Source organism: Lutzomyia longipalpis, chromosome 4, assembly GCF_024334085.1.
Source record: "Lutzomyia longipalpis isolate SR_M1_2022 chromosome 4, ASM2433408v1".
NCBI lineage: Eukaryota > Metazoa > Arthropoda > Insecta > Diptera > Psychodidae > Lutzomyia > Lutzomyia longipalpis.
The window spans coordinates 1,113,723-1,257,901 of record NC_074710.1 but is presented as its reverse complement, the minus strand read 5'-3'; the positions used below and the strand labels follow the sequence as shown (position 1 = coordinate 1,257,901).

Below are 144,179 nucleotides of genomic sequence, written 5' to 3'. Positions count from 1 at the left end.
TGCAGCGTATGATATTATTGTATGCGATATCAGCATCTTCTATGTTGGCCTACAACTCTTTGGCGCCATAAATATCAATGAAAAAATCATTAAGTATTGGAATGAAGACATTAAGGGAAGATCTTCGCTCATCGAGATTATTGCGAAGAGACATTGTGACATAATTACCAACATCGACCATTTCCAAGATGTCCTACTCTGGGTTTCCTTTACGCATTTTGCTACATCTACATTTTTGTTACTTTTTCTTTTCACCTTAATCCGTACCAAAGCTGCTGTGGAAATGGCCGTCGTTGTCCTTCTTTTCATCATGGCTGAGCTTTTTTTGCTTTGCTTATTTGGAGAAATTATTCAAGTGAAAATGGAGCAATTGGCAGAGACCTTCTACTTGACCAATTGGTACGATTTGAGCCTCAAGGATAAGAAAACTTTCTTGATTATCCTTGGAATGATGCAGAGAACGTACCCATTGAAAGCCGCAAGGCTGTATAATATTAATTTCAATTCATTTATTCAGGTAATTTTGAGAGATTTTTTTTACTCAAGTCTTATTTCAAAATTGTTCAAAATGGTTTCAAGGTTTTTAAATTCATCCTCTTTAATTGAAAGCTTAAAAAAAGCTTTGGGGTTAGAGAAAAAAAAGGAAAACAAATCGACGTGCCCGGATATTATGAACTATATTCCTATCTTTTAACACAGGAGATTGGTTCATATTCTTCGGGAGCGTCGAAATGTTCTTAAGAAAATTTTGTGACTTTTGTTGTAAATTTAATTTCAGATTGTAAAAATGGCAATTTCCTACTGCGCTATTCTTCTGACCTTCAGCGTATAGAACTTTTTAAATATTAAAGAGCTTCTGTGGGAAATAAGACACCTGTCAATAGTTGAGCTGTATACCTGGAAGCTGGTATGTTAATGATTGAAGTTTTACTAAAATGAAAAAAATAAAAATAAATAAATTATTTGAGGAAAATTGTAACTTTGTTAAATTTTAATTTCAAAAGTCTTAAGAAATATCCAAATTAAGAAAAAAAGAAAAATATAAAACGCAGCCAAGGCTGAAACATTGATCTAGCTATGTTCTGCACACATTGTATCGATTACAAATATTTTGTAAATAAATTATGTGCAAAATGTACAATAAATGTATTACAAAAATTTTCCCATGTGAATTTCCATTTACATTAGTAATGTTTTTATTGACATTTTTATTGGTCTTATAGCCATACTTTGCCTATCGGTGTATTAATTCTCTTTGTATTGACAATAACAACATTGTTGAATTTATTGGGGTTGAATTATTGGTTTTTCACGTACTTCAATTCAGTTGATCATCAAACTTTGACCAAAGTGTTTGTTTCTCCTCAATTTAAAGACGTGCTCGTAGTCCTATTAAAAATGTCGGGAAATTTGGAAATTTTTAATGAAATCAAATCTAAAGTTCAATTTGGGTTTTCATTGCTGCGACTTCGTATCACAGAAGGTCCACTATTGGATCGAATAAAAATTATTACAGTATATGTCCTTTCGAAAGTGATTTGCTTGTTGATTTATTTCCACCTTTCTGAAACTTTCAATGGAAATATTACGAATAACACATTGATGGCATTACTAATCTTATCCGGAAATATGCAAGTTATTCTGAAGAAATACTCTGGGCTGGCTGTTGATGGAAAAGCTTTGGAGCAACTGCAGCAGTGGATTCATTCATTGTACGAAGAAGTGCTGAATGATTTGGAAGTTCAACGCATCATCACGACCAATCTACGGAGGATAACTGATTTTTGGAAGTTGGCCATTAAGTGAATTCTCCTCAATAAGAACACACATAGAAGATGTGATTTAATATTACTTATCTTTCAGATTTGCATATTTTGCTACTTTTATGGCGGGCACAGTGTTTTCTTTGTCAGCAATGTTTAAAGGCGAAGAAGGAATTGTTTTTCGTTATCCCTTCTTTCCAATTAACATGCCCTTTTCACTGCATTTAAGACATCTTCTGCAAATGATAATTATTTACTCACCATCATACGATCTAATTGTCTGCGATGTCAGTATCTTCTATGTTGGCGTACAATTCTTCGGCGCCATAAATATAAATGACGAAATTATCAAGTATTGGAATGAAGACATTAGGGGGAGGTCTTCACTCATCAAGATAATAGCAAAGAGACATTGTGACATCATCACTAACATTGACCATTTCCAGGATGTCCTTCTCTGGATTTCCTTTACCAACTTTGTTACCTCAACATTTATTCTTCTCTTTCTCTTTACTTTAATCCGTATTAGAGTTGCTGTGGAAATGGCCATCTTTATCCTTTTCTTTTTATCATGGCTGAGCTTTTTTTGCTCTGCTTCTTTGGGGAGATTATTCTTGCCAAAATGGAGCAATTAGCAGAGACCTTCTACTTGACCAATTGGTACGATTTGAATCTTGAAGACAAAAAAACTTTCATGATTATCCTTGGAATGATGCAGAGATCGTACCCATTGAAAGCCGCCAGGCTGTATGACATCAATTTCAACTCATTCATTCAGGTAGTTTTATTTTGTCAATCAATAAGATTTTTGTTTTTTGAACACATTCTAATTAACTCTTTCTATTGGATTTTAGATTGTTAAAATGGCTCTCTCCTACTGCGCCATTCTTCTGACCTTTAGTGCTTAGAGGAAAACTTGAGGATTTTAGTAGAAAGTGAGATACTTGCTTTTAATGTTAACGATTGAATTGAATTTTCTGGACATTGACACAGTCATTTTGATAACAAGAGGCACGAAGTTCTTATAAAAAAAATAAAGAAAATCCTTTTTTTGGTAATATTATCACTAAAAAAAATTAATAAATTCGCGTCAAGGTGAAAATCATTTCCGTTTCATTACATTTTGTCAAAGGGGAGTAATTTGTGTCAGGTGTAAAATTTCTGGCATTTTTAATTTTTTTTCTCACATTTTATTGATTGCAAAGTGTTTTAATAAATCATATGCAAAATGTACGTAGAACATTAAATAAACATACATTCACTCTACTTTTTACAAGCCTTTTGAAAATTACCTATTCTTGACGAAATCAGTATTACATCAGAAAAATTCTATTCTGCAAAATTTTAATTGCAAGAGAGGAGAGAAATCCAGCCTTAGTTTGGCCATAAGAACATTTTGTTGGCATTTCTCGTAGAAATATTCACCAAAAAGGAATTATTCATTAATTGCAGGAAACTTTGAAATCAACGTAGTTTTTATTTAAAAAAAAATTATATTACATAGTTTAAAATTAATTTGAAAAGTAGGAAGTATTGAGAAAAAAATCATAACTAATCTCATGACTGTATTCGATTGTTTCTCATCGTATTGACCACCTTTGACCACGCTTATGGGGAAAAAGAAAGAGAGAGAGAGAAAAAGGAAGTGGCTGTGAGTGTTAAAAGTGCCAATAGTTGAAATTGTCTGTGCACATTGAGGCACTTAATTAGCCAGGTGGTGCGAAGTGTGTTGCAGCACATTTGCATCAGGATGAAAAAAAAGGTTAATATGCAATAACAACATATAGAGAGTATATGTTCTTGCATATACATAATGTGATACCTATTGATGAACTGGGATGGATTGCAGCAGCTTTGTATATTTGCATTAGCGCTGCTCCCAACAACCTCCCCGCGATGCAGTTTCCCCCGCACCCGTCCTCGTGCATCGTGTGGTCAATCCATTTGTACCATCCAACATATAGTGGGTACATTCATTGAGGAGGGCAAACAAATGTGTATTAAAAAGCGTGTGCGCATCTAACAGCAGCCGCTTTGATATTGTAACCCGACCATATTAGAGAAGCTGGGTCGTGCGGGATGCGGAGTCTTTTAGAATATAAGATTTTTGTGTGTGACTGTCGCTTCAGATATTAATGGAATGGTAAACACTGGGGCATCTCTTCTTTCACCTCTCACACGCGGGCACTAATGAACACACCGATCGCGGAGTATATTTGCCTTGATTATTGCGTGTGTTAATTCATAAATGAAATAGTTTTACCTCAAAGTGTGCGCGCTCGCCACTTTCTGGAGCGCAAACAGAAGCTATCCATGCGCGAGATCTCATAAAAGAAGTACATATACCCCATGTGAACCTTAAAGTTTTTTTTCTTCACCACGAGCCATAGCCATGAGTAATGTCCAGGAAATGTACACAAAAGCCCACTGGCGACAATGCGACCACATCCCATTGATGCTATAGAGAATAGCTTTATTTAGCCATTCTTTACATAATTTTATTAAAATAGTTCAATGGGAAATTAAACTATGAGAAATTCTTTTGGTTTTCCATGGAGAAAAACGGAAAATTTTTTCAAACAAACTTAATAGGAGACTAAGGCATAAAAAAGTCAATTTTCATAAATTTTTGTCTACAGGATTCCCCAAAGGCAAGAAATTTTCCTCTATTAGGTCATTCTTTTAGGATATTTCTTGGCCTATTTGTCTCAAAGAATATTCCTCTCTCTCCGGGAAATATGAATTTTATTCTTGTAAATTCTCCAAATTTTCTAGCAAGAATGATTCTACAGATTTTTGCCTCTAAATCACACCGGAAGTGAATTTTATATAGAAGTGTCGGTTGAAGGCTACGTGAAGATCGTTGACTTAAATGATGAATCCTTGTGAATCACATAATTGCGTTGATCTCTTTCTCCCAGCTTGGTGCTTCATATATTGTATAGAGAGAGAGGTGATCACTCTGGAGATGCCTTTACGATTATTGCACTTTTATTGTTAGCCGAGGGAAAAGAACATGGGTCAAATTGATCATTTGGGTAATTGAAGCATTCACAGAGCGCGATTGATTCCCACGAACGATCATCGACCTGATTTTATGGGTGCCACATAATATTTCAGTAGCTGGAATAATTAAGACGACGATGGGGATTTTTTTTCTTCTCTCTTCTGGGGATCTATCAGCTCCTTGTGAGCTTAGGAGATGAAGCGATGTGTGTGAATTGCGTGAGATCAAACGTACGTACCGATAGTGGAGAAAAGAGAGAAGAATGTGAAGAGATCTTGGGCAGGTGCGAAAGTGCCGAGAGGTAGGCAAAATTTCCTTCCCGCCGGCGCACCTGTAATCGTGATTGCGCGAAGATCATCTCCTCAAGGGTATCACTGTGCCATGATCCACATCAATGGGACAGTTTGTTCTTGCTCTCTGTCGCGATCGCACCTCAATTGCTAAATGTGGCGATCACTAATTAAATGAAAAACGATCGTGTGCGTCCATTAGAATTATGTACACTACACACACCCAAGATTGGACGCAGAGGAGCGACGCTTTACTATAGAACTCTGCGCCATTGTATCACGTAGTATCGACGGTGTGTGTGTGTCTCTATTTATGGGGGAGGAGACCTCAAAAGTGTATTTGAACCGCCAAGATGAAAATGGCTTCAAAATTTCCAACAGAGATTTTCAATTAAAATTCATCCACGTGACAATGTGCGGCCAAAGAATGCCACACGATTTCATTTCAAACAACGCGATGCCCGCGCGCAGCTTTAATTTATGATAATAACCTTTTTGAGAGATGAAAACCATGCAAAAATAAACACACACGACACCTCATTAGATGATCCTCTTCCACATACCTTGATATCATCCACTCGTGATGATTGTAAAACTTCAATCTTTTTTTTTTCTCGTCATATTCTCTCCTCCAACATCAACCTTATTTTATGGGAAAAGGTAATTCGAGAAGTTGGGTGGAAGAAGTGCCTCGAAAAGGCGGTTGGTTGTATATATATCTACAATTTTATTGCATAAAATAATATTATAGATAATATCGCTAGGTTGATTTTCAAATCTACACAAACCTCGCAATGATCTTCATTGATTTGCGCTTTCAAAGACTTCTTTTACGACCTTCTCGAAAATGCCAAATAACACTGGAGGCGAATTCATTAATTTTACTATTTAATTGTTTCTTCAATTGTAAGATCATCTCATGGCGTCTCTCGCGAGAATTATTGACTCGTTCTTTGGCATTCGGATGATCACTTTTTTTTCTCTTCATCTTCTACTTTTTCATCGTCTTTTCCAAGAAACTCACTTTTCGGGTTTCTGTGCTCTCGATTGTGCACAATTTTATTTACAAGATTGTAAATTAAGCATGGTAAATTAGCAAGAGAATACCCAAATGGCTCCGTAAATGACCATAAATAATCGTAAAAATTGATAGAAAGACCTTCGGATTTTCAGCCAGAAGCCGCAAAGATTATCTTCGTGGCCGAATTAACCCTTTCACGTTTTTTGGGTCATACGCCCTGAACCAAACGTGAAACATTTAATTTTTCCAATTTTTTATGAATTGAATTGTTTTTCCAAATCACAAATGCATCAAACTCACGTAAAATAGGCCAAAGAAGACGTTCTGATTGTGAAAAGTCCTCTGAAGGCATCTAAGACAATAAATATCATGATAAAAAGAGCTCATGTTTTAATGCTTTTTGTATCACCTAAAATATCTCTCAGAGGGATTTAAAAAAAAAAATATTTTAAAAATTAGAAAATAGAAAAATTAGTTAATGTTCCATTGATCAAGGAAAAGCTCAATAACTTATTTTTTTCAGTGAAAGAACAATATGATCTGAGAAAGAACTCAAAAGCAAAAAATTAACTGCTATATATCTTGATGAAAAATATGATTTTTTTGCCCCAATCCACCATAATATTTTGATTTTAAATAATTGCCTCCCTTTGCATTATTTAAAGCACAAATCAATGCGGAAAATTGGCCTTTGAAGGTCTCCACAAGGTGCGATCTGTTGTCGTATATTTTGCTCTATTGCCGAGATAATGGCACGTTGAGGACAAAAGCGGTACGTCTTCCTCGTTTCAAGTCACATCCCAAAGAAGGTCTTTGCGGCATCTTTGATATAATTAAATACAACTTGGTCCACTTTGATAGTTTACGCACCGAAGGACTGCCAATTGGCTAAGTCATCGCGTACCCACAAACAGGTGCATTGTTTGCAGAAAATTGTGCAAATGGTGCACCCATTGGAGAATTAATTTTATTAACCCAGACACGATGAAAAATATCTCGGACAGCCCTTGGAGATTTGTTGACAACCATCACACAACACAATGTGCTCCTGGCGAGGAATTTCTCGATGGATACGTGTTAATTTATGCTAATTACGCCAAAGATAGCTTCCAGTGACACGCGATTCACGGCTGATGAGCTACTTCACGTGCACACACGCCACACTTGGTACATGATGCCGGTGGTGGCTGAGATGTTGGTGCTTTACATACAATGTAATCCGTATGGGACGTCCCACGCACTCGGTGGTCATCTCAATTCATAAATCACACATCACAAGGAATGGCGGCGCGGAGACTTCTACGGGGACCCCAAGAGGTGAGTCCACCGATGTTCCATCAATAATCTCTCTATGAGGGAAAATTAAGACATTCCACGTAGTCTCCGTGCGGATGCTCGCGAGGTGGAATGAATCTCATTCTACAATTTCCATGCCATCATCAAATTGATGAATTTCCTTCTTGGAGTGGTAGTCAAATAGTCAAACCCACCTCTGTTTCTCGATACCATTATTTATCGCTTCTCATCTCATGTCGATAGGCCATTGAGATGGTAAAAAGAAGCTCAAGGAAGGAAATTTTCAGGTTGTAGTGTACGAGTATAAGAAAATCGCGAAAAGTTCAAAAAATTGTAAAATTTAACCCTTTGAGGACTATTAAAAAAAATTTCTTTCTCGTGATAAACATATTTTATTGTCAAAAATTTCTTTAAAAGAAATTCTTTTTCTTTGTAGGATGTAAAGAAATCCAGAAGAGGGGTAAAAGCTCATGATTAAGGGCGATACTTTCAGCATGTTTTTTGAAGCTTTTCCAAGAAACTCAAGTTCTTCAAAAATTCCCTTATAAGCAGAGCTCTTTACTGTTAATTTAAAATGTAGGTACACCAAATCAACTAATGCATACCCCTTGTGTTTTAAGATGTGAAAAGCATTTTGGAGAAGTTTCCAATGCTTTATTGGGTCCAAAGTCAATTTTAATTCCTCCCGAGATAAAACTTCTCCCTGAATATATATTTTTATCACTTCCCGCCACTTCTCGCCCATGGGTTTATATATATATACTTACTATGTAGGTATGTAGATATGTGCGAGAGACGCATCTTTTGATGGCCATCGCAACACATAATTAGGAGATGTTAATTGAATAAAAATCACATAAATTGATTAGGAATGGAATGGAAAGAGCCCCAAAAAGGATGAGAATTAATTCATGGAACGAAGGAAATTGTGTCAAAAACCGCCGGAATCCATATAAGACGCGATGTTTTCCCCCCAAAATCATCAATAGAATGGAACATAAAAATTTTGTCATAATGATCGAACCAGTTTTCGTTTGTAGGTGTCTTCGGGAATCCACAAAGATTTCTTTCAATGTGCTGTTTTGCTCTTCTTTTGCCCACAGGAAGATTATTTTTTCTTTAATTCAGAGAACAAGATGCGTGGACTCACAATGTGAATGTTTTTGTGCAAAAATCGCTTCATGTCTGGAGGAATAAATTGTGGCAATGTGCGCCTTAATACCACGATTTATGCGACAGTACCATTCACGAAAAAATCGCCAAAAATTTTATTAAACGCAATTTTAGCAGAAAAAAATACCTCAGAGGGAATTTTTTTGCGCATTCCAACTTGAGGTATTTAATTTCTCTCCATATTTTTGCCCTGCAAAGTTTTATTTATTTTATCAAGTGATATTTTTAATCTTTCTTGAGATTATTTTTAAAAATTTATTAAATGAAATGTTAGTTGAAAAGTTCAAGGAGATTAATAATTTTGGTGAATAAATAAATTTTAATTCATTAAAAAATTATTTTGAAAATTTCTAAACTTTAATTTTTAATTTTTATGTTCTTAATCATCCAAATGAATGAAATTCTATATATTCCTATCTAATATTAATTTTAAAACTTAAACAATTTGATCTAGGAATTTTTCAGAATAATGAAAATGAATTTTCATAGGAAAAAATCTAATTTTTCGATATAATCAAATAATCGAAAATAAACATGATGTTATGGTTTCGATTTTTGAGCATATTTTAGTGGATTTTACGTATTTTTCCAGCTGAAAATTCAAAATGAAACAAAGAGATGGATCAATGTGAATTTTTTTTTAAATATCTTTTTTTCACATTTTTTTGCCTCTTTTATGCACAGCAATTTCAAGAGCTCAAAACTCCTTTTCTCTTTCCAATATACCCCTGCGCAACATTGCCTGGGCAAAGCAAAGCCATTAAGGATGGTGTATTAGGTGGAAAGAGCAAAGGGGGTTTGATTGACAAAAAGTGGCAATTTATGTACGTGTAAAATAAGTAATTAATACAGGAATCCATTGCAATTAGCCAACTAATGGCTGATTCTTTCATGGGTATAAGGCCACTAAAGAGGATTTCTGCAGTGGCATAAATCATAATCTCCTCGCTCTCTTTTGGTGAATCCCACCACCACATTTTGCCCGTAGAAATGGTACTTGGTTGTGATGCTGCAATAATTTTTGTGCGGCTGCGTTGCGAGGAAAAACTCAGGTTTGTAGTGATAAAAGAATATATGCGCTTATGGAATTTTTATGACCCAGCCCAGGCTCTCCTCGCGATGGCTATGCGGCTAATGCTGCGTGTGTGTGAGATCCAGATTTCTATGCTGTGTGGCATGCCATCACATTCACCCATCGACACAAATGGACATTTTAAGATGAGAATGAGAAGAGAAATTAACTTGGGCTATGTGAATTAAAAACTCCATCACAGTTCGACCATTTGGATTCCAACATTGCAATTTTGCACCAGCAAAAGTCAATGCGGTATGTGTACACCTTTCGTCTCTATGAGCTTGATGCGCGCGCGGCAGAGAAGTTATCTGGTGGAGTGTTGAGAAAAAAAATGGAAGGGGCTTGTGCATTAAATTATGAGTAGCTCGCACGACGGTGAAGAATGATCCAATTATGTTCTTGCACTCTGAGCAATTCCATCGGGTGAGTGAGGAAATTAAATAATTAACACATTGGCGACATTCGCACGAGTGATCGCTCTGAATGCTAAAATCTCTTTGATTTTTCTGTGACATTTTCCTGAATTTCTTATCTGTTGTCTTACAGAAGGAACCTCCCTCCATCGTCTCATCTGATGGCACATTTTCTCCGGAGAATTTTTCGTGCTTTATAATAAGAAAGCAGGATCGCCTCCTGATTACTTATTTATTCACTCAAGGAATATTCTTTTAAACATTTTTTTTTTTTAAGATCAAATTCAAAGTTTCTTTTCTCTCGTTGATCACGATAATGCAATCACTTTTCTTGCTCTTCCATAGGTAAGTAATTAAAACATTTCGGTCGTTCGTCACACGTCATTTACATTTTATTCTCCTCTGGATGCTTTTTTTTCTTTTTTTTTTCCTCTTCAGTGTACGTAAAAGGAAATCACCATTGAAAGCCGAGAGAGGCGACAAATTAATTGCTTTCACCCAAGTTAATGAAGAAAAATCAAACAGATGAGATTAATTAAAAATCCACGCAGGTGTTGAGTTGTGTGCTTTATGAGGTTGTCGCGGGGATTAAGTCAGGTGAACACTATGGCACATGTAGTTTATGCAATATCTCACTTCATTTCTAACAGCACAAAATTAACTTTGAGAATTCATCAGAAAATTGAAATAATTTCAATTTGATTTCCCGTAAAAAAGAAGAAAAAATTCCACAAATTCCCATTTCAAATGTTTTTTTCTTTCTTTTTTTCTAATTAACATGAATTCTTTGGCAGTTTGTCCAAGAGTTTGTCCATCGTCATTGACTTATCAGTAGCATGGTGCCGAAGAGTTGCCATTAAATTTGAATTGGAATTCAATCGATCCAGATCCAGAAAGTGTGGCCATATGATAAAATTGAGAGTTTTTTTTTGGGTGAATGACGTGTAAGATTGAGAATTTCTTCCCATATGGCGGGCTTCTGAAGAGATTCCTCAGCGGCATACGCATTTACATAATCCCATTTTATCGGTGTGGATTTCACAATTTGCTGCCACATGAAAATCCCTGTTAAAATCTCTTTTGGGAACCTCTGTTTGCTTCAAAATTAACTCCATTTCCACGGAGGTGTGTCGTGTGATAAGTAGCCAAAGACTCAGATTATCTCAGAAGATGATCGTGACTAAATCAGAGCCCTGATTTTTTTTCTTAGTCTCTTTGCTATTCTCTGATAATTTATTCATCTTCCATTTTTTTCATTTCTGCAAGCTCCTGGAGCTTTACTGATGTCTCCGTCAGAACATTGAGAATCCACCCGCAATGGATGAACAATGAACTTACAAGAATGATGGGAAGTGGAATAAAGGTGCGATTATGTGAATTTAAGATCTATATAGTACACAATGTGGGAATGTGGTTACAATGTAAGATACCCCCAGAGAAAATGAAGTTGCTAGGTAAGGTGTAATGTGCATTTAACCCCATATAATTGCTTCTATTGGTGCGATAAATTAATAAAATTAAGTATTTATAAAACATCTAAGATTATTAAATACCTGAAACTCATGTTATAAAACAAGGTTCTGGAAAATGAAAAAAAAATTAATCTTATTTTCAAAGCAAAAATATTCTAAAAATATTCTTTTTTTAAATTTTGATTGAGTATTTCATAACAACATTAATAAGAGAACTAATAAAAAACATCATAATGATTTAAAAGGTTTAATGGCATGTGTTTATGCTGCCTAAAGCTAACCACAAAAGATTTTTTTTGGAAAAAATTGTAAATTCTTTAATCTATATAATAAAGAAAGGATTTCGTTCCTGTACAGCTATGCATTTCTACACCGTTTGTCCGATCGTGATGAAATTTGGTACAGAGACTACTGATACCAGGCGGTTTTTACCAACGGCATTCATTTTCCCCCCAGAGCCCCCCTTCACATAGCCCTCATATAAAATTCATGCTTTTTTGACTACTTTTTGAATTCGGCGCCATAAATGTTGTGCGAAATTCACTTTTTCTCTTTGAAATATCTGTTGGAGGTTTTTGCGTGGCCCATCTATCTTCTATATAATAAAGAAAGGATTTCGTTCCTGTACAGCTATGCATTTCTACACCGTTTGTCCGATCGTGATGAAATTTGGTACAGAGACTACTGATACCAGGCGGTTTTTACCAACGGCATTCATTTTCCCCCCAGAGCCCCCCTTCACATAGCCCTCATATAAAATTCATGCTTTTTTGACTACTTTTTGAATTCGGCGCCATAAATGTTGTGCGAAATTCACTTTTTCTCTTTGAAATATCTGTTGGAGGTTTTTGCGTGGCCCATCTATCTTCTATATAATAAAGAAAGGATTTCGTTCCTGTACAGCTATGCATTTCTACACCGTTTGTCCGATCGTGATGAAATTTGGTACAGAGACTACTGATACCAGGCGGTTTTTACCAACGGCATTCATTTTCCCCCCAGAGCCCCCCTTCACATAGCCCTCATATAAAATTCATGCTTTTTTGACTACTTTTTGAATTCGGCGCCATAAATGTTGTGCGAAATTCACTTTTTCTCTTTGAAATATCTGTTGGAGGTTTTTGCGTGGCCCATCTATATAATAAAGAAAGGATTTCGTTCCTGTACAGCTATGCATTTCTACACCGTTTGTCCGATCGTGATGAAATTTGGTACAGAGACTACTGATACCAGGCGGTTTTTACCAACGAGTAAATATTTCATTAAATCTATTTCAATTCGTCACAAATTTCTTCTCTTCTAAAAATTTGCGCGAAGCGCAACAAATCCCCGCGAAGCGGGGCGAGGTAAATTGGAGCGAAGCGACAATTTACCTCGTAATAAAAAAAGAGAAGCTTTTCTTTCAAATTTAAAAAGAAAAACGTTTTTTCTATAAATAGATTTCTTTATTTAGCAACGTTCAATCAATCAATGAGTGTTTAAATTATTAAATTTTCAACTGAATCCCTCTACCCTTCCATTTGCCATGCAACAATAAAACTACAATGAAATAGTACTTAAAGAAATTATTATTATTAGAATGATTGCAATAAACATTTTCAAATAATTTAATAATAAAAAGCTACATACCTGTGAAACTTCTTGAATTGAGTATGGGAACTATGGGGCTAATCCGTGTGGTACACAGCTTTTCTGGAGGTGTCGTGACGGTGAAGAAGCGGTGAAATAGCCATAAAATTAGGATTGAAATTACTCTCTTGTGGAGTGAGTATAAGTTTTATGAAGTGGAATAATTTAGTCGATATATTGAATGAAAATGCAAAATAAAAAGGGACACGAATCTACCGATGGAATCTCAGCCGCATGAGAGTCTCTTTATGGGGCCATTTTTTTCTCCTCTCTCTCTCACCAACTCATTCCTCAAAGAAGCTCCTCTGCGAGTCCCGTAGCAGTACCCAAGAATGCTCAATAAATATTACTTGTGCGACATATCTATGCAGGAAGCGGATCTCTATTTGTGATCGCAGTGCATTGAGTCCAAAATGACATATCCATGGCTCTTGGGGAGCTTTGCGCATTATGTACAGAAAAGCAAATGAAAATTTTAAACCGCGACGACTATATGCAAAATAATCCACCAAGACTTTTAGCTATGATTTTCCACATATATATAGATATTCCCTAAGCTATTTCTCTCGGTGCATCAAATAGATGCCTTTTTGTTGCGAAAAATTCCCCATTCGAGCATCTTCACAATTTTTCCGGCGAGCTCTCTCTGCACTGAGATCGTATAAGAGCAACTCCAAATGATCACACAGATGAGAATATTCTATACTGCAGCACACCGAGGGGAATTCACCTGGGAAATTTTTAATGTAAGATTCAGTTCAAAATAAATAGTTCAATATTCGATTGAATTTTAACTTTAAAATAGCCAATAAAACTAAATAAAATGTATGCAAAATCAATGAGAATTAACTGGGGCAATTCACTCTAAAAGAACGTTATTCATTTTGGAGTTTCTTTGATATTATTTATGCGTTTTTATCCGAAATAATACTCGGTTATTAATTTTTTAGCGATGTTTAACAAATAAATTATTATAGACTGCAAATATGTCAGATTAGAATTTTCTTCCACAGAACAATTATTTTTAGAAATTTTTAAATCTTTTGGAACGATTTTCATGATTTTAAGGAATTCATTAATTCAGATCGCGTAATATCTTCAAGATAATTCAAAGAGAAAATTTTCTATTTTTCATCTAATTGTTTGGAAAATTTAGAAAATATATTTTTTCAAAGAAAATAGGAAATAAAAGACATCCAAATTAAGCTCTTCTTCAATTTCCTTCTTTTAAAAATAAAAGAATAATTGCCATAAAAGTCAGCCAGATACCAACCCCTTTGTATAAGCTACAAAGTGTCTATATAGGTAGAACATATAGGGAAGAAGATGAAAAGGAGGAAGAATGCACCTCGTATTGAACCTGACTCCATGAGCATGTGGGTACCGTATTGCATATTTAGAATTTTAAGCACCACATCAGTATTAAGCAAATAAAATCAACTTTATTGTGTTGCCATGCGATCGTGAGAAATATGAACTTGGTCACTCTCTTTTACCTTCCGCAATATGCGATCACACCCCGAAATTTAGGTCATCGCGATCGTGTCACGATTGCATATTTTTTTTACCTAATAGTTGAGATTTTCTATTTTTCCTTTTGTTTTTTGAGGAGTTTGGGAAAATTCCTTCATAAAATGGAAGAGGGAAAAATGTGTAGGATGGTGATGATCACAGAAGATCGCGCGCGATCAGCGGCAGATTGTCAGTTGCAATTGTCGTACGACGAAATATGCATTTGCAATGATATTTTGACTTTGACGAATGCCCAGTGAGTGAAGATTGAGCCACAAGACGGGTGCCTTTGAAGGAAGAAAGCCATACATATTGTGGCGATCGCGAGGATCATTGCAAAAAGAAGTCTTTCTCATGAAGTGATGTGACTTACGATTGAAGAAAAATCTTCAGAGGGTGCCCATTATTTTTTCTTCTTCAAAATTTTCTTTTTAAAAGCTACTTTTTAAGAGATCTTTGCTGATCTTTCTCGTGTTTTCTGTGATCTTTGATCTTTTCTATGAATTTTCTTTTTAATTTTTTGAGAGATTGGTGAAACATCTTATTGAGAAGATTTTTTTTAATTTATTAAATTATTAAACAAGCACCCTGTGGAGAAATCAATTCCACCCAATTTGATTGATCGTTCAATGTAGGTGGAATGCGTAAACAATGAGGTTGATCGTGGCGTTTGAGGAATTGTCCCATGCGAAATTCCATCTCTTCTTCCCAATGGTATGGGAGCATTGCGCATCAAAAACTCCAATCGTGCTGAATAGTTTTCCAATAAAACTGACCTGCAGCAATGTTGAATCGGTGTGTTTGTAATTTCCATCTCTCATAGCGATCAACTTATCGTATTCCGATCATCAATCAGGGCCCATGCGAGTGACTCATTGTCAAATAGCAAATAAAACATTCACCATGTGAGGATTCTTGTGCAAATTCCAACCGCATTGGCGAACTGCGACTTTTCTTGCAACTCTGCAATCGTGAGCGCGGACAAATGGTGGCTATGGGAAGGAGAAAAGGAGATCAATTGAGTGACATCTGAAACGATGGTGAAAAGTGTCAAGATCGATTTGCATACATCCATCGTCCGGGGCTGGTGGATAATGTATATTTTGAACTTGCCAACAATTGCTGATCACGAGGATTGATTCTGACCAATCTCTTTTACCCAGTGGAACTTCCACTATATGCAAATCACTGCCATTTTCCATCACACCGTCAATTTATGGAAATGCCATGCTTGAAAATCCACACCAACTCAATTTTTTTCTCATGTCTTTCACATCCAGCAACGCGTCCCGATCTTTTTTGGTATTACACTGTGATGAAATGAAGGGATGAACATTTAGCCATGTTGTGATCTGAGAGGAGCAATATTTGGTTGTTTTAGCCTTTCTGTAGCATGTTGAAAAATCTATTAATGAAAATTCCTTTGAATTCCATTGCAAGCAATAAGCACAAAAACTGACAGAATTCAAAATGATTGAGCCAAAAAATTTTCAATTAAATTGATCAATGATTGATCAATAAGTTTGAATTCAATTGAACAAGTTTATCGATTGATCAATTATTGACCAAAGATTCATTAATAATTGATCCTCTATGCGAACCTATGTATATTGACTCAATATTGACACTATCAATACTCTCAATATCTAGGCAATTTTAGCTCAATCAATAATTGATCATAAATTGATCAACTATGAGACTTTTGTTCTTTTTTTTTGCAAACATTAAACAGAAAATCCACGTGCAGTTCTAATTTCTTGTGATTGCTTACTTATTGAGCAAAAATTGTCTATCAATGTTATTGATCAACTATTGATCAAATATTGACAATCAATCAAATTTTATACCATTTAAGCAATAGTTGTCTATTAATCTGATCGATCAATATTTGATCAACTATGTGAATACACATTGACTCAATATTGAGCTCAATCATTGATCAATTGTTGGCTAAATCTGATCACTGGATTGGGATAGATGTGTATCATTATTTTAAATACTTATTAATGACAGACAAGCTAAGGTTTGTTTACCCTCCCACCCGTTACCACCCCTACCTTAAAAAAAAGAATAAAAAATTAAAATAATTTTCAAATCAACTTTCCTCTGAGTGCACAGAAGCACTTGAGAAGTGTGATCTGTGGCAGAGATGATCGTAAATAGAGTAGGTACCTCTGTGCTGGTTTCCTTGGGAGCTTCCGTGTGTCTCATCCTCTTTCACACGTGCATGGATAAAAAGAAGTTCTATACGGTTTCATGGTTTTCATTTGCATACACCAATCCCTCACTATTGGCACTCCACATCGATGCAATTCAACATGTGAAACTTTTTGCACAAAGATGTTGCAAATGGTAAAGACTACTTCTTTTGCACCCAGAATATCCCATATTGAGAGTGCTAAAATGTGGTAGAATCTCGCCACATAGTTGGAGTTTCGCATTATTCCCATGGGTGCAATATTGTATATAACCTTTTTCACCCCCCACGGGGCAAGGTGAGCCATGGGATGTATGTGTGCATTAAATGCATCCAAAGTGGTAATAATTTGCAATGAAATTATGCAATTAGTGCATGGATACGCGGGGAGATGTTGCCAGGGCGCGTACGCGGGACCCGGGAAAGGAGGGCGGTTGGATGGGTATTGTAAGGCATTATACAACCATTTACGTCGATGGCAATAAAATCGATTTATAGTTTTGCCATTTAGAGCACTTCTCCGTGGGGCTCAAAAGCGCGTAGGTCTTTCTTTAACATTACAAATGCCCACCGCACAGCATAACAAGGCGAGGACTCACATGGGAGTCCATTAAATTGATGATGGTGTACTTTTGCCACTGTATTTCACAGTTTCATTTCAAATGCACACCATTTGCCGCGCTTTTTATTCACACCACCATACGAAAAATGTGATCAAAATGATCTTTTACAGACAAACCACCATGTCTTGGCGAGAATAATCTCACGCGGGTAGGTCTGTTAGGTTTATGTTTAAGTTCATTCTCAAGTTTTATTTGAGGAATTTATTCTTATATGGCGCAAATTCCGATAGATTGGCAGGATAAATCCGAAATGATTGAAGATGGGAATTAAATAAAAGGGGTAGGTATACACGATTATTTTCCTTGATGAGTTTCCTGGATTAATGGACATTGTAAGGATACAGGTAATTGTAATTTTCTTTTCTTTTCCCTGACGAAAAATCTAAAACTAATAAATGATTTTTTTCTTTTCCTATTTTCCCGAATTTTTTCTCAATTTTCCTGACAATTTGAGGTAAATTTTTCTATATTGAGATAGATTCTGATAAAAATCTTTTCTTTTCTTACAATTCTTCAGTTAGAAGATTTTGCGTACGTATTCTGAGAAAAATCTGATACAATTTCAATATTTTATTTCTTACTTTAATATGTTTTTAAACGAAAATTTCTTTTCCGGAGCTTTCTAAAGATCTTTCTCACTATTTCTTTGACTAACAATTTCTTTGGTTTTTTTCTTTTATTGACCGATAGAACGATTTAAAAATATCAATTGTCAAAATCTTACAAGAAATTTTAAGTTGTTAGAAAAGAAAAGATTTTTATAAGAATCGACCTCATTCTTTTCAATCATAAAAAAATTTTTAATCTTAGACTATCGCAACTCAATTGCATAAAACACATCAACTACACCACTCTATGTGCATTAGGGCGTGATTGAGATTTCTCTGCATGGCTCAACTCTGAATGATCAATCTCTTGAGATGTTTTCCTTGTCTTACCATGAGTGAGATAAAATTGCCAAGAATTGAGAGAGAGAGCCCATTAAAATTTATTACTTAATTTCCCCATCAATAAAACACAAGTAGATCAATTTAGTATCAAATTAATTAGTGCCACGCACGATTTATTGGAAATTTTATCATTTTAAATTGTAAATGATCCAAAAAAAAAGACGAAGAAAAAACAAAGATCTGCGGTCCAATAAAATCATATAAATTCCTCAAAGTCCAATATTGTGGTGAATCTCAATTAACTTCCCAAAGCCAGATGATCCTGCTGGTAAAATATCTGTTAATATGTCTGAAGCGCGAGTTTTTTTTCTGCCCGTTTTGCCCATAGAGAGAAAATTGGAAGAAAATTCAATAATCAAAATTGATTTAACGGATCTTACGATATCAATTCTCACACTTTTGGGCCCCACTAGTTGGTGGATTTCTTGCGCGCTCACCATGGCTGTCGTGGGGTATGATCACGATTTAGATCAGGGTCATATTGAAGCACTTTGCAGCAGATGAGAATCATCCTCTCCACTACATAGTTCTATGCGGCGAAAAATATGCCCAACAGCACCGATACCGAAATATGCAAAATTACATTGGGAGTTCTCTTTGCAATTTGGCGAGGTCTATTTTTCCACAGCAATTGCGCGCATTTTTCGTGCACGCCGGACACTTTTCCCGTGCACCATTACGTTGGCAAAAGTGCCGGGAAATTGTGCTAAAGTGGGCAAAATTACCCAGACAATTTGGGATATATCACGCGCACTGAGACGATGGAATTCTCTCAGAGCGAATGTAGATCAGTGATCTTTCACATTTTGCCCAAGAAAAAGAAAAGTTTACAGTGAACCTCCTCTTGTGGTGTTTGCATAGTCGTGCTGCAATTTTGATTCATACGTAAACACATTTTGTACTTCCTCGCACGAGCAGCCTACACCCTTTTTTGGGCATTTCTCTGGCAGCAACTGGTGCCAAGACTCTACGTCCTTACACTCAGGAAAAAATTCTTAAATTCCAACATAAAGTTCAGCATTACTTACAAAAAAAACACTCATGACACTCACAAAGTTTAAGCCCGATTGAACAGCCTTTATTTTCTAGATGGCACAGCTTTAGTACTAGTCTTTCAGAAAAAGAATGAGAGCTAAAAAAAAATTCTAAGCAATATATTTTGCTGCTCTTCCTCTCAATCTATGTGGGGGAAATAAAATTGATGATGATCATTTTCCGCGTGAAATTTCTATGCTACCGTTCCACGAATGATAATTTTTGTTTTTTTTCTTTCGGAATCTCCCAAAAATGGTCATCTCGTATTACCAAATAAAACAAAAAAAACCAATTCCACGGCGAAGATGAATTTTAATTAACTCACGAGATTCACCTGAAAGATTGCAGAGCAGAAGGAGCAGAGAAAAAAAAATAATTCAGGGCGAGAAATTTATCATAACTTTTTTTTTTCTTTATGACTTTTTGATTTCCCCCCCAATTAGGATTGGGGGGGTTTGCATGGTTTGCAAATTAATAATCTCCACGGTGAAAGTCATTCAACTCCCAACGCTGGAGAAGATCAAGAGGAGATGCTTCTTTTTTTTGTAGTTGGGATGCGGAGGAATTTAACGATGGACATTGCGAGATTATTTCGTGGGTAAATATTAATTTTCACTCTTGAGATAATTTTCATATTAATGCACGGACACGGAATGGTTGGCGCGGTAAGAAGAACTGTCGCGATATCGTGAGAATTGCCAAGGATTTTTATTGTTGCACTCTTGCAGTATATACTTGCAATTTGTTGCAATTCGCGAATCTCTCTTCCGCAATATTTTTTCTTCTTGGCTGCGGCAACCCATCTGCGCAATTTGACAAGCAATTAGCAATTTTTGGCGGTGCGAGAGCGTCCAAAATACAAGCGATACCCCATTCACGATTGGACAATTAAAGTCTTCATTAATTTTTATGACTCTGCCAGGTTGTGAAAAATTAATTCAATTTATTTGGTATTTATGAAACAATAATGAAGTGATTCGGCATGCCGCCTCTCTTGTACACCCGAGCAAACCAATACGTCCATGGCGTCGTTCTTTTTCGGTCATCATTGATACAAATAAAATGATTGGGGTAAAGAAAAACAGCGGATGGGATATTTTATTGTACGAGAGCTTCAGCGACAAACCCAACATTTTATACGTCCCATATACTGATTGCTATCACCTTTATTTATTTGATTAGGGGGCCACTTCGCGCGGGATTGCACGGAGAAATGAGCTCACAAATCGGGCCAACTTTGGTGATTCATAGGTGCCCCATATAGCCTATATATAGTCAATGGTGGTCCCCACAACGGTCCTCTTCTCAATTTATTTTTTTTAAGAATTTTATCTAATAAATTTACCTACCTAATTGAGAGCCAAAAGCGCGATGACCGTGCGTGGTGCGAACGCTATATTCCCCCTTTGCGATCAATTAATTAATATTGATGATATCGTGCTATTTGATCTCACAAAATATATTTATTTTTCAATATACGAACACACCGATCGAAAATGGTGAGATTGGAAATTTTAAGTATGCGAGATATTTTATTTTGATGCCAGAAGCAGAGAAAACCATCTCATTTCCATCACCAATACTTTTTGCCACGCTCTCAATTACACTTTGATGAATTTTTCTTGAAAGAGAGCTGTAAGCCAATGCGGCGGATTGATCCTTTTTTTAATTATTTTTTTTTAAGTATGACAAAAATAATTATAAATTAAATAAGATAAGACAAGGGCGCCACTTGTGTGCTTGGAATGAAACTAGAGGATTTTTCTTAGAAAACCTTTCCTATTCTTTTCCTGGGCATGAATTTTCTAAGAGTGACAAAATTCCCGTGACAAACTCCTGAAGGCTTAAGCGCTTTAAAAGAAACGTAAAAATCGGGAAAACCTTACGCGAGTTTATCACGGATGCATTATTTTTCTTAGAGGATTAAGCTCACGTGAAGTTTTCCTCGCTTTTTCCATGCGAAAAGCCTTCGGGAGTTTATCACGAAAGTTTTTCACTCTTAGAGAATACAGCCCCTGGAATTCTTGAGAATTGATTTTTTGGTATTCTTTGATGAATATTTTGAAGATTTTTTATATAAAAAAAATCGTAGATAGATCTTAAAACCTCCAGACTGATCATCAAGGGGTTAATCTGTAAGGAAATTTCCTTTTTTTTTTTCAAATATGAATATTTCATTTAAGAGACTTTTATTTGGCCTCTTTGGCTCCCACTTCTTGGAGATCATTTTCATGATGAGACACTCAGAATGGAATTCAGAGTTGCACAAAAATTCCTAATCAACGTCTTCTGTGGTATTTCTCACGTGTCTGGCAATTGGACTCTCGAGGTACCTTCTTCTTCTTTTTTTGGCTGAATTTGAAATAAAACCCGAAAATGCAATTCTTCGATCAATCCTTTAAAGCTGAATCCTCTGTGTTCGGCGGTACGTGATGTGGCTCAGCGATGAAGTGTCCGCGGACATCCCGTTAAATAGTGTGCCATCGAAATGCCAAAGATGGGCTGGTCAATCTAGATCGGGGCACATTTATGGGCACACTGCGTGAGATAAAATGCAAAGCCCATCGAGTGCACAGTGTGTGGGTCATTGGGCTCAAACAAAACTCGCGCAGACATTTGCTCAATCCTAGAGTTTTGACGATTGAAATTCTTTTTTGTTTGTGCTAATTAAATTCATATAATCATTTCAATGAATTCTGCCCTCAAAGAGCATCGCATCAGCAGCGGAGAAATTGCCGAGTTGAATAATTCAAGAGGACAAACACACACTCACACAGAGATTTGTGTAAAAATGTTGAATTTCATGGCACAAATTGGAGCTTTAAAATTAATTTTTAATACCCCAAGCTCATGTTTGTTATACCACAAAAAGATCAATCTTGCTGCACGAGAAAATCCAACAAATACGAGGGGATGCTGCGTGGATCACCACAAGTCAGAAAAACAGGAGAAAATTAATTATAAATTCCCCCAAAAGATTTGCAGAACTAATTCATGATTAATTTAAAAAAAAAAAATAACGACAAGAGAGCTCTGAATTTTAAGACGCGACTGCACGCTACAAATATCGCCATGGACCATTAATGATTCCATTTGCCACCGACCACGATCCACAACGGCTGGAATCCAGAGTGTCACTCCTGACATTGATGTATCGTCCCATGGGCGCGCCATGAATTTCTGCATTGTCCAGATAATTGAGTTTTTGGGTGCATCCAATTTTTGCACAAATCAAATTCATCAATCATCCACCGTCCAGACTTGCTCAGGCATTGCCCGTCAATTCTCCGCGATGGTCATTAAATTTGAATAAACAGGTGATGCATGTTCTTTAAGCACGATGGGAAATAAAAAATATAAAGATCATTTTTCCCAGAAAACAACACCTTCCGCCCCTTCCGCAGCAAGTTTCGTTACATTTTTCGGGTAATTTTTCACAAATGGCAGAAGAAGGTTGATAATTAATTGTTTGAAATCAACCTTATGTTGATTTAATTTAATTCAGAGCGAAAAAGGAATGAAATTTGTTTATGTAAAGTATTTAATTCTTTTAATGGATACCTAGTTTTCACATTTGATACGACAAGTACCACCAGGCGCCTCCATCGTAAAGTATAGGAATTTTTAAAGAAATTTTAAATGAAAATGGAGGCGCCAAGTATTACCAGGCGTCTCCATCGTAATTTTCCAGCATTTTTAATGAGTTTGAAATGAAACAGAAGGCATCAAGAATTACCAGGCGCCTCCATCACAATTTTTACAAATTTCAGATCAACACCCGAAACAAAAAATAAATTGAATATTTAAATAATTAATAATAAATTAATAAAATATTTAAGTAATGAGAGTTTTAAATGAAAGTGTAGATGCCAAGTACCACCAGGCGCCTCCATCGTTATTTTTCATCATTTTTTAAAAAAATTTTAAATGAAATTTAAGACTCCATGCAGTACCAGACGTCTCCATCTTACTTTGACTCATTTTCTATAAAATATTGATCAAAATGGAGACACCAGGTAGTACCAGGCGCCTCCATCATGATTTCTAGGCATTTTTTTTAACGAGATATAAATTAAGTTTGACGCAAGATAGTACCAGGCGCAACCAGGCGTCTCCATATAAATTTTTGCAATTTCTGGAAATACACTGAATTTAAATTTTTCAATTTTTTTGGATAAAATAAAGGCATTTAAAATAAAATGAGCTTAAATAAAGGCAACGTAAATATCGCTTGTTGGGAAACTAAAAGACGCGAGGATATCCAAAGAGAAGATAAAGAAAAAAAAGCTCCATGGGATACATCGATCCTCATTGCTTCTCAACTTGAAGCGTGGAAATCCAATTAACGGACTTAGTGTCTCAGTCGCACACAGTGCGCTTAATTTATTCGTCCCAAATCAGATCTTCTATCAAAACATGTGATTAACAAGACACTCAACAAGGCACAGTCATAAATTCCTCCATCTCGCGTGCTCAACTTGTCTCATTTTCCCTCGGCATGATTCTTTTTCTTTTCCACCAACGAACGTCGTCGCAACAGTCGGAGATCACGGGTCCAAACGAAAGTTCTCGCATATGTTATGTATGTACATACCTATATATAAATCTGTGTATATATAATGGGATATGTATGCAAAATGTATTTTTCCAACCTAAAAGGTACATTTTGTTGACTAAATAGTACCGCTGCGGCCGTTTGGGTCAAAGATGAAGATGGACCACAAGTGTTGGTTGTTGTGGAAAATTGTCTATATATGGGCACATCCTCTCGCAAAATGCAATAAGATAAATATCATCAATGCCGTAACTAATTGTAACGAGTGCCTATTAAGCAACCTTTACGATCATGTCTCTCACACTCCTTCGCGGTACTCACCAACTTCCCGGACACGGGACATAATTTAATGTGAGAACATGCAGATTATTGCTATTATTGGGAAACACCTCAATTATTCACTGACGAGACCCTGGCCTATGGATTTCCTGCATCGGCACCCAAAGTACTTTATGATCGTAAAAATCCATTTCCCAGATTTATTGTCGATAAATTCACAATCCGCATGCAGATTATTTACGGCTAGTATAAATCCATTTGTATATTCTCTTTATAGGTGATATGCTGCATGTTCCGATACTTCTTCTTTACCCATATATCCCCATCACCAGTGCAAAAGGCACCACTTTTTCCACAACTATTTTATTGCAATAGACACACCAAACTATCCGCAACTTCTTATATTGAATCCATTATGTTCTTTTAGAAACTCCTACTTACATTACATGCATACATAATACAAGGTTAATTGATCTGTTAATGAGAATCTTCTTTAATGAAATTCATTAACATTTTTCCATCAACTTTTTATTGCAAAGAAAGAATTATCAAAAATATTTAATTTGTTTACGGAAAAAACATAAATAATTTTAAGTACTAATTAATCAACAATTATTAATTTAATTACCTGGTTGGAGAAAAAGTCAGACTTACAAGAACTCGAAGATCGTGAAGACTTTCAAAATCTCCTCCATAGTTAAGTTGATAATTTCGGAAAATTTTCTTAAAAATCTACGTCTGAAAATATTCCAAATTGAAGTACGGGAGAGATGGTTAAAAATTAATTTAAAATGATTTGAAAAAAAAAGCACAAAATATCGTATTTTCCAAAGTGATAAAACGAAATGTTTAGCTCATTTCTTTAGAATATTTTTTGTCCTACAACTCTTTCTCAGATCATTGTTCTATCTAGCTGGGAATATGATATTTTTAGCTTTTTCCAAAGCCTTAAATTACGTTTTTTTGCCCCACTCTGCCCTACAATTTTAAATTTTTCCCTAATTTAATTTTCCAAACTCACATTGCTCAACATAATTCAAGGCTACATGCCATTATAACATAGCTCATCAGCTCTTGGGCAAATCATTGTTTTTCCATCATATTTCAAGATCACTTCTGGCAGAAGATCACCTGCAAAACACTTGTGTGCTGACAAGGAAAAAAAAACTGCCACCCAAAAAATGCCCCTCAACCAGAAAAGTCATCAATCACAGCAAGAACGTCGCTATTTGACATTGAAACAGAATATGAGAGTGCTTCTTGTGCGAGAACCCACCTAAAGCCATAATGCCACGTAATACCCCCGCGGTGTGTGCTTGTGGTAAAGTTAATTCAACAATAAACACCTGACGAAGAAATCCATATTATCTCCGGCAGTTCCCATCGCAACTTGAGGTATACTTTTAATTGAACATTGCGCCATCATTTGCCAATTGTCGCACATTCGACACGATCGAATTATGTGTTCATACAACATTGCACAACATCCTTCCCCGATTGAGTTCCTTCGCCCAAATACACTGAAATCGTGCTAAATCATTTTATTTAAAATTTTTCCTTCTTTGTATTATATTTCAAGATTAATCCACCGTGATTTTTCACACTCAAACATGCAATTAAAATGTATTTTAAAATGCAAGAGGACCCACCACCTGAAGAAATCGTACGTTACGTTCAGCTCCACATTTATGACCATTTATTATCTCACCAAGATGGGTAATTTGGTTCAAGAGTCGCCAAAGTGTCGATAAACTTATCAACAAATCGGCCTATTAACTCTCTTCTATATAAGACGAGCTTATTCGAAGATGCGCAATAAAAAGATTATTTTTATTGACACGCCAAACACGGATTTTCATGATTCTTCCGTAAATCCCTCGAAATGTGTCTCCAATCTTTCTGTGGGTTGTCGAACAAAAAATAACTCTCTTTCAATAAATTCACTTTTTATTTTATTTTTTTTTAGCATTAAAGCCGACCTAGAATTATGCCTTTTGCTTATATTCTTGAAGATGTTTCTGTAATTTGCCTAATGTATAAAAGAGGCTGTAAAATCTCGGACGTTAGAAATTCAAAATTCAAATAAAAATATTCAATAGTTTTTTTTTCTTGGTTCATTTAATTTGTTTTAAGCATTTTGGGTAACACCAAAGGCTGTACGAGTCTTTGTAAAAGACCCAACACTAAAAAATAGAAAGAAAATATAATGGAAAGAAGTTTGAGGAAGTCACCTTGCGCATAGAGACTCCCACGAAAATTCAAAATATTCATTAAGCAGCAATAGAGAGGTCTCTTGTGGGGTTAAGAATTTAATCTTTTGCAACTGAAGCATCACCCCGAAAAGGATCGTGAGGCTGCAAGAACACACCAGCAACAGTGTAAAGAATTGACGCAACAACCAGCAAGCATAGATAAGCTATTGATGACTAAATAATCTCTCAACGGTGGCGAATTCCATTGACTTCTCCATATCCACGGCAGATTGAATTCCGCACTACCTATTGACATTTGATGTGATAATTACCCATTCACAATTGATTGTGCACTTAATCAATTACGGGGGATCGGGTCTGAAGTTGGAGATCGCACCGCAATCGACTAATTACCTTTTATCGCGGTGTGGTTTCGAGTGCCTTTGGCGCACGATCGCGATGGATTGTAGCATCATTGAACTGTCAAATCGTGTAATTTAGATTGGTTGCACTTACAACTGCGATGATGTGGCACATCTCATCCATGTCAATCATGACCCATTCCCTCGCATAGATGCAAGAAGTCACCATGAGGGGTGATTCAATGGTGCTAAAAGGGTTAAAAGAAAATTAATCCATTCAAAAGATCAAAAATGCGTTTGAACAACAAAATGAATAAACTCCTTTAACGGAATATGTTTTTTATTATGGTTCAAACTGTTTAAACTATTTTAAATTTCAACGTCTTTTTTTCTTTAGAAAGAATAAGATTTTCAGAAAATTCCTAAAATTATTGAAAGGGTACCTATGATAAAGAAGTTGTGCACCCCTTGCAGCAAACCTTAAGACAGCATTAGAGATCCATTGCAAAGGGATAGCAATAACCAGTAGCCGAATGCTTTGTTGCATACAATGCGCGATGGCGCATTGTAGATTATAGCGATCGTGTGTTGGTGGATTTAGGGAGCATTAAATAAATTAACACGATGCAGTGTTGGGAGAAATCTCCGTATGGATTTTGCACTATAAGAGTGGTTTTTATCTCTTCATATTAATGCCGAACAGCCTCTTTGGCACGCATTGTTGCGAATCATGGCGGAGGCGATACGTATCTCTCTCCTCTGCCATAGCTCTGCTGTTCCCGCGCGAAGACATCCAATGTACATAACAACCAGCAACAGCAAATGAAAAAAAAAACGTAAAAGAACTTCACGATGGCAATCGCACGCGTGGAATTCGCGCGGGGAAGTTTCAAGTGGAACGCTTGATAAGGGAGATATCACAGTGCCATTGCACCGCGTATATGTGTCTCAATGCAAATTTCGCACCCGCCTGAACCCCTTCTCGCACAACCATACTTATTGCCATCAGATAGCGGCGAAATGTTGGCTATTAGTTGCCATTCTTCGCGATCAGCAGATTCATACCATTCTCTATGCGTTTATTTTGTACACAAAACCAAGGTGTGATCGTGATCGTGCTATGCGGGTTGATTGTGCCACTCTCGGCATTCCTTTTTTCTTCTTCTTCTTCTTACCTACAAAATGTGGCACACAGGAAGATTTTCTCATCACAACCCAACAAAACAACATTAAACTCTCACCGCGGACACCGGAATCCATCGATAAATCCAACCCGGGAGGCGTAAATCACTCCATCGAACCCGTGCGATGCGGAGAAATTTTTGCACCTTTGCAAAATCAGCCAAAAGAGATCAACCATTTTGAGAGAATTCGGAATCCGGATTGCATTTTATTAAAAAACAAAAATCTTGATAAATATTTTATGCAAATTAGCATGGTGATTTATTTATGTTGGCCCATAGTGGCTAAATGCCAAGTGGATCTATGCCATCTATGCTAAAATAATAATTTAGCATTTTTGTTGTTCAAAGGAACATTTAATTATTCTTTTAGTCGGAAATTTTAAAGACACCGTAATACGAAAATTCGTTAAATCTTTAAGAAGTGTTGGGATATTTAATCTACATATTTATTTAAGGAAAGTGTTTTTTTTTTGTAACACAAATTTGTCTATTGTAAGTACTATATTTAGTAAGTTTATGAACTGGAAATACTTTCTTTGTGGGCTTAAGTGCCTTAAAATTCTAAAAATTAAATATAAAAAGTTTTTATTTAAACAATATTCAAATAGACCCAGTTTGAGAGGGAATTGAGAATTTTTTAATGCATCATTTCCAGAATTTCAGTTGGAAATTGACTTTTTATATTTGATTATGAAATCAAACTAAATGATATTTTAAAAAAAAAGTCATAGGCATATATGGGCTAAATATATGTATTTAAATTTTTAAAAACGAAAAGATCTCTAAAAATTACTTTCTATAAACGATTTAAGTTTGTTTTCTGTCTATTTTGTCATGTTTTTTAACGTTTAGATTTTTTTGTTGATAAATTTGACATTCTTTCTTTAATACTTGATGTTAATTTTTAAAGTTTTCAAATCTGACGTATTTCTTAATGCGAAATTTTTTTTTTCACATTAAACGTTTCTATTCATTGTTTTTTTATTTCTTCAAACGTTTGAAAATTTCCTTTTTAATTTTTTTTTATAATATTGAACATGAAAAGAATTTTTTTTATCGTCTAAAAAAAGTCTTAATCTTTCTTATATGTTTTGGGGTACTTTAGACACCCAAACGAATATAATGCTATCACCTCCTATAACTAATTTACGCAATTTAAGAAAAATTGAGTAAAAAAAAAGAGTTAATCTTTTGGAAGACTAAGAAAAAGATTTTTTTTGTTTTGAAAATTGTCTTACTCTGCCTATTTTCTTATCTGAACATTCATGGCACTTTTCACGTAGAAATTCAGTGATGATTTGCGAAGAAAATCTATTTGACCTCTTGACGTTGCTTTCAGCCTCAATAAATTCACTTAACAACAAACCATCAAGAGCGCAGGTTTGTGCTTATCGAGCTTCCCAAAAAGGCACTCGGGGGTCTCTCATGGGTGCCACCTGATAGCACGATTTAGCTGCCTTCGAAATCACATTGCCATTGATGTCGCATTTCAACACTTTTTAAGACATGCTGCCACATTAAATGACCGTCGGATGCAGCATGCAGTGTGTACCTACATACTCCCCTAATCTGTCGCCATGGGATTATGTGCAAAATATACAATTTCCAATGTGCAAGATAAATAATGCTCCGCGTGCAAAGAGACTCTCCGCATTTACCTCCATTGACCATCGATTTACGCTCAATAGAACTTGAGCATTGTGTACTCATGTGCTTGAATTATGACCAAATGCACTTGCTGTGGAATTTTCTCTGCATGGCTCTTTTTTTTTCTTTTCCAAAGATGCCAAAGACGCACCACCACCAAGTAACACTGGAAGGCAATAAATTCAAATTTTCCCCCAACCTCTGTGTGCGTCGCTGTGGAATTCACACAGAGTGGTGGAAAACAATGGGCAGAGAGTGAACAAATTTGCAAATTTGTAATCGCAACTAGTTCACCTGATGATCACTTTGTGCAGCGCACCCATCCGACGGATACGCAAATTTTGCGCGTGCTGTAGCAACGTGAGACCTCATCGTTGGGTGATTTATGGGCCAGTATGGTGTCTCTGTGGTGCTAAAATTTTCTGATAAATCACTCCTTTTGAGACAATGATGAAATGTTCTATTCAATGGACTGGCGGATGGTGTTGCCCATTCAAAGAGATGATAGCTCATGCAGAATTCTTCTTCGTGCGGTTCCTTTTCCCAGCATCATTCGTCCATCATGTCTGTGAATTTTCAAACTATCACACCAACCTACTTAAAAGGTGCGTCAAATCAACTCCTTTTCCTATATAAAACTCAACGGTTAGATGGTGCAAAAGACAAGCGAGTAATCGCACATATTTAGTTCTTTTTCGATAAAAAGTCGATTGAACACTTTTCAAGCTTGATGCAGCAACTACACCGATCTCGCGATGACATGCGATCTGGCAGGTGATCGAGTTTTTTCTTTTTTCATAACATACATCATGATCTAATTTTCCGAAAGTGGTGCGATCATTTTTGGGCAGGCATACAAGCGCAGCTGAAAAAATGCGCGTCTTTCGCACAAAAGGGCACGCACAGAGTTGATGGTGCGTGATGAATTGAGATCAACCAGCAATAAATCCAACCCAATGGACAAGCCGCAAAGTAATCCGCAATATATTTAGAGAGTCTCTGCGCGCGCGCGGGGGGATTTGCAATGAAAATGTCTACACTGGGACGGAGGCATAGTCGCACATAATTGAAATGATATGATGACATTATGATTGACATACGACCCATGAGTGGATAATTTATAAATATAGCTCACTTTCATTCCATGCCCATTGGAAACTCACCGGTGCAGCGCATAAATAATTTATGTGCACTTTGCTGAATTTTCTGCATTACAATTAATGGTTTTATTAGGCTTTGTGTGTGATTCCACTTCTCTGTGGGCTCTATTGGTGTGTCCATTGCCTATGGCTCTCCTTTTTTCCGCATTAAACATACGGACGGAGAGTTTCCTCGCTGGGTACACTACTAAACGCCAATTTCACATTTGGCTTCATACCTACATACCTATGTATATTTTTATAGGTTTATCAAGGGGCTAATTCTAATATAATTTTCAAATTGCAAAAAAAAGCTTCAAAAGTTGTGAAAGAATGGAATAATTGCACAAAAAATATCATAAAAATCGTTAAATAAAGACAGAAAATCAAATAAAAATATAACTTAAAAATATAAAAAATATTTTTCAAATACATGTAACATAAAAAAATGAATTAAAAAGAAATGATATAGGTTGGGAGGGGAGAAATTTTTAAGAATATTTATTGCCCAAAAAATGTAGAACAATTTGTAAAATCACAATGAATTGTTTAAAAATCGAAACCTACATAAAAAAATTAGAAAATTCTTAAGCACTAAAAAATGAACTAAGATTGTAACCATAGGGACATTGTTTGGGTATTTCAACACCCCCTAAATGTTCAGGAAACTCAGACTCCTCATAAAGACTAAAACAATTTTTTTACACTAAAAAAAATTCCATAAAAAATTGAAAAGAAATTAACTTTGAACATCGTTAAAATTAAAGAAATAAGCAAAAATAGATTCTTGCATAGAATTCCGCCTGGGCCCCTGAAATGTAGGCAAATAACTGATTTGGAATAATTTGTTTATTGCACAAACCCCTCGATGGCATTGGGGATTAAGCTTCTTAAGCGTTATAGGCACTCCATTGGCGGGGTGAGGAGCTTTGAAGATAAACAGCGGCCACCGGAGATTATTGGTGAGTGAGTGGACAAAAGGTAGAGAGAAGAGCTTTCAAGCACCAATTGATGCCACACTTCTTTGGACATTGTGCAAAGACATAGCCATATGTACCACGCTTATACTTTATGTTGTCACCCGGTGCATGAGATATGACCAGAAATTACGACTCGTGCGATTTAATAAGTAATGAAAATCCTATTTAGATGTCTCCTAGCAGTAAGCGGAGGTCACAATATTTATGCATTGGCTTATCATGGGGAAAAAAAAGCTACGCACGAAGAATCACATATTTTCGCATTGGTGCTAGCTTCCAATATCCAACGTGTAGTATATTCACAAAAGCACAGCAAAATACATTCGATGAGGAGAAATTTATCCATTTTAACAAATTTGGTGCAAATTTATTCAATTTCTTCACTGCATCTCCATCGCTTGGCCTAAGAAGAAGTGCAGCACACTTAAGGAGGGACCTTCCTCCATAGCCATTCCGTGTGTAAGTGAATGGTCAATTGAGCGAGATTCATAACCATATAGAAGAGGCATGGGTTGTATGTGCATGCAAAATGAAGCAATACACAATTATGGGAAAATATTGGAGAGACATAAACAATATTTACATAAATAAAAACATCCATTGCACGAGGTCCCAAAGTAGAAGAGAGTCATCTCTGCGGTATGCGGCAGCAAGGGGATGCCATCATATATTCAAATCATTCCTATAGGAAGTCAATTGTTCTACATGCTTGCAGAATTGCCATTTCTGGCTTTAGCGCAATAGATATTGAGAAAAACCTCCACTTGCGATGCAACCAAGAATGGACATTGATTTGTCATATTTATTTCAAATTGTATCAGCTCACCTATTCACCATTGTCCCCTCAAGCAAGGTCCCACAAGGTTGGTTGCTACGCAGCATCATGAGAAAAAGCCAAAGTGGTTGGAATTTGTCAAGGTAATAGATTCTTTTTCTTATGACGAATCTCTCATTTGTCTTAAAAACGACTAATGGGAAAAGTTGGAAGCTTGGGAAGAATTGAGGAAATTAAAATGGAAATAAAAGGATTGATTTTGCTAAAAATCGTTTTTTAAAAAAATTTTAAACATTTTGCTTTAAAAGTTATATTATAAATGAAATCCTTCTTAGTTGTGATTCTTTCTTTAAAGAAGTTTAGTTATATATTGAGAATGTACTGTAGGGAAAAAATTGAAATAGTTTCCCTTTGTAAGAAAGTTTTCATTTGCCCTCCTTATAAGCATAACAGGTGAACTTTCCACGACTAAGAAAAGGCAGCTATACTAAATAATTCCATTGAGAAAACCCTCACCTGTTGTATGTTAGATGAAGTTATTTATTTAACCAACAAAACATTTTTGGTGGAGATTTAAAGTGAATTTGTTAATAATTTTTCTTCAAAAAGAATTTAATAAAATAAAATTAAAAAGAATTTAATAAAATAAAATCCTTTTAAATAAATTGAGCAAAAGACGGGGTATAAAATTTTACAAAAGCTCATACATAATTGTGCAGTAAGAAAAGCTCATTTTCACAACTTGAACAAACATTAGCATATTTATATCGTACATTCCTGCAGCTTTAAGCCCAAAAGCATTCTGGGAATTTTTCATCATCAAAAGCAGAGCTTTCTTCTCACTAATCTCCATTTCGTACCACTTTGTTTGATACAAATCTGTGAAAATTCTTTCAGATCTGTTAAAAATAATCTGTCCAAAGAAGCAAAAGAGTGCAAATTGTGCAAAAATACTACAAAGTGTTGCCCAATAGAAGAAATTCATTATTGATTGCATGAGAAGGTAGAAATTGAATAAAATTAGTATGACACTTGTTTGCAATTGAATGGTGAATGCAAAGAAGAAAACTTGACAGAAATCATCGAATTTTGTGAGAATTTCCACGTGAAGCGATAAAATTGCTGGTAGAAGAAGATTTCCAGCTGATTGGATGTTAGGACTTTCATTTAGCTTTCCAATTAGATCACTTAGAATGTTTAAAGCTCCAATAAAGTAAATTCCAATGAAGATCATCGTACATTCGGATAGGAAAACATTGTAGACGTTGTAACAATATGCAAGAGAACCAGCCAAACGATGAATTAAAGTGAATTCTTTAGCAATATAGGGTACTTCGAAAACAATCTGATTAGTTGTATTTGAGAAAATAAAGCCAACTGTGGTAAACCCGTAGGCAAAGGCCGTAAGTCTATAAGAAAGAAAAATCATGAGTTATGTTTTCAAAATCCTTCCTTACTATTTTTTTCTTTCTTCTTACTTCATGACGAATTCACCAATATTTGCAATTTTTCTCAAATTCTCCGCATAAACTCCGGCAATTAGTTTATTCTCTTGCACTCGATGTAGCTCACGAAACCACTCAAAGATCCCATCAATTGTATCAATATTTAGCAGAACAGATAGTACTTTTCCAATAACTTGCACATAACCAATTACAAAAAACAACGAAAAGCCAATTATTGCAATGTCTTAGCTATTAAACATTTTTGCACTTGATGGTATCATTGAAATTATTTCCAAGAGAAGTGGAATGAGAAAAGGAATATTTTTGTACTTTGCAAAGAATTCTTCTGAAGAAATTAAAGCTGAAAACTTCCGGGAAGCTTTGAGCTTTTTAACGATTTTTTCAAACTTTTCGCGAGTTTCTTTATCAGCCATTTTTTTTACAGAAAAAAAATCCTTTAATTTTGCAACGTTTTTATGTGAGGTACCCACTATCGTACTGTTGTAATTCTCACAAGAAACTGAAGACGATGGAAGAGTATGACAATGCAGTAACTTATAAATCAATAAGGGAAAATTTTAAAATATGGGTTATTCTCTAAAGTTTACCCCTCGTGTAAAAGTTTTGTTGACACTGCCACTATTTTTATGCAATTACTTTATGTAAAGTGTTTTCTGATACACTAATGTTCCCTATAAAACGAACAAACTTTGTCATTAGAGATTTTTTTTCTGTTTATTGTTCCTTTTGGCTGACGGTCGTTGTGTAGAGCAGCTGCTGTAGAACGTGCAATTTGTCTCTTCTATGAAAGTTTTCATTTTGTCCTTGATGGACTCTTCATGCACACAAAATTGCACCACCTACACAGGTCTTGTGAGAAATCTCTCACCTGTTGAATTAAAGATTCAGATAAGGAATTTTCTCGCTTCTATTTAATTTTATTGCCACTCAACAATAGGTACATTTTAAATGAAGGAAAACCTTCACAAACATTAATCAATAAAATTTAAAAATCAATACGAATGTTTTTGGAGCAAATCATTGTATTTTTTTCATTTTCTCATCTTGATAAAAAAAGGAAAATTTTGAATTTTTGCAATAGAAACTGAAATTTTTATTTTCTTACTTTATGGCAAATTCGACAAATATTTGTGATTTTTCTTGAAAAAAGAATCATAACTATAAATGATTTCTTTCAAAGTACAGCTTCTGTTTATTTACCTAGAATTTTATTATATAGGTATACAACTTAAACATAATCAAATGAACCACAATAATAAAAATTCAAATTACTCATTCAATCGTACTCCTCATCACATCACCGTTTAACTTGGTCTTACCTGTGTTTTCTCTGAGTGCAGCCAATTGACGGAGGATTGTGAGATATTTTTTTTCTCCATGGCAGTCACTTTGGAGTGAACGTGGCATGGGAAGTTCCGGGATCAAAATAGCCAAGGCAATCACTTGACTCCTCATCTAAATTCTGTATTGGAGCTATAAAATAAATATAGCGAAATCACTTGCTAAAAGAGCCTCTTCACGTGCGCGATCAAGTGCACACACTGTGAGCTTTTTGTCTCGAATGATGGCACGAGTTTCATCATTCATTGGTGTCCCATTAAAAAATCACGTTGAAATTTACGCGAGATGGTGGAAATGTTGTTGATGGCGGTGGAAAAAAAAACAAAGAAGCTTCACTTTGAGTGCAAGAAGTTCAAGGATGTTCGAATTTCGAGAGAGCACACGGGAAGATGCGCAACTTTGGATTGTTTTTTAAGATTGTCAGAGAGAGAGCAAAAATATTGTAAATTTAGCTTGAGATGATTTCACAAATCGACACACAGACGGATTGATGAGATCTCAATACGCTGGTCAAGGTGACTTCTGCCATACGAATCATCCGCACAAATCGCTAATGAGGGCCTTTTTTTTCGCCCAGGTGATCGACAAACAAAACCACACTGCTACTTGAAAAAAAAAACGACGAAGAATTAGGAACAGCGATTAAATATTTCATTGAATAAAAGTCAAATATTTGATATAAAAAAACGCAATATATTAACATCTTTCATCTTTACAAAATTACACAAAAAAATCATTTTCTTTTATATGAAAAAAAAAGTCTAGAAATTGTAAATTATTTTTCATCTTTACTCAAAAAAAATCTTCTTGGATTTCAATGGGTTTTCCTCGCATTCATCCACACATCTTCAACACTCTGTCTCCTGCTTTTTTTTCTATCTCTTCTCTCTCTCTTGACAAACCCATTGCAAAATCCCAAAAAAAAGATCGAGGATGAAATGTCATGAGTTATCAACAAAAATATCATTAATATCTTAAACTGTCTAGGAATGATAGTTTTTTTCTCATCTTCATCTTATTCAACTATTTACACAATTCTATTCATAAGTCTTGTTTTTTTCTACTTCTTCTTCTTCGTCTCTTCAGCTTTAAAAGCAAATTTCTACAATCGAGAGTGATTTGCAGCCATATAGGAAAAATAATTAACAAATAAATACTTCACATATCTCTCTCTCTCTCTCTCACTCTCTATGCTGTGCGCGAGGGTCAAGAGGTACAAATATCATTAACTAATTTAATCGGCAATTGTACACTCTTCTTCCATTGATTGTCTATTATTTGTTTGGGCGCACACGCAATGGGGTAGGTGAATAAATTAAGACGATCACAGGTCGCCGCCATAGTCAGCAACATTCACGAGGGTATTGTCTTTGATGTGTTGGGAAGGGCCGCAAGAGGTTTAGCAGACTCGCGTTTGCTCTTTCGCGCAACTGCGTAAACATTAATTGAAGACTTCCGCATTTAGTCGAATGGCATTTGTTTCACAAGGATTAACATTGCTAATTTTATCTTATATACCATTTGCTAAAACCTCGGAAGATCAATTAAACTACACACATAAACTATGGAAGACGTTCCAATCTTTTACATTTAAATTGTAGGTATTCAAGGACATGTAATGTGTGTGTATGATCTTTCGATAAACCTTTAAAGAAGAACTGAAGCTACATATATTCATATGTTTACTATATATTGCTATTTTTGCTCTTGATATTATTTATCGAATAATATTTGACATGAATCAGAAATGGCATTTGAATGAAAAATGATTTTATTTAAATCGAAAATAATCATTAAGAAAAATATAAGAAATTCTTGAAAAAACTATTCTGACGATTTTTAAATTGTAAGGATTTTTTTTAAAATACCTTACCAATGATTCATAGAATGTCCCTCCAAGGATAAAGACGAAACAAAGCTATGATAATTATAAAAAATCTGCAATAATCTGGATTTTTCAATTACTCTCTTGTTTTTTTTTGTAACCACTGATTAAGCATACTGATTAAGAAAAAAGCTGAAAATTTAAGATTTTAAATTAACTCAGATATGCTTAAGAATGTTTTTAAAATTTTGTGAAATCAGATTTTAAAATTACCTAGAAAAGTTAATTCTTAAAATTAATTTCAGTTTCTTAATTCTCAAACAAAATTCTTAAAATTTTATGTTTAAAGTTTCAAAAGTCTTCTTCAATCGTATCCATTCGATTTTGGGTAAAATAAAGACTTTTCACACCTTCAAAATCAACAAAAAAAAATCTGAATGTAAATTTGGATTAACCTTACCTACACCCCTAAAGCTCGCATAGAGGGATTAAGTTGCTGACTACTACGGGGACTGTGCTTGCTGACATTTTTTTGTACATCACACAATCGTACTGGCTTTTTTTATCCCTTACCCGGGACTGGGATTCCTTGGGGTAGAACTGGCATAAAGTCCCAAATTGGGTTTTCTTTTTGAATTTCTCTTCCTTTAATTCCCACCTTCCTCATCCAATGAGGGGTGGATTGGGGGTGCGGGTGCACGTGAGATCCAATGGGACTGGCTTAGCTGACTCGAGGAGCGTCACAGGTGGTGGAGATTCGGTACGAGCACGTTTTCGAGGTGGTGAATGACGCGGGGAGGTCTTCATGGAGAGATCAATGGGTTCCTCTTGTTCTGATGTGGTTGAGAGCAGGGGTAGTGCCACATGCGGGGGTAGTTGCAGTGGTGGTAGCCGTAGGAAGGCATCAGTACGGCAGTAGGGTGACAGTGGGTCAATACCGGGTCGGAAAACCTCTGCAGCTCTACTTGAGACAGATGAATGCTCCGTCTTGGATTCCGCACTCGCACTTCCCACAGAACGACAACTACCCTCCTCGGGATCCGCTGAGGAGGCTCCCGAATCACTGGGTGAGCTTGTAGCGCATCTCGATGCATCTGAGTTCCTCTGTCGGGGATTCTGATGGCGCCACGGTGCTGAGTGTTTGCCCAGATTGAGATTGGAGAGAAAATGCGCCGGGAGGAAGGAGGCATTTGCAAGGAGATTTGCACTCGCATCACCACCCGGTGGGCCAGCTTTCTGATTCACCTGTGCCTGCTGCTCCTGGAGGAGGCAGTGGATTTTGAACCAATTCGATCGACGCCCATACCGTGAGCCACTTTTCGACATCCCAACTACGAGGCACTTCCGAAGGCGACATGCCTTACAGGCTGTTCGATTCTTCTTATTGATCACACACTCACCGTTGTTCTTGCACTCCGAAATTGACGAGAGGTTGTTGTACGTCCGTCCGAAGAAGGACTGCAAAGAAGGGGAAAAATCATTAATTAACAAAAGATCAGTACTATTGTAGCATAAGTCAGCTAAGGCAAGATTTTAATAGGAGTTTCTTGCGCGATCTTTAGTTGCTTCGTTCAGCGATCTTGCGATCATAAAAATAATCTTTAGATTTTGTGATCATCAAAAGAAAATCAGATCTCGGAAAATAGATATTTACGATCATGGAAAGAGCGATCTTTGTCAGAAAAAAATGTGATCTTCTCATAAAAAAATCCTCCCTATAAGAAATATCTTTTGAAAATAGTTTTGGAAAAAAAACATTAAAAATTTTGAACTATGAAAAAATCTACGATCTTGATCTTTGATCTTCCACTGGCAAAAAAATGCGATCTCCTGATTTCTGAAAAGTTGTATTCTTACTACCTGAAGAAAATCACAATAATCTTTATCTTTAAAAAAAAAAAAAGAAAACCTGTGATCTTGCGATCTTTGGAACGAAAGGATCTCAGAAAAATGCGATCAAAGTTATTCTTTTTCTTCGCGTGGATTTAGCAATATTGTTTCAATAAATTCATTCGGTCCTCATTCACTTGCGGCTTTAATCGTCTTATCTTAATTTTTCAATCAATTTTCTAGACAAAACGAAGAATTTATAATAAATTTCGACGCAAAATATCCTCCAAATTGGCTTCAAACATTAAATATAGCTTTGATTTTGTTTTAGTTATATTAATTTAATTATTGCTCTGTCACTCTTGGGCCAATCCTTAGTGATTGCCACCTTTTGGCACCTCTTTGTGTATTGATTCACATTCAGTGCCATTTATTGCATCTCTCAAAATTGAGAACAATTTCCCAAGAGTTGAAATTGGCGCGAAAATCCCATTCACTTGCCGATGGTGATCTAGGAAAAAATGACATTGTGGGAATATTCTGTTTTGCTTCTTGACTTTTTTTTCTCTCTCTCTCTCAGCCTCCTCTCTCCCTCTTCATCTGTTGAGAGATGTCTGTGAAACACCAAAAGCAACGACACGAATTCACTGTCTTATTATCGCTTCCCTGCAATTTATCAGATCCGCAGAGTTCGCGACTTTTGTTACTCTTTCAACACCATCCATCACCGCAATTCCATTGGAAGATCCATTCGATTGGGAATATTTCTTTGATTTGTGTTCGCAACGGAATTGCCCATATCAACCTCCCATGATTTCACAATTTTCCCTCCTTGCGCGGACTGCTAAGGCACACATTTTTGCCATGGTATGATCGCCACGGGGTCAACATGAGAATCACACAACGGTGGGAGATCGTGTGAGATTGCCATGCCACTCACAACATTTTGATACAAATCTGTCGCCCGGAATTTCCTGCGCGCGGTATACCACCACACATATTCGTCTCTATACAGGTGATCCGCTGCAGGTTTGTACAATTTTGCAACCCATCGAGGCACTTTGGAGCCACTGCACCACTCCTCCCCCTCGTCGCAACTTCTTAAGAAATGCTTTTTGAGTGCATCAGAAAACTTTAAAATGATGGCGCGATAGAGAGTTTATGGATTTGGTTTATAACACTGCAAAGTGGAGACAATTAAAAGTACATATTCGCGAGAAGTCCACATCGTCACTCACTGATTTTTGTACTTCTCTGGCTTTTATGGATCACGTCTTGAGACATCATTGGCATCATAAGAAAACCACACGGGTGTGGTTTTATTTTTGAAGACAATAATCGGCCTCAACAGAGGAAATTTCTTTCTTTCTTCTCTTTAGTTTGTTGTGCAAAAGGAGTTTAATTTCTTTGTCGCCCCTCTCGCAAAAGTGACTTTACAGTTGATGTTACGTCATGGTTTTTATATTTAAATTTTTAAGAACAAAGGACATGTCTTTTAGATAAAAAAAATACAAATCATTTAAGTTTCTTTAAATTTAATTTGAGGATTATGTGAAAAGTTTCGAGAAAATAATAAAAATTTCTCTGATTTCTTTTATAAATTTATAAAAATTAAGTACATAATATGACAAATATTTTAAGAATCTTGTCAACTCTTTAGAAAATTCGGAATTTATGTTTCACGAGTCCTTTGAGATTTTACATAAATGTTTTTAATAATTCGTAAATCACTAAATATTTATTTTAAAGTTTTTTTTCTATATGCTTCACAGAATTATGATATTTGATCTATTTAGCATAAATAATACAAAATTCAATGTAGGTATATATGTATCTATGTATTCTCAAATGACAAGCCAAAAAAAATAAAGAGAGAGAAAGAATAGAGTTCTATGTAGTTTGGCATCTTATAGACAAAATTCCTCAATGATAAATCAACCGCATGAAAGATTGGATGTGCAATGTGAAAGAAATCGTGCCCTTTTGACCCCTTCCCAGGGAAATTACTGCTGATGAGTGTCTAAAATGGCTCTCTTCTTTTCCATGTTCACGCGGCTCTTCCATACCTTCCCACACCCAATTGAAGTGTGATCTAATAAATTTCAATCATTACCATTTTCCATATCAGATCGTGAAGGTTCGATTGTGATCACAAAAACGCTTCCCTGCGGTTTAACACGAAACAGCATCGAAAATTTTCTTCCAACATATTCTCAATTCCACACCGCATAAGATTGTATTCTGGGCTCTCTTTTCCTGTGCTGTGCGATGCCAAAACTCTTTGCTTTTTCTGTACATGTACAGATAGCATATTCCAGGTAAAAATAGATGTGGCAAATGTAGGCCATTGCTATTTGACGTTGTATGATTTCTCACGATCCCAAAAAGTGCCACTTTCTGGTCGCAATTGCAGCCACAATGGCATGATGAAGCCTCCCCCGGACACCAATTGCACACGATGACCATTGCCGGAGAAATGGGGGGTACCCCGCAAAAAATTCCACATACACCTCGATCTTTTTATGACACATAAAAGCGACTAATTAGCCGATAAACTCGGCGATTTTATCACATTTTCAGGTCAAACAATCACGTGTGAAGGAATTTCCATATTTCTCGGAATAGCCAATCGTTACCACGGCGAGCGCCATAAGGTGCATACATTTTTTGTTGTTGCTGTTGCTGTTGGAAAAAGGCGCGCACGGGGGAGCACGGGGAGCATAACACACGCAGATTGTAATGAGATTTAACGAGGCAGTCAGAAGGGTAACCATCAAATGTCTCTAATAAAACGATTATGGGGACTCTTAGTTTGGGGACAATATTGCCACAATTTATGGATGTTTAGTCAACACAATTTATACTAAATGTTTCACATGGACAACGATAAAATGAGGCCGCCCACGCGTTTCAATCTCACACTGTTTCTCCCATAAATGAGCCACACCATCGGAAATCTCACCGCATACGAGCAGGTGTATTCCGATATAGCCAACGGAGGCTCCCCTCTTGCTGCCACAAAATCACCACAGGTGCGAATTTTGGCAAAGAACATAGTAATTTCAATAAGCACGCGGATTATGCGTTTAAACCAGAATCATTAACATCGCTGTGAGCTATCTTTGTCTTTCTAATTTTAGAAGGAATTTTTTTTACGAGAACATACATAGTTTCTTGATGATTTCTGTATTTCCACCTGTGAATATGTGTGTGAGATTATGAGCAATACGTAGGGAAGAATTAAATATATTTTTATTAAAAAAATATTCAACGTTGTAAAAACTTCAAGCCACACGTGCCATAAAATCGCTAATTCCACATTTTCTTGCCAGATTATTTCCTCTTTGGAGTTGAACCACCTGTTGGTTATGGGCTCTGTGAAATTGAGTTTTAAGAACAAATTTATTAGATCAAAAATTCAATTGATAGACTACATAAAAATTCTCATATGAAAAAAAAACTCATCAAAACAACAAAAATCGTAAATTCACCACGACAGAAAAATCACCTGAAATTCCCAATAAATTCCACGGAATGAAACCCGATGCCATCATCTATAAATTTGAGAGAAAAAAAACTTTGTGAAGTTCAGACGGAGGAAGGAGGAAGTTTTTGTAATTTAATACAGCAATAAAATAAGAAGAAATTGAAGCTGACAATTTCTCGGGAAAGACAGAGATGGGCAGAGACGCAAAAAAAAGAGTCTCACGGAGAAATTTCTTGCCTGCAGGACACCGAGGAAAGAAAAAAACACCCATAAATAATTGATGTTGCATCCAATTAATTTGAACAATAAACCATAAATCCATTGCCACGGCTGCAGAGAGCTCGGGTCAATCAGAGATGGGTTGAATGGAATGACGCGCGTAAATTCCGCGATAATTCATTTTGGGTTACATAGCGAAAATGCTTTTATTTAATATTCCACACCAATCGGACTTTCGCGCTGGAAAAGTTCCTTTTTTTCTTCTTCTTCTTCTACCTCCGCAATTTTGCCCCCAAAGATCACCCAACTTTGGGCACTCAACTCACATGGCAATTTGTCATCGAAAAAAATGTCGCTTGTTGTGGTACAACGTGATGGCATTTGCGAATTCTTGCACTTTTAATTTCTTCATTTATGTCTCCACTTTAATTGCACGCCAGCCAATGGGGTAATTGCACCAAATGGAAATTGGAGAATTTTTCTTCATTTTTTGCGCATTTTTTCCACTGAAGGAACTCTTAAGTTATTGGAATCCAGAGTAATTTGTACCTCTCACGAGATTTGAGAATTTCCTGGAAAGTTATCTTAGCAGGGGGAACATGTCAATGGATCCCTGGGAGAAAACAATTTGTAAAGAACTTTTGGGAAGAAAATTCAATTTAAAGGAAAATTCGTGGAATTTTTTTTCTTTTAATTGAACTTACAAGAGGAAAAGTTGCAAGAATTTATTGAAAATTAACCTTAACAAAAATAAGAAAATCCATTAAAAAAATCCGGGAAATAACTGCCTCAAAGAACAAACAAAGGATTGCTGCCTAAAAGAAAATCTCCAAGGTAATTAAACAACAATTATGAAAAAAAAACGTAAAAAATAAATTAATGAGCTCTTCAAGCTACAGAATTAACATAAAACTGAATAAAATTGGAGAATGAAATATAGAATGAACCTCATAACTTTTAGGAATTGCAACAAAGTCTCAGAGGGAGTCCACATTGGACCAGAAACCACGTAGAGGTGAGTCGATCAGTGGGTGAGATGGAAGTGACATAAATGGTGAATTATGCTTCGGATCGGATGATCATAAGCTGACCCCAAGGGTGCGAGCAAATTTCCTTTGGCAGATTCAATGCTAAATTATTTGAATGGGGATCCCACAATCAGACAAACATCCTGGAGAGACGTCATGTTGAGGGGAATTGTGGCAAATCTCTTCTCATTGACGATATTTATGACCAGCACAAAATTTTATCCAGCTGAAGTATCTCTGTCTGCTGGTTTTTTTTCTTTCTCCAACGTGCCATTGGGAGACGATGAGGCACTTCTGCAATGCTCTTCTGCTGGAATATTCATGCGAGAGGGAGGCAAAAATGGTGATCAGCGGAATTTCTAATTCGTCAAACTTCTCTTTTTTTTTTCATCCATTCTTCACATCCGCGAAATGACATACAAAATTTCACCTGAACTTGCTTGCGCGATGGGAATTTCGAAAAGGCCACGCGAGAGCCAATCCTGGAGAGATTCTTTACATAATATGAGAAGTCTTGGGAGTAGCTCATTTTGGTTGCAATAACCATCTAATTTTAACATTGCACATACCTCCACATTACTTCAGGCATTATTCTTATGGGCAAAACTCCTCCAAAGGTGCACTCACGTAAGCATGTGTGGATATCATTCGAATGCCATACGAATGGGCAATAGCTGGATGTGAGAAGATGACTCTCTAACCCATCCAATTTCCCATCGTCATCCAAAAGTACGCGCGCGCGCGCGTTCCTTTTGGTGTGGTATGCCGTGGGGATCATCTCCCTCGCCAAATCATTCCTTGGCGGCGGCAGCATAGCCACACCTATGCGAGGTGTCATGTTTGGGGTTACGTGTGAAAGAGAGAAAGAGGCAGAGATGCCACAGGTACGTTGGAGAATGAATAGCTGGCGTCCGCATCTTGGGCCAGAATCTTCCGGTTCTTTCATTGCACAATGTTACACACAATTGTGCAAGAAAATACAATTTGCCGTACTATTTGCAAGAAATATTTATGCAAATATTATTGCTATTTTGAGTACGCATAGGATTGTTGAGGTGAGGAAAATGCTCAAGAGATTTTACACACAGAAAAAAAAAGTTCTCCAAGAAGAATTTATCTGGTGAGAAGAATTTTTCTTGAAACATTTTAGCAATTTCTGCAACAAAGTTTTGGTAAAATATGTCGCAGCTAAGAAGTAATTTGATTAGGAAATTTTTTTTTTCTAAGAAGATAAATTCGATTAATCGGAAACGTTTATATGTATAACAAATCTCTCAAAAATACCTTGTTGAAAATCATTAACGAAACATCAACGTAAAATGTTTCATGTATTGAGAGTTCAAATAAAAAAAGAAAAGATCCAAATAGTGACGCAATTCTTTACATTTTTCTAGATAAATTCTTGTCAAATTTTTCCACAGGTGATATCTCCTAGAATGGAAATGATTGTTTCTAAAATCTAAAATTCATTGATATCTAAAATTCATTAAAAAAGTAATAAAAAAAAGAAATGCATAAACAGAAATTTCTCTGAGTGTTTGCTTTCTGTGGCAAAAGGAGCATCATCCAATTTGCTTCGGCCACATCTTTGTTGGGTAAAAGACAAACATTGAAGATTTCTCTGGGCAAAAGGAACATTATAGCATAGAAAATTCCCTGCCGGTCGCATTAATATGCGGAAAGGTATTTTTCACTGTCGAATAGCTGAGGCATCAGCATAATGTTGACATGAATATAAGAAGCGACAAGTCCAGAGACGCACGTACCAACTCTAAAAGGCAATAAGGTGACTTTAAATTCTCGTCGATCGCCAATATTTTTATTGCTGAACGTGCGTAATATCAATTGAAATAAGTTCCAATCCAGTTGGGAGGCAATAAATACGCGAACAAATCCCATGGCACCGACCCAACGTCTCGGTTCTTCTTCTTCACTTTTTTTTGTCTTTCTCAACATTGCTGCACCATTCTTTGACTCAGGTGACCGATTGCGAGACACTTGATGATTTCTTGACATGAAAATTAGCTACTTTAACCATCTCAATTTCTGTTGCACACATGAGCTTTTCCACGAGATGAACTCAATCTGTTCACAGAGTGCAAAGGGGGATAAAGCAAAGGTATAAGAGAAAAAAAAATGAGAAGAAATTAACAAATAGATATTTTGTATGTTGCTTTATGCGAAACTTGTTCTCATATGTGTGCCAGCTACTTTTCACCCCATGTGAGAGAGATTGAACGGCAAATGTGACCACAAAAGAACGCGCACGGGGTCTTCAGACCTTTTTTTCTTCTTCTTTTCTTTTTCAACGAATCCACCGTTTGTGATTCATATGCCATGAAATGTTTACTTAACAAATCCCCGCGAGAGTCGCGACAAAAAGCACATTGCGCGAATAAGAAGCTGCGGGAAGGAAAGTCACCCATGGGAGTAGATCAAAGCGCATCCTTCTTGTGACAATATTGAGCTTGGTTGGGCATCTCTTGCATATCTCATTTTGATGCAGAGCACCTTCCACCTTGTGCCTTCAACATGAGCCGCGCGCAAAAGAGGCATGATGACGACCTGGAGCCGAGAGAGCCATTGAGAGCCAACAATCGCGTAATAAATTGCATATTAAGCATATGAGACGACTTGAACTCCTTATTCATGTCATATTTCTATTAATATATCATCTTGCAGAAGGGTTAAATGTGACAATGGCGGCGCTATGCAAGATGAGCATAATTTTCATTCAACTTCTGGTTTGATGCATAAAATAGGGCTTCAACTCTTCTCTCGAGGATACATCCATCCATTAAACTCTTTAATAGATCACTGAGAATGGTCACAAAAGATTATTCAGGAGACTTTTATTGTTATAAATGATAGAAAATATAAAGAAGATGAATAAGGTATAGAAGGATTAAGAACTAAGAGTTTAAATGCAAAATTAATTTTTAAATATCTGGATTTTATAGTAAATTATTCGGAATTAATTAAAAATTATTCGGTTCATACAGAAAAAAAATGATAAACTAAACTAAAATTATTCTAAAAATCTCATTTCTAACCCTTTCGTGACAATTAAACGGATCATTAATGTTGAGATCGCGGAATTTATTAACAAAGATCACAAAATCCCAATTTCTTGGAAGATCGCAACAAGATGATTTTCTCGCGGATATATCCAATTAAGATTAGCACAGTCTCAATTTCCAATCAATCGAAAATCTTTTTCAAACACAAAATGGCAATCAATGTCACAAATTTCCACCCAAAACAAAAAATCATCGTGGCATTTGTAAAAGACTTACAGATAGGGGTCATAAAGTCACCCATAACTTATGTGCTGTTGTGGCTAATTTAATTGAGTGCCATTTATTGGTGATAATCGATGGGCATGCGACAAAACGTTGAGCACCATATTCACACCATCTTCACCAACAAAAGCGTCTCAACGAAAAAATTTCCAATTCAATTATTCGTGGGTGTGTCAATTGTATACAGCGAGGAAGTTTTTCTTCAAAAGGAAAACGAGTTTAGTTGTTGAGAGATAATTCTTATTTTTTTTCTCTTTGGTATTTTCTCGAGCATGTTGGCGACAAACATCAAAAGGTGCGCAAGAGATCATTAAATTTAGAGAGGATGGGCTTTTTGGCGCATGTGGGTTAATTTTCATGATCACAAAATGAGGTTAGATATGGGATAGAGAATGTGAAGAAGAAGAAGGTGAGACAAAAAAAAGCTTTCTGATTAATCATAATCCCAGGTGACTTATGCGGCAGGTGGAAGCTCAATTGCCTAATTGGATTGTTTTTTTGTCACACGATGAGATTTTTTCCCGCAGAATCCATTTAATAGGATCAACCACGGGGGCTACCATTTTCTCTCTCCGTCTTTTTTTGAGAATTCACACGTCAAATCCCTAAATGTATCACCTGGGAACCGATCTCAATCGATGAGATCCACCACGATCACCTGAGTTTACACGCCAGCTTTTCTCTTTGTCCGCATGTCATCGTTTTTTATCAATTTTTATTGTCATCCGATATTTTAATTCTCTCTCTTTTAGCCCCTTACCGCGATCGCGATCATAAAGCACGATCAGACGATTTGGAAAATGAGACAATTTCCATTCGCATCATTGATGTCCTCACCCACCAAATTGCTCGTTTTACATTCTTGTTAATTTTTCCGCTAAGATTTTATTTTTTTTTCGCGATCACCTCAATCACCTAGATCGCCTCGATCTTGCCATTCACACACACACGGGGAAATAATTTAAAATTTGTCACAGAACAACAAAAAATAAGATGGAGGTGCGTTGCAAAACGACGAAGATTCTGAATGAGCAAATTTGCTCCATTTGCAACTCACAAAAGGCATTCACTTAAGACGGAAAATGATCTGCAAGAGACGCGATCATTCCAATCAAATGGAGTTTAGAATGGCGCTTTCAAGGCTCCTTGTGCAACATTCACGACCTTTTCATCCGCACCGATGATAAAATTAAATTCATTTCAAATATGATGCCATGCAAATCACATTCGAAAAGCTCGACGGTGGTTGCATTGTAATGCAAACGGTGCATCTTTTTATCATCTTAGGAGTGTTCTCAAATAATGTTAGAAAAATGGTGGATTTAACGACATTCCCGATGTTTGAAATGTTTGACGAGTGATTTGACTGTTGTTGTATTTTTAATATCTGTTGTACGCTGTCCCCTGTGAATTTTGACACTGACAGAAAGGTTTTGACAATACCTGAATGACATTTGTTTTGACAGTTTGTCAAAAATACGTTCTATTCTAATTTATTTGCATTGCTGTCCTTTCCACGCTGTCCCCTGTGAATTTTGACACTGACAGAAAGGTTTTGACAATACCTGAATGACATTTGTTTTGACAGTTTGTCAAATATTTCTGTCAAATCTTTTAAATGATATCCCGCTTTAAATTATCCATAAACTGCAAAAAATTCAAATTCAAAAATTGAATATTCAACTGATCTTTTGTTGTGTGTCGTGGTATTAATAAAGAAGGTTGGTATTGAAATGAATTAAAAAAAAACTACATACATCCAAGAATAAGAAGAGAATATCAAGATCATTTCTGTAAGAAAATGATCTTGGCATTCTGACAAGGAGGTAACATCGCAACAGTGAAAATATATTGAATTGAGCAGCAAGAGAGCATTTTGCATTAGCTTCATGGCAATGTTTGTACCGATGGGTAGACATCACAATTCATTTTGTGAATTAAATGTTTATATCTAATGAAATAATCTGACAGCATCATCGCGACCGTTTGTGTCGTCACATAATAATTTGAATTATGGCACTAATTTGTCCAATTGCATCGCTAACAAACAGTCGCGAAAATGCTCACAAAACTCCTAAGCACATAACCATCTAACGATCGCCGGAGATGGCAGTTGCATGAAAATGTGAGGGATCGTTGAGCTTCTTTTGATCCACTTGCCGCGCTCTCAAGTAAAATCCCTCCGTCTCACGTCCCTCGACGAAGAAGAAGAAGAAGGAGGGAAAAAATAAACCTCCAATGAAACCCACCAACTTCCTTGTCGCCTCAATTTCTTTCATTCCTTTTTCTTGTGAGACTGCCGATCGATGCTCCAAAAATTCCGCACTCAATGGATTTTGAATACATGCGGGAAGAGACAACGAGGGGGGGGTTTATTGACAAGAGATGCAACACATCACATCATCCATATTGGCATGAGGAAAAGCCCCATCACATTCCACCTTAATTTCATAATTGCATCTGCGATCGCGGGCTGACACTGTTAAAAATCGTTTTTGACTCATTTGACATTCGCCGTGGAGAAAATTTGCGAACTGATCATCTCTCCAATTGATTTTTGCTCTTTTTTTTTTTGGCAAGCATGGGGAATTTTGGGCATCGCTGCTGAACACTGCAACGATCACTGATCTTATCTGGACACTGATAAAAATTATTTAAGTACAAATCGATCTTTTTTGCTTTCATTTTTTTTAATGAATTTAAGCCTTTTTTTATGCCAAACATTTAAAGGGAAAATAATATAAAATCGCGATGGAATGCTTTGCCTTTTTGGCTAATCTTTGACGGGATTTTTCTATGTGATCCTAGTGGAAAATTGGGAGTTTCTTCAGTGATTTTTAAGCTTTTTGACCATCTACAAGATAAACGGGTCAAAATTGCTTTATGAATGAAAAAGTTTCTCAATGGTCAATGCATAAACTCCTTTTTTTTCTTTTGAGTTTGAGAATATAACTCATATAAAAGAATTCTTATTTTAATAAAAATTCAAATAAATTATTAATGAAAATGCGTATAAATGCGTATATATATAAAATCATATAAGACATTTTTCTGAAAATTAACTTTTCCGGGAAATTTTTAAGAAAAACTTCGCATAAAATTTTCCCAAAGATTTCGCAAAACTTATCAACAAAAAACTCGAAGATTTTTTTTTCTTTCAGTGTATTTCATCTTCAAATTTGGGCATCACAATTCACGAAAATCCCAGCTGGAATTCTCACTCTAAAGGAATAAATTTCACGAAAAAAAAAAGTGCCCATATCAATTTTCCATCCACGTCGAACATGATCGCACTGTGAAAGATCATCGACGTTGTATACGCAGAAAAAACGATCAGTCGGTGCAAGGTTTGTATGCAGTGGCGAAGGAGCAAATGGGAGCAGAATGTAAGCGAGCAGAAACAAGTGTAATTGATGCAAATGGTAATTAATAATGGAGCAATTGGTCTTGTGGATCTAATAGCGAGATTTAACATCTCGGCGAGCATTTCAATATTTATATATTGAGAACTTGGGCCGATGCTAATCATCGATTGTTCGGCCAAAACATAAATAAAGTGGCATTTGGTGTGTGAGGTGAGAGGGAAGGCAATGAGATAGTGTAGCAAACAAACGATCGCTATCGTGTGTCGTTTCGCAATTTCACAAGGAAATATATATAACATACAGAATCATACAAGAGAGCCGCATAGTAAGATCACATAATATAGAGTTGTATACTCCATATAGCCTTGAAAGTTGTTCCGTGCATTGAGAAAGAGAGAAGATGAAATGAGAAGTTGAGCCAGTAACAACGGCTACAAAAAAAATACGATCGACTGTATTATATATATAAAATTCAATACCAGCGCTGATTGCAATGATTAAACCTATATAGCGATCTGGATACTGTCGCTGGGGCTGATTGTGTGTGTATGTTATGATGGCAAAATGTTGTAAAATGTAGTAAATAAGAAATTGCAACGATGTTTGGCATCAATTGGAGCAAATGTGCCTCGCATGTCCAACACTGGTGCACAAAATGCCAAAGTGATTGTTTCTAATGTCTGTTTGTCTTGCATTTATTCTTATTATTTTGCTTACATCACCCCGACACTTTAGCAATTGCCCATGAGAATGACATTTGCTCGACTTGGCTATTATAATGATCATCCGTGCGCACCAGCTGTACATATTCTTTCACAGGTGAGTATAGCGCCAAAAGATCGCAATTTGAAGGTCACACTAATCCCTACTCATCGCTATTTTGCGCCATTTTTGACGATCACCCAATTAATGAGGCAAATATGAGTCATTTTTTCAAAGAATCTGAGATTACTGAGATTGTGGGAAAATTCCTCGCTATATAGCTTAGAGCGATCATTGCTAGACAGATTTTTCAATGGAGACGCCTGGTAGGTAATTTTTTCAATAATTAGGAAAGATCAAAAATAGGGCGCATTACTTTTGTAGAAATATTTTATTATTAAGTTTTCTTAATTTCCTTAAGATAAACTTTAGATTATTTAAATTCTCTTAAGAATTTCTCAAGTTTTCTTAAGAAAAACATAAGATTTATAAAGAAAAATATAATTTTTTAAAAAGTTTTTATAATCAAAACTTAAGATTTCTTTGGCCAGGCTAAATAGGTTCAAATTCATATTTTGCGAAGATTTTGCCTGATGGTCTAAATTCGTAAAAATTCAACCTTATTTAAGAATTATTAAGTTTTGAATACCTACTTTGAAAATCTTAAGTTTTTCTCAAGCAATCTTATAAAAATTTAACAAATCTTAATTTTTGCTTAAAAATACTTAAGAAATTCGGAAGAAAATTAAATAAATCTTAAATCTGTCTGATTAGTGTGAAATTTCACTCTCTACAGATAGATTGTGGGAAAAATTTTTGCGCGCAATCATTGCATTGAGTTGAGAGATATTTCTCAATGGAGACGCCTGGTAATTGTTTTGAAGAATCAAAACTAGGGCGCTTTACTTTTCAAAAATTACTTAAAATACTTTTCAAACAATTTTCTTTATAAACTCTAAAAGTTCTTTTAGTAATCAAGACAATGAGTTTAATATTTCGGAGCTTTTCCCCATGAGGGAAACACATTTATGTAGAAAAGCCATCGATCACCTGAAAATCGTGAAATTCATGGCAATTTCAATTAAAATCCGTGATCTTCGTGGGGAAACAATTAGTAAAACGGGTGAACAATTAAAATGATATCAAAATTGGCAGATTGATGCCCCCCCAAGAAGGATGAGTGGAAGACCCCATGAATGGTGGAGAGTCATGAAAACGTAGGCTTTGCCGCTGGTAATGAGATGATCTTGCTTCGATTCTCACGTTTATGTACCAAACATTTAATGCACGCATTGGGTGGAACATCGCGCGGCATTATGGCAATTTAAGTGGTAGATGGACTCTCTTTTTCTGTTTTGTATGGCTATTTTATTAGATTACACACCGTTTAGGTGATTCACCGTGTGGCAAAATAGAGTGGAATGGGAGGAAGAAGAAGCATTTCAATCATTTTTTTTAAATTCTTTTGTAAATAATAAATAAAATGTTTGTGCAACAGAAGAGAAAGAAATCTCACAGCTCTCACAGGGCCCCCGTGTAGATGATCCAGAAAGTATTGACTGAACCTCATACAGCTTTCTCACAGACCCTTCTTTATGGTGCACGCGCATACATGGCTCCCGCGATAGCCATCGCACAACAACCTGCTGGTGTTTGCACATCGCGGAGGCCGATCCCGGGGGATAAGGATCAGGTGAAAAATCCATTAGGAAGTATAGATGCGCGGGGAAAGGTGTGTGCAGCCGAGATTTGTGCAGCTAAATTACAAAACACACTCCAAGACCACGTAAAACACATTTTGAGATCGTGAGACCTGGCAAATGATGAGGCGATCATGACAGTTAAATGATTTTTTTTATCCATATTGGTATACGGCGCACCAAACACCGGAACGGTATGATCGCGTGTGTTCATTGAGATCACTTTATAATGATTTTGGATCTTCTTGCTCTCAAAGTTGATCCTCTATGGGGCTCTTTAACTTCAAATTAAATTCCTCTTTAGCATCAAATGCTCCCCCTTGTCTTTTTTCCATACGTACAGTGTGTACACAACCTTTCGCTGAATCTTCCTCGTGGGCATATTTTGGTGCTTGATCTTTTTTTTATTTCTTTGAAACTTCTTCAAGAGATTTCTTTTGACATCAAAGAAAATTTATTGTTCTGATTCCCACAATAAAATCATACAGTTTTGATCCATTTAATTGCACATTGGTGTGAGATGGAGAAATATGAAGAGGATTTATGGAGGGTTTTCCACAAAAATTGTTTTTCTGGGTTTATGTATGGTTAAATTTTCAAGAATATTTAGAAAAAAAAAACTTTTTAAGATGATTTGATAACAAGAATTTCATTCTAATTCTTTTCAAGAATGGATAATTTCTTACAAGAAGAATATTTTATGGCATCTCAGATGAAACCATAACAGATATTTAATTCAAAATATAACAATTGCTCAACGATTATTTTCTTAAGATATTTTTATGATTTTTTTTTAATTTTAAATAATTCTTCGAGCTTCTTCAGTTAAAAGAGAATTTTTTTCTATAGATCCAGCTGACTCTCAAAAACATTTACAAAGCTTCTGAGTAGCCCTATTACCATGCCTTGGTCTGAAAAAAAAATGATGATCTCCCGGAAATTCATAAATTCTCAGCGAAGAAATAATTTTACGATGGGTACTTTAATAATTTTATTTGTTCGTTCACACACACACACAGTAAGAAGTCGAGGGAATCCAATTGTGTACAGTGGAGTTCACGACCCAACGTGCTCCTCTATTTTCACACAGGTACAATGAAAAAAAAACCCAATAATGATAATTCCACGATAAATGTGTTTATAGGCGTGATGAGTAAATATTGGAAAATGCGTTCAGAATGAAATCTTCTTGTGGTGTAGAGAAAGAAGCTCGCCGCAATAAAAGCTTGACGGTTTTTTGTTGTTGTTCATCATACAGAGGGAAGAACATCCTCCGCTATAGCACCTTGAGTTCCACATTTTATATTAAGAAAGTCTGGGCCACGATCTTCTCACAGGAGAATCAATAAATCTAATTTATAAATTTATATTTATGACTCTTTTCAATTACCAACCCAAGATGATTATCATCGGTATTTCGACTCATGAGGCTATGGCTCCGTTGAATGTGTAAAAGTGAATTAAATTGCGATCACGAGGTGAATTATTCAATTGTGAACTCATCGATCATTTCGAAAAAGCAGCAAATTGCAGAGTAATTTTTATCCCCATCCCGTGTTGTGTTAAATTTAGATTTATCTGTCAGTGATCTAGTGTATTATTTTCTTATATGGATTTTTAACTCGCCTCTATGATTCATGAGATTCTTTTCATCAACACCAAAACCACCATGGCGGAGAAAGGTCTCCGCGTGTCGATGATGATGGTTACGGAAGAACATTCGACAAGTTCCCATAGTCTTCTTCTCATTTTTTTTATTTTTTCTTAGACCACCTCCTTTGCATATAGATATTGCCAAATACATTATGTTTGTTAGATAACCCCTCGGCAAAGAACAAAAAAATTCAAAGATTCGGAGCAAATGTTAAGAACTAAAATTCTGTGAGACTTGTAGATCAGTCTCATTATGAGATAATTAATTTACTTCTTGGCAAACGTGACCATTAGCTCCACTTTGCACATTCACTGTCTGGAGCAATCCAATCAGCCCAACAAACAGATGATTGCGCCAAGAGAGAAAATCCCCAACATATAGAGAAATCATATATCAGCCAAAGAAGGAGGAAGTTCATGTGAGATCTATTTGTTTAACCATCCAAGTCCACCTTCACGAAAATGATCTCGTTTCGAGACTTTGGGTTTAGTTGAGTTTTGAAATGTGTCTCTCAAGCACGAAGAGCTAACTTCTTCTCATGAGACGAATATTGGTTTTAATCTTGAGAATTTAATGTAAAAGAATTTGCACATATTACGGGACTTCATCGGAAAATTTACAATAAATAGTAGAAAATTGTAAATTGAAACGTAAGAAATATTATGGAACGGAAACTTTACTTTTTTTTTCTTGATCAAAGTCAAAACTTTTGCCCTAGACAAGTTAGACTAGAGGCGTAGCTTAAATGGATTTTTGGATGTTTAAACACTCTCTCAAAATTCCAGAAGTTCAAGCTTTTTTTAGAGATAAAAAAAATTATTTTCATGCTAGAAATTCTATTAAAAATGTTCTAAAAGACATTCAAGGATAAAAAATATGAAAAACATTAAAAAGAAAAAAGAGAAATACAAAATAAGAAAAGAAACGTTAGAAAACAAACGTTAGAAGAACGTTAAAAAAGAAACGCTTATTAAGACAAAAAATAAATTATTGGTGAGTCTTTTGTGTATTCTGTAAATGTGTTAAGAAAAAACGTTAGAATTTCAAAAATTACTTTCTGAAGAATTTTTTTTTCAAAATTTCTGATTTTTCTTTTTAGAAAAATCATTTAAAAAACTTTATTTTTTTTAAGTTTTGTTTTATCTTATTAGAAAGAATTTCTCAATGTCCTTAAATCATTTTAAAATTCGAAAACTTTAACAAGTTTAATCCCAAGTACTTGGCAATGAATTTGCCTTACCCAACGACACTTGGTCACTTCATCAGCGCCTGGAGAGATGGTTTGGGATTATCTTGCTGGGAGTCTCGCCCTCCCAGACGGCTGGCTAATTTGACTCTTAGCCATTTGCTGTCACTAATATGATAGATCTATCAATCACCACGTGCACAGCGTCTCAATTTTCTCACGGGCGCCCCCTTTTTTTTTCTTCTTTGCTTTATGCCAACAGGCCTTCCCGCGACTAAAGACTTCTTCTTTTTTCTCTCTCATTTGAAAGCCAAGCTCTCGAGGAAGGCGAGGATGTGCTCCGTCGCGCATGGGAATAAGCAAATCGGGTGAAGAATGGCGGCTCGAGGCGCAGATTTATGGGTTTGATTGGACCACGGCACAATTAGAACGCGCCGTGGTGATCAATTGAATGGCTCAATAGATCCGTGCATGGGGCAAATGCAATTGTCGACCATCATGATGAATAGTGTGAAATTTTCTGCATGCGGTGGAAAACAAAGAGCCGCCGCGGCTGTTGTGTAGTTACCATGCCGCCGTGGTCACACGGATGAGGTGCGAAAAGGCAAAACACCTGACTGAGACAATTTGACCACCCATGTGGCCGCGCAGTCAACCCTTCTTTTGTTAATAACTCAATTTAGCGCGGTAAATGGGTGATTTAAATCACAAACGCGGCAGGACAATTAGTGACACCCACTGTTTGTTTTTCACAATGTTGGTGCTGCGCAAAGGAAAATTGCTGCGCGCCAAGAGGAAATTATCCATGTTGAGACAAGCGATGTGCAATTTTCTCACAAATACACACCCGAAGCGTCGCTGCGGATGAAAAGAAATAGGAAAAACGAATACATATGCGGTGCAGCACGACGAAGCATCGATAGTGCTAAAAGATATTAATTTATTAGTCTATTATTACTGACTACTCCGCGGCCAATTCTTCAGCCATTGGACGATCGCGGCTCGTGTGTCTCAATCGATTGGCGGTATACGACGCGAGAGTTATTGGTCAAGTGAATTCTTGAGCAAGTGCCACGGCGGTTAACACTGATATTAATTTGCATAAATGCAAGGCACTTGCACCCCTCTCCAGTTCCCTCCCTCCGCTAAATTGCCCATGCAAAATTGCATTGGAACTGATATACAAATCGATGACAAGATGATGGGGATCGTTTAACGCCACGGTGAGAGATGGTGCTGCGATGATGTGGTTTGATTGTTAACAAGATGCCGTGGAGATGTTCGCACAGCTTATAGGGAATGATAATTATGTAAAAAAAAAGTTAAACTACCTGCTAGGAGGCATATTTAGCCCATCTCTAGTGAGAAAAGAGAAAGTCTTTGAATGTCTGTTTAAAAAAAAAAGTAACCTCAGACATCACTAAAGCTTGTTATATTATTCTTTAATAATTCAAAAAACTATCTTCTAAAATTTCAAAAAAATTAGAATTTTCTTTAGAACACAAAAGAATTTACAATTGATCAATTCTCGAGCTTAATCAATCCGATTGACTCAATTAATTATAATTAAACATTTTTTAGTTCAAACATTTGTTTACTGGGTATGTTAAAAAATAGAATCAAAAATTTTAAAAACATTTTCCAAAATAACTTTAACGATTAAAAGAAGATTAGAAGTTATTTTACTTGAGATTGTTTTATTTAATCTGCGTTCTTTAAATTAAGAAAAAAAAAACTTTTTAGAATTTTATATTATTTATGACAACACCCCTGAAACATATAGAGTGAGAAAATGTTCTAAACCTCTTTTGGTGTATAGAGCTTAAAATTTAGTTTTCTCTCTTAAAGGATCAAAAAGTGCCAGAGTTAAAGATTTCATTGCAGAAAATTGAGAAAATTACGTCCTTTGCAAATTCCTCACAATAAACAAAAAGAAATTCTTCTAAATATTCAAATAAATATTTTTTTCTATGAAAAAATAATATTTTTCTAACTTGTAGTAGTTATTTTACAAATGTTATTTAAAAAAAAAAACAAACTTGTTGGTAATTTTCAGGTACATAATATGGAAAAGGTGAATTAATAGGTATATCTGTATCACTAATTAATCCCCCCCACTTTTCATTTTAAATTAAACCTATGTCTTTTCCAACGCTGAGACGAGTTTAATACCAAATGAAATGTAACTGAGTTGTTAGACATTTTCCAATGCAATTTTTCCTCCATGTCCAACACTAATTAACACGCGGGTTGTTAGTGAAAATGATTATGTCCAAGATAAGAGTAAAACAGAAAATATTTTAATCTGGAATTGCAGCAATAATCACCTTGTTGTAGACATATTTTCCCACTGGCATTGCCAATTGAATTGCGGGGTTTTCACATTTAAATATGACATCGTATTTTGGGTTTAAATTGACACTCTTAATGGTTTTTTCCTTTTCTTCTCCGTGGTCCAATAAATTTTCTTTATTGCCAAATACGACAAGCATTTCAACACTCTGCGGTGCAGCTTCTATTCCCATCGGTGCACATATTCCCCCTGGTACGGTCGCCATCGATGGATTATTGACTCTTGTGGTAAATTGTTATCGTTATCGCTGCCAATTTTGCGGAGTCTTCGGTGCGTCTTGGGTTGTCCGTCTCGCGGTGGACATCATTATCATTAAGTTAATGTGCCGCACACCGTATACAAATGGCTCGATTGGCCGTAGAGAGAGGTGCAAATCCACTTGTTTGAGAGCGACTGGTGCACTTTTCCATCCGCCACATTTATACCGCGATTGCTCCCGCGAACGCGATCCCAACCACCAGAGTTGATCTATAATCATCAATGTCGATGGCATTATGGACTTTTTCAACCATCAACTCCATATCTCTTTCACTCGATCTCCAAGTTGCTCGGTGGTGTTGTCTCTCTGCATTTGGCAAGGAGGCGCATTAATTTTTACGACAATCGATTGCAATTTGTCCCGGGCAATGGGGCTAAATTGTTGACTGTGGTTAATGCAAAAATTGCCAGATTTAACCAAAAGATGATGATAAACGTTAAAATGGGGTATTCGCCTCTTTTTTTTCTTCTTCTCTCGCAATAATATCTTCACCAACATATCTCATCAATAAAAGGGGCCATTTTCCCGCCGCGCAGCTCTCAATCACATCAGGAACTTTTTGAAAAAGGGTTTTGTATATCTTTCAAAAAGAATGTTTATGACTCTTTCCCGGACCAAAAAGAGATCGCAATTCAATTCCACATATGTTGCTCTCGATCTCCTTTCGTCCATCGTCAATACTGCAAATTAGTGGCTATAAAATGTCGATGAAGAGGGCCCTTGCAATATTTTACCCATATTTTCTGCAGAATGCACCGCATACATCCCAAAAATGATCGTGCAGAGAATTTGGAGCGCCAAATGTCTTCATATGCGCGCATGGGTGATCATCAAAGGGAGTCCAACCACACTAATGGTATACATGAGGCCAACACCTGACCCACACTCCAAATAATACCAATAAACATCCAAAGCGATCTCTTTTTTTCTCCACACTATATACTCATGTAATTGCTTAATTGTAGGCACTCGAGGAGTCCGTTTTGGTGTGCTTTTGGTCATGAGAGATTTCACATTTCTCTCCCTTATTCGAACCATACGATCATCACACAACCAATTTGTCCAGAGTCAATTTATGAGGTACATCTCAGTGTAGCCCAAGTGCAATTCTTCAAACTAAACCTCTATAAAAGAAGGAAGGAGTTGACCAAAATGGATATTAACACTTAATTTAATTATTGTCTTTTAGATACATACGTTTCATTTATTTTGCAAATTAGTGCAATTATTGAAAAATTAATTTTAAAAAATTATATGAAAGGTATTTATGTAGTGAATATTTCAAAAAATGAATAATCCGAATATTTGTATAAAAAGTTAAGAATTTTAATTTATTTTTAAACATTTCAAATCAATAAATGCTCCTTTTAATTTTTTTAATTATTAATAATTCTTCAGAGCGAACATGGAAAAGTTCTTACGAACCTTTAACCCTTTCCAGCCATTCTTCTCGTCCCCTAACTTACAATATTCCCTACGTGCATAGCCTTTTAAAACACAATCAAGTTAATTGCAGTACCTTTTACAATTTCCCAGGAGCATCGTAGAACAACTTCCTCAAATCTACACCACATGCCTCTCTTTTTTTCGTGGACAGGAAGCAGATGCTCACCCGCCACCATGTCATTGTTCCCTGATGACAATCGCGCAAAAGAAAAATGCCATCGTCGCAGAACAAGTTTAGTGCATTTGGCATGTTACACTTAGCATCGTCAATTGAGTGTGTCGCGCGGGATGGCTAAAGTGGGTGCCTCTGCGTTGCCACGCTCTGGTAAATCCCATCTGTAGCACAAGAAAATCTTCCCATGGCCATCGAAAATGCCTATTACTCCCCATAAATTGCGCGAAAACTGCCGCTGAGCTCCGCCAAAGAGCTCCACCGTGGCGGCCGCCATTCTTACCCACACTGGGGGACTCCACTAATTATGTTAACACGTCAATTAATTTCATTTGAAAGTGTATTAGCTACCCGAGCCACTGTTTATGGTATCGGCCGTCGCACCAGTGTTGATACCACCTGATTGGCGGTGCTGAGTTTGTTTGTGCACAATCTCGCCTCTATGTGAGATCACATTTCAATTGGCAAGTGCGTGTGCTATGAGATTTATTCCCAATGTGCACCTGGGGAAGGTGGGCGAAGAACTTGACTTGCGTACCTCACTCTGGCTCAGCTAGTAACTGATATCTCGGCTTAGAATGCTTCTAGAATCCAGAAGATTCCATGGAGGCTTAAAAAATTTTAATGGTATTCAGAGAAGGTATTTTCGTATTTAAAAAAAAACCTTAAAAGTTCAGGGACAGTTTAGGTTTTTTTTTTAGGTAAGCGTTAGAATAAACGTCAAACGTAGGAATCAAACGTCAAAAGATAGAAAAAGAAATGTCAAAAATCAAAATAAATGTCAACAGAGAAGATTGAGTAAAATACGCAAATAAAAATTAACGTAAGGAAAAGAACGCCACACGTAAAAAAATAATAAGTCAAATGTCAAAAACAATGTCACTGAAATAAATAAATTTTAGACATTGAAAAACTAATATAAAATATTGAAAAAAACGTCAAAAATCATTTTAAAAAAATGTCAACACGTCAAAAAAAGAACGTAAAACGCAATAAAAGAACGTTAAATGTCAGCAAAAATTTCAAATATCAGAACAAAAATGTCAAATGTCAGATAAGAACTGTCAAACGTTCGATTATGTATGTGAAATGTCAGAAAGTGAATTTCAAAGTTGGTATTGCACAAATAATTGTCAAAAGATTCAAAATTCGAATAAATTTCAAACAAAAATTGAACGCTCGCCAAAAATGGGTTAAAAACATCCTCCTAAACATTTCGCACTGTTCACAATCTCCGCATAAAATCTAAATGTGAGCATAATTAATTTTTAATGCATTTAATTTTATATTTTCTAAATTACAAAATATTCGTGAAAGTGAAATCACTAATCCAAATGGTCAATATTTATTTTAAAATAAATATACCAATAATCTGCGATTAGCAACAAAAAGCAAAATTATGCACCTTGAATGCAAAGAAGAAGAAGAAAAAATCTCAAAATGAATATCAATAAAAGTTTAGTAAAAGTTTCTAAAGCTGCAGTATAAAGTTTATAAACATTCAATCTAAATGCAAATGATGCAAATTGTATGGAGCTAAAACTCCATGAGATTATTCTAAATTATGCATTTTGCATTTGAATTTCTCGCTGCATTTTGTGGTTGCGATCGCCTCTGTTCAAGGTGCTTTGGGTATGGTTTTACTGAAATTAAAGGTGAACAGAAAAAAAAATCAGAGATCTTCATGAGCCTCAGGGAGGAAGAAGTTCGGACTTTTCCTCCACAATATCTCACGTGAAATTTTTATCGCTTTCGTGAAAATTATTTTAAATGAGACATCGTTTATTTTTATGATCATCAAGATATTTTTTTCATATATAGCTTGCTGTCTTTTCCTCAATTTGGCATCTCTTTGTCATTACAATTTCTCACCAGACCCCCTCAGTGTCGTCCCTGCTCTCCACCACACAGACCGTTCCTCACAGCCAGTGAGTGTGAAAAATTGCAGACGCGATTGAGCACGAGATGTAATATCATATTTAAAGAGATGATTTATTGAAGTTGAAATTTTGATTCATTTAGTCCAATTTTTAATGTAAATGAGCCGTTTATTAACCAACTCTTCGTGTTTTTTTTTTCTTATTCTTCCTTTCTTGCTCACAGCCATCTCTGGGATGTCTTTCTTCGGACAATGGACAAGAGGCGTGAATGGCTTTTAAGTTGCAAAATTAATCATTTTCGATAGTGATCCGTATGTAAGTTTGAAAAATATGCTAAATGGGAGGTAATTGGCATTCTTGAGCAAAATCATTTCTTTGAGAATATGTAACGTGAATTGATCATCATTCCATGAAGGAGTGATATTATTTACCAAACAAGGTACAAATTCAGCATGTGTTTGCAATTAATCCAGTTGGTATACAACACAGATGAATTCCACACATGATTATAAATCACAGAAGCAGAATTATGGGCTATTTGTTGAATAATTCACTTCTAAATGTCTTCATATCTCTCAAAACTATATGTACAATGAACATTTTAGCCAAGATATTCTAGACACACATATTTGTTTTATTTTTATTTCCATTTAAACTGCATAAAAGCATCATTATGTTTGTTTGAAAAACTACATTTTGTCCCTCTTTTTGAAATGCTTCAGAAAAAGCTCAAAAAAGCTCTTTAAAGCTTACAAATAACTCCATATTACCTTCTTAAGAATTAAAAAAAATAAGAAAAATGTCTAAGACACCTTGGCGCTGCCTTTAGTCTTATTATTCTATTATTTACAACTCATACTCGCTGTGGGAATATTGTTGTTGTGCAGAAATCATATCACGAGCAAATTGATCGGCTTTTCGCATGGCAAGATTCCATTTACCCCACACTCATCTGAAGGCAATGAGGAGTATCTTCATTGCTTCCCATAACCATTATCAGCCTCATCATCATCAATGACAATCATTTCACCCGGTTAAGAATGAAGGGGAAATATATTCATTGACAATTTGTCATTGAACTTCTTTATGGGCATTGAAGAGGAGGTTGATGAGAAATTTTAAAAAATCCATTGATTCTTTGTATGATTTTTGAAAATTAGAAAACTGCAACTAAAGACTTTTTTTAACTGTCGATGTAGAAAGAAAATAAATTAAAAATAAAAGAAAATTAACAGCTTAGTGGTTGATAAATCTTTTCTTTTCTTACAATTCAACAGTTATAAGGTTCTTCTTCAAGTTCTTATTATTTTGGGAAAAATTTTACAAGATTTTGACATTTTAATTATTTCTTTAAACGAATTTTTGAAGGAAAATTACTTTTCCAGGACTCTTTAAAATTCCTTCTGATTATTTTTAATAACAACCAATTCTTTTCTTTTTCTTTTACATAACGGCAAAAAAAAACGATTTAAAAATATCAATGTTCAAAAAAAGAAACGATTTTAATCAGAATCATTATTTTTCCCTGCAAATTCTAAGCAATTTATACTATACTTTATGCAAAAATTAATCCAATTGAATAAAAAGAAAAACAATTTTTAAATATTATTACGAAGACTTTTTGAGTAGAATAATGAATTTTAATGTGGCCTGTAAAGTGCGTACTTGTTAGCCCCTTAGTGCCACCAAAAGAATCCCTTCGAAAGAGAGTGAAAAGTAGCTGAAAAGGTGCCTGCAAATGGCCCAAAATGTGTTGCGAAAATGAGATGGTTGCCCATGATTCTTGTGATGCACAATAATTAATATAAAATTTAACCACTTCAATTCACCCCTTCTGTAGAGTATATTAACTGAACATAAAAGAAATAATTTTGTGTTAAAATCCCATGAACAAAGTGCACCGAAAACCGATTATTTTGCAATTTTATCGAACGAGCATAATAAAATTACACCTCGCGACCCCTGTAATCATAAATTTCTTTATAATATTTTCCATGAAACCACAACACATTTCGATAGGTAATTGCTGGAGACTCTCCAAAAATTCTTAAATACCCCCAGCCGTCCTTCCGCATTTCCCAACTCCTCAACTCCTTTATGCACGCACCTTCGCTTTTACGTGAGCAATTTGAAATCAATTTCAGTGCATCACGGTTAAATCATAAAGCAAATATTTTTCCACATTTATTGGCGTGCTCGCGTTTTTTTTTGTGTTCCTCGTAAGCATCTTTAGCACCTCGAAAATTAAATCTTTGGCCCTGTTTGAGTGTTTTTTTTTACAGGGAAACTGATATGATTTTGGTCTTTCACTTCTCCAGTTAACCTCTTGCATTTGGGTTGGATTGTTTTCGAATAATTATTATGTATAGCCTTGGTCATGAGAATATCATAATTATGCGATGTATAGACAGTTTATGTTTTTTGTAGTCTTTGAAAAAAAATCTTCTCAAAGGCTCTTGCTAAAAAAATGTGACAGTCACTTTTTGACATTTCTATTCTTGACATTTGGTAAATTTATCTGTCAAACTTTAAAATTTAAAATTTCTTTCATAACGTCTTTTTTCATCAATGACCTTTTAATTATAAAACTGAGGCAACAGCATAGAATATTTTTCCCAAATGTTCCGCTTTAAATTGTCTTCTGACGTTCAACTCTGGACACATTCGGCAGCAATTAAAATGTGATTTAGTACCATACACAGCAGGATACTAAATTCATTTTTTTTTAATTTTTAGTAAACAACGATCCAAAACAATCACTGATATTGCCCCAAGAAGATCATCAAAAGCTGTGATTGATTGGCACACAAAATCCGCCCGTGTCGTGTTAAATTAATATTAATTTTATTTTATTATTTTCATCCGAAAACGATCCCACTTTTATATGGGCCCACATTCATAAAATGTTCCCCACAAATCATCTCCACGAACGGCAGGTGACCAATCGACACTTTATTATTGCAATATGCGAGCATCGTGTACTAATTCCTCCCCATGACATCTTCCATGTTCCACCAATTTGTCCACCTACGATTGGTTATGACTTGCCCCTCTGTGAAAAGCAACAAAAAAAATGCCTCGCACTTTATGCCCAATTTTGTGAACTGCTTTATGATGGCAATTTTGGTCTTGAGCGAAAAGAGATGTTCCACAAAGGGGGATACCCATTAATAAATTGCCGACAATAAATTAATGAATAAAGTGCCCCGGAGGAGGAGCAATACGCACCGAGAGACGTGATAAATCAGGGAAAAAAATATGGAAACAATTATGGATTGTTGCATGAAATTGCACAACAAAAGAAATCGCTCCTCTTTTTCTTTATTCTTTCTGCTCCGCAAAAATTCCTCTGCAACTGTCGTACCATCAGAAATATTTCAATGTAGGAGCATCAAGTGTTCCAATATATGTTTTATTCTTAAAAAAAAAAATGAAAATATTTAGCAGATAAATATTTCTTATTTTTTAATCATAAAAAGACTCAGATTGAGAAGAAAAATGCCTAAAAAGGAACTTTATTTGAGCCGGAAATGTGTTGAATTCAAGCCTAAGAAATACTCAATTTTAGCCAAAGAAATACTGAATTTAAGCATATAAAAATTTCTAAATTCAAGCCTAAAAAGGTACCTATCAAATTCTAGCTTTCAAAAGTAATAAAATTTAGCCTAAAAAAGGTACTCAATTTAGCTTGAAAAAGCACTCAATTCAAGTCAATAAAGGTACTAAATTCAAACTTAAAGAAATACTAAATTCAAGCTTAAATAAGTACTTAATTTAAGCCTAAAAAAGATACACAATTCAAGCCTGAGAAGGTGCTAAATTCCAACTTAAAAAGGTACTCAATTCAAGGCTAAAGAGGTACTCAATTCAAGCTTGAAGATATCAAATTCAAGCTTAAAGAAGTACTAAAATTAAGCTTAAAAAAGGTACAAATTTAGCTTGAAAAGATATTAAATTCAAGCCTGAAAAGGTATTAAATTGAAGCCTACAAAGGTACTAAATTTATCTTGAAAAGGTATTAAATTCAAGCCTAAAAAAGTACTAATTTTCATAATTACCTTTTTAATTTATATTTAGCAAGAAGAAAAAGAAAATATTCTGATTTATTTACCAATATTCTGACGATTCGAAAGAAAATTCAAAATATTCTCCAGATAAACACCCCTTGCGAATAACCGCAATGTCTTCCTTTCGCGAGCTATCTCAGCGCTGAGGCTATCAAATTTCTGATTTAAACTTTGAGCTTCTCCAGAGACTTTAAGACATTCATCTGGCATTCATTGCATGCATTTTTTACATACATCAAAATCTCAATTAATGAGTTCTGTTACTCCTAATAGTTATGTATAATTCACCCAGGTTGTTGCCCATCGAACACATTTGACTACCGAAACGCGCGCGCTCTGTGTGATTAAGAATGCCGCAATCCCGAAAATTTTGAGATCATTGCCTAATGATTGAGATTACCCATCACCTCGCCCATTGGCTACTGACAAATGAAATTACCTCGTTTCGGCAATTCAATCTCCCCACAATCTGCCCGGGAGTAATTCTATACGTTGAACCAAAAAAAAAAGAAAAACGAATCATATCTGAATATCTGGATGATCAGGGTTATGTAGAAGAAGGTCCGCGAGTCTTTAATGATTTTTTAAAGAGGGCCCCAGTTTTTTTCTTGCAATTAATCGCCCTGGCATGTGGTTATGATTTTAGGAGTGAGAAAGGCAATTTCTTCGCCAAATATGGGAAATTTAATAACGATACATCACAGTGAAAAATCACCGTATTACCACCCAAGATTGTAACACATCATTTTATTAATTAGAGTAGATTATTTATTTATTCATCATCAATTATTGGTGTGGATCGCAAATGACTTCCCATTTCTTTTCCTCCCACTTACAAGAATCCAATTAATTTTGGCGCGCCGCTTGAGCTTTTTTTTTTCTCTTTGGGTGGAATTGGGCATAATGCATAAATCATGGAGCACGCGGGGGCACAGAGGGGTCAAATCACACCGACAAACCCACGGTGGAATTTCGCACAACGCAGCTATTGGTGTGGAAGAAAGGATACCCGGCTGGCACAAAAGGGGAGCACCCAAAGTGACCCGCGAGTGAGTTATTGCCCAACAAGCTTCCAATTTCAGCAAATCTCCGTGGTAAAGAAAATAAGGCCCTCGCGGTGGCCCTAACAAGAGGAGACACCGTGGCCGCAGGGGCAGTAATTTCGACATTATTTAATTGCAGCGAAAGACGAAAATGGATGGTGCGCGGAAGAGAAAATGCGGTCCCTTACCTTGCAACCCTCACAGGTGAATGCACCAAAGTGAAATCCAGCCGCTGGTTCTCCGCACACTTTGCACTGTTGATTCATCTGCAATGAGAGATAAAGAAAACACTTCATTTGAATAAATTATTGCAATTGCATCTGACGTATTTGGCCACGATCGGCCTCTTTGTAAAAGAAGGAGAGCTCCATGTCATTTGCTCTGAATGAAATTTTGGACGATGAAGAAAAAGTCGTGGAATACATCGCTTATTTTCTTTTACGTTATAGCCCCATAAAGTAAGAGAGAAAAATGAGGAAATAAAATTGTATTGATCAGTGAAACCTTTTCATTGAAAAAGTTCGTTTTTTTTTTAATCATTTTGCTTTTAAAACTCACAAAAATTGTTGGTAGGAAGGAAGTTTCGTTTTATATTAAAGCCTTTTTTAAACTCTCTAAACTTACAAATTAAAATGAATAAAAAAAAAGTTTTTATTGATTGTTAAGAAAAAAACAAAAAATTACTGGATTTTTCTCAAAAAAAAAATTCTCAATAATTTTTTAACAGTCTAAAGATGATTTAAAAAAAGCAAAAACATATTGCTACGGGTACAAATATGCTGTATTTTTTTCTGGGCTGTTAAATCCAAAGAAATATTATTGAAAATCACAACTTATTTTTCAGAAATTTGTATATATTTTAATGATTTTCTTAAAGCCAATTTAAGAAAAATAAATATTTCATTGAAATAATAACACAACTCTAATATTTGAATATGAAACTCAAATACTTCTAACCGGATTTTAATTAATCAATTCTAAAGTTCAACTTTAACGTTTAAAAAATAAGTAATTAACATATTTAGATAATTGGATAAATCATCTAAATCTTTCAGAAGCATCGACAAAGGTGCGTGAGAAGAAAATTAGAGCCAGAAGAAATAAATAAATTGGATTGAGCTTTTGTGTCTCTGGAGCGCAAATGAGTCACCGCGCGAGGTTTCTTTTTTGCACCAAATCTCTGTGATTTATTTTGTAACAGCAGAAAGGTAGCTGAAGCCCCCAAAATTGGGTGCATAAATTAAGAATTATGCACCAAAATTGCACACGCAGATCCGATGACAAGTGCAACGAGACTTTAATATTTTTTAAATGAAGATTTATCGTTTGAATTTTTTCTTCTTATGCGCATCGCATTCTTGTGCAATTGAATGTGCTCAAGGGGGCCTTCCGCTGATCTCTTTGGCTGCAAAGAATTTCCATTGAGGTTGAAATCAAGATTAAAAAAAAAAGAAGAAAAATCTCCAATGGCTGCATTTCTTATTATTTATGACGATCGCAATTGTACCGAATTTTCGGGTGAGATTAATACTTCGCGGCGATTTAATCGATATTCATGTGCTACAGTCATCATCATCAATTAGCCCACGAAGGCGGAAATGGATTATTTAGTCCATTGAATGATTCACAGTAGCTACCTGGCGGGGCCTCATCTTTTTTTTTCCCTGCCCCACCGTCTGCATCAATATTAAAACATAATTTTTTTTTTCTTCTGCAAATTCATTTCTTCACGATAATTCTCTCATCACGCGTAATTTCACCGCGGAGTCGTCAGGGTAAGGAAATTGCCCGATTTTGCGTAAGCGAAACAAATTGGTGGTAAGGTAGCCTCTTCGTAGTGATTCCGGATCGTTTTGCCTTCGATCAACGCAATATAGCCAAGACACGTGGAAAGAAATCTCCCAACGTCGTTATAATTGAAAACATCAATTATCAACACGACTCTTCTGGGTCTTCTACTTCTTATATACAAATTGGTTATATATGCAAAATGAAGGGGCTGTCAAGTACAGACTTAAGGGATGCGTCAATTTTATTGGAATAAGATCATTTTTTTTGGCTAATAAATCGGTTCTAAAGCACCCAAAAAACTTTCATCTTTGTTAAGAATTGAACTTACAAGGGCAAGTTACAATTTGTCTAGAATAGACTGGGTTCATTCTTGCAGGATTATTTTCTGAAGAATATAAAAAAAGAACTTTTGTTGAAAATTGGAACTCAAATATCATTAGAAATATTTTAAAATATTATTTGAATTTCAAAATAAAAATTTGCAGAATGAACCCAACGAAATGTAACGTGCCCTTGTTAGAGCTTTAGCCCAAAGTTTAGCTGGACAAAACTAATCCTTGGATGATTTTATATTTATTACCTTCAAAAATAGCCAGCAAAATCCTCCAAGGATTTAAAGGAGTTCACTCGTATCTACATTGGAAAACTCCCTTCATTAAAGAAAACAGTCAGAATATGCTTTCAGGGAATGAAATAAGATAAGAAATTGCTTTAAAAAACATTCCTATGTTTCACATGAATAAATTGAGGTAAAACAATAAAATATTTACCCAAAAAAAGAAAACAATGACGTCACTGTCGTAATTTTTTTAAAATCTATTTTAATGTCTAAGCGCGAGACTTTTTTTTTTCAAAGTAAAAGTATTCTCTTGAGAGAATAATTCTAAGCTACTTGCATTTAAAGGAACAAAACCAAACAGTGACGTCATTGTTTACATTTTTAGGAAAAATCTTTATGATCCTTTTCCATCTTATCACAATGTAAATGGAAAATTGTTTCTTTGGGGATTTTTTTATTCTTTTTTGATCCTCAACAAGATTCTCCTTCTCCGGATTTTCCTCAAATGATTGATGTTTCCATACAACAACAGGTAAGCACCTTCAATGAACGATTTTTACATAATTGAAATTGTACTTTCCTACCATAATCTGACATATCTTAAGCATATTTTAATTTTTAGTCGTGATTGTCGTTTAAATTATTTCTTTTTTTTTGCAATAAGTCGGCTAAACCCTCAAAATCTTTCTTTTATTATTTTTAATTGATTTAATCGTCATATTTATAAGCCCCTCTGGCGAATAATTCTGCCAGCATTGGGAAAAATGCCGTAAGAAGTATATACGCGTAATTTAGTTAATTTTTGGTTCGGTATGTCGCATAGTGTCGAAAATGGCCCCAAATTAATAACCAGTGGGCGTTCCGTGGGCCCCCAAGAAGAAAAAAATGTGCCCAACCATGTAATTTCTTGTTAATTTCACTCTGATGGCATTCATGGGGAGAAGACAAAAAAAAGAAGCTAAAAGAATTGTTAATACTTTATCAATTGGGTGAAATCTCAGGTGTTTTGTGCACGATCGCGCGGGCTTCTGCGCGCGGGGATGTGAAAATGAATAAATGACTACGAGAATCAATTGGATGTTAGCAATAATTTCGCGCATTGCCAATACATCCAAATGGGCATCCCATATGGGATATAACCAGAAGAGTCTTTTCGGGTATAGAGGATGAGTTTGTGGGGAATAAATGAATTCGCAGATCGCCATACAAACCGGATTCCATGGCAGTGCCAAAGCGAGTGAAAATGCAGGTAAAACATTACAAAATGTCCAGAAGACAATTCGCGCGCGCGAGCAGAAAAAGAAGCCCAAAAGGCCAAAAGGAGTTGCGCGAAATTCCCCATGCAATGCCGCATAGCATAATGTTGCGAATGTATAAACTGAATAATGCTTTGCATTTTGATATTATTCCCCCCGCATGGCCCCATTGGATGGGGACCATCGATAAATTTAATAAAACTTTTCCTTATGCGTTGAAGAGAAGAATAACAAGACGAGGGGCGGCTATTTATCAAATCTTACACCACTATCTTCTTCTTATTTTTTTTTTCTTCTTCTTTTTCAGTGTCTCACGCGGTTAACAGTTGTGTGTACAGCCAAAAGGAATCGGCAGTTGCGAGAGCCTTTTGGTTGATCCTCTTTTATGCAGAACCACAATCGCGATTCATCATAAATCACTTTTTTTCCCCCCGGAACGCCAATCCACCCGAGACGCGAACTGAAGTAATTTTCGGTGAATTTCAAATTGAATTCAATTTATTAAAATTAAATTTAATTCCTTTCGGCTGATTTTTCATTCCTCTCGTCGTTTTACTCTTTTAATTCAATTCTTTATGCTCCATCCTAACGAGTGACACACAACGTCTTGCATTTCCACATTCAATTTGATCGTTTTTTTTTCTTCTTCTCTCATCCAGATTTGATTTTGCGATTGAATTTGTATTTTAAGACAGCGAAGGCCGCGGGTTTTCATAATAAAACTCGCTCTAATAACTTAAACGTGCCTCCTATTATATATGAAAAGCTTCCACATTATATTGTTTGCTTCTTTTATTGCTTTTGCAACATTGTCATGGTGCTAAGAATATGAGAAGATATGAAAACACAGAAAAAAAGCTTTTGCGGTAAACTCGATCATTCTACATATAAATTTTTCTTATAAACAGTGCCAAGAAAAATAATAGAATCACCCACTAAAGACTAAAAATTTATCAATCTCAATTTTTATTTTAATTGATCAATATTTGACTAATTTAATAAACCTAGTATTGACTCAATATTGAGCTCAATAAAAAATGATTTCTTAAACACATCCATTAGAATAGATTTCTGGCTAAGCCTAGAGAAGATCTAGATCTAGAGAAGACTTTTCATGTGATTCGATTCACCCAATTTTCATCTATTTTACTGGATAAATTTAAAATATATATTTTCCATATTTTTTTTTTAAAGTTATTTACATACATTGACCAAAAAGAGGTACAAAAGAAAAATATTTAACACGTCTTCTTGTCATGCAAAGTGCAATGAATGAGATGAAAAACACCCACGATCGCGAAAATATTTCGGGCACAAAAGTGTCCAATTTTTTGTTGTTGGTTGGTTGGTTGTTATTGAAGAAAGCTCTTCGAAGGCAATTGACACACCCTAGTTTGGCGAATGTTAAACAAGAGCACCACTTGGTCCTCTGTTACCTTTGTCCATGCATATTTGTTGGTTTTTTTTGTGTGTCATCTGGTCGCGCTGCATCTTGTGCATCGCGCTTCGGGGCGAATCAGACACATTTTATGGTTGGTGTCTGGATGGAATGTTTCTGTTGTGTCATCCTCATCATCATTAGTCAAAGTCAACAACAATGGGACGGATTCTCGACACCCGTGATCTCAGAGAGCGTCTCTTGTTGAGTCTTCATTTTTTTCACCTTCTCTGACTTCTCTTCTTTTTTTTCATGGTTCGAATTGTGTGATTCACTTTAAGCTGATTTGGATGCCTATATACCTATGTATCTATGTATTTAGTTTGGATGAAAAGAGGATGGTTTCATCTACGGCGAGAGTGGTACAAATTGTTGCAACGCAGAGGGGGCAGACCTCAGGAGGAGATCGCCAGAAGACGATTATGTCAACGGATTTTTTTAAACTCACACCTTTTAGGGAGTCAATCGCAACAAGAAGAAGTTGAAAAGAGGCCATCTTACACAGTGTTTGGAGATTTATGAATTTCCGCTTCAGGAACCCCTCGGGATGCGCTAACACCCAGACAAAAAATACGCTGTGAGAGACATTCTCACAGGTATGGGAAGACTTGTTCATTTTTTTCCCTTCGTTTGCATGCCAAGTTAATTTCTGCGCGCTACCATTGCGCGATTTAAATGTTCATAAAAATATTAGAAAGTCTCACACAAAGGCACCATAAAGCATCTAATCTCCATAAATTGGTTTTGGCTGCCGAGCCCTCCGCGCGAGAGCGCCTCAAGACGTTGTTGAATATCATTTTCATGTGATCGCTTTTTATTGTTTGCAACCGCAAGAGACAGATCCACAAAACACTCTTCGCCGGCCCCGACGATGTGAGCTATTTTAATGAAGCCCAACTTTGGGTGTTTGAGCAATCTAACTGGGTGCTTCCACATCGGCGCATAGCACACAGAACAAATGTTTGCCCCCTTTTTCTCAAAGTAAAAAAAAACCGTAAAAGAATTGATGAAGATGCGCAACAAAAAAGCCACAAAGTGCTCCAGCAATCAGGGGGCTGACACTGACGCATAAGAAAAGTTTATTTACGATCAGTGTTGAGTTACATGGTAAAAAAGAATTATTTTATGAGATCTGAGCCATGAGGAAAATCTCTACACACTGAAGAAAAACGTTATATTGAGTAAAATTTAGTACAAAGTTTGGTTTAGTCTGTTTCTTAAGTCAAGCTTAAGTGATTTTTTTTATAAACTAAGACTTGGCTTTTTAAAATAGGCTTAATTTTTCTTAAGTTAGGTCTGAATTTTTTTAGCTTGTTCTCAATTTTTTAAGCAAAATTTTAGTTTTTCAGGTTAGATCTAAATTGGTTAAGGTAGTCCTTAGTTCCGGGTTAGGCTTAAAAGATTAGATTAAATTAGATTCTGTTTCTTAAGACAAGTCCATGTATTTTAAGCTATGGCTTAACTTTTTAGAATCAGCTTAAATTTTCTTAAGCTAGACCCTGTTTTTTTAGGCTAGTTCTGGTATTTTAAAAGCCAAATATTAGTTTTTTAGGTCAGGTTTAAATTGGTTAAGGTATTCTTTAGTACCGGATTAGGCTTTATAGATTTTCTTTAAGCCTGACCTAAAGAAAACTTAATCTTATTTTAAAGAAACTAAGCCAGTAATAAATTCCATCTTTAACCTAAAGATTTTACCAGAAATTATCAAGAAATAAATGTAAAGAGTTTTTTCTTTTATTTTTGTGAATTTTTTTCTTCATCATGCTAATCAGCAATTCATGTAAAAATTCTTCTTTTGTAAAATGAAATATTTCATTCTGATTTATGGGATCAATGGATGCGCCGGAGTTTGGTTGAAAATGTTGGAATTGCTGTTGATTTGCCCAAATTGATCCCATTGAATTTCAATACTAATTAGCGCGGATACCTTGTATCTCTCTGTATTCTCATACAGTTTGTGATTAATGTGGTTGGGTGCCGGGCGAAGAATAGATGACGCAAAGTATCGGCAATCGTTGTTGAGTTCATTTGAAAAAGAACATCGACAAATCAAACGGCTAAACTCTCGATATATTTGCATACTAATAATGTGGATTTTATGGTAAAATATCATCTTCCCTTGCTTGCTGTCTCAGGTGAATGAGGAGCATTTAGTCCCGCGGGAACCGGAAAATTGTTGACATTGAAACAAGAGCACGGTACAACGATGGATATCCATCAGCAATGACGGTGTATTGGTGAAAAATGCAAAAGAAGACAACGCGCGGGTATAATCGTCCAAAAAGTGCTTAACCTACCTCCTCGCGCGAAGCTCAATCGTGATTTCATGCAATTAACCCGGGCGTTTAGCTTTAATTTAATTAACACTCTTGAAAATCGTGATTCACCGGGGATTTGGCCGCTTGAAAAATTGATCTCATTTAACGATGAACGAGAGAGATTTTTCTTCTAAGCCGCGCGCTTTTTTTTCTCCTTCCTAATGCAGAGGCGCTCAAACATAAAAGCTTTTTTTTCCTTCTTCTTCATTTAGCTCTCTGACCGTGATCTCCCAGGGACAAATACATTGGAATTTTTCTATAAAGAGATCAATTAACGTTTTCCACCTACTTTGCATGTCAAAGCCCATGAATTCACCACTCATTGTCTGCATATATAGCTACCACGCACACAGAAGAATGGTGTTAGAAGAAGGAGAAAAAATTGATGAGTTCATCGGGGGAGGGGACACGGAATATGCGAGGAAATTCCATGAAGATGCTGAAAACAAGACTTGTGAGACGTCCCACATGTGGGAATACGATCGAATTTGTCTAAAAATCTGTTGAAACTTCTTGTGCATTTATGGTAATTGGAACGATTAAGAGGAAATTTCTTTCTGCTTGTCATCCACTTCTTATTCCAACAAAGCCCAAATAGAACATCTCTCGCGCTAGTTGGTCATTTTGGGTCATCAATCGTTCTATGACTTTGACATCATATATTTTGCTCTTCTTTTCTCTCCCATTTCTTTCCGTTGAGGTACGATAAAATGAGTCAATTTGATGCGAAAGTATTTGTTTAAAATTGCGTGCAAAATAGCAACAAATAGAATAAATTACAATAAAATACCATGGTGGTCCCAATAGCCCTAATCCATTCTTACCCCATCTACGGCTATTTACAAGAGTAATAAATGAAATAAATATAAATTTTTAATTGCCGACATTTAGTGTTCAGTAGCACATTGAAACGAAATTCGTGGAACTTGCGCATTATTCCAAATAAAATATTCAAATTTTTATTAAAAAACTACCTAACCCAGCCCCTGGGCACGTGTGTGTTATTTTGATTTTATTGACAAACATTGGGAAAGTCTGTTGGAGTAAAGATGACACCAATTAACCCATTAATACCCCATTGCCCGAGGTTTCCTTTCTGTAACAATAAATATTGCAAATTTTCGTGCAAAAATTATTAGTTAAATGAAAATTTTATTGATGATGAAGATGGACAACGCTTTAAACATTAATACCATCATAAAAATTCACTATTTGGTTAGGTGAAAGGAGTTTATTCACATTAAATGAAAATGCAAAATCTTATTGACTAATTTAAATTTGCAAAAAATATTTTATAGAATTATGGAAAATATGTACATATGTAGAACTTTAGTCAATTTAATTTAAATAAATAAAAATTAAAAATAAAATAAAGGAATCACAAAAACTTTTATTTAAGTCAAGTTAAATTGGGCTAAAATATTTTTAGATGCCTGAAGAAGATCAGGAAAAATCTTTAAAAAATATTCATTTAGCTGATCTAAAAGAAAACGAAAAAGACTCTTAAGAAAACTTAATAAATTTTAAGAAATCTCAAGACTCTGACTAGTGATTTTCACCCAATATTAATTCTAAGATTTCTGATCCAATTTTCTACCGTTTGACATTTTTCTTGTCTAGCTTTTCCATTTCCATTCTAAACTTTAATGTTTTTTTAAAAGTACAATAGAGTAAAATATAAAATACTGGATAGTTTATTGCCATAAATTCCTACAATACAATTGACAATTTTATATCTACCTTTGCGGAGACACTTTCATTTTCAACATGCAATATTGTGGCATTTCGATGCATGACAGAAAGTCGTGGGTGGACCATCAATGAGTGGTCGAAGAGAGGCCAAAATTGATAAAGAGTGGCAATTTCGACAGAAGAGATCAATTTAACGGGCATTCTTGGAGATGACTGAACAAAAATGCTGCAAAAGAGCGCAAAAGAATCTGGGTGGTCTCGTCCAAAAGATAGCCAGATGGAATGACGAGAAAAAAAATACGGGCACCGAGCAAATGATCGTGATTATATTTTATGTCTCCACCATCTTCTGCCATGCAAAAATAATGCCCACAATCATATGCGATCCATAAAAAGTGTCACAACAAATGAAATGACGGCATAAAATCCAAATATTTTATAGGCACTCTCTCAATGTTGGACATTTATGGGATTACTCTGCGCACACGGTGTGTGTTTTACATTCGGAAATAACAAATATTATACTATCTTGCCTAAGAATCACACATTCTTGTATTGCTTTCATTTTGTTAAAATAGACAAATGAGTCTTTTCTGGCTTTTTTTTCTCTCATTTTCTCTTTTAATTTTCTTTCTTTTTTTCATTCCGTGGAAAATATGTGAGTATGAAGTGCAGCAAATTACTTAAATAATTGCAAATGCATTTATGCGATCGCAAGATGATTTGTCTCGTGGAAATTGTCCCATAATTCATTTTTCTACACGGCAAATGTTATACTGATTGAGTGGTTGGCCTTGTCTTGGAGACACGAAGAAGATCACTCAAGGCACACTGGGCGATCAATCAGTAATGCTATGGGGGAATGCGCCAGAGCGTTGGGTTACTGTGTCACCTCTGTGGCGGGTGTGCTGATGCCCAGGCGGGTTCTCTCTCCCATCAGGTGCAGATTGCAAATAGGTGATCACCACCATAAGACAGGGGTCATCACTCACAAGCACACACTCATGGGACCTCAATGGATGCAGGAGTTAATGCTTAATTACAGGGATTAATTGCCAGTGATTAATTTTAACGCATAGACTTCGTATAGTCACGAACAATCGCCCCATTCATTTTTGAGACATCATCCCACGCAATGATCACGTGCGATCGCACGCGACCACAATACAATCTCTTCGCGATCCTTCGCGCACGATGTGATTATCACGTCATACGATCATAAAAATCTGACAAAACAAATCATAGAATTTTTTAATACGATGATCGCGCGCTACCGAATCCACTGATCCACCACCAACCATTCGCGATCACATGCGATTGAACCCCAGAGATAGAGAACCCCGCATGTCACCCGCCCCGTCAAAACATGCCAAGTTTGATTTTTCGTCAAGAGATCATCTCTGATGTATATTCATTCGTAAAAATCTTCCCCGACACTTGATCGATTAATGCTCTCTGACGTGGATCATGTCGCATGATGACTAAAACACGTGGATTTGTGACTTTAAGCTCGCGATGACATGCCATTCATCTCCATGGAATTAATTGCTACATGACTGAGCCCTTTTCACGCATTACGCCACAGCCGCACGCATTCCCACTGGTTATATGTAGCAGAAGAAAATACCAGAGACACGTTGAATGATAAAATCATAATACCTTTAAAAGATAATTATCTCAAGCACACACCAAGATTATTTAATTGAGATGAATTTGCTTATGTTTGTGAATTCCTTTTGTACTAGTCTCAAGATTTAACGTACACTAGAAGTCAGATAAAACATCTCCATTATTTTCATTCTAAATCGTATGAACTTTAAGGCTTTGAGGGGCGTAGCCATTAATCTAAGAAGGATGCTGAAGATGAACTAAAAATAAATTATTAAGAACTCTTAGAAGCTTAAGTTTATGAAGATTGATTTAGCATTATTAAGCAGTTTATACAATTTTGATCCTCAAGCTATGATCTAGTATTTAACGTTTTCCATCTAACGTTTGAAATTTCATTTCTAACATTTGGCATGCATATGCGTTTAAGATTTTTTTTGTTTATTTTAAAAGATTTCTTGTTTCTCTTCAAACGTAACCCATTTATTTTCAGACATTGTTCATTGGTTAACCTTTAAAATTTCTCTTCTAACGATTGACGTTTGCTTTGACGTTTCCCCTTTTACAGTTTGAAATTTCTTTTTTAACGTTTAAAATATCCTTGAAACGGTTGACGTTCGTTTTATTACGTTATACCGTTAAACGTATTTTTCTAGCATTTGACGTTTGTTTAACAGTTTGTCGTATTCCTAAGACGTTTTAAGATTTGATTTCATTTTTTTCAAGCAGTTTTGAAGCCACAAAATAATTTCTCTTACAAACTAAAGAAAATCATTGATTAATTGAAGTTTTTTTGGAAGTTTTATTAAACAAAAAAGACAGATTTTATAAAATCTTAGCAAATTTTATTCAATTATGTTTCTAAAAAAAATGTATCTAAATAATAATAAAGAAAACTATTTGCATAAGAAACTTTATGTAAAAGTGAGTAAAAGTAGATCAGTTAAAAAAAAATTGTATGATCTGTGATCTTGTCGTTGATGGTATGAAGAAGATTTCAGGAGGAAGACACTGAAAATAATCATTAATCATGACAAAATCTCACTCAAAGAAAGTCACAACATTCCATTGAATTGCAACAATAGGACCCTATAGGAGATGGCATTGTACACGAAGAGAGAGAGAAAAAAAAAGAATTTTTGAGAAATGTCTGATTTCATTTTATCCATCAAAAGGCTGTTGTGTACCCTTAGTCGCTCTTAAATGGTTGATCGATCCGATCGCAGCAGGATGAGATTTGCATGCTGGAGGAATATATACCATCCAAATGGGAAACGACAATCATTTTTTATCATCAAGCATCATTTGTTATGGCGGCACAGGAGAATTTTTGTGATTAATCGTTCGTCATCTAATAAGTCGTTCCCATGGCCGTTGTGCACGTCTTTTTGCCAAAGAGCGCATTTTCTATGGGGCTGTGCGCGATCCATCCTGAATAATGCAATGCACAGCCGCCACTTGATCATTTGTCCAGTGCTCAGACGCAGACAAATTCATTGCATGGCAAAATATTTTCATACATATTTATTGGGTGGAGTGATTTCTCTCCCATGGTTGCGCAAAAATATTTTCGGTGAATGAGTGAAAGTTTATCACCCATAGCACTCTCAGAGTGGTTGCACCTTCTGCGAATTTTTGCCCATGGCCACAAATAAATTCGGAGGAGGGATCCGTGGTAGCGCGCACCTTGCAAGATCATCCGTACTAATGACAATGAGAAAAAGTTCATTGATCCAATAAAATTGGATTTGGCACGAACAAATTGAAATCGCCAAATTAGCGCCAAATGCTTCGCTTATGCTGCTAGAAGAGATCTTATTTGCCAATTGGATTTTTTAAAGTATTAGACACCGTTAAATGGTGTTTAATTTGAATTTATATAGTGACATCTCTTAGGATTTTCTACATTTTCTCTCCATTATCTCATTTTTATTTCAATTTATTTTAATTGAGTCTTAAGGCTTTGCTTTCTCTCTGTTGTTTTTCTTGTAGCATTCAATGGGGAAATTTTGGGATTTACCGAAATTTGCTTAACGCCATCTATTGGCAAAAACACAATGAGATTTTGACCAAAGTACAAGAAACTTTATCTTTCAATACAAAATTGTAATTGCTTCATTTTTTTATCCTGAATCATTGTTTTTTTAGGAACATCATCAGCAAAACCTTTGAATATACAGGTAGTCCAATGACCTCAAGGTAGACCTCTGTGATCCACCGCAATAGCTGGGATATTTTCTTGGCAATACAGTTGAAGAGGAAAAAATGCTCCTCTTTGAGAAGACTTTGAGTCAAGTCCAGCGTATCACCATGCCGCGCGTATCCAGCTGAAAGGTGATTAGTGTGAACTGGAAGGTGCGATGAAAAAGCCACCGGATAGCTCCAAATGGGCAACCAATTATTTTATTTGTACCACTTTTTGCACTTAACACATGTTATTACCTTTTTTGCTTCCTCATTAGAGGAGAGAGAGTTCCATGTCCCCTCTGCGTCCTCTTTGACCATCCGCAGGAGAGATGGGGTTTTCTTATCACCACGAATCCATCGCAATTTAAGAGAGAGAGACTGATTGCCTTCATGGGCACTTGAAGATGGTCTTCAATATCAAAAAGGAGAATCTCATCGTGTGATCCGTGAAATCTATCAAAAACCCGCCACTCACGTGTTGCTGCAGCACACACAACCGGCATCAAAGGGCAAAAAGCCGCGACACTTTTTTACCCAACCATTCACTAAACCTATCCATCCACAAATCTATTCTTCTTCCTCTAATGCCATTCTTGTAATGTTGCTGGAATACCGTAAAAAGGATAAGTTCATTCTTCTATAAATATGTATTAAAACGAATTGCAATTATTCAATACCATACAACTTCTCTCTCTCTCTCTCTCTCTCTCTCTCCATCTCTCTCAAATTGTATGTAGGGATAGCTTATTTGTTAGAAGAGAAAATTCTTCATGTAACAACCCGTGGAGATTGCTCCAAGATATCCAAGGAGATATTGCCACCTCTTGGGTTCTTTCTTATTCTATCTTTTTTTTTTCTTTTCTTTCTTTTTAGCCTCTCAATGCTCCTTTTGCCTCCCAACCTCGCACAACTTCTCATCCACAAGTCTCCAACTGTCCATAGAAAAGAAGAACCATCCATCAATTTGCGCTACTAGTGTTTTGTCTTGTTCCGCTTACAAAGTGCACAGAGTGAATGCCAAATGACTGAAGATGGTGTCGTATCTCGTTTCCAATAACCATAAATACAACATTACACGCATTGATGACCAATAAACAGATTGAAATTAATTTGGTTCGTTGATTAATTCTCTTGCTGCTGCCTTGTTTTTTTTTCTTTTCGTTAAACTCGCCACTAATCTTTGCGTATGCTGTGCAACTTCATGTGAAAAACAACACTCGCATTCAGGTAATTCCCTTGCATCGCGGAGGGCACTTGAGGTTGATAACTAATTGCAAATTGTACACAAAGAAGAATATTTTGATCTTTGACAATTTTTCAGAACTTTTGGGTGACCTTTTTAACCCCTGTCTCCCCTATATATAGGTAAAAAAAATTCTTTTAGAAATAGTTCAAACTGAGAAACTTTTCTATAGATATATTAAATCACAATATAATTAGTTCGGCGATAAAATCAACTTTGATTAACCTTTAAGAATACAAAACCAGTTAAAAATACCAAAAAGACCAACATAATTCTTTGTTGAGCATAACAACTAAATCATAGCACAAAAAGGCATACAGAGATTGGTGTAAGATTTGTGTAAAAGGTCATCCGGTGTTTGGGGATTTTTTGCCATGGATTTGGCAAAGATTTCTTTTTTTTAGGAGAATGATTAGCCCCTTGATAGGGCAATGCGAGGATTCCCAACAATGTAGTTTTAGCATTTTATAGGGTTATGTATCCACTCATTTGATGGAATTATCAATAAAAACGGCTTTAATGATAATTACTTAAATTCTCACCGCACTCAGCATCTCACCAAGTATAACAGGAGCATCGCGAGCAAAACGCCAACACAACCATGGAATCACCATACTCTTGATGGCTAAATAATTCAAACGTACATCGCAGCGTGAACAGTTTTTAATGATGTGGAGCGGAGTTAGGCATCGTTCAGCAATGCGGGATCCACCTTCTTGTTGAGAGTTTGTATGCTATATGAATGTTTTTTTCTTCCTCTTGTATCGCACCGAGACTCCTTTCGCGAAAGGAACGAATGCACAACGCATAGAAAAATAAATAAAAGCATTTAATTGTCCATGAAGTAAATGACCACAGTTTCCCTATAGGCGTATTTGGAAGTGATGTGTCGCACTTCCATATGCGATGCAACGTGTATGTTTTAGCTGTGATTCTTTTTTGTTGTTGTTGTGTTTCCTTCTCGAGACTGCGATGTGTCACCCAATAAAAGCACTTGACACTTTTTGTCGTGCGAATGAATGTAGATCACTCGCGGGGCACACCTTTCGGTGTGAAAAAAAAATCCACCCACCCCCGCGCATGATTGACGAAATTCCACAGATTATGTCAATATAGAGTGGCGCATATTTGCATAATTTGGCAATGAGGTGTCTGCAGAAAATGAAGATCACAGCGGGTTCGTCGCTTGGTGCGTTGAAGTCTTTCGTTTTAGAATGACAAAAACACCAATTTTTCACGTCGGACCAACTTCTTTGGCTCCCATGGAGGCAATTTTCATACAGTTCTTCGGCCAGAAAGTCTCTGCTATACATATAATTCCCCCTCCTCCCGCCAATAATCCTTCCCAATGCCGTGCAGAAAGTTTACAAAGACACAGAACTAAAAAAAATGGGTTGAAATGATTTTTTGGAGAGATTTTAAGTCAAGAAGAGATTGATGCTTTTGTGTGAGTTTTTGTACGATATTTTCACCGTTGATGCTCAATGCAAAGACGTTACAATCTCACGACAGAATGTTGATTTGTAAACAGTAGCAATTGAATGGGAAATCAACAATCAATGGTGGCAATTGTTGTGACTAATTCATCATGACTTCTTCTCAACTTGACGGGAATTTTTTCTTCAAAGATGCCATATTTGAATAAAATATCCAAAAGACACGCAGACTTTCTACACACACGCCCAAAGTTTGATGCGGTGAAACTCCCCAAGTGGGTGAAAATTCTTCAAGAAGACAGAGTTTTGAATAAAAAAAAAGAAGCAAAAAAAAATGGGAGTAATTTGCGTTTGAAAGAAATTACTTTGCCTAATGTTTACTTTTACGATCAAATTCCTTCTGGTGCGGTGGATGGGTTAAATGATGTATTGTTGTGTGAATTAATAAGTTTGTTATTTTATCTTAATTGTTTAACATCCATTTCGGCTGCCGAAATTGTCCATTGCGGGGAACTGCAAAGGGGAAGGCGACGTTGAAGCACTTTTCTTGCGCCCAAAAGAGCCCTCGAACGTTATTCAAATTAGTGGACAAAAGAGAAGTCGAGCGCAAAAAAATGGGGAATTGCTTCTGGCTTTCTTAGCCTCATTTTAGCTTGGAAGAAGCACCCATAAGAGAAATATTTCGTGGTGATGCCTTCCCCGCGATTGAGATCTCTTTATTTCTTTCTCTTCTCCATCTGTGTGGGGTTTTTTCTCTTTGATTTTTATAAGAAGATGAAGTTAAAAAAAAAAAAAAACGAGGGCCTCTGATTAATTGTGAGCACAACCAAATTGTGAATAAAAGCATAGAGAGAAGCATTGGTGAAGAAAAGCAAAAAGACGGTGAGAAAATTCAATCGTACATATAGGGGATCAGCAATGGAGAAAACTTTACTCCAATATCAATATGAAATTATAAATAAAACCACATTGAGCACAAGAACTAACATCTCTTCTTTTGAGCTTTTTTGTTGCGGTGGTGATTTGAAAATCTCCACAGAGTGTGCACCTTGGCCATATTTTGCGGTTTCGTTCTCACAGAGCCCGCGTGAATGGGTTGTTTAGTGTGCCGGCACACCAAAAACACAAATATTTACCAATATCTATTTGTCCTTCCCTCCAATCGTGCACTGTGCAGTGCACAGTAAGGTGAGACATCATTCGCAATGAGGGAAGGCACAAAACCACGCGATGAATCTTCATCTTTGGCACCACACAAAAGCAATAAGGTATGAAATGCGGAAGATATTTTAATGGGGTTTTACGTGCCGCACACATACTCTCCGCAACACATCTCTCTCCAACTGTTGTGGCTTTTTCAATTAAAATCACTAAAAGCTCTCAGCCTCACCCCTTGCCATCCCTCCTCCGCGATATCACCACATATCGCGCCAATACTCCTTTCCCATAAAGTCCCATAAACTCGCGCGTGGAAAATCCATACGGCTTGTGTATCCTCGCATCTAGATCTAAAAGTTGTACACCTATAGTTACCTATCTTAAGAAAAATTCTCACACACATCTCACACACCACATAATGAACTCTCGTTCATAAAGGTTTCTTTTGCTAACATTACAAGCAAACGAGGGATTAGATCTACAATTGACCCTTTTGCTTGATCTTCTCACAGACAACTAGAGGTGGAGACGAAGAATTTTTTTTCTTCCAAGGAAAGAAACGTACTTTTTTCAAATTCATTACAAACGTCTTTTTATCTCTTATTTTTCTTCTTAGTTTTATATATTTTTTATTAATCTTATTGGATTCGGTTGAAAATCAGATTTGTTCTCTTTTATTAGTTTCTAATTAAAATTTAAAGATTAAATTCACAACAAAATGCGGTTTAGAACTTTCATTAAACCATGTTTAAGTTTTTTTTAATTAAACTTTTTTTTTTACTATGGTTTAATTTATTTTAAAGATATCAAAAATTTTAAGGTCTTAAGTTAAGTTCAGGTGGAATTGAGTTTAAATGGATTTTTTGGGTAATTTTTACGAACTTCCATGACTGAAGGCTATCAATGCATTCAGGTGCGATTTAGCTTGACCTAGCGTTTAAAAAAATTTAGGCCAAACTTAAAAAAAATATAGACCAAATATAAAAAACTTAAGCCTAATTTAAAAATCTTTGTTTGAGCCTAAAATATTTAGGATTAGCCTAAAAAATAGACCTGTCTTGAAAAACTTAGGTCTTCTTCCACTTCTTAGATTCCTACTGGATCCATATAGCCAAAAAACTTAGGTTAGACCTATAAAAATTGACGTACCTAGCTTGAAACAATTAGGTTTAACTAAAAACAAAACTAAGGACTAGCCTAAAAAAAGATTTTCGGTCTTAAATGTTTAGAACAGCTTTAAAAAAAATTAGGCCTATCACAAAACACTTATCCCTTACTCCAAAAAGTTAGATTCAGCCTTAAAACCTAAAGTTTAGTAAAAATAAACTTAATTCCAGAATTTGTAATGAATTCAGTCAATAATCTGGTACCCTTCTGGAATAAACAAAACTTTCAGGCAAATTTCGTTTTTGAGAGCACCCGTTTTTGCATTTTTTCAACTTGAAAGAAATTAAATTGTTAGCTTGAACTCTCTCATGTCTCTTTGGCTATTTTCTCACTCATTTGTAATGTCTTTGGTGTGATTTCCACGATATATGGGCAATCCCCTCATGCAATGTTGAGGCAAATCGAATCACTTTGAGTGATTTATTGCCAACACTCTCTTTATACCCATCTTCAACTGGCAGAAAGGGTTGGTGTCTCTCGTACCTCGCATAGAGTCACCTCTAAAACCTTTTATAAATGAGCCATCGAAGGCAATATTCTTTTTTTTTCGGGCGCATCTCCGCACACAATTTTCTCATAATGCCAGGAGACACTCGAGAGTCAACGATCCGTGTCAGAGGTTACAATGAAAATTGCATACATTATGAGTCTCCTCTCTCAGCTGAAGAGAGAGAGAGAGAGAGAGAGAGAGAGAGATGATTAAAAAAAAAGGTCTTCGCAATGGAACAACCCAATGATGCGCAAGAGAATATATAGGTACTTTGCACCGCGCGGTAAGAAAAACGATCACCTTATCAGCACATTAGTGCGATACGATTGAGTTGGGAGTTTCTCCATATTACTTCTTATTTTTTATTTTCATCTTCTTGAAGTGAATTCCGCTCCGGGGTCCATTTGGATGATTGCTGGTCACATTAAGTTGTCAAATATATCACTCTGTAGTTCAACAAAACATCAAAGTGGATGCCCCAGAGAGGCGATATATATTCTATATATGTATATTATACTGATATATTGATTAAAATGAATATTTGAGAGAAAAAAGAGCAAATGAGTGTCGCGCGAGGCTGTGAGAGGCCCAAAAAATTCCCCCACGTTAACAATAAACACCACGGAGTTATTCTATTCATATTCAAATAAACCACTTGGCTTTTTACCTCTCACTCGCATATCCTATACAGCTCTTTTGAAGCACCCAGAAAAAAAACAAGAGTGTCGCCGTGATCGTTAAAAATCAGAAATATTTATCACAGCGTGCTCGAGGTGCGACAAAATTGCGTAGTCAGTGCGTGATCTCATGCTCTTTTCTTCATTCGACAGAGAAACCCTCAAGAGGAACATCAATAGAACCCATCTTTAGTCACAAAAAAATGAGAGCAAAAACTTTTGGATAGATCTTCACTGAAAGATAGGTAGATGGACAAAAAATAAGAGATTTATCTTGAAGGAAGACGCTTGGAGGGAAAATTTTTGAAAATTGAAAAACGCAAAACTCTCAAAGTTTATGTTTACGAAAAAAGAAATTAAGAATATAATTAAAAGAAAAAAATATTAAACATATCCCTTTCCCTTAAAGGTTTCTATTTTTCTAAATAATTATATTTTACGTTAGAACTAAAGAAATCTAGTGGAATTAATTAAATAGCTTGATAAAGAAAAAATAAATATTTACCAAATTAGAAAAAAAATTATCCTAATTTAATTTGCAAAAATAATTTGTAAAAATTCTGTTCCTTCAAGTTTTTATTTAAAAACAAGATAATATTTCTTTACTTTTTTAAAGAAAAATTCTTAAATTCTTCTTAATTCTTAAAAAAATTTCCTCAAAAAAAAAAAGATTTTCAGCAATTAAACAGTAAAAGTTTATCCTCCACCCTCAAATACCTCCAAAGAAAGTTTTCTCAAAGTTTTCTTCTATAACTTCCCATTGTGCCAATATAGTGAGCCCTCGTTCGCATTTATTTGCACGCGGCCTGAGAGTGATTGACAAGATAATGATGTGATCAATTAAATGGGCGAGTTTATGGGCGATAATTAGATGATGGGGCCCATAGGTGAAATCCAACGGTCCGTTATACATCATCGCGATCTCATGTTTAATCCAATTAGATAGATCGCACCGAAATCACACACTATCGATTTTTATTCCCAATCCCACGCTCGCCAAGTACTTTCATGTGTACGCACGGTGATTTTTTCTCAGAGCTAAACTAGCACGAAACCCGCATCATCCCATCACAATCATCATCATCAAGACGCGCAAAGGCCTCATCTCTATGTATGTTCGCCAAACTCCGCGATGTGGATTCTATGAAGATGTTTTAGTATGGAAAATCTGGTGAGTATGATGTATAGAATGGTACCACATGGTGATGGTTGGATGTATTCCCCCGCGTGAGCTCCACACCATGGCTTTTCCATCACCCACTGTGCCATTGATGTGCAAACAAACTCTTCCACCCAAAGAGCGCGCAGAAAAACCATTTCAGCAATTCGGATGGAACTCACGGCAACAGTGCACCTCATCCGCTCGAGATTCCCAACAATTTGCTGTTCTTGTTCGGAACTCAATAGAATACAATGCGTAAGGCCACCCCTCCTCTTTCCATGCCATTTTCACCCCCAAAGACAGACTTGTTGGACAAATTCCGCACATCTTTTGGTCCCTCCTTGTGAGTATTTAAGCAGCATTTTTTCCTTATTTTTAAGAATAACTTGCCTTTGAACGAAAGAACTCCACAAATTGTTGGGGAATTATTTGAAAAAAAAAATACAAACTGAATTTTCTTAACTGAAAGATCATGTTGATTTTTGAAATAAACTAATTTTTCACTAAAAGACTAAAAGGGGTCGATTTTGACAAAAATCTTTTCTTTTCTTGCAAATTAAAAGTTGTTGCAAAATTTTGTTAGTAAATGGAAACAATTCTGGTAAAACTCTGCTTTCCACAAATCGTCAGTTATAAGATTTTTCTTTTCTGAGAAAAATCTTAAAAGATTTAAAAATGTTTTTTCTCTATTAATCATGTTTTTGAAGCAAAATTACCTTTCCAGAGTTTTGTTTTAAAGATCTTTTTGATTGTTTTCTGGAACAATATTTTTAAGTCATCCTGCCATTAAAACAGAGGATCAGTTGCCCTAGAAAACAGTCAGGAAAATCTTAAAAGATCCCTGGAAAAGGAAATTTTACCTTAAAGAAAGAATAAGAAAAAAAATTGTCAAAATCTTTAAAGATTTTGATTAACGTCTTAAAAAGTTTTATAGACGAAAAGAATAAAATAAATCACAGAATTGACCTTTAAGTTTCCCTAACAATAAGATTAACACTGATCTAAAATATCAGAGAAAAGAAATTATTGCAAATAATTTTTCTTTCAGTTCAATTACTCTGCATTGTTGGAAAGAATTAAATTAATCAACGATCGCACCATATTGTTTACAATGATCGAGAAATTATCTTAAAGCTCTCGCGAGTTCAGTGGTCATTTATTCACATTCTGTGTACCCAGTACCTTTTTTATTAATTGCTCCTCGCTTCCAGATGACATTCCACACGAGATACTATTAACCGTCGCGGCTCAACAATCAATGATCGCTTAAGAACGACAAATCGATCGTATCCCATATAAAATGCATCATTGGGTAAGTAAATAAATGAGTTGTGCGCGCGCGGGGAGATGGCTGAGGATATGCGGACAAAAAAGGTTTTGTTTGTGACGAAGAAGAAGAAGAAGCAGACATGGAGGACGAGAGAATGGAGAAAAAGACATGAAAGAGATCATACGATCGATTCCTCCGTCGAGGAGCGATGTTTTATGATAATAGAGACACCGATAAGAGAGGGCATGCAGGGCATCGGCACAAATTTACATTTATCGTGATGATTCTTCCCGCGAGAATTGTCCACAAGTTGCGTGTTCTGTGCAAAATAGCAAGATCACCTCAATTTCTATGCCAAGATCTTTCTATATATCTTTTTTTTCTTAATCTTTTTTTAGTAGTATCGATCGTACTGAACAAAAAATATCTGGATCTTCAAAACCCCCTTTGTGTGTGCTGAAAAGTGTCCGTGGTAGACCATGAGATCGTATGTGGTGAAGTGAGTAAGCGCCGATCGTACGATCGGTGCGATCGATTGGTGATCGACGAGGTGGAAAATTGAATTTGAGCACCTGAGCATTTGACTGCGGCACAATTTTCTCCAGTTTCGCCAAAGAGTGGAAAACCACGCCTCAAATAGCGGTTCTCTAGCCAATCAAATGATGCTATTTATCGGAGACGATCACCTTGCGATCTCGTAACTCCGCGTGATCGTTTCACCGCAAACACCATCACATACGCAATTGAGTCAATTAATTTTTCACCACCACGCGGGTGGAAAATGTCTGGGAATTTTACGTTTTTTGTTGTGATCATTCCACATACGATCACCCCTCTTTCCTCGCAAGATCATAAAGGAGACAGGTAAGAAAGAAGAAAAAAAGAAGAGATTATCCTATTTATGGAGGTAGCGTGAAAGTTCTGACGTGGGATTTGATGATCACTTGACAGCAATTTACGGGCTAATTAACGCAATAATTTGCGATCGCACTCGATCACTGATCAACATGCCACTCATATAGCTCCATTTTCCACGGCACTTTTCCACAGCATAAATTGCTGAAAAAAAATCAATTGGCTTCTTGCAAAAGTTTCGATCTCGAATGATGAAGAAATATCACGAGTGTCACTTGCGATCATGTTGGAATATTTTTTCCCCTTTCGCGATCACCGATATTGTGGCAAATTAAACACAATGATGGAGTGTTTGTGACACTAAAGATGCTTATTTGTAAATAAAATATGTACATGGGTGTCGACTGTAATTTTTTTTCTCTCGTATCTTCTCTCTCTCTCTCGGAAAAGTGTGGTGGGAAAATGACAGCAAAAATGTGGTTATTTTGCAAAAAGGAGATGACGATGCAAGATGAAGAAAAAAAATGATCGCACTGTAGCCACACCCTCAAGTGCAATATTTATCGCAATGTTATTGCATTCGTGGGGGGAATAATTTAACATTAAAACCCATAGGCCGATGTGACAAGATTCATCTGCACTTTGCAACGGCATTCTTATGGTCAATTTGCATTAAATAATAAATATATTTTTGCGCGGCCTAAATTTTTACGCTCCCTCCTCCACCTGATGTGGCGCCAAATTCTTCCAACGAAATATCAATCTCAGGTGTGGAAATATTGTGTAAGGTCAGCGCAATTGCAACGTCTCCACATTACTTGGATGGCAAAAGTATATTTTGTAAAACAAAATGCATTTAATATCGCAGGCTTATGGTCAATATCGCGTATAGTTAATACAAAATAATAAATAATAAAAATTTCTAAGATATTTGTTGCTAAGAAGAAAAAAGATTTTTTTTTAATCTAAACGAAAATGAATTTTATTCAAATTCTCATTACTTCTTATTAAACAGAAAAGGAGTTTATTCGCTAATCATTAAAAATTTCCATCTTTCGAGGAAATAATCAGGATAGAAATAATCTTGTGGAGAGTTTTTCTAACCCTTTCACGTTTTTTGGGTCATACGCTGACCCAAACGTGAAACATTTTATTTTTCCAATTATTTATAAATTAAATCGTTTTTCCAAGTTACAAATGCATCATATTCAAAGTATTTTATGCTTAAAAGTATTTTTTTTATTTTCTTCTAATAAAATTTTTGTTAGTTTTTCATAGTTGGTGCCGAATTGTTTTAGCAGCTTTTTATCCTTTTTTGAGGCACTACAAGATAACGCATATCCTGATTTATTTTATCAAATAATTTTTTTTTCGTACAAAAATGAATAATCTCCTTTTATCTCTAAGTTAATTTTGAAATTAATTTTCTATTCATTTCATTTTCTTCTCTTGCACAGGGTTAATTTAAAGCTCTCTGGGTTCTTTACTAAAAACCAATGCTTCTTTCCTCTCTTCCAGAAGGTATTTCTGGTGTTAAAAGAGTGGCACATTTTGTTAATCCAACATCAACGGTCCACCGAAATGGACATTAGGAGAGCAAATAGAAAAGAATGGGTGTGATGAGAAAAATCATAAAAATAATTAGAAACGTGTTCTTCTGGCTCAAAAGTGGCTTTTATGGTGGTTTAATCAGTAATTTATTGATCACATTATGTAGATCAATGTAAGATTTTCCACCAAACCGAAAAGGAGGAATTATATACATATACTGTTTGTGTGCGACAGTTCCCTTTTTCCCACCATTCTGTGGCTTCTGGACTTGGGAGAGAGAGAGAGTTGTACGATTTAATAATTTTAGAAGAAAAAAAAACCTTTAAAAAATCAAAAAGATGATTCTCTTTAATTCGTTTGTTGGGAAGAATAAAAAAAAAGAATTCTCTATCCCGAGTTATGGATTCATAAATTTCATGGAAGATGGCCTGTTTTTTTTGTCTTCCTTCTATACTCTATTAAAGCCTCTCTTGGGAGCTTCTGGGAGCTTCTGTGTTGCTCACAGTACCATCCGAATGGGGAAATTCAATTAATATCTCTTCTTGGTGGTTTCCACGATCACACAAAAATAGAACTACGCGGCGCAACCAAGAAGATCGTGATTATCTCCAGCGAGGAATCTGTATCTCAATTCCTTGTTCCAAAAGCCATGTCCTCCGATTTGCTAAACCCCAATGCTATTAAATAATATTTTACGAAGCAAATTATCATATTACAGGAGTTCGGGAGATATTGGAGGAGCTGCATGGACATGAAGATCGTTCCAGCAAGTGTCACGAAATATCGAAGAAAAATATAAAAGTATATGTAGGTATAGAGGAGGAGATCATATATAGTTTACCTAACATTGTTGGCTTGTGTGTGCCCATGGATGGCAAAAATGCAAACAAATCGCGTTGGATGGGTAAGACAAGTTGTGCTGCTCAAAACAGTAGCTTCTCATGGTCCTGCCGAGACAACGGAGACACGATCAATTGATCGTGGTTACAGAATATATTGCTTCTGGGCTGCAATGGGTGAGAAAAAGCGAAGTGTGTGAAGCGAATCAAAAATAATTATCTTCGCAATTCTCGATAAGACCCATCCATCTCACCATGTCTCCGCCATCAATGAAAATTTATTGGTTTCGCACATGATGACAATTTAATAGTCCTCACCTAATTTTTTGGGGCCAAACCAATGTGTGAATATCATTAAAATCAACACCAAAAGTTTAACAATAAACATTTTAAGGTGATTGGTTGTTAAAGTAAAAATCAATATAATGGGGCTCTTTTTCTTACTTTTAATGCCTTGGCAACAGCCAAAAAGATCATCGTGGTGGGGTGAGTTTTGTATAAGAAAAATATTGTATTGACGAAATTTCTTGCGAAAGTCTTAAGTTTTAATAAAAAAAATAAAATATCCCAAAAAGGCACAAAATCTAGGAAAAAGGGAGCAGATAATTTAACCCACTAAGATCTAGAATTTATCCAAAATTTTTTTTTTTTTGAAAAAAAGCCTTTATAGCCAAGAAAAGCTCGATTAGGGCTTTTACCAGCTTTCTTCTTAATAGAAAAAAATGATTAAAAAGAACAACTTCCGGAAATCTTTTAAGATCTGTCTATAAAATTATAAAACAATAGATCTTTTAATATTTATTGAAATATAACGATTTTATAATAAGAACTTTCAAAATCGAAATATCTGCAAATTGTAGGAATACTCTAAGTTTCGAGGAAAATTTTTTTACGACTATGAAGTGTTTGAGATGCGGAGATTCGGATCGCATTTTCTATGAAATTCTTTCTTCCTTTTTTCTTAATTTTCGTGACTTTTATCCTTTTTGGGATTTTTTTGAAAAAGAATTTAAAGATTTATAAAGTCCTAAAAATACCTATTCTTCTACTAAAGATTTTCTTGAATTTAAAAGAATCTAGAACAAAGCTTTATTTAAAAAAAATCCAATAAGTACGGAAAACCACTTTCTACGAAAACAAAGTCCTTACGGAGTAAAACTAATACGTATTGGCTGATAGTTCTAAAAGAATATTCTTCTAAACTTAACAAATGTCACTAAATTTTTATCAATGAGTTAAAACCATTAATGTTTTGATGATTTAGGATAAATCCTTCCGATTAAAACCATTAAGTTAGACTTATAATTATTCCAGTTCTTAGGCATGAAACCGGTATAATTTCTTCAAAGCTAGGCTTTAATTGATAGAATTAGCTAAATTTCATAAAGATTAAGCTTTTACGATTTTAGGGTTAAGCCACACTGAATCGAAGCTAAATACGTAAAATACGGTTAAGCATTTTTAACATTTTTTAAGTACATAGTTTATTTTTCATCCACGTGATACGTTTTAAAGTTGCTTAACCCCCTTTAGCTACCTATCCTTCCACGAAGCACAAAAAATTGAACTTTTGGCTCATGGCTGGCAAAAACGATCTTTCATCTCACGCGTGGCCCCATCATCTCCATGGATGGACACTTTTCAATGAGAGCACCCAATTTCCTAATCAAATTGGATTTCGGGCCATTCCTCCGAGGCACTTTTCGGCTCTTTTGCACACGCAATTTGGATATTAAAGGTGCAATTAGGCTTGGGTGGGATATACACCCAAAGTATCGCCGCAGATGCTGTATTGTGAGTCTTTGGACCCATCTCTGGGGCATGTTGATTTATTTTGATGAAAGAAGAGTTAAATGGAGACGAAGAAAAAAAAGAGACCCAGATGAGGAATCTCCTGTGTGTGCCACTGAATTTGGGAATTCAACCCACAAGAAATGGTGGAAGCTATATGGGATAGATAGAAGAGTCTATTGCTTGTCGCTTCTAATTTGCATTTAGATACATCCAGCAGCTGATTTATATTCCCAAAAAAAACTAATGATGATAAATTCTATCCATTTGACTTCAAATACATCTCATTACAATCCATGTACGCGCGGGATTTATTGCCCATGGACCTCTTAATTTGGGCTATGTTATTGGGTATATACATATGTTGCGTATATATAGAGGGAAAAGATCTACATTTACCTTTACGGCACAAAATGATCTTCAGATGATCTTCTTGGAGACTGCAATGGCGCGATCTTTTTGCGATCTTCTCAGGCAACTTGCGGGAATATCTTGGCGATCTTGAGGAACATTTCCATAATTTTTCTTGACAGTTTCTTGTTGTTGATGAAAAAAAGTCACACAAACACAGCGCAATTCCTTTCTCAAATGTGTCTTCTTCGAAGTAGAAATTCCTCACAAGCACCGCATTATTGCACCGCGAATTAATTGCCTTTGCGCTTCTATTTGTTCAAAGGTGGTGATCGCACAGAGGAGAAGGTGACAAGATTGTCGCACACGAAGGTGTTAAAAGCATAAAAAAAGTGTCGCATGAGCTACGGGGCACGTGTTGTGGTGGATCTCACAAATCACATCATTTGAAAAGTCAATCATAACGCGTCCAGTTATAAGAGTTGGTGTCCCACAACGTATAGAAGTTAGTTTATGCGTTATAATACGATTTGTGATCAGTATTAGTAGGCAAAGTTGATTTTTTTTGTAAAATTCAGTAATTTGATGCATAAAAATGGTCATATCTCAAGTTCGAAAAAACCTACAGAAATTTCTTGACTAGTTATGGAAAGGTATTGAAATAAGCTATAATCTGACATATGTTTCGATACATTTCAAGGTCACCACTAGAACACAAAATGGCGGATTTTTGTTTCACCAAAACAGTTTTTGGCATTTTTTATCATGAAGGAATAGTTCTAGAGGTTTCTGATGTTCTAGAAAGTTGTAGAGTTTTGCAAAACCTTTAATTTGATACCAAGTTGAGCAAAATCGGACAAGCAGTTCAGGAGATATGGCTCTTAGAACTTTTCAAATTCAAGAATTTTTCAAATGGCCATATCTTCTAAACGGCGACATAGATTTTCTTCATTTTTGGACTGGTACAAGATTATTAGTCAGGCTACAACATATCAAAATTTAAAAGATTTGCCTAATGGGGATTCAGAGATATTGCCCCTTAAAGTTAGGCAATTTTTGTTTTTGTTTTTAGCGCCTCTTGCGGACGTTTTTGGAACTTGGAATGTTCTAGACAGTTGTAGGGCTTCTCAATACCTTTCATTTGATACCAAGATGATCAAAATCGGTCAAGCCGTTCTCGAGTTATATTGAAAAAACACTTTTTGCTTTAGGCCGCCATATTTGCTAAACCGCTTGACCGATTTTCGAGTTTGAATTGTCGATGAAAACGTCTCACTGAGCTCTACAACATACTAAAATTTCAGACCTCTAGCTGTAAGGGAAGTGGTTGACAGTATTTCAAAATGGCGGATGGCGGCCATCTTGGATTTTGAAAATGCGAAAAAATGAAATTTTACACCCACATTTCTATAGAAAACTTCAAACCCGAAGTCTCTATCTGTTACCGTTCTCGAGCTATAAGGCAAAGTTTGGACCACCGGCAGGCCGGCAGGCCGGCAGGCCGGCAGGCCGGCCGGATCAAAAATTTTCCACCACCATTTTCGTAATGTGGGATGTCTAAAACGTGCTCATACCAAGTTTGAGCCCGATCTGAGGTGGTCGGTTTTTCCGACGATTACAATACTTGGTGTTGGCCACGAAGTGGAACACCAACTAATAATCTGCGGCGTATTTTTTTTCTTTTAAAATCACGATCAAAACACACAAAAGTCTCTCAGTCTCGATTTTAGCTTTTCTTGATTTTTTTTTCCGTTCAAAATAAATTCTCAAGACAAAACTGTGATGATGCGCGACAAAAGCAAATTGCAAACCACAATCACATGAAAACAAGTCAAAGTCCTCACACACCGTCTTCACAATTTGCCCGTTTGTAGTAATCAATGGTGAAAGAATGAATATGTGGCGAAGAGAAAAAATACCGGGTAATTCTTTTAAACGACTGGAAGCACCTTTTTCCGCGACGATCTTGCTTTTTTTTATTTTTCTTTTCAAGCGATCAACATCAATCGATCTGTTGGAATCCCCGAGCAAACGTGAAAGGTTGAGCGGCGATGTTGAGCGGCGAAACATTTATTGTTAAATCTCACTGTTGGCATACATGATTTATGTTATACATAACATCTACTTCCCCCTTTTAAAAAGAACTAGACCCTAGCTGAGTATTTACATTTTTCTTCAAGGCTAACATACACGGTACTTCATTACTTAAACTAACAATGTTCCCTTTAACACTTAATCTACTCAGACTTCCTAGAGTCTTTAATCATAAGTTAATCTCCTAGGAGGTCTTCTAATTCTGTATGACCTCCGTGGAATCGAGCGAGGATGAGAGTCTTGCCTTGGGGGCTGATCTGAGTCTGACGAATATGATTCAGACTTCGCGGTATCAAAACTTTCTGAATTTAGAGTCGTCTCATCGTCATCACTTTCCATTTCCTCCTTTTTATGAAAAATTATGCGACATCTTGGATGAATAGGTGTGTTGTTCACCTTCAACTGATCCTCATGGGCTTGCAAAATTCTGTTCTCAACAACAATTTGGTATCTAATCCTACTTAGAACCTTAATGACTCTGCCCGGGATCCACTTAACTGAATTCTTATCTTCCACTCGGTAAAAAATTGAATCATTAACTTTGAACTTTTGCTCCGGCAACTTAAAATGTACTTTCTTATCCTTATTCTTCAGATCTGACTTAAGCTTAGGCACTACCCTGAAATGAGGATTGACATTGTTATATTTTGTTCTTGGCACAAAATTATATACTAACTCTGCCGGAGTCGCTGATGTGACGGTAGATGGGGTGTGATTGTAACGCGCAAGAAATTCACGCATGACTTTTTGCAAATTGAATGAATCTGTACCTGTGTTAACCAACTCCTTCTTTAAAGAATTCTTAACTGTCTGAACCGCTCTCTCACAAATTCCGTTACTCTGTGGATGGTAAGGAGGACTCTTCAGGACTTCGATACTTCGTTGGTGGCAAAAATCGTGAAATTTACTTGAATTGAAGGGTGGACCGTTGTCCGAAACCACTTCTTTGGGTCTTCCCATACGCGCGAAAATCTCATCGAGTGCTTCATTGACTTTTTCTGCGTTAGTACCCCTCATGAGAACCAATTCCAGCCATTTGCTGTAACTATCTACCATGATAAGTACCTCTTTACCCGCGAAATGAAAGAAATCCAAGTGAATTCTTTCAAAAGGAGCATTTGCCTCCTTCCATGGAATTGTATTTGACTTATTCCTTCGGGCTGTAACGCAGCACTCCTCACATTGACTTGCAAACTTTTCGATATCGCTATCAATACCCCTCCACCAAAGGAGTGAACGAGCCATCATCTTCATTCGTACAATCCCTACATGCGTTTCATGTAGAAGATGTAAGACCTTACGACGCAATTTCCGTGGAATCAAAATTCTGAACCCGTAATACACGCAATCATCTTCTACGGTCAACGAGTGACGAAACCTCCAATAAAACCTGAGGGTTTCTGACAACCCCGCTGGATTTTCTGGCCATCCAGCGATAATCTGGTGCTTTAAATTTATTAGCTCGCGGTCGGTTAGCGACGCAGCTCTCACAATCTTAAAGTCAATGGGGTCGTTCTCGCAACGGAAAGCATTAATCTTTATCTCTTCTGGCTCTAATTCTGGGTCATCAATGGGTAGTCTTGATAGACCATCGCAATTTCCCTGCAATTTTCCCGGACGGAATTTAATTTCACAATCCATTGATGCCACTAAACCCTGCCATCTTAACATCCGTGGGGATAGCACCGCGGACGCGAGGTTTTTCTCATTGAAAATCGAAATCAAAGGTTGGTGATCTGTGTAGATCACAAATTTGCGCCCGTAAATGAATTTATAGAATTTTCGAATCGCGAAAATTATTGCTGCTGCCTCACGATCTAGCTGAGCGTAACGTTTCTCTGTTTCAGACAAAGTCCTAGACGCGAAGTAAATTGGCTTTTCAGCACCATTACTACAAACGTGCGACAAAACCGCGCCTAGACCGTAGGGTGATGCATCTGCAGAGATGATCAATGGTAATTTGGGGTCATAAAGCATGAGTATCGACTCACCTTTTAACAATTTCTTGCACTTTTCGAAACAATCTGTGTGGGCCTGTCTCCACATCAGTTTCTCTCCCTCCCGATTTCTCTCTTGAAGCAAATCGTAGAGAGGACGAAGTTTGTCCGCGAGATTTGGAATGTACTTGGCGTAGTAATTAACTAAACCCAAGAATGCCTGTAGCTGTTTCAACGTTTCTGGTCGCGGCGCATTCTCTAATGCCCTTAACTTATCCGGATTTGGACTAATCTTCCCCTCGGAAATAATCTGACCCAAAAACTTGATCGAACTCGCGACAAATGTGCATTTATCAACGTTTATCTTTACGTTGAGCTCATCGAGCTTCCCCAATACAACCCACAATGTCTCTTTTACGCTCTTCTCATCTTTCCCAAAGATGAGGATATCATCTAGGTATACGACCACCCCCTTAATCCCTGCCAAAATCTGGTCCATAAACGATTGGAAAATGCTTGGGGCTGATGAGACCCCGAATGGCAATCTCTTGAATCGATATAAACCCTTGATCGTGTTGATCGTCAAAAATTCGCGTGAATTTTCCTCAACCTCCAACTGCTGATATGCCCCTTGCAAGTCTATCGTGCAAAAAACTTTTCCCTCAGACAGTTGGGCAAAAAGATCATCAACACTGGGCAGCGGATAGTGCTCCTTCAGAACGTACTTATTAATCGTCACTTTGAAATCTACACAAAGCCGAATTTTGTCGTTCCCCTTGGGCACAATTACGAGAGGACTGGCCCATACGCTGTGCTGTACTGGCTCAATAATATCATCCGCAGCTAATCTATCTAGCTCACTGGCTACCTGATCCCTAACCTTGAACGGTACTACTCGCGATTTATAAAAAATTGGTTTCGCGTTCTCCTGGAGATGAATTGAAGCTTTGAATCGTTTAATCGGATTTTTATCGTTTGTCTCACAAACCCGCGGAAATTTTCGCTTAATTTCATCAACAATTTCCCTCTTATCTGCTTGAAGAGCGTTTAATGAAAATGCATCGCGAAGTTTTTCTTGCCACCGCGGAAATAAACGATCCATCCAGTCTCTCCCGAGCAACGGAATTGCACCTTCTTTGCATTCAATTACGTAAATGGGAAGTTGGTTATCACAGGTACTTACCAATATTACTCCTCGGACTAATACTGGGTCTCCGCTGGCTGAGGAGAATCTCATCTGTGTGGGCATCAGCTGCCGATGGGAGAAAAAATTCTCATACACATCACAGCCCATCACCGTACACACCGCACCTGTATCTACCTCAAACTTCGTATCCTGACCATCTACGTTGAGCTTCAAATACATGGGGTTAAAACTATCCATCGTGGTTGCATGGAGCGACGTCAGCGTCTTCCCGGAGCGGCACATCGCAGCCCAATGGCCCTTCTTCCCGCACATCCTGCAGTTGCTCTTCGCAGCTTTGCATTGACCTTGAGCGTGCTGAAGTCCACATTTGTCACATGAAGCACCACTTGGAGCTGAAGATGTGACGGCTACGATGACGTTGATGTCCACCTGATGACTGACGCTTCGCGTGGGCGGATTGTTTGCTCATCAGATTGACTCCTCCGATCGCTTGTCCCATTTCCTGAACATTCCGCCGTGTACGGAATTCAATGATGGATGTTTCCTTTGCTCTCTCCCATGTGAGATTACTCTGGAGGATCAGCTTCTGTTGCAGCACTTGATCATTGATTCCACTGACCAGTCTATCCCGTAGAGCCTCCTCCAAGAATGCTCCAAACTCGCATTTGTCTGCCATGGCCTTGATTTCCACAATGTAATCATTCACCGATTCGCCGTCTTTGCGGTTGCGCATATGAAACTGACATCTCTCGGCAATGACGTTATTTTTCACCTCATAATGATTCAACAGCGTCTCCATGATTTTCTTGTAGGTAACTTCGCTGGGCGTCTTGGGTGATAAAAGTGTAACCAAGGTATCGTACGCAGTTGCTCCCATTAGCGTGATCGCGAGATTTTTCCTCTGATCTTCCTCCGTGATTTTGTTGACACTCAGGAGACTCTCCAATCGGTCGCGAAAGTTCTTAAAATTGTCTCCTGGCACAAAAGATTCTATACTGCCGATCAGGGAACTCATCTTGAATACTTTTCTTTGTTCACAGGCCGGAAAAACAAACTTTTGGCGTCTTTTTCATCAATTTTCACGCGCAGAAAAAATTTGACGCTTCGCCCGCTTGGGTTTTTTCCATTGAGTCCTTTGTCTTTGGCCACGCCCACTCACAAACAAACAAAGCGTTTCTTCGTCTATTTTCCACGTCTTTTCTCAAATTTTTTCACTACTATGCACTTTTGGGGTTTTTCCAGAAAATTTTTCACACTTTTTTGGGCTTTTCTCCAAAATTTTCTTCTGGAATTTTCCTATCCCGAATCGTCGCCACTGAAAAGACTGTGTGTTGCGTGTGCTCTCGTCGGTAGCCCGAGCTCGACTGCCCCGAAAGGTTTCGGTTGAGCGTCGCGATAGAAGGAGGGCTACCAACATTTATTGTTAAATCTCACTGTTGGCATACATGATTTATGTTATACATAACACATGGTTTTTTGAACTTGAAAAAAAAACGACGATGGATTTTCATTATTCAATTGATTCTTTCATTAAATATCACGATCACTTTGCATTAGTCAAAAGATATTTTATTTTAATTTTGTTAGTTTCCTTCAAATGTCTTCAAAATGCTTCAAGAAGATGCGCGTAATCTCTACTCATGATTAAGAATTTAATTTTTTTCTAGAAAAATTGTGAAATGTTAGGGTAAATTAGGTCTAATTGTTATAATCAGTTAACCAATATCGATAGTACAACGAAATCAATTAAAAAAATTCAAACTGTTAGCATCAGTAAATAGCTAAATTGCAAGTTAGTAAATGACAGAAGGTTAAAAAAGAAACGTCAAACGTAAGAATTGGACAAACTGTCAAAAACTTTAAATACTTGTTAATAAAAGTTAATAATAAACTTTTTTTAATCCTAATCCACACTCAATAATAATCGTTAAAAATAATTAAACGTTAGAATTTATCAAACTTCTTAAATTTCAAATACTGCTGCGTCATATGTTAAAAAGAAACTTCAAAAGTTAGAATTTAAGTAGCTGTCAAAGGCATCTAATGCAGCTGTTAAAAAATTGTTAAACGTTAAAAAATCGTTAAGCAAATTCGAAAGCAAACTTGATCCTAATCTTCATTAACTTCAACTATCCAAAACTATGTAAAAAAAATCTAACACATCTCGATTAGATTTCTAGCTACGCTCCTGATTTCTAAAAAAAATTAAATAATTCTAGGCGAATTGAATAATCCTTTTTGTTAAAATAAGGATTTAAATTTGCTCAATTACCTACAAAGCAAAATAACATTTTTTTAATAAAGTTTCAAAAGAAAATAAAAATCAAAGGCGAAAAAGTTTGAATTTTAAAATATTTTGATCTGTTCAATAAACTTCTTCGTATAGTTCTTCGTGTTGAGAATTCTTTTTTTTTTTTGAATTTTATTACATCCATCATACTAATACAGGAATGCCCCAAAATCACCATAAACCGTATCAAGAATCTTAATTCATCTTATCGAGTCTCTAAATTTTCAACACCCATTTTCCGCGAGTGATCCACCACCGAGCCCCCCGCAATAAACATTGAAATCCATTGGATTTTTGATAAATTTCCACTTGACGGTAAAATCCCGCGCCAGACGTGGACTGAATGATGTCCCAGCGATAGATTTATCTGCTCTTCAGCACGCAATAACAATAAAAAGTCAAGACCGTTGAATCATATCCGAATAACTCCGGAGAGGTGAGTAAATTAAAGTGCGAGATAAGCAAATTCCGCCAAGACTTTTCTCTGTGCCAAGTTGAAGAAGAAGATGAAGAAAAAAATGCCCGCCGACAAGATCACGGAGATCACTCAATTTTATTGCAAATTAATTGAATGATTTCAATCTTCTACCTCATTCGAGGATCCACCACACGTTAAGGTATTGTACCCTTTAGTAAGTGTGCGATGGAGCAATTCTCTCTATGGCGATGGAGGTATATTAAAAATGAGGTGAGACGCAGTTGGTGAAGAAGCATAAGAAGGGGGGACATAAAAAACGAAGCATTTCTCCCGGTTTGAAAACCTTTTAGCTTCTTCGAACCCATCATTAAGGTGGCTCTAATGATGGCTGAATTAAACACCTCGTATATATGGGTAAAAGTGTATTCAATGAGTCGTTGCTTTGATATAGAAAATTAAGTGTTTTTGTGTGTTTTAGCATAATTTAATTGCACACTTTGCCAGCAGTTTCAATCCATTTTCAATGAGGTACACCTCTATACGCATAATCCTTATGTTGTATATGCCGCATTATCACAATTATGCGCGCTAAATTACAACATGAATTTCCATATGGATTGCAATTATAACAGCATTAGATACCTCATCATTACTGCAACGAATAAACTCGGTAATTTTACTACCTTGTTTTCGCGGATTTTTCGTGAAGATACATAATTTTGTTCACAGTGAAAAACATTATTGGTTATGCTGACGATACATGAAGAAAAATATTTCAGCGAGAAAATGATTAAAAAGCTTCAAATGAATAATTTAAAAAATTGAGAAAAATTCAAAGATTTATTACCTAAGAAAGTCAAGAAGAAAACTCTTTATTTTCCATGAAAAAAATTTCTTATTTCAATACAAATTCATTCATTGAAAAGATTTTTCTGTTGATGTACCTTCGGCATAAGATCAAAATGATACCGTTTGCCACTTTTTCTCACCTTGTTTGCACTCTGCTAGACCTCTTGGTCAATACCATACAATTATCTATCGATCAAAATCAATTACTTCTTCCACATTTTATTGGTTTCTCAAGCCTCCAAAAGCAACCTCTTTTTTTTTTCTTAGAGAGATGGGATTTTTTTTGTGCCCAAGCACCGAAAATCACAGCCTTGGAGCCATTTGTTGTACCACTAAATGAGGAATCACTCTTTATTTACACGAATGAGAAATTTCATCTACAATTCCACCAAATTACTTCCTCTTCTTCATGTTGGTAAAATGGCTAAAAAAAAAAAAGATGCGCACGCCGAGCAATTTGTTGGCGGCAAAAGTAATTGCTCCCATTTCATATTCATGGCGTCCTCTATCGAGAGATATTTATGAAGGGGTGATTGCTGGGAGCATTGTTGGTCACTCAATGGACTAATGAAGCATCACAAATCAACAATACCAAGGCGTCCCATTGATCATTCTTAAAAACATTTTTTTTTGTAGAGAAAATTTTGTGGTAATGAGTGAATTTTTCTTTTTTTTTTAATATCAGGCGGGACTTTTATTGGTATTTATCATGGGCGTTTGACAAGTGGGTGACATTCGGTATTGACAGAACTTTGATTTGACAGTAAATTGAAAAAAAAACTTTCAATTCATAAATGAACAGGAAGTTTCATTTGACTGTAAATTGAAAATTTGACAATAAATTGAAAGAACTTTCAATTGACAGAAGTTTGAATTTCAAATTTGACACTAAATTAAAAGAGCAACCAATTGACAGAAATTTTACTTGATAAAAAATTAGTAGAAAAGTTTGAATAATCTATAAAAAAAACAGAAATTTTAAATGAAGGTAAATTAAAAGAACTTTCATTTGACAGTCAATTGAGAGCTGTCATTTTGACAACTGCTGACAGATGCTTAAAAATTTAAGTTTAAATTCAATTCAAATTTAAAAAAAAAACGTTAGGCTAAATTGAATTTAAAGTATTTCTTTCAAATATTTTTTATTTCATGAAAAAGAAAATCTTCCGTGCGATTTTCTCAAGAGAACTTCATCAATTTCTCCGCTCTGGTGCAATGACAGATAAATTGTTCTTGTGTCAGAATGAAATTATAGGAGTATTTCACGCACCCTGAGTCACATATGTGCACACAGGAGATGCATTTAATGAATTTCCTCCTGCGAATCAAGTCTTGAGCTTCTCCCACAGTTTTCTCACCGAACCAAAAGATGTGTGTACAAGTTCTGACTCACATGGCAAAAGAAGATGCCACAAATTGACTCTTTGGGTACCACCACAAAGTGGGTCATATGCAAAACGCACATTTATCTTATTGTGCGCGCAACAGAATCATTATTGTCGACTCCGTGTCAAATCGGTTGTCTTGCGACGTGACAATATGAAAATTGTTGTGCTTTTCAGCCACTTCTTCGCGCGCTGTATCCTCCCTCGGCCACGACAGCAGTTCACAATTGACAGCGTGCGCGGAGACAAACATCCGAGAGCGCGCGAATTGAAAAGACCACGGATGACAAAAGCCATGGAGAAATTCCTTCTGATTTACTCTCTTGTCCCAGCTTCTTCAATATCACGAAATTCCATGCTGCTCTAAGGAAATGTTTAAAGTTTCAAGAAGATTTTCAGATAAAAAGTATATTTTTTTGCTCAAGAATGTCTTCAAAAATTTAAATAAAATGTCGTTAGAAGCGGACATGTTTTATAATTATTTTTATACGTTAAGTTAAGGCACAACTACCCAAAGAATTAATGTTCCTGGAAAAGCCACACCCCAAGTGTGTGGAAACGAGCAACATAAATGGCTCAAATGTGTGCTCAAATGAACCCTCTGAAGGCCTCCATATATTGTCAGTTAATTCGAGGGATTGATGCCATCATGGACCAATAAGAGGGTCTTCTAACACTGTAAGAATCGAAAATTTAAATTTTATTTATTGACTTTGAGCATTGTTCGATTTTTTTGGGTCTTGTTCAGTGTGTTTGCAAACAATTGTCGAGGGGTTGAAAATTGCCTTTCATGTTGCATTTTCTAACTACATAAATCACTTCTTGTATCGAATCGATGATCTATTTTTATTGACTTCCTCGCCACTGTGTTCAATTATTTCTTGTTCACAGAAGGGGAGGAAAAGTGAGGAAAAAAAGGTTTTTGGGTGGATTGCTTGGGCATTATAGTTAACACAAAAAGTATACGGGCCATTGTTAGGGCCTTGGAGGTACATAGCTTCTAGAGACTGCTCAATGGATGGTTAATTTTCAGTAGGATGATTTTTAGAGGCTACAACAATAATGAAAAAGATGCGTATCAAATGTAATTGGGAAATCATTCATAGAAGCTCCATGATGAGCTCTTGTGGCCAATTTTCTTGGAATTCACCGAATTTGAGGAGATTTCGTGAGTTTTTCTCTAAGTCGTGGCGAAAGACGTTACCTTTAATCACATTTACCTTTTAAGCTTCCGTGGAAAATCCTAAAAATAATTCAAAATGCACGAATGGAGGCTATAACGATTTTTTTTCTTTCAAATATTTACTTTTCAATTATTGACATTAGCAACAATAAAAAATTTGACATTTAAATATTTTTACTGTCAATTAAAATTTAAAATTACCCGCCATCTATATTCAAAAAACAAAATCATAACGCTTCCTCCATTAATCTTCCCACCAGCGAGATTACCTGCCGAAAAGAAAAGACGCGAAAAAAGGACGGTTTTGATTGCTTTCGGGTGGCAAATTGATAACGCCATCGCTTTGTGCGTGTTTCGCCAAATTTCAAGTGGAACGTGACTAAATTTTTTTTCTTTTAGCCTTCTCATATCCACCACGGCTAATTATACATTTAGCCATTTAACATTGGTGAAGAATCCACCTGAGGAAATGCCTGATATCGCCATCAGATTCATTTCACATGCCTTTTAATATCAGCTACAGCGTAATTTATGGGGCTGAAGAACTTCTCACCAAAGTGAAAGATGTTCAGCTGTGGTGTGAGAAGAGTATAAGAGAAAACTGGATGGTTAGAGAAAACCAAACTCGATTTTGAGGTACTTTCTGCGGGGTCATTTTCTTATGGGAGGTGATTTTGTCCCATACTGCAGATCGCTTCCCCTCATGATGACTTAAATGGCCTATTGGCAGTGAGTTACGATGGACCATATGCAATGGAAAAAAATATGGGAGGGTTTTACTTATTTTACCATGGGAAGAACTTAAATAATATATGAATGTATATAGTCTTACATAGATATATAATGAGAAATTTATAGATATTTCACTTTATAGTTTTGGCTTCAAATTTCATTGCCAGAGATTCAATTGCAAATTGCAAACCTAGTAAGAATATAATTTAATATTTGTTTTCTTTTCTATTTCTTTAATGTCTTGTAAGAAGATATTGTGGCGAATTTTCCATATGAGCGCTATACTTCGGTTATACACCATGTATTTGGCTCTCATAATAAGCCGCATTACAGCGGCAATCAGGGAAGCGGACGAGAAGACGAAATAGTGCGAACGATGATTGAAGAAAAGAATTGAAAATCTTTTTTGCAGGGTCAAAGAAAATTTGAGGAAGGAGATTATTCACTGATATACAAAAAATTCTCACTCGAGGAAGAAGAATAAATCAAAAGGGTGCTTATCTACAAAATCTTCTGGTTTTCATGGCGTATAATCCAAATATTTACAAAGGTCTGACTATTTAAATTCACCATAAAAATCCCTTGCTAACAATCAAATAACTCAGAACAATATAAAATCAAAAAAAAAAATTAACCCCTTTGAGAGTTGAATTTACCACCTTTCGTGTTGAATTTAGTCCTCTTTAGGCTTAAATTAAATTTTTTAAGCTTCTGCCTCTCAATCTGAGTCATTTTGAAACTAAAAACCAATATTTTGATATCTTTCGCAAATCACTACAATATTTGAGAATATTCCGATTATTTCCGTTAACTTCTTTATTAAAGAAAATTTATAATAAAGCTAGGAAAATCCGGCAAATAAATGTGCACAAAAATACAAACATAGAGTATTCTTTTGTATCTTTAAATGTTTCAAATATTTCAAATTGTTCCTCAAAGAGGAAAATTTTTCATATATATCACTAAATAACCTCCTTTACTCACACATTGAGTAAAAGAATTTATTTATAAGCAAATAATTTCACCCAAAAATCTCAAAAATCTACCATTGCTATGTCATTTGGTAAATTCAAGAGAACTCAACCCAAAAAAAAAACTTTCAATAATGTAGTTCATCTTTGTCCATTCTTTTAAAGCTTCGCTCGAGAGCCTCTTGAACCGAGAGGTACCAACCACGGAAAATTTCAAGAGCTATTGAGATGGAAAAAAAAGTCTTTGAGATCATTGCAAGTCTCTGGGGCAGAGAATGGTTTTTTTTTTACTTTACATAAAAGATTTTTAGGGACAGTGATCTTAATTTATTCATAACGCATTCATCTTCATTTTTGACTTTGGACCGTGGTTGTGTCTTCAATCGATGCGAAGTACGTAAAATCTGGGGCTGTGTGCAGGATAAATTGTGGATCTTGAGACCCTCAAAATAAATATCTCACGTCATGATTTATTTGTATTGTTCTTCTCTATATAAAAATCATCATTCAGCGCATCGTGCCTGTTCCCGGGAAGTTAAGGTAGTTATTCGGGGTTTCAGGCAAAAGTCCGGGAGGTTTTTTTTTGGGAATTCAATATATGAGAACAAGGGGAATATGCAATGCCAAAGAGACCTCAATATTTTGTCGCCCCATATTCATAACATCATAAATATTTTGTCTAACATCACACAGACATGCGGGGAAGAATACCCCGAGATCCCATCTTATTGTCCTCTGGGCCAGGTACGCGCGGGGTCCCGTATATGAGTGTGTGACAATTGATTCGGCTAAAGGAGCTCTCTGCGCGCATTCAAGGTAAAAGGTAACAAGAAAAAAGGTGATATCTTCAGGACTTCATTATTTATCGAGGCCCTTGTGTGCCCCACATATTCCCATTTGATACACTTCTTTCCCTCTCGCAGCCAAAATGTCAGCCATCCCATTGTCACGGGGTTTGTCCCATTCACTGACAATCTGTTTGTTGGTCAACAGCCAATTGTTGCCTTGCGCAAGGGGGTTGACTTTGACTCCATATAGTGAGAATCCCAAAGACATATCGTTCGTGTACTTTCCCTCCATCAGATTGATGCATCCACTCGAGCTCCGGTTCTGGCATTAATATGATAAACAGATTTAAGGAGTCTTCACGGTGCCACATTTACCAACAATAAAACGTCAAAGACATGCCATTAATCTTCACGCAACAAACCAACTTTTGCACTTTTTTTGTCATCATCCACCAAACCCTCACCGTGTGTATTTTTCTTTTCTCCATCGCGTCAATTGTGATGCAACATGCCATTTAATTTCCCACAAAGAAGAGAGCATTTCTCGAGTCCTTCTTTGCTGACAAAAAATTGTCTCTTTTTTATTTTTGTCCTTCTCTTTTAGCATTTAAAGTGCAAAGAAGGTGAGAAAGTCAATGTACCTGAATGGAATACCTTTGATCTACTTATCTCATTTGAATTGTGCTTAAAAATAGTCGAAGAATCTAACTTTTAGAAAAATTCTTTTTCACAAATTGCTGTTAGAAACCCTAATAATTCTTAAATATTAGAAAAGATACATTAATCGTTGAAACAGGAGGACCATCGAACGTTGGAATAAACTTCAAGCATTAGAAAATAAATGTAAATCATTTAAAAGAAACGTCAATCGTAAGAAAAAGAATGTCAAGCAATTGACAAAAGCTGCTAATTTGAATGTAACAGCCGTTAAAAGGGGTTTAGTAATTTTAATCTGCATAAATCTCAACTTTTCAGTCATTCTTCGACTTCTTCTCAGAACTTCCCCATGATTTCCCAACTATTATATATTGTACCCATTGTATATAGTAAACTTTCCATCCCAACGAACTTCACAAGTTTGAATTGCAAAGTTGAGGATTTTTTATTTTTAAAGCATAGATGTCGTATCATAAGCTCTCAATGTTTCATTCACATTTCCCCCGCAAACGCGCGTGAATTTTGGCGGGAAACTAAACGCATGACCGACCACGTGCAGAGAGTGAGTTTAATGTGATTAAATATTCACTGAGACGGAGTAAATCCGTCAAATTCCAGGTAGATTTCTATTGATTGGCTTAATTGCGTGATAGAATTTCGATGGGCGGGTTCTTGAGTGAAAAATTGTCGGTAGCACTAAAAGCATTTACAAGCAGATCAATTTGAATAAAATACTTCCTCGGGGCGGCAACACGGGGAAGTCTCTACTGGAGAGAATTATGGAAATTTTGAAGGGGGATTGACACAGAAGTGGAGATGTGTTTGCGATTGTGAATAGTTTATTTGGAGAACTTACGACATACACGGTTGTTTGTTGATAAACAAACAATTACCTTGTCAATCATGCGAAAGAGTATGTCTTATGGGTGGCATATACACCCCCGTACTCCGCACGAAAAAAAAACTTTCCACGTGTTGCGCCAGGAAAAGTGAATGGGATACTCTCTCTCTCGGCATTTCCCTGTTCTCACCAAAATGCCGTGTTTCTCTCGGCACGGCGGGACGGCGTCGGAGTACGTCGGCAGTGACTTTGAGAAAGTATCTACTGTTCAGTTTGGCGGTAGATAACGAACATACCAGACGCTTTTCCGCAACCACCCACAAGTCTCTTGGGGAATCAAAGGAGATTTCTTCTTTCTTTCTTTCATTTTTCATGGCATCAGGAAGTGGCACGCGTCTCATTTTGCACCGACATATGTACCGGAAGTACAGGGTGCTGGTGAAAAGTGTACACGCTTATGGTGAAAATTAAATAGATAAGTTTTGCTATTTGTGTCGGTTAACGCAGAATGATTTAAAAATCAATTATAAGTGAATACAGGCAGATTTTGTGAAGAGAGTGTGAGAAAATTTTCATTTTGTGGCACTTGAAGATCATTGCAGGATGATAAATCATCCGTATTTACCCCAAGAATGCCTCGCAAACTCCCAAACAGTGTGTCATGGGTGTTCACATCATTGCCTAAATGATCATCTTGGCGCAATTTTATGAATACACACCACACGCTTTTCCAATCCTCCTGCGCTGATGAACCGGCGTGATACTTTTAAATCGACGACGGAATTATTTTTGTTTCACGCGGATAAAGCTAAAAATATGTTTTCATATACATGCCCCCCCCTCATCGTGAACCAACACACTCCTTTGGGGCAAAAGTGTCGAGCATCCGCACAAGATTTTCACACCAAGTTTCCACTTTATTCTCGCAATATAAATGCCGAGAGAGAGATGAAAGTGATGACCTTTGAGTATCAAATATGGGGAATGGATAAAAAAAATTTGAATTTATCTCCATCATTGCGCAGTCTGGCGGATTTTTTCCTTCTTTTTTTTTAATAGAAATTCTTACACAAAATTAAGTATTTTGCCTGACCCTCCATGGAGGAAGATAGGTCCGAACTCTTTATAAACCCTTGGAGGATTTTCCTCGCCGTAGCGACCAATTCGACTTTTATTAATTGCCACAGAATTAAAATCTATTGAACCTTTTGTAATAAATTCCACATTATTTTTGTAATATTTCAATTAGTTCAAGATCATCGAAAGAAAAGTTGGAAAAACATTTTCTTTTTGAGAGAAAATTAAAGTCAAGTTTTGAGGTTAAAAACCTGGATCCTCCAAGGGTTAATTTTAATCTGTTAACCCTTTTGTGACCTTTTATTACAAATAAAATTGAAAATTTCCATCTTATTATAACGATTTCTGCGGATTATCTGAGAAAACATTTTTTTCCCGGTCAAAACATCTTCTTTACCAACTTTTATGAAAATTTAACCAATTTCTGACTTAGAAAAAAATTATTATAATATAATTTTAGAACAGAGGCATGACATAGGCCCAATTTTCCAAGAAAATCTCTGATTTATCAATTTTTGATAGCAAAAAAATCAAGGAAAATTTTTCAATCAACGCCTTACTCAATTACAAAGCGTCGTTGATGCAAAGAAGAGTTTTACAAGAGATTCTACGCCATTAATTTGCTTAGCTTCACTAAAAAAAGAGTTTTGTCACCTCTCTGTTTTTTATGGATAAAATTAACGGGCAAAAAAAGGGTTAAATCAATAGAGATTTCAGAAAGATTTTTGTTTTCGCAATTTCATAAAAATACTTTTATCAAAAATTTGTAATTTCTTTGATGGTTTAACAAAAAACTGAATTCATAAGTAATGTTAAAGAAACTACTTATCTAAACTTACTGCCAGTCGGTGAAATTGATACTCAAAGGCACAAAAGTTTTGCGAATTAAAGAAGAATAAAAAAAAATGAGCAGGTTGAGATTTAACGCTCGAGGGATCATCTGAGAGATTAAGAGTGTGTTTTCCAGAGCGGAGTGAAGGAAAACATCTCACATTTTTATTTTGATACCATTTCACTTGTGCATTAATTGTGCTCAACAATTTACTCTTCCACTGAAAAGTTTCATTTTTCTCCACAATCTCACACTGGAGGTTTCAAAATGGAATTGTATACCTTCAGTATAGTTATGGCATATTGTTGTGAATTTAGAAGAGGTTATTCTATTGAATGCCATCGTTCTCCTGCTGGAAAAGCATCTCTAGAAACTTTTCCCATTCACTTCGTTGAACTTTCTTCCCAACTTTTGCTCCCGCCCTCAAGAAGCATTTTTGAGAAAATAAAAATTAAATTATTTCCTACGTGGTTTGAGAGACTTTTGAGATGCTCAACTCATGCACAAGAGTCACACATTAGAGCTGGAAAGTAAATAGAAATTGTCTCTCCTTATCGGGTTTACACAGAGCTGCTAATTCCCCCTTGAACTTGCACTATATAGACACCCAATCACCAATGCGGGGGAGGCTCTGTATGAATAGTAGGGCATCAATTTAGCAGTAGCAGCATTAACAATTCATTTTAGTCATTTTGCTTCACTTCGCAACATGATTACTCAATTTTGGTACGCACAGCCACATAAAAGGCATTAATAGGACATACCAGCTTATTTGTTTGCCCTGTGCTGTTTATCTCTTGGCGGTAGGTGAAGCAGGACCTCGTGGGTTTTATAGTGTGATAAAACCACGGGATTCGCGTAATCTTGTACAGAATTAAAAATTAATAAAAAAAATCGCCAATGAGACGAGAAGAGAAGAAAGTTTGAGAAAGAGATATTTTAATTATTTTTGAAGGCTTTCATTTCCTTTCATTTATTTTAAATCAATCAAAAATATTAATATTGTTTATTAAAATTATTTTATTACTGACGCCTTCCGCTTCTTGACTATTCCAACATTGTGCTAAATAATTTTTTTTTATTGACTTGTTTAATATTATTTCAGCTTGAATGAGATTAAATTTGCAAGATAAAATGACGCTTAAAATCCTTGAAAATAGATTTTTTGAATTTGTAATTGAATCGTTGTGTTTGTAAATGTCATAAGTTGTGCCTTATTAATTTTATTTTAATCAAAGGGTACACTGTCATTCAGAATTTCAGTAAACTGCTACTAAAGTCTGTAGTATTGAAACATTAATTAAAAATTTTAGTATTATAACAGAAAATTTTAGTCTTTGTGCCTGGAATCACCAATTCTTTTGGTTATCTTCACTAAACTTCTGTTTAGATATGAATATTTTTTAGTAAAGGTAACTCAAATTTTCAGTTCTATACTCTATGAATTAAACTCCAACTAAACTTTATTAGACATTTCATTTAAAATCTTTACTAAAGTTTCCAGTAAGCAACAATTAAAATTCTTTAGTTAAGTAAATTAAAATTTTAAGAAGCAAGTCTAAATAATATTAGCATAAAGATGTACGTAGATTTATAGCAGCCATAACTAAATTTCCTATTTACGGTACGAAAAAAAAAGTTTTTGGGCAACTACTGAAGTTTTAGTAAAATTTTCTTTGGTAATATTCTCTACTAAATATCCATCAGTGAATGTTTTAGTACTGATAACAAAAATTTGAATGACAGTGTATTTTTATATTAAATGTTATTAAGTTTCCTAATTAAATATCTTAAAATTTTGCAATAATTCCTTTGAATTGTTACAGAGTTTCTCTCTATTGGGTAAAAGCATAATTATGTATTTTATGCAAAATTCTCTGCTGAAAGCCCAAATTCTTCCTTTTCTTGGACGCATTCCTATTGAATTATAATCAAACCAAAAATATTTTCTTAATCTCTGTACGTAGTGGAAGAATACTAATTCTGAATTAAATTCTCCTTTTGTCCCACTCAAAGGATTCAAACCATCTTCCATCTCTTTGTTTAACATTCCACTTTCATGTTCAACATTCAATGATAAAAAAAAATCCTTTTTCATGCGCTTTTATAAAATTTTGAGAAAAATATTTTAGAGAAAATGAGCTGGGAATGTTCAAATTAACGTGCAATTTTGACTCTCACGTAGGAATTTTATTAATAAATTTTAATAAGAATGTTCTATGTGAAAATCCACATTTGTATAGCACACAATTTATAACACAACAAGCAGAAACTTTTACATGCTTTTACACTAATAACGATGTCAGCGTCAACGCAATAAATATAATTTCTATTTTTGCCATCAGCAAACACATTTTTTTTTTATTTTAAATTTCTTTCAATGCTGCTAAAGGTGTGAGCTTTGGCATTGACACAAAATGTGTTGGTAGTTTTAGAATTTATTGTTGGATGAACTTCTTTTGTATTATCTCCAGAATCACCCCATCATCAATGAAAAGTTGTAATCAATGGGGAAAAAATATATTTTCAATTAACAAGAACTGTGAGTGGAATGGAGGTAAAAAACGCGATAAAATGAATAATTTCTAGTGCAACATATAAAATAACATTCGACGGGCTTTTTTTTGTGAAAATGAAAAGCCATCTCTCGGTGCGAGTGACATCAATTTGAAGGATATTTTTGGTGGAGATTTTCGCAATATATATGGACTTTTTTAGCCAGTAGTGTGACAAGAGAGCACCTGAGTCTCTTAATTAAAAATTGCAATAAAAAGTGCTGCAGGCTCTACACAAAAATGTCCGACAGAGATGAGATTGATGACAATTCCGAGGTTGTTTCCGGTGAGTATATCATGAAACAAAAATTTATATATCCTCAAGCGATCAACCCCTTCCGCCCCCACCAAAGTCACTCTTCGCATGCTCTTCATATATATCTTCCATCAACCCCACATGAGTGCGATTAGTAAAGCTTTCCGGAGCAAAAAAAAATGTGATTGAAAGGCACTCCCGCTTGGAAAACACATGAGATGAGAATATTTAATAAGCCAATGCGGGATGTGCAGGGAATTTAATTGAATTCTGTCACAAGGATTGGAGACGTAGCGGAAGTTACTCAGGGCATGGCTAAACAACGTTGAAGGTTTCTTTTTATAGAAGAAAATGTTTTCTCTATTGACTGTTTGATCAATTAAAATAAAGGAAGCTTTTCGCGATGCACTGAAGTCTATTTTCTTTTAATTCTTCATATTTTTTTTTTAACTCAAGCTCATCACAGGGGAAAATTTTTAATTTATAATTTAAAGAGCTTGAATTGAATTTTCACTGAAAATTTGGCAAAAATTCGGATTCAATTTAATTTTCTAAAAGGTGTTTACTCATTATGTATGGTAAAACACCTTCATTCGAGGAAAAAATCAGGAAACACAAATAATCTTTCAGATATTCAAGAAGAATAAGAAATCGCCAAGAAAGAATTCATATTTATTACTCTGAAATAAACTGAGAAAAGCCAGCAAAAATTTACTGAAAAATGCAAACAATGACGTCACTATTGTGTTTTTTTTTTAATCTTTTTAAATGCATGAAACATTTATACTGATGTTTCGTCAATGATTTCTATCAATTTAGTTCAGTGTGCTTCATGTATTGAAGAATTTAGAAACAAAATAGTGACGTCATTGTCTGAATTTTTGGGCAAATTTTTACTAACTTTCTTAGTAAAAAAAAATAAAGTCTCCTTAACGATTTCATATTCTCTGTGATTCTTTCCTCATTTTTTTTATCCTCTTCAAAAAGACTACGCGTGGTGTTCCTCGAATGAGGAGATTTTCCATACAGAATCAGGAAAACTCCTTTTCCATATTCTATCTTTTTTTTAACAAAAAAAAATATGACTTTCTTACAAATCAAAAAAAACTAGAAAGGATGTAAATATAGCAATCAAACACGCAAGGACTTTTTAATAAAAAAAAATTTCCCTGATTGAAAAAATTGGGTACTTTTCTTGATGTAGTCTGCACTTTTCATTTTCCTTCTATTTACCTTTCCCCGCGCATAGAAAAGCTCTGACACTGCATTTTTTTTTCTCTAAATTATAAAGCTCCTTTCAGGCATTCATCCTTCGTGTGCGGGAGGATTGTAATTAAAGAGAAATTCTGCAAAAAAAAACAACGAGACCCCATTCATTTGTTCCTCCAGCAGAAAAGCTCTTGTTTATTTTAACAATAATTGGAGAGAATGGTGCGGGAAAAACCTCAATTTTACAAAAAGAAAAAAAGAAAAGAACCATGCTCACTTTTCCTCTGTCTCACTCTCCCACTCTCTCTCTCTTTCGCACCGGCAAACATCAAACGAAAAATCCCATTCAAAATGAGCATGTAGAAATCTTTCATTTTCCAGTGCGGCGTGTGCTTTTTTCGGGAGAAAATGTAGGTGGTTTCCAATTGCCGTAAGGTGTTGGGAATGTGGAGTGATTTCCGAGCTTCTCATTTTTTTCTTTACAATGAAAATTCTCGCATGTTTAATGCCACACCCTCGAAACGTGATACGAAAAGATGAAATCGAAGAAGCACCCTACCGCTATCTTCATGAATTATTAAACATAATGAAGAACTTGTTGAACTTTGGCCACATTCTGCCACAAACCCAACATCCTTCTCTCTCTACCTTTTATGTGGGGATTTTATGCAAAACTTCTTTGGGGCGGGTGCGTGCCTCTTGAGATGTGAAGACTTTTCAATGGACTTTTGGTTTATGCTTATTGAAAACTTTTCTAACAACTGTTGGGGTTCATGCCACAACACCAACTTCATGAAAATTCTCTTCCATTCACGAATCTGTCCCTGATTTAATTACAAATGTATAAATTTTAACCATAATATACACCGTCACGGTATCCAATTTAAATTATGTTTTATGAAAAACTCCTCTTGCAGAATGTTTTTCCCACAAACTTCGAGAGAAAGAGAATGAGGGAAAATTTTTGAAGGGAATCCGAGTCTTTTGACTTCTTCTTTATTAATAAACAAACACTCTGTAAACATGTGAATTATTGAGAGAAAGCAAAATCTCAAAATAAAAGCATTCTGATGCGATACAACATAAATTAGATGGAACATTGAGCTCAAGATCACGACAACGTTAATCTCCGCACTGATGTAGGTCATAAAATGCCACACAAAACACAAAAATATATTCATTTTGAGCAATTTTTTTTTACTTATAAAAAGTAGAAATTCAGTGAGAAATTATTTAAAAATGTATGTTTATTAACAATTAATAGTTCTAATAGAAGTTTTCATATTTTTTTCTAATGATTTTTTTCTAAGGAAAATATCATTAAGGGAACAATATTATACCCATTTAAAATGTTTAAGAAAATTCTATTAATTTCTACTGATTATTTAACAAGTTAAAAATCGTTATATAATTTTCAAAAAAGAGAGTTTCATTGAAAATCTTTTTTATAAAATTATCTTCTTCCTTTTTTTACATTCTTGGGAAGAAAACTTGTCTTGATTTTAAACTTTTTGGCAAATTCATGAAATTAAATTAAATTGAGCTAAAACAGAGCTTAAAACTCCTCAATCTACGAATACCAAAACGAGAAAATTAATTGAATAATTAATCTAAATTGCAAGACCCACAGAAGTCATTGCAAAAAAGTAATCTTAAATTAGAATTTCCTTTCAATTTCTGCTCTAATTTCTTAATGCCCTCCCCTCCCATTAAATTGATGGCAATAACAATGCACCGAATGACGAATGTTCTGCTGAGCATCACCATCAGATAAACTCAATCAGTGATGATTTCGCAGAAAATGTTTGACGTGAATCAATTATCTCACTCATCTTGTGGGCATTAAAAAAAAGAAATATCGCAGTGAAAAATCTCACACAGGGCATTTGAGAATGTTTCAAAGCGAACTGTCTTCGTGAGTGATTGTTGTCGCATAAATGTCGATGGTTTTTTTTTGGGGGGAGGGGGATTTTATGCTGGTACGGGGAGCATAAGGAGGAGGTGAGAAGTATTACGCGCGTGTTTTTTTTTTTTCCTTGGATGTGTCTGTCTCTTCAGTGTGCCCAAGAGTGAGCGCCGCACAGAGCTAAATAATCCCAAGATATACAATTTGGTAGTTTGTTTAATTTATTTCCACCAAATAAATATTTACACAATCGTCCAACACTCACAATTCAAACTCCGAGAAAAGTTTCATCAATCCACTTGCTCCGAAGGCGGGTGAATTTGCTGACAATCCACTTGTGTAAAAAAAAAAGTATTGTGTTCTTTCGCACCAGATGAATACACCTCCTCGGAATGCTATATACAATTTTTCCAAGGAGGAAAAATAAATGTGATGATTGGGGGTGGATCACGCACGTGCCACCCAAGTGTAGCCATAAAATGTCCGAACAAGATTATTAAAAGTGTCACAATCATTCATCGTTCTCTTGGTGGAGACGAAGGGCACAACGACGGAAAAGCCCTCAATGTAAGTGCAAAGGTTCAAATTAGTGGCTGAAGGTTCATTTCACGGAATGACATAATCAAATAATGGCCATACCACCACCCTCCCCCTCCTGGCGAAGAAGGACTTCAACACCAAACTTTACTCCCCCCGGAAGAAAATTGTATTTGTTAGTCTCATTATGGAAAGGAGGTTCTTAATTTTGTGTATTGGGAGACCTGTGCGTGTTAACCCTTTCACCCTCTGCGTAGTGGACCTCTGTGGGAAAAAAACAACCCCATACAAACATACTCAAAGGCCTTAGGGAAGAAATGATTCACCTACGCCACAATATTATATGTATGTTGGCATAGTTTTCCCCCCACATTCACTTTCACTACACACAACTTTTATATATATTTGTCATTATGTATTATATATTTTGGAGGGTAAAATAGCAAAGAAGTATGAAGGTATATTTCATTGAGGAACTCGTTCAACCTGTTGTACCTTCATGGCTATAAATACACGATCCACGCAGATGTTCTCAATGAAAATGACAATTTTCTAGCCTGATTGTCAGCAGCACAATCACCATGGGATTTGTGGTTGAATCTATAAATCGATTGCAAAGTACAGGGTTGGTTAATTGGTGAATCATGCATCGTTTCCAACTCCTTCTTTGTGGTTCCAATTTGTGGTCAAATTTGCCTTTTGACCATTGAGGATCATATCCCCCTTTTAGCGCGCATTCCCTTTGTGCCGTTCTAGACTTTATACCGGATGAAGTTACATCCTAAAGGAATTTCCATGAAAGCACAAAAGAACATAGGAAAAGCAATAGAGAGAGAGGGAGAGAGTTCTAAGAGCAAGCCGGGACAAAATAAATTCCTTTGTTGGTTTACAAACCTCAAAAGGTTCTCAAGTAGCATTCATGGAGAAAGGTATTTATGTCCTTTCTCCTTGTTTAATTTGTACCCTTCATTTTGAGAGTAAATAAATGTTAAAAGACTTTCTTTTGCTATAAAGCTTTAAACGTTATTTTATTTGGGAAGAGAACAAAAACAAAATTGTCATTAAACAATACTTGACGCTATAACTAAGAGATAAAAGTATGTTGGCAAAATCAGCACTATATCAGCGAAATTTTGAAGGAAAAATCAATGAAATATTAAGTTTTATATCTAATTTTTTAACCTATGTTCTTATGAATCTGCTGAAAAATTTTATTAAAAAGATTTCATTTTATTGATTTTGTTACGTCGAAAAGAGATATCAGTATTATTTTAACGTTCTTTTTAAAGCAAATCAGTGAAATTTTAATTAAAGTCTTTAACCTTAGTTCTCTAGTAATGCCAATTTATCAAGGTAAATTTGGCTCTTAATTTTTCCGTCGAACTCACTCAGTAGTACATCAGAGATATTTCAACATTTTTTTCAAGAATTTTTTTCGAAGAAAATCACTAAAAGTTTTGAGGACTATATAGAATTAAATAAGAGTAATTGAAAGACTTGAAACTTGACGATGAATATCCAAATGTTAAAATATTGTGAAATATTAATAAATCCCACGCAATGCAAAATAAATTTTATTAAAAAATTTAAATTAACGAAAATGTATTGATTAAAACTCATTTCCTGAACAGACGTATTTCCTATTTAAAATTTATTTTCTCATAAAATTGAATCTGAAAATTATTTCTATATCACCTATACATCCGCACAGAGTTATGCTTCCATGCCGTATAAAATGTTCCCACAAAATAGGCTCTTGGGTATTATTCAATTTACCAATGTCAACAGTCACTTTTGAATTAAAATTATCACCCTTGTGGGTCATGTCACAGAAAAGGGATGAAATGTGAATTTGACCCAGCAGGGTGAGAAAGTGAAAAAAAAACCGCCATCAATAGCCACACAGTTCAAGTTCGATCCTCCTGCGGGTATTTTCATAAATAATTCATCCCTCTCTGGGGGTTGGGCGGGGGTGGGTTGATGTCTATTATGATAGCATGGTAACATTCCCAAGACCTTCCCACCCACAATGGCCATGCACTTTGCAAATCGAAGGGATGTTTGAATTATTCACAAAGTATATGCGGGTGTCGTGTAAAATATATGCAAGTTGTCACTTTCTCTATATATAGATTATACTTCTTTCTTAGAAATTCAATAGTGGATGATTCTTGAATTTTTTAAACTAACCGACCTTCTTTGAAGGTACACTGCTGACGATGCATAATGCCAAAGTAATGGGGAAAATGGGAAAATATCCCAAGCTCAAAATATAAATTTTATTATGAAGAAAATAAATAAATAAAAGAAAAAGTGAGGCTTCTTTTTTCTTGATTAAAACTTCTTGACAAACACACATAAAACGTCCCATGATTGTCATTGAGCTTCCTCCCAGGAGAAGTTGTTGTCGTCTAACCAACTATTATGCGGGTGACGTCTCTACGGGTTGTAATTTTAGTTTAGACAGGTTGTCCAATGAAGCACTTCAAACTGGGCGGACAAGAGCAAACTTTTGGATGCACATTGAGAGGGAAGTAAACGTTTGTACATAATGCAAAGAGCACCTCCTTTCCCCCATAAAGGGGAATCTTCTGCAACTGAAAATTGAAGCCACAGCAAATTCAACAAGATATAGCTTATAATGGGGAAAGTTTGTTGTTGCGTGGTGACGTTATGGAAATTTCTTATCTTAAAATATGAATGGGAACTTTGATAAATACATTTTATAGGTTGTTACCTCCATACCTTCCTATTGGAAATTATCCTCGAGTCTTTCTATGTTTTTTTCCATAACGATTTTATGAAATCAAATATAGAAAACTTTGCAAATGCAGACACTCTTGGTTGAATTAAATGAGTATAGAGCTATATTCTCGGTGGATTTCTCACTCAAATGGCAAATAAAAATAGTTCAATCGATTTTCCATTTTATGTGTACCATCAACCAATTAGAATTCCGAAATACGTCCCATTTAATCTTCTCTATCATTCGGGGATTTTTTGCAGTTGGAAATGAAGAGGAAATTGCTACGAATGCGAGAAGAACAAAAATGAGTATTTAGCACATGATAAGGGATGGGGATGGGGGATGAAATTATGTGCAAAAACTTCCTGGAGAACATTATCAATTAAATAAGAACATATCCCCCTAATTTGTCTAATTAATGGCAAATTCGCTGATACGTTTTTTTCTGTTTCTTCTTAGTAAGAGAGAATTTTTCTCAAGGAATTTTTTTCTTGTATTCTCACAGTGAATTAAGGAGCTTTTCTTACGGTGAAAAAAAAGAAGTAAAACTCAATAACTTAATTACAAAGCTCTTCGTGAGGAATGGAAAAAAATCCCCAAGTTTTCTACATAAGCCAAATGCGGGGAAAGCTGAAAAATTCTTTAGCTTCTCCTGACTCGATTAATTAATCACTTTATTGATGCTCGTCTGTATTTCTTTCTCACCGAATAGGGGAGAAAAATCACCACACTGTGGGGTAATAAATTCAAAGTGATTGAGATTCTTGCAAAAAATAAATTCTACAGGCGGTGAAGGATGAAATTGTTCAAGGTAGTATTGCTGAAATTCTTAGAATTCTTATGTAAAATGATTGCTCATCTTATTATCATTTTCCACGTGATTTAATGAAAAGGGGAAAAAATATTTTAATTTTCATGAAAATTTACATTTTTTTAGTTTTTTCCGAAGTATTTCATCACAGAAAATATGATCTCATCTCTTCTATTTTTTTAAACAAAATAATAAGTATTTAATTTCCTACATCAATTAGTCAAACACTTGCTCAAACATTCGCTTTCCGCATTTCTTTCATTCGCCCAGAATATGTATTTAAATGTTGAATTTGATGATGAAAAAATATTCTCTTCATCATGGCCATTTGGGGACTTTGGGAAGAGAGCCACTCAATCCTCTCCATAACTGCCATAAATATGCATTTTGTGGTAATTCTCACAGACTAACAACATTTTTGCTGTGTTGCCTCCATGTTAGATGTAAGTCCAATGAATATAGAATAGAGAAAATAAACTTACTCAGACTTTTCATTTTTCCATCGTACTGCTCTCTTCCAGTCACTTATAATCCACTGAATACTGCATGAGGGTGGAGATCAAACACAAGCAGATGGGGGTTGGTGAACGCAAGGCTTTAGGTCTGTGGGGAAAAATGAGAAAGTGTTACGGAAAACGATGGAAGATGATTTTCTGTGAGATATAAAAAATCAAAATTTCCACGAGGAAAAACTTTCCCATCGCACCCTCTTTGTGCTTTCGTGTGCTTTCATTGAGCGTTTTTTGCTCCAAATGAGCCTCCATGGAAAGTAAGAGTATAAAAGTACATGTTAAAATATTCATTCGCAATGTCGCTTCCCCCCCCCCAAAAGAAACCCTCACAGTTGGAATGCTCAATGGTTGGGATTTTCACCTCTTCACAAGGGATAGGGAATGAAAAATGCCACCACCATCGACACTTGAAATACTCCGACAGCAAAAAAAAAACACATAAAATGAGTTTGGGGGAGTCAAATAAATATTTTTTCCACACTCTGTGCAGCCTTCGTACTTCATTCTGGCCAAATGCCAAAACACCTGTTACACTTTTAGTGGAATTTACAGGCATTTTGGACTCCACTTTAAATTTTCACATTCACTCCCACTTGGGCTCCGTGTAATGTGATATTTTCAAGAGATTGTTGAATTTCACGCAAAAAAAATACTTCAAATTCTAAATGGACATTCTTCCGGCTTTTATTTCCACTTTTTATTGAAAGAAAAAAATAACTCTCCTAGAAATTCTTTCTTTTTTTTTGTATTCAAAGGTATTTCCGTGTTCTTTTGTGTTCTATATGGAAAGTATTTCCGCAAGGAGAGAGTATTCTTTTGTGGACAAAAAATGTACACCAAAACACCACCTGAATGTGATGAAAGGTGTTTATGCACAAAAAAATTCAATTGAAAAGATTCTCAAGGAAGGTGGGAAAATTTCAAGGACACAGCTTTTCTTTCTCCAGATAAAGGGGTGTTTATTTGAGATAAAAAAAAATATTCAGATCTTCGAGAATATTGAGATAATTCGTAACAAAAATCAAAATATTCCGATTTAATCCAAAAGAGACTCACAGTAAAGAAAAAAAAGCTTTAAAAAACAATTTAAAGAAGCTTAATTCAATTTAAACCAAAGAAAGCTATTCGATTTTTGGTTCTAAAGAGAAGCTCATGATTGAGGAGAAAACGCTTTAAAATAAATACTTAGATTAAGCCTAAAAATTGTTAATTTAAGCCTAGATAAGAATAAGAGATTAAGAAAAAAGCATAGAAAATTTAAATACTTTATTTGTCTTTACAAATATTATTTCTTTAAATAAATAATTTTATAGAGACTAAAAAGTATTTTATTACAATATTCTCTCAATATACTGAACGACATATTCTACAGTAGATATTACCTACAAATTATGCAATAAAAGCTCCAAAATGAACACCGTAATGAACATTTATTGGTGAAACCGTGAAAATTTGCGAGGGATTATTCTAAATCCACTGTGCAAATCCCTCCACAAATGGTGCTTAAATTGTGGCGTGAAAATTAATTTTCCAAAAGAATAACCCAACATAATGATGGTTTTGTAAATTGAAACTGATTTATTTTTCGGCGAAAGGAGCTTTTTTCGCCGACAAAAAAAAACCATCCATGAAAAATACCTTCCAATTTTCCAAATAGCTTTTTATTGCCTTCGTCCGGGGGAACGTTTTTTTTCTGTTGGTTAAGTCAATTTGAACTTTTGTGCTTTTGTGCAGAAGGAACACAATGGCATGCGAGGGAGATGAATGGGAGATTTTTTTTCGTGTGTAGGAAATCTTCATTATGCCTAATATTGTGATTAATTCGCGAGATTTTCTCGCACACCATGACCCTACCTTTGCGTGACCGTGCATCATAACAAATCGCCCATTGGGGGTCATCATCTTTCCTATATATGTACATACATATATCTAAGTATATTTGCGAGGGAGTCCACAGCGGACGGAGCTTTTTGCGCGGGACGCTACTGGCGCGTAAAATCAATATGAATTTATTGGAAAAAGTTTTTTTTTATTCTCGAGTGTAACATATAAAATCGATTCAAGTTTGTATCGTACTTCATTTGGTGTTTGGCAAACACACGGTGAAAACCTTCATTACGTGAGTGAACAATGGCAAATCCGTAGCCACCCCCCAGGAGGAAATGAAGAAAAATATTTGCTCACACAAGCTAAAGGAGGGCATCACGAAGGTATAAAAAAGGGATAACTACTTTATCTTCTAACTCCCCCATTTTTTTGTGTACCCAAATACTCAAATATATACCGAAGGTATTAACTTGAAAATCTCTTAAGAAAACCCAAAAAAAAAGCAAGAGCAAGAAAGATGTCAAAGAGGTTATTACATAACGACTTATCGCCATTCGAACTAAAGTCTCAATAATCAGCATAAGTAGGGATAATAATCAATAGAACTTTTTTTTTCTATAAGAAGTTCTAATGGCATGTATTGAGTATTTCCTTAGCCAGAAAATAGATTGATTTTTTTTATTCTTGATATCCCTGGCTAAGATGCCGTTTAGATTTTTTTTAAATCTTTTTAGACTCTCCCATTTCTGGCTAAAAAGAAGTTTAACTCTAAACCAAAGAAAATTGACGCACTCTTAACTCAAAGAAAAGACCTAATTAAAAAAAAATCAGATCTATAATTTATCTTAAAACACTCTTTTATTATTTAATTTCACCCACCTGCCTTGAGAACCAATTAAGTATAATTTCACAAAAGGAAAAAAAAAGAAATTATGAAAACGTCTTTCTACGCTTTTCCAGCAAATGCTGGAAGAAGGGGGAATTAAGTAAGAAAAGGATAAGATTTGTATGGTACAAGTTTTAATTTAATTTTATTTCTACGCTTTCAGCAAAATGTGCAAACGCCCATGAAAGACAGCGGGGGATGTAATAATGTAAAAAAGTGAAAGGAGGTAACAGGTGTGTCGCTCAACTTTCATGTCCTTTATACATTTTTTTTTTACTTCCTTTCTGGTTCTTTCAAGTGAAAGTCATCGGGTGGCATCTTTTTGGCCAGAGGACGTTTTTTTTCGCATTGTGGGCATGGCTTTTTTGGATATCTTTATGGAAGAATACAAATAGGTACATTTTACACTCACTGAACCGACAATAATCCCCTAATTGTTGTCGGTGGTGAATCTCGCTCTACCCGAATCAGCCACTCAATTCATCATCCACGGGCGTATGTTGCAGAGGAATTTACCATCAAGTCACGTTCTGCTGATTTTTATTTAAGACACCCATTGCCAAAGTCGATGGCTCGTGGAGGGAAAATGTGCGAGATGTGTCAGGAAAAAAATAGCTCCCATACCCTCCTCCACATAAAGTCGCAGCACATCTCTGTCCCCTCATGGCGTAAGCACTAAATGCGAAAGTTTCGGGCCATCGCAACTTTCTCATCACGCCCAGGGTGTGGAAAGTTAATCAGGGCATTTGTTTCAAGAGAAGCGACGCCATTCTTTTGTGGCTCCCCCTTCCCCACATTCTAAGAAGTGTCAAGATATGTGGCATCTTCCACAAGAGGATTGATGTCACATCTGGAAAATTGTTCATTGCAAATTTCCACCATATGTCATTGAGGTAATTTTATGTCGAGAAGAAAGATGCGTATGGGAAATAATTGAAAAGTTTCTTCTTCATTTATAAGTGGAATTATCTCCACCATCTTGGCTCTTAGTTCTTGTTTTTTTCAACAGCTGTGTTAGTTTTGGAGTTAGCAAATGTTACTTATTCCTTGGAAATTCTAACGAATTTTCCTTGAATTCTCAAAAAGTTTTGAAAAACTTTTAGTTTTGTTTTTAGGCTCTGTCGCCATGTTGACAAAATTACAAAATGGCGGGCTTTTTCTTCAAAATGGCGTCTCTAAACAAAGCGGCGTAGCTTTCAAAATGTCGTTACGTTTTTGGAATTTTTGTTTGTTCAAGATTTTCTTCAGGAAAATTCGTAAATTTCCCAACGCTTCTTCGGGAAACGACAACAGTTTTCTTGGATCTTTAATGATCCTCTACAACAACGCCAAGTAAATAAAACTTTAATAAAAAAGTTTCTATCTGGCATTGTTTTGCCGCTAAAACCATAAATTAGCTCCCAGATTTGCAAAAAGTTTAAACTAGATCTAAATGGAGCTCTGACCCTTATCTAAACATCTTTGATGCTTTTATCTTTATTTTTTCTTTGATCCTAAATTCATCATAATAAGCTTTTAACCCTGAAAACCCTTTCAACTCAAAATGAGAAACTTTTACCTCTTAAAGCTCTAAATGCCAGGAGCAAAAGGAAGTAATGTTGAGGTTAATTCAATAATATTCCTTTCCTTGTGCCGGATACAGAATTTTCAAGTACACGTAGAAACTTCTCTGATAGAATACTATGAAAGTTCAATATAATAAAGTACAATATATTAAGATTGAATAAAGTTTCAATTGCGTTTGTCTTGAGATACTTGTACATACCATAACTATACAAATACATAGCACTGGCATGCTACTCAAGGGGAAAATTTTCAGCTTCCAGATAGAACTTACTGAACGATAATATGCATGAAATATATATTTAATACAATAAACAATATAAACTTTTGCTGCACTTGGGGGTGGAAATTAATTTTTAATCGACAAGAGAAGTTTTCTCTCTTTTAACCCCTTGGGGTTGTCAATTTATTAGCAGTGAGAGGGGGATTTAATTTACTCGTGTGCCCCATGAAAATGTACACATTCTCATGCCTCAGATGGAGCTTAAAAGTATTCCAAGCCGGCATCTTTTCCATGCCCAAATGTTCATTTTAGGAAATAAATTCTTAACGACTCAGGTGTGTTGTTACTGCCACAATTCAAATCGAGGCATCCCTATTCCTCATACACGTGTGAATGATTACGGAAATGTGGAGGAAGCTTGCGATAAAAGAGATGTGTGTTTATTATTTCGGTTCATTCGCAAGAAATGTCCTTTGAGATAAAAAAATAATATAATAAATTCGGATTTTATACATTTTTTTATTAATCTCCGCTTTCGTAAATATTTAAATTTTATTCTTTTGGGTATAATATTCTAATTTAAAAGGATAAAGCCACGCCTCCATTTTACTCAATTTTATACATGCGTAAAGCTTATGCATCTTGATACACATTAAATCACGAAGCTTTCATAAAATATACAATACTTTTTATAGTAAGGATGTACATAAAAATTAATGCAGCAAAGCATATGATGCATATGATAAAAATTAATTACATTCATTCTACCGATGAGTTATAACATTATTTCACCTTATTGAACGAGCTCTAATTCTGAAGAAAACTTTTATTTTTCAATCTAAACTAAATGAATGAAGAAATGACATAACCTAATCGTGAGCTGCATTATTCAATAATATTTTTCAAGATGCATAAGCTTCATACATCATTAGGTAAAATAAATGACATGGAAGCATGAATTTTCATTGTTCCTAATTTTAGTTATTCGTTTTTCCTCTCAACATTCTATTAGGCTTTTACAAAAATATAGCTCCCAATGCTTTCATTGAATGAATTTCAGGAAGCATATGCTTCATAATAGAAGAATATATGACCAAGACTAATTAACTATACTTGAGTTAAACCTAAAACGACTTTTCTTTTTTTAATTCAAAAAGTTTATTAAAAAAAACCTTTTCACAGAAAATCTTTCACACAAACTAACCGCTTTACGCATGATTTTATTCGCGAATAAATAACACGTCGTGTTGAATTGAAAGAAAATCCGTGCGATGTGGAAGAATGTTGCAAATATATATAAATTTTACCCTGAAGGATTTATCTGGAGGGAGATTGAAGCTACATACATAGATATTGTTGAAAGGGGGCGGAAAGGAAATGTATTTCGATGTGTGAAAATATGGAATTTACGCGACTCTTTATCCAATAATCATATTTCACTTTATACTCTTTGGCGGCAAATCATCCAACACTTTCGCATGATAAATGGAGGAGCAACCAATCATTCGGCATACGTGTGTGTGTGAAATCTCAAATTAACCAAAATGGGAAAATGCTTTGAGGGTGATTTTAGGGGGAGAAAGGGGAGCTTGTAGAGAAATTCGACCACCATTCACCACCCCTATTGACACTATGTTGCCCAAATGGGAGGTAAATCGATACTTGGGCGAATGATAAATCCCATATCATACTGAAAACGACACCACATAGTCCGCTTGGATGGTGGTAATATGGTCACGTCTAGATGAGTTATATTTACTTTTGTATTCATCTCGACAACTTGAACGTATATGTAGTCATCCAGTGCATGTTAGTGTCGAGTTAGTAAAAGAAAAAAAGCTCCATCGTCTCCAGGTTTCTCAACTCAACTTCCACCCCCTCCCCCCTGTATGATCGACCCGTAGTTAATATAGAAGATCTCTCTCCCATTTTTGGGGATAGAAAAAAATATAGAGAGAGAGATTGATTCTCATGGGGTTTTCCATTCCAACATTCCATCCCTCTACACGTCTTGCCTTCGGCTCAATACAGGAAAATCGATTTGGGGGTGTCATATGGGTGGGTTGAGGATGGAAATTCAATTTAATCCACACCCCAATATCGCAAGTTAAACCCACACGCATCCACACGCCATCGATAAAAAATTTAGATTATCTCAAATGCCTCCCAATAATGACGACAATAGGGATACCAAGCAGAAAATTACATTCTCTTTGATCATCTTCACTTTACCACCCTTCCCCGCAGGGGAGTGGGTGGGAGATTTAACACCCCCGCTGTGAATTGTGACATTATTATACGGGGCCCACCCGGGTTGACATCAAGTCATAATAATTGATGAATAATTAATGAGAGTTGTTTTATGCTCTTTTTTAGGTGAGAACTCCCAACTCGATGATCTATACACGAGGTATAGGCAACGACTCCGGAAGAGCCTCTTCACATCCGGCCTGGCAATTGCACTCATCACATGCACTGTTTCAGTTATTTTCTGCGGCCTTGGAGTTCAGGTAAGCTTACCTACTTAAGGCCTAAAAAGCATGACGAAGTATAGGAAGTAAGTTCTTTTAACCCTTGGAGGATTTTGTTGGCCAAATGGTTGTTTTTCAGACAAAAGAATGATTTTTTTATCATTGAAATATCCTCAATTTTCTGCAAATTGCCTTTCCTGGAATTCAATTTAATCGGATTTTACTTTATTTGTAAAGTTCAACTAGTTGAAATACATACTCTTATGCATAATTTCCCAGAATTATATTTAATTGACATCCCCGCATAATTTGAAATTCAAATGATGCGTAGGTAAAATATCTACTTTGTGGCATTAAACTCTAGTAAATTCTCTAATAGTTTTGGTGAAGACAGATTAATTTGTTGCACTGCTGCAACATTTGCAATGGGGCGTTAGGTACTAATTAGTTGATATTTTACCTTTTCTTTTCTCCAAACAGCGCCTGATGGATTTGGTGATGCTACCCATTGTCAGTGTTATCCTCCTCAGTGTTCTCGTGGCTCTTCAATTTCCTGCTGTGCTGAACTCACCTCTAGCTGCTCTGGGGTTTGCCATCCTTGCCACTGTTTGTTTGGGTGCTGCTGCCACATTTGTCGGTGGTCATGTTGCACCTCTACCACTTTTCGCCCTAATCCTGGTAAGATACAACATTGCTACCAAACTGGCAAAATCTCTCACATCAAAATGCGGGAAAAGCGAGAAAAGCCGGGGCATGAATTGTATGCGAAATAATTGAATTTTCAATCTATTTGATTTGTTTTGAGTAGGAGAAAGCTTTTGATGGAGCAACAATATGTGCAAAAGCTCGAATTTATGGATTAAAAGTCCTCTAACAATTGATGATTTCAAATCAACATACAACCACTCATGGATCGTCCATAAATTAGTATATGGAAAGGGAATGCTCATGGAAAAGTCAATAGAATAGAAATTTGGCGGGAAAAGCCTCAAATGGCAATTCTAACAAAACAAAATACGAATTCAAAATCAACCAAACCACCAGGCAGAATATGTAGTTTTGTGCTATATTAAATAGCTTCCAGAAACATTTGATACGCTTGAGAAAATTCACACACATAGCAATGAGAGCTTTTTATTTTATTTCGTGTTTAAATACAAATAGCAAAATAACTTTAAACCTCCCACGCCACCCCTACACACTGTTACCTATTTTTGATTTTGTGTATTTGTTTAAAACTCGCGAACTTTCCCATCGAATTGCTTTTTATATGCATTTTCCACGTACCCCATCGTCACATTCTGCTACATGTGTAGAAAATGGGGGCATGAGAAAATTCAATTTTCACTTTTATTTAAGCTAAAACTCATAGAAAATTTTCACAGCTAATAGCATCCCATACACAATGGTATAAATGAATTATATTTCTAATTATTTTCTCCTCTATCTTGTTACTACATGTGTGTATAGCTAAATCCCATTGTCAATATCAATTTCGCGGAAAATTTAGTTTAAATTTATTTTAAAAGCACACCCCCACCATGAGAATGCATCTTCGGCATACAAAGTATTTTCGCAGCAAATTGCAATATAATCTCATAAAAAGAAAAAGGGAAATCCAGTGTTTTTGTGCAATATAAAATTGCATTTTATATGGAGAAATTTTCCAAAAGGAAATACCAATAAATTTGCATTTCCTCATCCTTTTTCTTGGATGGAAAGTAAAATTGCTCGTACTCTTTGTTAGGAGGGGCTATAAGTTAATTTTCTACTAAATCGAACCTATGTATGTGTAGTCCCTTTTACTGCTCTATTTCCCCAATATGTGAAATCAATAGGGTAGGCAAAAAGATTTCCCGCAGAAATTATATATTTGCTGATGAGGGGACATACTACATATTTGTTGATGGCAATTCCCCCATTAATTTATTGCCCAACATGATGTTACCGAATTGATTGACTTTCTTTTCTTTTTCTTTCACAGGGTGTTCACACAATGCTACCTGTCTCATGGCCATGTTCCGTAGTTCTTGCAGTTATTCTCTCACTTGTTCATTTGGCCTACAGGATAGGGACAAATTTTCAGGAATTTCCACCAATTTTCCTGCAGCAGGTGAGTTGCAAAAATTCAAAATTCAAAACATTTCGTTCTTTATGTAATAAACCAAAACGAATGCTCGTAAAGCAAATTAAATTGTGTGTGTTACATACCAATGAAAAATTCTTATATGGGATGTATTCTCTCCTCAATTTAATCTTCATGTTTCTCTTACCCCATTTGGATTAACACTTTATGTGAAATTCAATGCTAAAAAAAGGAGATAAAGTCATTTTGAAATACGAACGCGCAAATTCTGCGTATTAAGTACTATTTTCCACGAAACTCATGCAATTTATACAATTTCAAGTTCTCTTATGCGGTGTTAACTTATTAAACTCTATGTGGCCAAACATAATCCTCTTTTAGTAGGAGAAAATTAACACATTTTCATATTAATCTCTCTATCACTCTCTCTCTCCCTCTCTCTCTGAAAGTTTGCACGTTGGTGAAAATTTTTCATTTTAATGCAACATGAAAAGTTCTTTAGCTGTCTCATTACAAAGTATACTATATTATGTACATTTAGACAGTTGCGTAATGTAAAATTAAAATCCCACCATGTTCTACATCCAGGAGTATAGTATTGCGCGAAAAGTTTGAATTAAAATTCAAATAAAGGCATATACAAACAACGTTGCGAGTTGGCTGTTAATGACGAGCAAATACAAGAGGGGGAAAAGGGGTTGTTTTTTCAATTTAAAGACAAATGCTTTTCACTTTGCGGAGAAAAAATATCCATCAGACACTCCATTACGGGGGTGTTGAGAGCAATAATTTAGCATTGAATGCGATTGGGATGAGATAAAAGGGCGAGCATCCCATCGCGACCACATTGTAAATGATAGGGGTTGTTTTACCGAAAAACCACAAAATCCTGCGAGCTTTCACCAAATACCTACATACATATGTATATAGTTTATGTACATTTTATTTAAAGCATCAACGACACAATTGATGATGTTTGTGGATTTTTGCTTTTTAATTGAAAGAATACACACAAATATTTAAATGTTTTTTTTTTTAATGAATTTGTGAACTTAAAAGAGGAACAAATTATGGCCTTATGTGGCCCAATTGAAATAAATTATTTGGGTATTTGCCATGAATAATTCCTTTCATATTGTGCCAAATTAAAAATTTCCCATATATATATTTTTCAAAAAAATTATTTATAATACAGTGTCGAGAAAAATAATAGGACCACTTACATTGTTTTAGAGGCACCCTTAACTTCAAGCGTGAATATCTCAGGCTCTGATCGACGGATTTTGAAAAGTGGCATAGATTCTGAAAGCTACATTTATCCCCTTTCCAATGATGGTAGATTTTCAAAAATCGGTTTATCCGATTAATTTTTATAAAGGGTTGAACCGAAAGTGACAACCAGTGAAAGTGAACGACTGTAAAGAATTAGCTTCTCAACCGATTTTGATCAGCCCAACAGTTCTGGGCAGAGGAATAGTGTAGCTTTTAGAGTTTTTTGAAATTTTAAAAATCAGACATTCAGGAAAAAAAATAAGACGATTTGTTTGTGGCGAATTAAGGGGTAAATTAAATGTTTAATAAAATTTACACAAACTCTTAAGAATTTTTGTTAATTTTTATTTTATTTTTAAATATTTTTATTTGAATTGAATTGCCTAATGTTAAAGCGCTTATAAGCTATGATTTTCCCTATACACATGACAAATAAATCTTTTATGTGCTGTAACTTTTTGAATATACACTACCCTCAAAAAGTTTCTGGGGAAGCAAAATTGGGGTATTTTTGAAGGCAAATTTCAAGTGGCTATATCTCCGGCTGTGGTTAACCGATTTTCAACAGTTCACCGGTTTTGGAAAGGTGAGAAATGTACCTTTCCAAAACTGATTGATTTTTAAAAATTGGTTGACCACAGCCGGAGATATAGCCACTTGAAATTTGCCTTCAAGAATACCCCATTTTTGCTTGCCCGGAAACTTTTTGAGGGTAGTGTATCTCTACAAAATGTCTAATAATAAAAAGTTCTTTTCTCCATACATGGAAATATTTTCTTCAACTGAAGAATTGGCAAAAATCCTTCTTTTGAGCAAAGAAATTGATCTTTTAAACATTCCTTTTGAATGTGATGCAATTCACGAAGAAATTCAATTGATTCATCTCACCGTTAAATTGATGATATTCTGAAATGAATAAATATGTGTGTGTAGGTATCTCAAAAGAGCATGTCCTTTTTTTTATGTTTCCAGCTGAGCGGTGAAGCTATCCTCCTGGCTACGGCAAGCGTTTCTGGGCTATACTACCGAATAATGTCGGATGCAGCTCACAATCGCACTGTTGATGGCACAAGGACGGGTATTGAGCAACGTGTGAAGCTTGAATGTGAGCGGGAGCAACAGGAGCAACTCCTTCTGAGCGTCATCCCAGCCTACATTGCAGCTGAGGTGAGTTCTAGTGGGAGGGCATCATCGTATACACGGGGGCCTCATTAAATTGTGAACCACCACACAGCTCCATGCAAAAGTGATTTACTTTTATCGTTGGAAGCACCATTAAAATGGCAATTTTAGCCATGTTGGATGGTGCCATAAAAGGGGAAATTTCATTAGGAAAAATTAACTACAGATGCTCCTGTCGCACACGCAGGAGCAAAGATGGAAAAAAATCAGCACTGTTACATAGCTTGTAAATGCTTCGCACAAGGAAAACCCCTCCGGATGATGGCACAGTATAATCCCTCCGCATGTGCGAGGATCACTGTGAATTTTTCATTGAACCATCCACCCCCACAGCCCACCACAAGGTCCTTTAATTGTCTCCTACCCCTGTGTATGGGGACAAATTTCCGCAACACTACCTTATCACGTACACCCCGAGGAAGCCACACAGTATCCGGTGAGAGATGGTGGCGTATAATAATGGAAAATATGAGGAAAGGCAGAGGTGGTAGCACACACAAATGCAAATTCTCCACGTAGCTAAAACTCTAGGTCGACCCCCCCCCCGTCCTTCCAACTCCCACCCACCCCATGTGGGGAAGAGCATTTTCGGGATGTCTATAATTAGGGTGGTGCTCGTTTATGAATTGGGTGGAATTTATCAAGTTGTCGAGGAATTATTTTCCATGATATTTTAGCTCCCACCAACGCTACGGAGCACCATTCAAATTTGAACACCTCCCCCGTTTTGCTCAAAAAAGAAAAAGAGGTTATAAAAGATGAGGTCAGAGTTGAAACTACACGCATTTATCTCATTTTTCCCTAATATTTATTTTATATTTTTTTTAAATTCGTGGTTCATTCAGACAAGAAATTTTCTTTTTTATCTTTAGAAGATTTCCAGGGATGTTTATCTGAATGGAAATCTTCGGATCTTCGGATTATTCGCCAAAGATTCAGTTTATTCACCAAAATTCGGATTATTCGTCGTGAGGGTATTTACCTCGGTGTTGTAGTCAGTTAAAACAAACACCACACAGAGTTAATTTTATTACATTTTTATCATATACTTCGTCTCTCAACACTTTGTGAACCTATATAAGGTTTATTACTTTTTTACATTTTTATCATAAACTTCATCCTACAACAACTTTTTGTAAACCTATAGCAAGAATCGGATGATTAACCAAGATTCGGCAAAAATATTGAAATATATTCGCCAGATAGGAACACCTTAGAAGATTCTTTTGAGAATTTCTATTTTAACAAAACAAAAAAAAATTAATTTAAGCTTGTCTTTTAAATTATAATTATTATTGAACTTTAGAATTAAAGCTCAAAAGTTTATATTAGAACTTTTTGATTTTTTTTTTGCATTACTTCTTTTTCTAACGAAACTTTAACAAACGAAAAAGGACATGGCAGCAAGTACTCAGGAAAATTACCCCTGTTAGATTTCGCTCAAAATCGCAGGAAATCTTCTTTAAGGCACTAGAAAGAAAGGCCAGGTGGTCCCAGCCCGGGGCAGTTACCGGTTTGGCCGCTAGAGGTCATGGAAGGTCACATTTTTCTATTAGGAGGGGATTTTCACATTTTTCAAAGTACTATATTTTTAATACTATTCGTCCGATTGTCATGATTTTTTAGTATGTTATAGAGGACATTGAGACCTTTCCAACGATAGGTCGATGACCGCTCTAGGTGTTGTAGAACCGGAGATATAGACTTCTGAAGGTCTCAATGTCCTCTATAACATACTAAAAAATCATGACAATCGGACGAATAGTATTAAAAATATAGTACTTTGAAAAATGTGAAAATCGCCCTCCTAATAGAAAAATGTGACCTTCCATGACCTCTAGCGGCCAAACCGGTAACTGCCCCGGGCTGGGACCACCTGGCCTTTCTTTCTAGTGCCTTAAAGAAGATTTCCTGCGATTTTGAGCGAAATCTAACAGGGGTAATTTTCCTGAGTACTTGCTGCCATGTCCTTTAATTTAATATTTTTTTTGAATGATAAGTATGTGGCCAAATGCAGGTTTTTATTTAACCCTGGAGTATTTTCCTTGGTACAAGGCTAACCATCGAGGGCAATTCGATTTTTTTAAATCGTAAAAAAAATAAAATTTACTTAATCTATCATGATAAATTCTACATCAAAACTTGGAAAAACATTTTCTTATTGAGAGAAAATTACGTAAAGGTTTGAGTTCAGAAATATCACAACCTCTAAGGGTTAAAAAAAAAAAAGTCACGACTCAGTCAAACGCTAAAACTAAAGGAAAAATCGAAAGTAAAAAATTCAAATTTCAAACCAACTTCTCCTTAGAGCAATCACTGCATCCAACATCTTATTTTATGTAAAGCACCCTTTGTATGTTTTTTATGACTTTTTTTCGGGATTTTATTCAGTCTACAGAGTCTATATTAACATTTAGATTATACATATGTCCTTATCGCAATGTAATCATCTAACTTTAACCCAAAATAACTTCACCAACTCGGGATGACATCATAACATGAATGTCGGAGTAAAAAGTTAAGCCGATCTCTTTCGCCATCTCCCTCCCATATCCGTGAACATATAAATTTTATGAGGGATCAGTCACAATAATTTTCCCTGACTTCACACATGGTGTAGCGCATTTGGGGAGGACAAGCACCGGGTGCGGGGTGGCAGAAACAGTGGGTGGCAATCGCATAGGGGAGAGAGTTGGGAGTTGACAAACAATTCCCGCACTGAGCGGCTTTGTCGATAAAACACCTCCCCCCGCCGAAAGCTGCGAGCCCACCAGGTGGAATCAAACGGTGGGTAAAGTGCGAACTTAATCGCACCATTGTTCCCTTTTTTTCTCTCCGTTCAAATGAGAATCTCAGAGGATTCTCCGCACGAATGCTTTTTCCCAGAACGAATGAGTGGTGGAAAAAAGAAGCAAAGAGAAACAACTCGGGGATTTTCCTCGCATATCTTTTGCTCACAGAATGTACAAACACGCATATTTTGAAATATGAAAATTTCTTCCTTTTTACCAAAAGCTTCTTTGGCGGAATCATTTGAATTTTCCAACGTTCAGCATGTCGCACATAATCTACGCTCAAATGCGACTCACTTTTCATCACAACAACGCTCCACAGTACCTTCCAGTACGTTGGTGCTCAACAATGTCTAACATCCGCACCACAAGGAGCATAAACATGCAAAGTTATATGTGCATATATGAGAGACAGCTCTATACCCATCCCATATGGGTGGGAAGAAAGTCCTCCCAACAGAAATGGTTGGAATGAATTATATAAGTTAATATTGCAGAACTTGCGGAAGTGCGAGGGTGCATTAGGAACTTTTACCCGCGTGGGCTGCGTGATGACTTAACTTCCTCAATATATCTTCCACACAGGATATTCTGCACTTCGTCTTTGCACTCTCAATTAATTCGAAATCACTTTTCCCTACCCAAACACCTCATGGTGATGCCCCCAAAGCAATTCACACATTGTGGTCACAAACAGTACATGAATGCACTTTTGCATCCACTCAGGACACACCTTGGGATTAATCCTGATGAGAAGTGCTTAGATTCTGGCATATTGATTACCCTGATTGCCATTCAAAAGATCCTTCAGAGGTGCCAATTCAAATGCACATAAGCATGGGATTTGCTGTCGTACTGGTGATAATTACAGAAGCTCTCTCCCAGGGAGAATTTCTAGGAATTACAAGCTTTCAATTCACTTTCAGCATAAGCTCTCTAAATGGAATAAATTTTCTATATAAAGTGGGTCAATAAACACAAACTATAGGGGATGTAAAGAAGCATACGGATTAAGACGTATAAAGGATTTAATTTACACAACATCTTCATCATCTTTTAATAATTCAACGTAATACCGAAAATCTTTCTTTTTTTTACATTTTATAGAAAATTTTTTAATTGAATGTAGTTTAAAATATTTGTTGCTATTCTCATAACTTCCTTTAAACACCTTTCAAGAAGAAGTTAACCCTTCTGTCATTTTTTCTCATTTATTGTACACTTAAAAGAATTTACACATTAAAAATAATTCCTGTAAAAATTACGGTTTTGGCATTCTACGGTGATTCTGTAAATGGTCTAGTTTTTTTTCTTTTACTATAACTTTAATTAATTAAATTGTAATAAAGTTCAGGAAAAATCAATTTTTTTAGTTTTTTTAACGACATTTTAATAAATCTCTTTATGAGTTTTCTGTACACTTTTACTAAAATTTTACTAATTTTTAACTGAATTTCTTATTAAAACAAAAAACTGAAAATAATTCTTCTCTTGACTTAATTTAATTTTGAAGCCATTTGACTTCCATTTCATCCATTTCTTTTATTACAATATAAGGGATGGTCACGTTATTTTGGAAACTCTACAGGAACAAAATGGCCAAAATATGAGAATTTCAAATAATTTTTTTGAGCACAAAAATTTATTTTCTAAATCGGAATTACTGAATTCTTATCATTATTTGGCCATTTAACGAGAGTACAAGCAAATTTTGAATTTTTGGTTTCAAAATTGGCTTGAAAATCGCTCTTGAAAGTCCCCGAGTTTCCAAAATAACGTGACCATCCCTTAGTTGGTAATCAGCATAATATTTTGCTTTTAATCTCCTTAAACTTTTCATAATGTCCTTAATGTATTCTTTTACTTTTTTATCTATAAAAAAATTAACTTCCATCTTCAAAAAGCTCTTAATGAGATATTTATTTGAAAAATAATCAAAAAATTGTTTATTTTTATTTTAGTATTTAAGTAATCGTGAAGTTTTTTAGGAACTTTCATTTAAGCTCAAATTGATCAAAAAACGGTTAAGCCGTTCTTGAGTTTTGACTAATTTTCAATGGCTTCAGCCGGCCATATTGCCTAAACGGCTTGACGAATTTTCAATTTTAAACTGGTGGTGGTTGAAAAATTAAAAACGTTCTCTATAATAAACCAAGATTTCATACTCCAATCTACTAAAGGGGTTGACTTAAAGCGCTGAGAAATATTGACCGTAAAATTTCCCTAAGGCACTGTCAATTTCTCTATGCAGGTAAAACGGAGTATTATGCTCAAAATGGCTGATGCGTGCCATCATCAATCAGGTGGGGGGCAAACCACACGCTTCCACGAGTTATACGTACAGCGGCACAACAATGTTTCCATTTTGTATGCTGACATTGTTAATTTCACGCCACTTTCCGAACAACTCACTGCAAGTGATCTCGTAAAGACCCTCAATGAGCTCTTTGGGCGTTTCGATCAGATTGCTCAGGAGAATCAATGTTTGCGGATTAAGATCCTCGGTGATTGCTACTACTGCGTGTCCGGGTTGCCAGTATCCCGACCACAACATGCTGCTAACTGTGTCAACATGGGCTTAGCAATGATTGAGGCTATTCGGTGAGATTAATTGTTTTCTCTATATACTTCTTAGAAGCTTATTAGCTTGAAAGCTTAAAAGCTTATAATGGGAATAATACCTATAATTTATGTATAGAGAGAGATTTCAAAGTCTAGCGAATCTAGCCCCTCATTAATTTAAAATTACGCTTAACGGCATTAATTAAATATAAATTAATTGCTATTTTATGTATTTCTAATTAAATATAGCAGTTTGCCTATATTTTCCAAACAGTTTAGTGAAAATTGATGATTTTTGCATGAAATTTCAATCAATGCACAACATATGCTGCATTTATGCCACTAAAATCAATGTCATTATGCAGATTTGTTCGGGAGGCCACGGGATTCAATGTGGACATGAGAATTGGTGTACACACGGGTAATGTCCTGTGTGGTGTCCTAGGGCTCCGCAAGTGGCAATTTGATGTGTGGAGTGACGATGTGACATTGGCTAATCACATGGAAAGCGGTGGAGTTGCCGGGTAAATATTTACAATTAAATCTGCATTCATTTTCAATTTGCAAAATAGTAATTTTGTCCCGCAACGTGCAGACGAGTTCACATCACAAAAGCAACATTGGATCATTTGGATGATAAATTTGAGGTGGAGCCAGGGAATGGAGCTAATAGAGAAGCATACCTGGCTGATCATAAAGTTGAAACATACCTCATTGTGCCACCAAAGGTAAGACAAGAAAATTCATTTTCACGCGAGTTTTCATTTAGGAGATTTCTTTGGGAAATATTGAAGGATTTATGGAGGTTTATATGAAGTGCTGAAAGAGCAACAAGAAGATGGAGTTTGTGTGCAAATATTTCTATGTTTTGTAAGTTATCTAGCTAGTTATTTAAAACGCCATCTATTGGCATTTTTAATTTATTTATTTTTTCCAAAAAAAATCGTTCTATTGACAGAATATTCTCTACTGGAAAATTTAATCATAGATTTCAAAAAAGGTCTTGGGGATTAAAAATAAAAAATAAAATCAATTCTCAAAGCATTTGAATTGCATAAGAAATAAATCTTCACAACAGTGCCATCTGTAGTTCAATTCATTTACATTCAAATTTACAAAAAAATCTTTTCCCTTTAACCATGTATGATTTTTTTTTAATTTTTGCTCTTAAAACTGTACGAAAGCTCACAGCCTTTTCCTTTACAATAAAAACATAACTATTTTTAACTTATGCTAAATTCTTGCTGAGAAAATTTTATTTTTTTGTTTTCGTTGAATTCATTTATTTCAGTGAAATAGATAAAATGCAAGGCATACAAGGAAAGCTCTATTTCGTGCTTTCATGCTTCTTATATCTCAATTGCATTTGCCACATTCCACCACCCTCCTGCGTGAACTCTCAACATTGAAAGCTCCTCCATGGAATACCGCAGGAGAGATAAAATCATTTCACATGTACTTGAAATGTGGCATTGCATTGAATATTGTTGTGAACTCACATTGAATTTATGTGTGTTGTGTGTGCAAAACCACACAACAAACTTCTCTCAAGAGCAATTGTGTATTTCCTCTGCAGAAGTCAACATCGGATTTGTCAAAGGTGACACCAAACAGTTCCCCAAAGCCACCAGACTCCCTACCAATAAGTAAGGTGTCAATTTTGGAGCCAGAAGAGGAAATATGTGACGCAAAGACACCACCAATCTCCGACAGTGACTCCCGGGATGAGCTCAGGATTGCCACGGTGACGCTCCAGATAACACCAACAATCACCGAGGAGGATGGGGATAACAATGTAAATGAGAGAGATATGAACAAAAAGTCCTGCTTGTCACTACCTGTGGAGCCAATGAATGGTATAACACCACCAGCTGTACATGATCGTCGAAAGCTTTCAGTGCAGGGCTTGATGGGTTTTGGGGAGAGAAGACGCTCCTCTGGTGCTTTTCTCACAGATCTCACACGTAAAATGTCCATATCAAATGGTGATGGATTTGGTGAGAAAACCCTCTTGTTTCATATTCCACCGACTAACATACATATTTCATTATGTTTTGTGTGCTTTTTGAGCTTTCTTTTTCAGTGTTCTTAGTTGATTAATATTTCTAATTATTTTAATTTTTTTAAATTAATTTTGTGATTGTATTTTGATCCTATTCACCCAATTTGATGGTAGAAAAAATATAATTAATGGTAAATTATTGCCAAATGCAAACTTTGTCCAATAATTCCTCCAAATTCCTGCCACAAATTGATTCATTTATTGCTCCTAGCATTTAATTTTTAAATTAATCTATTTTATTTAGTTATTTTATACTCAAGCACAGATTTTTATTTTCCAGATTTATTTTTGAATTTACTTCATGGGGTGTGTATCTGTAGAATATTTGGAATATTTTAGCGAATCGTCCGAATCTTAACGAATAGTTCGAATCTTTTTGAAAAAAAATTAAAATTTTGACGAAATTTCTTAACGAACAATTCTAATTTCGAGGAATAATTCGAATCTTGACGAATAATTCGAATCTGGACGAATAATTCGAATCTTGACGAATAACTCGAATCTTCTCGAAAAAAAATCCGAAATTTCTTAACGAATAATTCTAATTTCGAGGAATAATCCGTACTTTGTCGAATAGTTCGAATCTTGAAGAATAACTCGAATCTTCTCGAAAAAAAATCCGAAATTTCTTAACGAATAATTCGAATAATCATAACAAATGTGCCGAATCTTGACGAATAATTCTAATTTCGAAGAATAATCCAAATCTGGACGAATAATTCGAATCTTGACGACTAATTTAAATCTCGACGAATAATTCGAATATTTTTGAAAAATAGTCCGGATTTTTATAACGAATAATTCGAATATTCATAACAAATAAACCGAATCTTGACGAATAATTCGAAGATTTTCGTTCAGATAAACACCCCTTGATTTACTCAGTTTTAAGCTATAAGAAATAAATTATTCTGCTTTTCCCAGCTATATTTGAGTCTACTTGAACCGTTCCAAGCTTTCATAATGTTTTAATTAATTATTTTATTTGTTTAATTATTTTAATTTGTATTAATTGATTTTTCAGTTTAAATAATTTTTTTCCTTTTTCAATGAAGGATTTTTTTAAGAAAAAATATTTCTTTTAAACAATTTTCAGCCACCCCAGGTGGACCACCTATACGTAGTCGCCCCTCATCCAAAATGACCAAATATGTGGAGTGTTGGGGTGCAGATAAACCCTTCGCCAATATCACTGACTCAACAATGGCGAAAAATATAGGCCTAGCCGTACGTAAAACCTTTTCTTTTTAATTTTAAAGAAAATCTCTTAAAGGAAAAATCATTGAAAAAAATCAATTTTCCCCTTTAGAGTATCGCGATGATTGAATCGAATTTACTCCCACCGGAAACCGCGTGTAGCGATTGCGGTTGCTTTGGACCACCCAAAGAGCTCAAACCTGTAACAATGTGGTATAGGAATAAGCCACGTGAAGCACTCTACCGCATGCAGCCGGATCCACATTTTAGATATGACTTAATATGTGCATTTATAATGTTCCTCTCAATTGCCGTGATCCAGCTTATTGTTGTTAGAAGGTGAGGAAATGTAGGATTCTTCCCTGAATCATCAAAAGTTAATCTCTTGTGCATTTTCTTGCAGTAATGTTGCTCTTTTGGGATCACTTGGTGCTTGTTTAATATCCCTTGGCATTTTTTTGTATCTGAGCCACTCGCAACTAGGCGAGTCCTCATCCCCAGGATCCCATGGTCCTGGGCAAGTGATAGCAAATAGTCGTCCTCTGCGGATGGCTATATTCTTTGTAACAATCGCTTTAATATCTGCTTTTGCTGTGTTTAGTGTGGTAAGTAAGCAAAATTTCCAATAAATCTACTTAAAAGAAATTCCTCTGAAAAAGGACTCTTCCTTCACGCAGATCAACTTTGAAGATGAATATCCTGTGAATACAGTGATGAATATGACTGAGTTACCACCAATTGTAGAACCAAGACTCTATGAAGCAGCACCAACGTATATTTTTTGCTGTGCACTTAGCCTCTCGGCAATTTCAGCCTTCCTAAAGGCTGGCTTTGTCCTCAAATTTGCCTCAATGATCCTCGCGATAACCCTTCAAGGTGTTGTCCTCCACTTTAGTGATCTCTTTCAGCGCTACGACGCACTCAACCCCTACCCGTGGCCACTTGTCCTCCAGGGGGTCCTCTTTAATCTCCTCATTGCCGCTGTGCTGCACACACTCGATCGTCAGGGTGAATTTGTCTCCCGCACAGACTTCCTGTGGAAGGCAAAGCTCAAAACGGAACAAGAGGAAGTTGAGACAATGCGGGGAATTAATAAGATTCTCCTCGAAAATATCCTCCCAGCACACGTGGCATCGCACTTTCTGCGCAAAGATCGTTCAGATGATCTCTACCACGAAAGCTATTCATGTGTTGCCGTGATGTTTGCCTCCATTCCCAATTACAAGGAATTCTACGATGAATCCGATGTGAATAAGCAGGGGCTTGAGTGCCTGAGGCTTCTCAATGAGATTATCTGTGACTTTGATAAACTCCTCCTAAAGCCAAAGTATAGTGGCATCGAAAAGATTAAAACCATCGGAAGTACATATATGATTGCATCCGGATTAAGACCAGGAAAGGAAGAAGGGGCAACGGTGAGTTAATTATCCTGAATTTTTTATTTGAGAAATTTTCTCTTGGTAAACCTAGCACAGAAAAATAATCCAGATGAGTTGAACAGCTGAAGAATTAAAATTCCTTAGAATTATTCAATTATTCGAACTATAACGTTAAAATCTCTCAAAATTCTATTCAGAATTCAACTTATTCATTCAATTTACAACCAATAATTTAATCTGATCATTATATTCACGCATGCTCCCTCCAACACTAACCATTCTAAATCTCGTGCCCAAAATTGCACAGAAATCCAACATATTGGTAAGATTATTTGTGTAAATTTATGCTGTTATTAGTTATGTTTTGTCGTAATTTCCCTGTCTTCCTTTCTATGGACTCAACATCTGCATGTAGAATTGAGAAAATCCAGTAAATATTTTGATAGAGTCAACAAACGCTCAATTTTGCTTTAATCAATCAGATTGATTACAGATTGATCAATAATTGATAGATCAATTGAATCAGACATTTAATTAATCAATTATTGACCAAGGATTAATCAATCTCAGGTCTAATCTGATTGCTGAATAATTGACACTTAATGGGGACAAATATTTACTCAATATTGACTCAATATCGACACAATATTTGATCACGGATTGAGCGATTATTGACAAAATATTGTTCTTCGCAAAATCTTTATCAACTGTTTGGTCAATTTATGCTCAAATATTAATCAATCAAACAATATTTGCTAAATCTTTAGTTAATCACACATTTTTTTTGTCAGTTGTAAATATTTTTTTTTTTGGCTTTCTCTTTTCTAATATATTTTATTAGAAGCAGAATCCACAATTATACTTTTTTTTTAACCAAGAGAAGCTAGAAAAGAGTGTGCTAAATTAAAATATTTTTATTGATTACAAATTCAATAAGTGCTCAATTTTCACTCAATTTCTTCTGAATCATATTCCACTCAAAGCATTAAATTTTAGTGATTTATCAACAATTAAGCAATGATTGTTTTAATGATTGATTAATAATTCAGCATTATTGTTTATCAATCAGATTGATAAGTAATTGAGCAAATATTGTCTCAATCGGATTAATCAATAATTGACTTTCTATGAGGGCCTACATTAACACATTAATATGCAAATATTGAGTCCTATTATGCGATCGAGAAATCTTTAAAACTTCAAGAATTTCA

General features: G+C 35.7%; 3 protein-coding genes across 7 annotated transcripts in view; 1 reads left to right on the top strand and 2 right to left on the bottom strand.

Annotated features, from left to right (window-relative positions):
- Positions 1 to 36,048: 36,048 nt before the first annotated feature.
- Positions 36,049 to 94,180, bottom strand: LOC129795670 (protein embryonic gonad-like). Its single transcript, XM_055837135.1, has 4 exons — positions 93,782 to 94,180; positions 67,083 to 67,160; positions 37,475 to 38,659; positions 36,049 to 37,200 (listed from the first exon to the last, which is right to left on the bottom strand). Exons 2-3 carry the CDS (start codon positions 67,158 to 67,160, stop codon positions 37,865 to 37,867), a joined length of 873 nt encoding a protein of 290 aa, XP_055693110.1. The 5' UTR covers positions 93,782 to 94,180; the 3' UTR covers positions 36,049 to 37,200; positions 37,475 to 37,864.
- A 1,829-nt stretch (positions 94,181 to 96,009) lies between these two features.
- LOC129795702 (uncharacterized) lies at positions 96,010 to 100,372 on the bottom strand. Its single transcript, XM_055837172.1, has 2 exons — positions 99,086 to 100,372; positions 96,010 to 96,446 (listed from the first exon to the last, which is right to left on the bottom strand). The coding sequence occupies exon 1, from the start codon at positions 99,924 to 99,926 to the stop codon at positions 99,282 to 99,284; it is 645 nt and encodes a 214-aa protein (XP_055693147.1). The 5' UTR covers positions 99,927 to 100,372; the 3' UTR covers positions 96,010 to 96,446; positions 99,086 to 99,281.
- A 6,417-nt stretch (positions 100,373 to 106,789) lies between these two features.
- LOC129795459 (adenylate cyclase type 2) overlaps positions 106,790 to 144,179 on the top strand; it is a 38,509-nt gene continuing 1,119 nt past the window's right edge. Inside the window, exons 1-15 of one of the 5 annotated variants that reach the window (XM_055836748.1) lie at positions 106,790 to 109,585; positions 113,409 to 113,775; positions 128,342 to 128,475; positions 128,917 to 129,114; positions 130,421 to 130,549; positions 132,767 to 132,961; positions 138,020 to 138,369; positions 138,696 to 138,854; positions 138,926 to 139,058; positions 139,907 to 140,186; positions 141,489 to 141,619; positions 141,702 to 141,928; positions 141,993 to 142,194; positions 142,267 to 143,004; positions 143,276 to 143,290. In XM_055836748.1, coding sequence (XP_055692723.1) covers positions 113,730 to 113,775; positions 128,342 to 128,475; positions 128,917 to 129,114; positions 130,421 to 130,549; positions 132,767 to 132,961; positions 138,020 to 138,369; positions 138,696 to 138,854; positions 138,926 to 139,058; positions 139,907 to 140,186; positions 141,489 to 141,619; positions 141,702 to 141,928; positions 141,993 to 142,194; positions 142,267 to 143,004; positions 143,276 to 143,290 — 2,937 coding nt within the window. In that variant the 5' untranslated portion in view covers positions 106,790 to 109,585; positions 113,409 to 113,729. Of the gene's footprint in view, positions 109,586 to 113,408; positions 113,776 to 128,341; positions 128,476 to 128,916; positions 129,115 to 130,420; positions 130,550 to 132,766; positions 132,962 to 138,019; positions 138,370 to 138,695; positions 138,855 to 138,925; positions 139,059 to 139,906; positions 140,328 to 141,488; positions 141,620 to 141,701; positions 141,929 to 141,992; positions 142,195 to 142,266; positions 143,005 to 143,275; positions 143,291 to 144,179 lie in introns of all 5 variants that reach the window. The other 4 variants (XM_055836745.1, XM_055836746.1, XM_055836749.1 and 1 more) reach the window with 4 other exon arrangements.

Bases quoted from the DNA above. Each gene is read 5' to 3' on its own strand.
- LOC129795670 (XM_055837135.1), bottom strand. From the start codon at position 67,160: ATGAATCAACAGTGCAAAGTGTGCGGAGAACCAGCGGCTGGATTTCAC. The intron at 38,660-67,082 runs GTAAGGGACCGC...CCTTCTTTGCAG, and splicing joins TCACCTGTGAGGGTTGCAAG to TCCTTCTTCGGACGGACGTA.
- LOC129795702 (XM_055837172.1), bottom strand. From the start codon at position 99,926: ATGAGTTCCCTGATCGGCAGTATAGAATCTTTTGTGCCAGGAGACAAT.